The sequence below is a fragment of the Leucoraja erinacea genome, unplaced genomic scaffold (assembly GCF_028641065.1).
Source record: "Leucoraja erinacea ecotype New England unplaced genomic scaffold, Leri_hhj_1 Leri_297S, whole genome shotgun sequence".
NCBI classification, from domain to species: Eukaryota; Metazoa; Chordata; class Chondrichthyes; order Rajiformes; family Rajidae; genus Leucoraja; species Leucoraja erinaceus.
Genome location: NW_026576198.1, coordinates 1 through 144,179, shown reverse-complemented (window position 1 = coordinate 144,179; position 144,179 = coordinate 1). Strand labels below are relative to the sequence as shown.

The 144,179-nt window shown below is 47.5% G+C and overlaps 2 protein-coding genes across 2 annotated transcripts; one reads left to right on the top strand and one right to left on the bottom strand.

The window, feature by feature from the left end:
- Window positions 1-28,023: 28,023 nt before the first annotated feature.
- LOC129693450 (uncharacterized) lies at window positions 28,024-55,017 on the top strand. Its single transcript, XM_055630265.1, has 7 exons — window positions 28,024-28,130; window positions 28,408-28,562; window positions 28,775-28,894; window positions 43,345-43,431; window positions 44,962-45,076; window positions 45,683-45,763; window positions 54,770-55,017. The coding sequence occupies exons 2-7, from the start codon at window positions 28,416-28,418 to the stop codon at window positions 55,015-55,017; spliced, it is 798 nt and encodes a 265-aa protein (XP_055486240.1). The 5' UTR covers window positions 28,024-28,130; window positions 28,408-28,415.
- A 21,478-nt stretch (window positions 55,018-76,495) lies between these two features.
- Window positions 76,496-126,224, bottom strand: LOC129693449 (polyunsaturated fatty acid lipoxygenase ALOX15B-like). Its single transcript, XM_055630264.1, has 11 exons — window positions 126,139-126,224; window positions 124,290-124,360; window positions 122,770-122,942; window positions 121,981-122,121; window positions 121,013-121,216; window positions 119,203-119,289; window positions 86,584-86,753; window positions 84,462-84,583; window positions 82,733-82,833; window positions 78,525-78,695; window positions 76,496-77,875 (listed from the first exon to the last, which is right to left on the bottom strand). The coding sequence occupies exons 1-11, from the start codon at window positions 126,222-126,224 to the stop codon at window positions 77,696-77,698; spliced, it is 1,506 nt and encodes a 501-aa protein (XP_055486239.1). The 3' UTR covers window positions 76,496-77,695.
- Between the last annotated feature and the right edge of the window lie 17,955 nt (window positions 126,225-144,179).

The window sequence follows — 144,179 nt, the reverse complement described above, 5'->3', positions numbered from 1 at the left end:
GCAGAGAGTCTCTCAAAGGACCAAGGTTAAGTGCAAAAGGACAAAGGTCAAGTGCAAAAGGACAAAGGTCAAATGCAAAAGGACAAAGGTCAAGTGCAAAAGGACAAAGGTCAAATGCAAAAGGACATAGGTCAAGTGCAAAAGGACAAAGGTCAAGTGCAAAGGGACACAAGTCAAGTGCAAAGGGACACAAGTCAAGTGCAAAGGGACAAAGGGCAAATGCAAAGTGGCAGAAGTCAAAGGAAAAGAGAAATTGCCATCCAAAGAACTACACGGACAAACTCCATCTCCACACGGACAAATCCCACACGGACAAATTCCACACGGACAAACTCCACCACACGGACAAACTCCACACGGACAAACTCCACCACACGGACAAACTCCACACGGACAAACTCCACCACACGGACAAACTCCACACGGACAAACTCCAAACCACGAACTCACACGGACAAACACGGACAAACTCCACACGGACAAACTCCACCACACGGACAAACTCCACCACACGGACAAACTCCACCACACGAACAAACTCCACACGGACAAACTCCACCACACGGACAAACTCCACACGGACAAACTCCACACACACAAACAACTCCACCACACGGGCAAACTCCACACGGGCAAACTCCACCACACGGGCAAACCCCACACACAGACAAACTCCACACGGACAAACTCCACCACACGGACAAACTCCACCACACGGGCAAACTCCACAACTCCTCCACACACTGCAAACTCCACCACACGGACAAACTCCACCACACGGACAAACTTCACCACACGGACAAACTCCCACACACGGGCAAACTCCACCACACGGACAAACTCCACCACACGGACAAACTCCACCACACGGACAAACTCCACCACACGGACAAACTCCACCACGGGCAAACTCCACCACACGGACAAACTCCACACGGACAAACTCCACAACACACGGACAAACTCCACCACACGGGCAAACTCCACACGGACAAATTCCACACGGACAAACTCCACCACACGGACAAACTCCACACACGGACAAACTCCACCACATGGACAAACTCCACCACACGGGCAAACTCCACCACACGGGCAAACTCCATCACACGGGCAAACTCCACCACATCGGACAATCTCCACCACATGGACAAACTCCATACGGACAAACTCCACACGGACAAACTCCAACACGGACAAACTCCACACGGGCAAACAAACTCCACATGGACAAACTCCAAACTCCACCACACGGACAAACTCCACCACACGGACAAACTCCACCACACGGACAAACTGCACACGGACAAACTCCACCACATGGACAAACTCCACACGGGCAAACTCCACCACATGGACAAACTCCACCACACGGACAAACTCCACCACACGGACAAACTCCACCACACAGACAAACTCCACCACATGGACAAACTCCACCACCACACGGGCCACACGGACAAACTCCACCACACGGACAAACTCCACAACACAGACAAACTCCACCACACGGACAAACTCCAACACACGGACAAACTTCCACACGGAAAAACTCCAACACATGGACAAACGCCACACGGACAAACCCCACACGGACAAACTCCACATGGACAAACTCCACCACATGGACAAACTCCACAACAAGGCCAAACTCCACCACAAGGACAAACTACACCACACGGGCAAACTCCACACACACGGGCAAACTCCACCCGGGCACACATGGCAAACTCCACCACACGGACAATCTCCACCACACAGGCAAACTCCACCACACGGGCAAACTCCACACGGCCAAACTCCACCACACGGGCAAACTCCACCACACGGACAAACTCCACCACATGGACAAACACCACCACACGGACAAACTCCACCACACGGGCAAACTCCACACGTCCAAACTCCACATGGACAAACTCCACACGGACAAACTCCCACCACATGGACAAACTCCACACGGACAAACTCCACCACACGGACAAACTCCACCACACGGACAATCTCCACACCAAACGGGCAAACTCCACACGCAACAAACTCCACCACACGGGCAAACTCCACACGGGCAAACTCCAACCGGACAAACTCCACCACACGGGCAAACTCCACCACACGGACAAACTCCACACGGACAAACTCCACCACACGGGCAAACTCCACACGCGGGCAAGCTCCACCACACAGAGATACTCCACCACACGTACAAACTCCACCATACGGACTAACTCTACCATACGGACAAACTTCTACATACGGACAAAGTCCAACACACGGACAAAGCTCCACCACACGGACAAACTCCACCACACGGCCAAACTCCCACACACACACAAACACACACCACACGGACAAACTCCACCACACGGACAAACTCCACATGGACAAACTCCACACCTCCACACGGACAAACTACACCACACGGACAAACTCCACCACACGGACAAACTCCACCACACGGACAAACTCCACACCGGATAAACTCCACAAGGACAAACTCCACCATCACATGGACAAACTCCACCACACAGGGCAAACTCCACCACACGGACAAACTCCTGCACACGGGCAAACCCCACCAGGGAGAAACGCAACCACACGGACAAACTCCACCACGGACACACTCCACCACACACGGGCAAACTCCACACGGACAAAACTCCACACACACAACTCTCACACGGACAAATTCCACATGGACAAACAACACCACCATACACTCACAAACGCCACATGGCCAAACACCACCACACGGACAACAACACCACACACGGAGAAAAACTCCACCACACTCTCACAAACTCCACCACACGGGCAAACTCCACACGGGCAAACTCCAAGTGGATAATCTCCAGACGGACATACTCCACATGGACAAACTCCACCACACGGGCAAACTCCACATAGCCAAACCCACCACACGGACAAACTCCACCACACGGGCAAACTCCACCACGCGGACAAACTCCACCACACGGGCAAACTCCACCACACGGCAATCTCACCACCACACACACAAACTCCACACACAAACTCCACACGGACAAAATCCACCACACACAAACTCCACCACACACACAACTCCACACACGGACAAACTCCACCACACGGACAAACCCACACATGGACAAACTCCACCACACGGACAAACTCCACACGGACAAACTCCACCACACGGACAAACACCACCACCACTCCACCACATGGACAATCTCCACCACAGGAACAAACTCCACCACACGGACAAACACCACAACACAGACAAACTCCACAACACATACAAGCTCCGCCACATGGACAACCTCCACATGGACAAACTCCACCACAGGGACAAACTACACCACACGGACAAACTCCACAACACAGACAAGCTCCACCACACGGACAAACTCCACATGGCCAAACTCCACACAGAAAAACTCCACAACATGGACAAACTCCACCACACGGGCAAACTCCACATGGACAAACTCCACCACATGGACTCACAAAGTTCACACGACAAAGAACCACCACAAGAACAAACGCCACCACACAGACAAACTATACAAAAAAACAAATACGGAACAAAAAGGGACACACCACCTCACGAGCAAACACCACCACACGGGCAAACTCCACACACACACCACACACACACACAGGCAAACTCCACACACACAGGCAATCTCACACACACACGGCAAACTCCACCACACACACAAACACACCACACACACACCAAACACCACCACACACAAACTCCACCACACGGACAAACACACACCACACGGGCAAACTCCACCACACGGCCAAACTCCACCACAAGGACAAACTCCACCACACGGACAAACTCCACCACACAGACAACCTCCACCACACGGGCAAACTCCACCACACGGCAACCTCAAACCCCACAACACACGGCCAAACACCACATGGACAAACTCCACCACACGGACAAACTCCACCACATGGACAAACTCTACCATATGGACAAACTCTACCACACATACTCTACCACCAGGACAAACTCCACCACACGGCCAAACTCCAACACACACACACAAACTCCACTTGGACAAACTCCACACACACACGGCCACAAACTCCACACACACACAAACTCCACACGGACACACTCACCACATGGACAAACCCCACACGGACAAACTCCACCACACGGACAAACTCCTCCACAACAAACTCCACACACACGACAAACACACTCCACCACAACTCCACACACCACACACACAAACTCACACACACGGGCACACTCTCACACCGGGCACACTCACACACACGCACACAAACACACACACACACACACACACACCCCACACTCACACACACACCACACACACACACAACCACACGGACACCACACACGGACAAACTCACACACACACCAACTCCACACACGGACACTCCACACCACACACACAAACCACACACACACCACAAACTCCACCACACGGACACACTACACCACACGGACAGACTCCACCATATGGACAAACTCTACCACGCGGACAAACTCCACCTCACGGCCAAGCTCCACCATACAGACAAACAACACCACACAGACACACTCCACCACACCCACAAACTCCACCACACGCACAAACTCCACCACACGGACAAACTCCACCACATGGGCAAACTCCACATAGCCAAACTCCACACGCAAAAACTCCAAACGGACGAAATCCACATGGGAAAACTACACACGGACAAACTCCACCACACGAACCATATCCACCACACGGACAAACCACACACTCCACACAAACTCCACACACACACACCACACACACACACACACAAACACCACCACACACACAAACCACCACACACACACACACAAACTCCACACACGGACAAACTCCACCACACGGGCAAACACCACCACACGGGCAAACTCCACCACACACACACAGGGCACTCCACCACACCCACAAAAACACCACACACACACACAAACTCCACACACACCACAAACACCACACACACAAACTCACAAACTCCACACACACACACACACACTCACCACACACATGCAGGCAAACTCCACCACACTCGGACAAACTCCACACACGGACAAACACACACCACACACGCACACCACCACACGGGCAAACTCCCACACACGGACAAACTCCACCACGGACAAACCACACACACATTGACAAACTCCACACACGGGCACACTCCACACACACGACAAACACCACACACACGGACAAACTCCACCACACGGACAAACACCCACAAGGGCAACCACCACCACACGGACAAACTCCACCACACGGGCAAACCCCACGAAATGGATAAACTCCACCACACGGACAAACTCCACACCAGCAAACACAGTAACACCACCACACCACAAAACACCACACACACACTCACTCCACACACGGACAAACTCACACCACACACACAAACTCCACCCACACGGGACAAACTCCACACACACACAGTCCACCACACGGGCAAACCTCCACACACACAAACTCCACCACATAGGACAAACACCACCACACGGGCAAACTACACACACGCGGGACAATCTCCATCACATGGACAAACAGACTCCACACGGAAAACTCCACACGGACAAACGCCACACACGGGCAAACTCCACACGGGCACAAACTCCACAACACTGACAAACTCCCACACACGCACAAAAAACTCCACCACACGGACAAACTCCACCACACGGACCAACTCCACCACACGGACCAACTCCACCACACAGACCAACACCACCACACGGACAAACTCCAAATGCACAATCTCCACCACACAGACCAACTCCACACGGGAGCTCCACCACACGGACAAACATCACCACACACGGACAAACTCCACCACACGGACAAACTCCACCACACGGGCAAAACACACCACACGGGCAAACTCCACACGGGCAAACTCCACCACACGGGCAAACTCCACCACACGGGCAAACTCCACACATGCAAAAACTCCACCAAACCGGCGAATTCAACACGTGCCAAACACCACACGAGCAAACACCACACGGACAAACACCACCACACGGGCAAACACCACCACGCGGGCAATCTCCACCACGCAGACAAACTCCACCACACGGACAAACACCACCACACGGACAAACTCCACCACGCGGGCAAACTCCACACGGGCAAACTCCACCACACGGGCAATCTCCATCACACGGGCAAACTCCACCACATGGACAAACTCCACCACACGGGCCAAACTCCTCCACATGGTCAAACTCCACCACACGGAGTAACTCCACCACACGGACAAACACGCACATGGACAAACTCACACACACACAGTCCACACAACACTCCACTCCACCACACGGGCACACACTCACACACACACACACAACTCCACACACACACCCAAACACCACCCACTCACACGGACAAACTCCACACGGACAAACTCCACCACACGGAGAAACTCCACCACACGGACAAACTCCACACGGAGAAACTCCACCACACGGGCAACCTACACAAGGATAATCTCCACGACGACAAACTGCACCACAGGGACAAACGCCACCACACAGGGCAACACCACCTCACGGGCAAACACCACCCACACGGGCAAACACCACACGAAGAAACACAACCACACGGACAAACCCCACACACGGACAAACTCCACCACAGGGAGAAACTCCACCACACGGACAACCACCACCATGCGGGACAAACTCCACACGGACAAACTCCACCACACGGACAAACTCCACACCAACTCCCCCACACGGGCAAACTCCACCACACGGGCAAACCTCCACCACATGGAAAAACATGGACCACCACAGGGACAAACTCCACATGGACAAACTCCACCACACGGACATACTCCACCATACGGACAAACTCCACCATACGGACAAACTCCACCACACGGAGAAACTCCACACACGGGCAAACTCCACCACACGGACACAAACTCCACATGGAGAAAACTCCACCACACGGCACACACTCACACACACGGACAAACTCCACACGGAGCAACTCCACCACACACGCACAAAACACACCACACTCACACATTCCACACACGGACAAACTCACACAGGACACAAACTCCACACGGACAAACTCACACACACACGGACAAACTCCACCACACGGGCAAACTACACATGGACACACTCCACCACATGGGCAAACTACACACGGACAAACTCCACCACACGGACAAACTCCACCACACGGACAAACTCCACACGAGCAAACTCCACCACATGGATAAACCACACGGACAAACTATATCACATGGACAAACTCCACCACACAGGGAAACACCACCTCACGGGCAAACACACACGGGCAAACCCCACAGGGAGAAACGCAACCACACGGACAAACTCCACCACACGGAGAATCTCCATCACACGGGCAAACTCCACGGGACAACTCCACACGGACACACACTCCACACGGACAAAACTCCACACGGACAAACTCCTACATACGGACAAAGTTCACATGGGCAAGCTCCACCACACGGACAAACTCCACCACACGGGCAAACTCCACCACACGGAGTAACACCAACTCACGGGCAAACTTCACCACGCGGGCAAACTCTACACGGAGAAACTCCACCACAAGGACAAACTCCACGTGGACAAACTCCACACGGACGAACTCCACCACATGGCTAAAGTCCAGACGACAAACTCCACACGGACAAACTCCACACACGACAAACACCACCACACACAGGGGCACTCAACCCCACCACACACACCACACACACACGGGCAAACTCCACCACACGGGCAAACTCCACACCGGCATACTCCACCACACCGGCAAACTCCACCACACCGGCAAACTCCACACGGATAAACTCCTCCTCCACACAGTCAAACTCCACCACACGGAGAAACTCCACCACATGGAGAAACTCCACATGGGCAAACTCCACCACACGGGCAAACTCCACCACACGGACAAACTCCACACCACACGGAGAAACTCCACCACACGGACAAACTCCACACGGCCAAACTACACTCCGGGCAAACTCCAACACACGGACAAACTCCACCACGGACAATCTGCACCACAGGGACAAACTCCACCACATGGGCAAACTCCACGACATGGGCAAATTCCACCACACGGACAAACTCCACCACACGGGCAAACTCCACCACACGGGCAAACTCCACACGAACAAACTCCACCACACGGACAAACTCCACCACACGGGCAAACTCCACCACACGGGCAAACTCCACATGGGCAAACTCCACCACATGGACAAACTCCACCACACGGACAAACTCCACAAATGGCAAACTCCACACGGACAAACTCCACCACACGGACAAACTCCACCACACGGACAAACTCCACCACACGGGCAAACTCCACCACACGGACAAACTCCACAGGGATAAACTCCACATAGACAAACTGCATCACATGGACAAACTCCACCACACAGGGAAACACCACCTCACGGGCAAACTCCACCACACGGGCAAACCCCACAGGGAGAAACGCAACCACACGGACAAACTCCACCACACGGAGAATCTCCATCACACGGGCAAACTCCACGGGCAAACTCCACACGGACAAACTCCACACGGACAAACTCCACACGGACAAACTCCACACGGACAAACTCCACCACACGCAGTAACACCAACTCACGGGCAAAGATCACCACGCGGGCAAACTCCACACAGAGAAACTCCACCACACGTACAAACTCCACATAGACAAACTACACACGGACAAACTCCTACATACGGACAAAGTTCACCACACGGACAAACTCCACCACACGGGCAAACTCCACCACACGGGTAACACCAACTCACGGGCACACCACGCGGGCAAACTCCACACGGAGAAACTCCACCACACGGGCAAACTCCACCACATGGACAAACTCCACATACGGACAAACTCCACATGGAGTAAACTCCACCCACATGGGCAAACTCCACACACACGGACAAACTCACACCCCACACGGACAAACTCCACACACACGGACAAACTCCACCACTCAACGGGGCAACACAACCATGCAGGCGGCAACTCCGCCCACGGGCAAACTCCATACGGACAAACTCCACACGTAGAAACTCCACCACACGGGGAAACTCCACCACACGGGCAAACACCAACACACGGGCAAACTCTACCACATGGGCAAACTCCACCACAAGGAGAATATCCATCACACGGGCAAACTCCAAGGACCAACTCCACACGGACAAACTCCACACGGACAAACTCCACCACACGGACAAACTCCACCACACGGACAAACTCCACCACACAGACAACCTCCTCCACACGGGCAAACTCCACCACACGGGCAAACTCCACCACACCGGCAAACTCCATACGGACAAACTCCACACAGACAAACTCCACCACACGGGCAAACTCCATACGGACAAACTCCACACGGAGAAACTCCACCACACGGGCAAACTCCACCACGGCACAAACTGAAACACCACACGGGCAAACTCCACCATACGGGCAAACTGCATATGGACAAACTCCACACGGACATACTCCACCACATGGACAAACTCCACCACACGGGCAAACTCCACCACACGGACAAACTCCACCACACGGACAAACTCCACAGGGATAAACTCCACATAGACAAACTGCATCACCATATAACCATATAACAATTACAGCACGGAAACAGGCCATCTCGGCCGTTTTTTTTTTTTTTCCCCCCTTAGTCCCACCTGCCTGCACTCATACCATAACCTTCCATTCCCTTCTCATCCATATGCCTATCCAATTTATTTTTAAATGATACCAATGAACCTGCCTCCACCACTTCCACTGGGAGCTCATTCCACACCGCCACCACTCTCTGCGTAAAGAAGTTCCCCCTCATATTACCCCTAAACTTCTGTCCCTTAATTCTGAAGTCATGTCCTCTTGTTTGAATCTTCCCTATTCTCAAAGGGAAAAGCTTGTCCACATCAACTCTGTCGCGTCACATGGACAAACTCCACCACACAGGGAAACACCACCTCACGGGAAAACTCCACCACACGGGCAAACCCCACACGGAGAAACTCCACCACACGGAGAAACTCCACATGGACAAAGTCCACCACACGGGCAAACTCCACATGGGCAAGCTCCACCACACAGGCAAACTCCACACGGACATACTCCACCACACGGGCAAACTCCATACGGACAAACTCTACACGGAGAAACTCCACCATGTGGGCAAACTCCACCACACGGGCAAACTCCACCACACGGGCAAACTCCACCACACGGGCAAGCTCCACCACACGGACAAACTCCACCACATGGGCAAACTCTACTACATGGACAAACTCCACCACACGGAGTAACAACAACTCACGGGCAAACTCCACACGGAGAAACTCCACCACACGGACAAACTCCACACGGACACACTCCACCACAGATAAACTCCACATCATGGACTAACTCCACACGGGCAAGCTCCACCACATGGACAAACTCCACCACACGGGCAAACTCCACCACATGGACAATCTCCACCACACGGACAAACTCCACCACAGGGACAAACTCCACCACACGGGAAAACATAACCTCACGGCCGTTGCGGAACCGGACCTGCCCCACTCCTACTCCCAGAGCGGGGCCAGATGAGGAAATGAGAATTTGTTTGGCGGGGAGAAACAAAAACAGTCAGACTTTGCAGTTCAGAGCTTTGTCGATCTGCAGAGACTTTCTTTGTTTCAAAGATTTCTCTAATTAGGGAGGATTTGTCCGTCTATCTGTAAAGTCATAGGAGCGCCTGTGGTTGGCGGAAGGCCAAGTTACACTTGTACAAGTCGGAGCTGAGTCTGGAGCGGTGTTTGTGGACAGTAACATCGGAAAGCTCCCTCCTACACCGACTTGCCCGGTCCAGGTGTGCTGGGTAAGAACGGCAACAGTGCCTTGGATTTCGTTGAAGCCGGGGAGGCGACAGAGAACTGGGGAAGAAGCCTCTGGAAGCTCCATTTTTAACGACGGGAAGGATTGTCCCGGACATTTCCTATCTTATCAGGAGGAGGCTGCATCTGTTGCTTGCCAAGAAAGCCTTCACAAGACTATTTAACTGCCGGAAAAGAGTGGAGGTGCAGCAACAGCAGAAAGACTGCTTGGGTATAAAGTACTGATATTTTGTGTGTTGTGCCACGCTCTATAGATGGCGGCCCCTCAGAGTTATGCAGCTGTCGCACGGTCGACAGTCTCGGAGACTGAGAGTCACGAGTTGATGGGGCACACATATGGTATAAAAATGTACATGCAGAGCAACCTGCCCTTCAAGGCATTTCTAGATGAGCTGGGTGAGACTGTTGGCAAGAAAGCCATAGTCTCGGGTGCAGTGGTCAGTGGGAAGGTTGTTGTTCTACTAAAGACTGAACAGGCGGTGGCTCTGGCTCTGGAAAGGGGGGTAACAGCAGGCGGGAATTTTGCGGTGGTGGACCCATGGGGGGGTCCCGTTTTGCCGGTCATTCTGTCCAACGTTCCCACTTTTGTTCCGGATGCGCTCCTGATCCCACATGTAAGGAAGCTGGGGGAGGTGCGGTCAGGGCTCACCAAACTGTTGTACAGGTTTGACGATCCTGAGATGCAACATATATATACATTCAAGCATCGCGTGTATATACAGTTGGCACAGGGGACGGACACGGAGGGGAGTTTTGAGGTGGAGGTGGATGATTTCTCCTATCGCGTGTTCTGGAACGCGGGCCAAGTGCATTGTCACGCTTGCACAAAGGTGGGGCATTTTCGCAGGTATTGTCCCAGGACCCGGGCTGCCAGTTCCACCACGATGGCCCCGGGAAAGCACTACTGGCCCATCTGGGGCTGCTGGTTTTACCACAGTGACCCGTGAAGGCTTTACTCCCCTACCCACAACCCCTATCCCCCCGCCACCCCCATGTCCCGGACCTGTGGTGGTGGATGCCGGAGAAGTGCGAGGGGTGGATGGGAAGATTTGGGAGCAATAGCGGGGGAGGAAAGTCAAGAAAAAGAAGAAACATCTCCAGGCGGGTCCCCTAGAAGATGATCACCTCCAAGCGGGACCCCTGGCAGCAGATAATTTTGTGCTCGGCTCTGAGATAGATGGTAGTGCGGAGGTAGAGGCTTCTGCAATAGAGCTCACCGTACCACCGCACGCCAGTGGTTGGAAGAGGAGGAGGCATGGGTCCTCCGATACAGAGAAGGGCCATGAACGTCAGGGGCAACCTGAAGGGGAGCCTTCCCCTCCTGTTGAGGTGGAGAACCCACGGCAAGCTTCCTCTGAGGAGGAAGATGCCTCAGTAGGTCGCCTCAGTAGGTCAGGGTGGCGATATATTACTCTTGGGGGCTGTTCCCCCAGAGAACGCGTCTGCTAGCTTAGTGGATGACCAGGGGCAGCCTGAAGGGGAGGACTTGGGTGAGGGGGTGGGTCCCCAACATGAGCTCCCTGTTGAGGCTACAAGCCCAGTTGAGGGGTGTGATGCCCCACTGGTTGAGGGAGCAGGGGAGACTCCAGTAACATCGGCCCCTGTGGGCCACAGTGAGGTGATTCACCTGGTGGAGGGGGACGGGGACTCTCTGGGTGACGGTGCAGGGGCGGGTACCCTGGGTGAGGAGGAGGGTAAGATCGTTTCGGATCGTGTCCTTCAGTCGGACTCCAGACAGGCCCGCTTACAGCAAGGCCCGGAGACTTGGTCCGACTTCACTGTTCCCAATCCGGTTACAGAGGGCGGTGGGAGCGTGCAGGAGACTGGCCAATTGTCAGATAGCTTGCCGCGGTCAGAGGCACTGGTACCTGCCCCTGTCACTGATCCTGGGGGTGGGATGGTGACAGAGGAGGGACTGTGTGATGTGGCTGGAATGCCCACCTCACAGGGAGGGGTGAGCGAGGCGGCTGAGAGTAGTAACCTTCCAGACTCGGGCTCGGACATTGAGTGCGAGGAGGAGGGGTACGCGGAGTCCATCGACAGTGAGTTGACGGACTGCTCCACCCGCGGCCCCGTGTCTCGACTTGTCGAAGTCTGGGAACTTCGGAAGTTCTTAAAGGACACTAGAGGGAGTAGGAACAAGGTGGATTTGGCTGTCGACCGCTGGTCGGATCTGAGTGCGCCCATGCAGTCCATTTATGCCATCCTTCAGAAGAAGGGGAATGAGGCGGGGCTAATAAGAAATGAGAGGCGCCAGTTCCAAGAGCTTTTTAAGGCCCTAAAGAGAGGGCAGAAGGTTAGGGGCGGCTCCAATCCTTCACCGGGGGCGGGTAAAAGATCTAGTGTACTTTCAAAATGAAGCTCACTATATCCAGCCTGAATATCAATGGGGGCAGGGGGTCTCTCCGTAGGTTTCACCATCTCTCAGTGCTCAGGGACGGGAGGTATGCGGTGAGCTTCCTGCAGGAAACACACACTGTGGCGAGTGATGAACCCACCTGGCTCCTGGAGTGGGAAGGGGGGGGGTCTACATGAGTCATCTCAGCTCCAATTCGAGTGGAGTGGCCTTCCTGTTGGCCCCGTCTTTCCAGCCAGAGATCCTCAAAGTGCAGGACATTGTACCAGGCCGTTTGCTGTATCTGGCCGTGCGCTTGGATGGCGTGCCATTACACTTCATTAATGTGTACGCCCCCAAGATCGGCGTAATGCAGACGCGCTTAACAAGGGAAGTGACCACGTTGTTGAATACTATCGACCATGGGGAGTGTGTTTTCCTTGGGGGAGATTTTAATTGTGCCCTCGAGGCAAGAGATCCCTCTGGCGTTCAGCGTGACCCGGGTGCAGTAAAGACTTTAAGGGAGATGGTGGACTCTTTTGAGCTGGTAGATGCTTGGCGAAATTTCCATGCATGAATGAATGAATGAATGAATGAATGAAAACTTTATTGTCATTCAGATATACACCTAGACACAGTGCACCTTGAACGAAATTTTGTTGCATTTGACTCTCCAAAATCAGGTAATAGTAAAAAGTGCTAGGTGCGTCCATAAAAATGCCTCATGTGCATGGTTCTGTAAAATAAATATACATAAAAAGTTTTTAAAAAGTGTCGATATTTAAAAAGTTCTAGCCTCGGTTTTGTTGATTGTTCAGTAATCTTATGGCCTGGGGGATGAAGCTGTTGCAGAACCTGGTTGTCCCGCTCTTCATGCTGCGGTACCTCCTCCCACAGTTAAGTAGTATAAACAGTTCAAATTGTGGGTGTGTGGGGGCTCTGGTAATGCCCTTAGCTCTAATCAGACAGCGCTTGTACCCCATGTCCATGATGGAAGGAAGAGAAGTCCCAATGATTTTTTCCGCTGTCCTCACCACTCTCTGAAGACACTTCCAGTCCGCAGCTGTACAGCTGCCACACCACGTAGAGATGCAGCTGGTCATGACCGACTCAATTGTGCTTCTGTAGAAAGTGGCGAGGATGGGAGGGTGGAGGTGTAAACTTCTCAACCTGCGGAGGAAGTACAACCGCTGCTGTGCCCGTTTTGCCAGAGATGTAATGTTTGTGGACCAGTTTAAGGTGTCCGTTATATGCACCCCCAGGAACTTGATGCTTTTCACCTGCTCCACTGCTGAGTTGTTGATACAAAGTGGAGTGTGACTGGGCTGAATTTTCCTTCTGAAATCGACGACAATCTCCTTGGTTTTGTTCACATTTAGGAGAAGGTTGTTCCTGCTGCACCAGCTCACCAGCTGTTCCACCTCCTCTCTATATGCCTGGTCGTCATTGTTGCGGATGAGGCCCACTACTGTTGTGTCATCCGCGTATTTGATGATATGGTTAGTAGTGGACCTGGCGACACAGTCATGTGTCATCAATGTAAAGAGCAGCGGACTCAGGACACAGCCCTGAGGGGAGCCGGTGCTCAGTGTGATGACCGAGGAGGTGTTCTTCCCCACCCGCACAGACTGGGGTCTTTCAGAAAGGAAATCCAGGATCCAGTTGCATAGTCTGGTATTGAATCCTAAGGGTGCCAGTTTGCTCACCAGATGCTGGGGGATTATCGTGTTAAATGCTGAGCTGAAATCAACAAACAGCATCCGCACGTGGGTGTTCCTCTCCTCCAGGTGTTGTAGGCTCAGGTGGACTGCAGAGGAGATAGCATCCTCTGTGGAGCGGTTCGGGCGATAAGCAAACTGGAACGGGTCAAAACTGGAGGGGAGTTTAGAGACCATGTGCTGCTTAATAAGCCTCTCAAAGCACTTCATTATTATTGGTGTGAGTGCTACGGGGCGGTAATCATTCAGGCAGGTTATTGTGGACTTTTTGGGAACTGGTATGATGGTGGCTGTCTTGAAACATGATGGAACAATGGCCTGGTTCAGGGAGGTGTTAAAAATGTCTGTCAGAGCCAGAGCCAGCTGGTCGGCACATCCCCTAAGCAGACGCCCCGGTATGTTATCCGGTCCGGCTGCCTTTCGCTGGTCAATGCCCTCCAGGATTCTGCGGACTTCAGCAGTTTCAAAAGACAGTGTCGGTTCTCCTGGTTGTGGCTCTAATTTCCTCACTGTAGTGGTGTTCAGTGCCTCAAACCTGCCGAAATGATTATTTAGTTCATTTAGAAAGTCTGTGTCATCCTTGCAAGACATCTGAGGGGCCTTGTAGTTTGTTAAGGCCCGGATGCCTTCCCACATGTTCCTGCTGTTGTTACCATCCTGGAAGAAAGCCTGGATTTTCTGTCCGTGGGCGCGCTTTGCTTCCCTAATTTCGCGGTTGAGGTTGGCTCTCGCTGTTCTCAGAGCCCCCAAATCACCAGATTTAAAAGCCGCATTTCGTGCTTTCAGCATGGCACGCACCTCTGCAGTAATCCAAGGTTTGTGGTTGGCCCGGGTTGTGATGTTCCTGATGACAGTGACATCCTCCATGAACTTCTGTATATATCCCGACACAGACATGGCATACTCATCCACATTGATGGTTTGGTTGTGAGTGGCTGCTGTCCTGAACATGTCCCAGTCCGTGCACTCAAAGCAGTCCTGGAGTGCTTCTATAGCTCCCTCAGACCAGACTCTAACCTGCTTCACGGTGGGTTTTTCTCTGATCAGCAGGGGCTTATAGGCTGGGATGAGCATTACAGAGAGGTGGTCAGAGGAGCCGAGGTGAGGCCGGGGTGCTGCTCTGAAAGCCTGCTTGATGTTACTGTAGACCCGGTCCAGCGTATTCTCTCCACGTGTAGCAAGGTCCACATATTGGTGACAATGAGGGAGGACAGTCTTCATGTTGGCCTGGTTAAAGTCCCCAGCAACAATGACAATGCCCTCTGGATGATTTCTTTGCAGCTCACTGATTGAACGGTAGAGAATACGCAGAGCCTCCTTAGTGTTGGCCGCGGGGGGATGTATACAGCAGTAATGCTAACCACAGTAAACTCCCGTGGCAGATAGAATGGCCTGCATTTCACAGTCAAAAACTCTATGTCCGGAGAGCAGTGGCTGGAAACAGCGGTAGCATTATTACACCAGCTGTTGTTTGTGTAGATGCACACACCCCCACCCCGGGATTTACCAGTCAAAACAGTGTCCCTGTCGAGCCGGAATGTTGTTAGCCCCCCTAAGCTAACAGCCACATCAGGTACAGATGGGTTTAGCCATGTCTCTGTCAAAACTATAGCGCAGCAGTCTCTCACCTCCCTTTTTATTGTGAGATCTAGATGTAGATAATCCATTTTATTTTCCAGAGAGCGGACATTCGACAGGAGAACGGATGGGAGCGGTGTCGTCCACGGGTTAGCCTTTAGCCTCGCCGTTAGCCCCCCTTCGACAGCCCCGCTTCTGTCTTCTGTAGCGCCACATCCGTGTCCTTCGTGTCCTCCGTGTCCTTCTGTAGCGGCCAGTCTCTACTACTTACCTGTTGTAATCTCACTAATGCCCCATGATCGTACTTTAACTTGCAGCCTGCCCGCTGCAAGTTATGGAGCCGGACCTTAGAAAACTTATCGCTATCCCTAACGAGAGTCAATGCAGTCGCAGCCAACCAGGGCGCCGCCATCTTAGTAAATAAAAAAAAAAACTCCAACGCCTTCTCGTACAGGTTTGAGGGTGGTGGTTCCCGTATTGATCATTTATACATGTCCAAGGCCTATGTCTCCTGTGTTTCGGCGGCCTCCATGCAGCCGGCACCATGCTCGGACCATTGCCTGGTGCGAGTGGATTTTATCCTGATGCGCACACGGGCTGGGTCCGCGTACTGGCATTTTAATAGCCAGCTGTTGGAGGATTGCCGATTCCGGGATTCATTCAGGCAGTTCTGGGCGAGGTGGAGAGAGAGGCAGGGGCGTTTCCTTTCCCTAAGGCAGTGGTGGGACTTGGGGAAGGCCTACGTCCGTCTGTTTTGCCAGGACTACGCGAGGGGGTCGACTAAGAGGCGAGACTCCGAGATGGGACGGCTTGAGATAGTTGCTCGACGCGGAGGCTCGTCTGGATCAGACTGGTGGGGCTTCGTGTGAGTGGTAGGAGTACCAGGAGAAGAAGGGAGCACCGAGGGACTTGCAGCTTAGGAGGTCCCGTGGTGCGTTTGTGAGGTCACGAGTCCAGATGTTGCACGATCTGGACCGCGCCTCCCCCTTTTTCATTTCTCTGGAGAAGGGGCGAGGAGCCCGCAGGCAGCTTGTTGAGTTGCTTGCGGATGATGGCTCCTCTGTCACAGATCCAGAGAGCATTGGTGCCTCGGTTCGGTCTTTCTACAAGACTCTGTTCTCGGCAGGCACATCGAGTGGGGAGGCGCAAGAGGTCCTGTGGGAGGGCTTACCTGCTGTGTGCAATGATGTGGCTGAACACCTGGATGATCCCCTAACTCTGGAGGACTTGACTGGTGCCCTGCACCAGCTCAAGGGGGGCAAGTCTCCAGGGCTGGATGGGCTGACTGTGGAGTACCTTAGAGCCTTCTGGGATGTCCTGGGGGGTGACTATATGAAGGTCCTGGGGGAGAGCCTGGCGACTGGGGAGATGCCCTTCTCGTGGCGCAGGGCAGTTGTTGTCCTGCTGCCCAAGAAGGGCGATCTCCGCCTTTTGAAGAACTGGCGCCCGGTCTCTCTCCTCAGCACGGACTATAAAGTTTTTGCACGGGCATTGGCGAATCGCCTGGGCCCCGTGCTGTCCCAGGTGATCCACCCTGACCAGTCGTACACAGTCCCGGGCCGGTCCATCCAGGACAATGTTCATCTGGTCCGGGACCTGATCCATCTGACCCAGGGGGCTGGTCAGTCAGTCGCCTTTCTCTCCCTCGACCAGGAGAAGGCGTTCGACAGGGTGGAGCACGACTACCTTCTGGGGACTCTGCAGGCGTTCGGATTTGGACCGCACTTTGTGGCCTGGGTCCGACTTTTATACACTGCTGCAGAATGCCTTGTTAAGGTCAACGGCTCTTTGTTGGCCCCCATTCCCTTTGAGAGGGGGGTTCGTCAGGGATGTCCCATGTCTGGCCAGCTGTATCCCATCTGTGTTGAGCCTTTCCTGTGCCTTCTCCGGAGGCGGTTGACAGGCCTGGCTTTACCGGGGCCGGGGATGGAGGTGGTCCTCTCGGCCTACGCCGATGATGTCATTCTGATGTTCACCGACCCTGTTGACCTGCGGAGGATGCGTGAGTGCCAGCAGGTTTTCTCGGCTGCTTCCTCCGCCAAGATCAACTGGGGGAAGTGTTCTGGTCTCTTGGTGGGTGGGTGGCAGGTGGACTCCCTGCCGGAGGAGATGGCAGGTTTTGCGTGGAGTACCACGCACCTCCTCTATCTGGGGGTCTACCCGAGTCCCGATGAGGGGGGGTGGCCGGCGAACTGGCAGGAGCTGGAGGCGAAGGTGATCGCCCGGCTGGGACGTTGGTCCAGCCTACTTGGTGTGCTCTCTTACCGGGGCAGGGCTGTAGTTATAAACCAGCTGGTGGCCTCTCTGCTGTGGTACCGATGGCCACTATGGTCCCGTCCTCTTATTTTATAACCATGTTACAGAGGAGATTGGTCAACTTCTTCTGGGGTGAGAGGAATCACTGGGTCTCTGCTGGGGTTCTGAGTCTCCCGTTGGAGGAGGGCGGTCAGGCGCTGGTCTGTATTTGTACCCAGGTGGCAGCTCTACGACGCAGGACCCTGCGGAGGTACGTCTACTCGGACTACCCTCCTAAATGGCACGTGCTGGCGACGTATTTTGTCTGCCAGGGGCGCTGCCTTCAGGAGGGCTCACGGCTCCCAGTAGCGGGCATGAGTTGACGCGCTAGGTGGGATAGGCGGGAGTTGCCTGGCTTTTACCGTGACCTCCTGAAGGCCAGGAATTTGGTCACCTTCAGCCAGGGCCCTGCTCCTCAGGGGGATGGGGGTGTCGTGGCTGTGATGGTGGGTGTTGAGGAGAGGCGTGTGCATGGAGCTATTCCGGACGAGCTTACCCCCGCTCAGTCGGAATTGTTCATAGGGCTCACGTCCCAGGTCCCTCCCCAAGAGCTGGCCCCATGCAACATGAGCCGCCTTTCCGAGATGCCCAGCGTGCCGTTCTATGACGCGGAGAGGCGCGTACTGTACAGGCTGCTCTTGCACACTCTCCACTTCCTCGCCCTCGTCTTCCGTCCAGACACACCCTGGCGGTCCGTGTTACCACCTGACGGGGGGAGCGGTCCCCAGTGGAGGTCTCTCTACAAGGGAGTCCTCCCCCTTTACATCGGGGACCTAGGGTGGAGAGTGTTGCACAAAGCCGTGGCCTGTAATAGGTACTTGAGCCGGTTCACGAACTCTTCCCCTGCTTTTGCGGTCATTTCTGCGGTGAGGAAGAGACCGTGTTCCATGTGTACATAGAGTGTGAGAGGTTGCAGCCACTGTTCGAGTATCTGAAGGGGCTGCTCCTCAAGTTTTGGCTACATTTTAGTCCAACGCTATTAATTTATGGGCACCCGGTACAGAGGGGGGAGGGTCGGGAGGGAGGAGGGGGTCTCCCTGTCGGTCTGCTCCTGGGCCTGGCCAAGATGGCCGCGTGTTCCCTTTCTAGGTCCAGGCAGCGGGCAGTCGATGGCCGCACAGCGGTCGGCTGCCTGCCCCTTTTCCAGGGTTACGTCCATGCCCGCGTGTCCCTAGAAAGGGAACACGCGGTGTCCATGGGGACTGTGGAGGCCTTCTGTGAACGCCGGAACCACAGGAGGTTGAATATATTATAGATAAAAATGTTAATATTTTAATTTGATAATTTTGGTTAAGTGTTTTTTAAATTGTTTGAGCTTTCTACCTTCCCATGTAAATTGTACATTTGTTTGAAAATCTAATAAAAAACATTTACGGAAAAAAAAGAAGAAAAAAAAGGGAAACACCACCTCAAAAAAAAGGGAAACACCACAAGGACAAACTCCACCACACGGGCAAACTCCACCACACGGACAAACTCTACAAGGACAAACTCCACCACACGGGCAAACTCAACCACATGGGAAAACTCCACCACACGGACAAACTCCACCACACGGGCAAACTCCACCACACGGACAAACTCTACAAGGACAAACTCCACCACACGGGCAAACTCAACCACATGGACAAACTCCACCACACGGACAAACTCCACCACACGGACAAACTCCACCACGGACAGACTCCACACGGGCAAACACACCACGGGCAAACTCCACACGGCAAACTCCACACGGAGAAACTCCACCACACGGACAAACTCCACCACACGGACAAACTCCACCACACGGACAAACTCCACCACACGGACAAACTCCACCACGGACACACTGGATAAACTCCACCACACGGGCAAACTCCGGACAAACTCCAAACCACACGGGCAAACTCCACCACACGGACAAACATCACCACACGGGCAAACACCACACGGACAAACTCCACCACACGGGCAAACTCCACACGGGCAAACTCCACCACACGGAAAAACTCCACCACACGGGCAGACAAACTCCACACGGGCAAACTCCAAACCACACAGGCAAAACTCCACCACACGGACAAACTCCACACGGGCATACTCTACCACACGGGCATACTCCACCACACGACACAAACTCCACCACACGGGCAAACTCCACCACACAGGCAAATTCCACCACACGGCCAAACTCCACCACAAGGACAAACTCCACCACACGGGACAAACTCCACCACACGGGCAAACTCCAACACACGGGCAAACTCCACACACGGGCAAACTCCACCACACTGGCAACCTCCACCACACAGACAAACTCCTCCACACGGACAAACCTCCACCACACGGGCAAACAACCACCACACGGACAAACCCTCCACACTGGGGGAAAAAGTCCACCACACGGACAAAATCCACACCGGACACCACACGGACAAACTCCACCACACGGACAAACTCCTCCACGGGACAAACCCCTAGACGGACAACTCCACGGACGGGACAAACTCGTGACAAGCTCCACCACGGCTCCCACCGGACATCACACGAAACTCCACCACGGCAAACAAACATCCACCCCACGGACAAACTCCACCAAACGGGCAAACTCCACCACACGGACAAATGCCTTATGGACCCCACTCCACAATGGACAAACTCCATCCCACACGGGCAAACTCCACCACACCACACCACCTCACGGGTACACTGTCTTATGTCTCTCACCCACAACATCAACTGCCTCACACCTCTCCCACTGTTTTCCCATCTCGGCAAAACCCCCACTCCTCGAGGGACCCCCCCTCGTGGACTTCCGGCTTCAGAACTTTTTACGACACTTCAAAACTCCACCCTGGTCGCGACATCAACTGCCCAACTTCTCCACTCCCCTGTCTCACTCCAATCTCTCCCCCACTGAACGTACAGCCATCGACTCACTCTGCAACAATCCAGACTGGGTGATTAAACCCACCGACAAGGGAGGTGCCGTGGTAGTCTGGCGCGTCGATCTCTCCAACTCTCGGACACCTCCTCCTACTTACCCCTGGACCATGACCCCAAAGACGAGCACCTTGGCAATTTTCTCTAGCACCATCACTGACTTCATCCACTCCGGCTCCCTGCCCCCCCCCCCGAGCCTCCAACCTCATCGTTCCCCAGCCCCACATGGCCCGATTTTACCTTCTCCCCAAAATCCTCAAACCTGACTGTCCTGGTAGACCCATAGCAACACTTATAGGGGTGTACTATAGGCCGCCAAATGGGGATCGAGAATTGGAAGAGCAAATATGTAAGGAGATTGCAGATATTAGTAGTAAACACAAGGTAGTGATTGTGGGAGATTTCAATTTTCCACACATAGACTGGGAAACACATTCTGTAAATGGGCTGGATGGGTTGGAGTTTGTAAAATATGTGCAGGATAGTTTTTTGCAGCAATACATAGAAGTACCTACTAGAGAAGGGGCGGTGCTGGACCTCCTGTTAGGAAATGAGATGGGTCAGGTGGCAGAGGTATGCGTTGGGGAACAGTTCGGGTCCAGTAATCACAATACCATTAGTTTCAATATAATTATGGAGAGGGACAGAACTGGACCTAGGGTTGAGATTTTTGATTGGAGAAAGGCTAACTTTGAGGAGATGCGAAAGGATTTAAAAGGAGTAAATTGGGACAGTTTGTTTTATGGGAAAGATGTGGAAGAGAAATGGAGTACATTTAAAGGTGAAATTTTAAGAGTACAGAATCTTTATGTCCCTGTTCGGTTGAAAGGAAATCGTAAAAATTGTAAAGAGCCATGGTTTTCAAGGGAAATTGGACACTTGGTTCGGAAAAAGAGGGAGATCTACAATAATTATAGGCAGAATGGAGTAAATGAGGTGCTTGAGGAGTATAAAGAATGTAAAAAGAATCTTAAGAAATAAATTAGAAAAGCTAAAAGAAGATTTGAGGTTGCTTTGGCAAGTAAGGTAAAAGTAAATCCGAAGGGTTTCTACCGCTATATTAATAGCAAAAGGATAACGAGGGATAAATTGGTCCATTAGAGAGTCAGAGTGGACAACTATCTGCAGAGCCAAAAGAGATGGGGGAGATATTGAACAGTTTCTTTTCTTCGGTATTCACCAAGGAGAAGGATATTGAATTATGTGAGGTAAGGGAAATAAGTAGAGTAGCTATGGAAACCATGAGATTATAAGAAGAGGAAGTACTGACACTTTTGAGAAATATAAAAGTGGATAAGTCTCCAGGTCCGGACAGGATATTCCCTAGGACATTGAGGGAAGTTAGTGTAGAAATAGCAGGGGTTATGGCAGAAATATTTCAAGTGTCATTAGAAACGGGAATAGTGCCGGGGGATTGGCGTACTGCGCATGTTGTTCCATTGTTTATAAAGGGGTCCAAGAGTAAACCTAGCAATTATAGACCTGTTAGTTTGACGTCAGTGGTGGGCAAATTAATGGAAAGAATACTTAGAGATAATATATATAAGCATCTGGATAAACAGGGTCTTATTAGGAACAGTCAACATGGATTTGTGCCTGGAAGGTCATGTTTGACTAATCTTCTTGAATTCTTTGAATATGTTACTCGAGAAATTGATGAAGGTAAAGCAGTGGATGTTGTGTATATGGACTTCAGTAAGGCCTTTGACAAGGTTCCTCATGGAAGGTTGGTTAAGAAGGTTCAATGGTTGGGCATTAATGGTGGAGTAGCAAGATGGATTCAACAGTGGCTGAATGGGAGATGCCAGAGAGTAATGGTGGATGGTTGTTTGTCTGGTTGGAGGCCAGTGACGAGTGGGGTGCCACAGGGATCTGTATTGGGTCCACTGTTGTTTGTCATGTACATCAATGATCTGGATGGTGGTGTGGTAAATTGGATTAGTAAGTATGCAGATGATACTAAGATAGGTGGGGTTGTGGGTAATGAAGTAGAGTTTCAAAGTCTACAGAGAGATTTATGCCAGTTGGAAGAGTGGGCTGAAAGATGGCAGATGGAGTTTAATACTGATAAGTGTGAGGTGCTACATCTTGGCAGGACAAATCAAAGTAGGACGTACATGGTAAATGGTAGGGAATTGAAGAATGTAGGTGAACAGAGGGATCTGGGAATAACTGTGCACAGTTCCCTGAAAGTGGAATCTCATGTAGATAGGGTGGTAAAGAAAGCTTTTGGTGTGCTGGCCTTTATAAATCAGAGCATTGAGTATAGAAGTTGGGATGTAATGTTAAAATTGTACAAGGCATTGGTGAGGCCATTTCTGGAGTATGGTGTACAATTTTGGTCGCCTAATTATAGGAAGGATGTCAACAAAATAGAGAGAGTACAGAGGAGATTTACTAGAATGTTGCCTGGGTTTCAGCAACTAAATTACAGAGAAAGGTTGAACAAGTTAGGGCTTTATTCTTTGGAGCGCATAAGGTTAAGGGGGGACTTGATAGAGGTTTTTAAAATGATGAGAGGGATAGACAGAGTTGACGTGGAAAAGCTTTTCCCACTGAGAGTAGGGAAGATTCAAACAAGGGGACATGACTTGCGAATTAAGGGACTGAAGTTTAGGGGTAACATGAGGGGGAACTTCTTTACTCAGAGAATGGTGGCTGTGTGGAATGAGCTTCCAGTGAAGGTGGTGGAGGCAGGTTCGTTTTTATCGTTTAAAAATAAATTGGACAGTTATATGGACGGGAAGGAAATGGAAGGTTATGGTCTGAGCGCAGGTATATGGGACTAGGGGAGAATATGTGTTCGGCACGGACTAGAAGGGTCGAGATGGCCTGTTTCCGTGCTGTAATTGTTATATGGTTGTTATATGGTTATACCAAAAGCAGAATGGATTATCTTTGGAACAATGGAAGGTAGCCCTGAACTAAATGTGTTTCAAAATAATCTATTTAGTTACGGGTTAATAACGGGAAAAAGCTTATACTTAAATGCTGGAAAAATGCACCTATACCAACAATAAATATGTGGATTTCAAATATGTTTGAAACATTACACCTGGAAGATATGAGACTCCTTCTTGTAGGCAAATCAGACCACTTCCAAAAGACGTGGTCTGCATTTATCGACTTACTACAAGTATAAGGTGCAACAGTACTTTAAAAAAGAAATGGTGCCAGGATCTGGTAAGGAGGGGTGAAAGCTACGAAGTTGGTTTATCCCCTTTTGCGCGGTTTTCATAATAGAGCTTGTGTTTCTTTTTCTTTCTTTCTTTTCTATGGCCTATTTCTTAACTTTTTTCCCAATCTCTTTGTTTAATGGGTTTTTCTTTTTGATCACTCTTTCACATTATCACGACTCTCTCTCACTTTCTTTACTTTCTTTATTTATCTCTCTCTTTAAAGCTTAAAAAATGAAGTGGTACAATAAATGAAATAAGATATATGTGGCTTGTACTATTGTAATGTACTGTACTTTTAATAAATAAAATTATTAAAATGTTTTTTTTTTTTAAATCCTTGTTCGAGGCGTACCAGGACCCCATCCCCGACCTCTACCTCCATTACATTGCCGATTGCTTTGGTGCTACCTCCTGCACCCACACACACCTGACTGACTTCATCCGCTTCACCACTAACTTCCATCCGGCACTCAAATACACCTGGACCAATTCCGACACCATTTCTTGACCTCACTATCTCCATCACAGGTGATAGACTTCAGACCGACATCCACGATAAACCCACTGACTCCCATGGCTATCTAGACTATTCTTAAAGGACTCCATCCCCTACTCATGTTTCTTCAGTCGATCTGCTCCCAAGATGAGGCTCTCACAAGGGTCTCTTCCATACCCCGTAACACTGCTCTCTCTCCCCATCACCCCACTCGTAACAAGGGCAGAGTCCCCCTAGTCCTCACCTTTCACCCCAATAGCTGTCAAATACAACAAATAGTCCTCCGTCATTTTCGCCACTTCCAACGTGACCCCACCACTTGCCACATCTTCACATCATCCCCCCCCCCCCCCCCCCCCCCTGTCTGCTTTCCGCAAAGACCGCTCGCTCCGCAACTCCCTGGTCAATTCTTCCTTCCCTCCCGCACCACCCGAAGTCCACAGGCTGAGCAGGGTGGAATTCACGCTGGTGGCCCTGAGCAAAGGGATCCCAGGGCTCCACGATGTTTAAATTGGCACAGCCCGAGGCTGGGAGCTCCGCAAACCACAGCTCCATGATGTTGAAGCAGCAGGCCCAACACTCCAGAGCTTCAAACGGCGATCCAGGTAAGGCATCGCCCGCTCCGCGGTGAATCCAGTATGTATTTTAAAACCAATTGTTTAATGACAACATACAGTAGGATCTAAAAGTGTCACACTGTCACTGTTGGATAGTCATGGTCCTCTAGTCGTGGGGGAGAGGACTGGGAGGGGGGGAGAGAGGGAGGCTCACAAGTGAAATAGCTTTGGTCATCTCTTCATCTAAATCCGGCCCTGGGTGTACCACGCTCCCACACCACGCGCCCGCCCCACGCCCCCCCCCCCCCCCCCCCCCCCCCCCCCGCCCCCACACACCCCCCTCCGACACCCCCCCTCCCCCCCCCCCCACCCCACACTTTTCCCCCCCCCCGCCCCTGGTTGCTACGTTCCCTCGGGCTTGGTCTCTCGCAATGTCGCACCCCCAACTGCCACCCAATGTTGGCAGCCCTGTTAGATAGATAATGGTTGATCTGGTGACGTGCGACACGAGGCTGGGGGCGGGGCTGGCGCCGAGTGACGCTACAACAGGTAGGGGGGTTCCAGCGTGTGTGTGTGAACGGAAAGAGCTCCAATTGGCATCCAGTGTTGAGTGGTACACCACAGGGCACAGCACTTGGCCCACACCTATTTTTGCTTTACATAAATGAAAAAGTCGCAAGTACGACCAGACTTTTCGCTGATGATTGTTTGCTGTACCGTCCAATTAAGTCAGCTGATGATGCAGATGCTCTCCAAAAGGATCTCGATACTATGGTTGAGTGGTCACAACAATGGGGCATGCAGTTCAATCCTTCCAAATGTGAAACTATGCGTGTCACCAGAAAGAGGAACCAGGCAAAACATCTTACAATATACTTGGTACCGCCCTTGAAGAATCCAAACAAACCAAGTATCTTGGCATCAAATTGCAGAATGATCTGCGTTGGAATGGTCAGACTCATCATACAACGGTGAAAGCAACAGGTGTCCTAAACTTTCTGAGGCGCAACTTTCATCATTGTTCAACTTCTGTCATGGAGAAGCTTTACTTCACCCTCGTTAGACCTCATTGGGACTACGCAGTTGCAGCATGGGACCCATACACAAAAACATTTCTTCCATCGAACGTGTCCAAAGACAGGCAACTCGATTTGTTACTAACACCTATGAGAGAGAAGCGAGTGTCACCAAACCTCTGAATTCTCTGGGGTGGAACCCTCTCCAAGACGTGAAGCTCACCGTTTGACCTGTTTTTACAAAATGGTCAGCTCGACATAGACTACAAGACCTACACCAAACCCAAACCAATTAGGAACAGACAAGGGCATTTGATCCAATTTGTGATCCCAGCTACAAAGACAGATGTGTACAGCAATTCGTTCTTCCCCCGCACAATTAAAGCATGGAATAATCTCCACCTAACAATAGTCACCCAACCAGATGCAACTAAATTTAAAGTACCTCTTTCTTCCCAATAACTCTTTCTGGCTTAAGTCATCCCTTCACCACCTCCAGTTTAAATTCCATTTGGAATATTTTGGAGGACCAAGAAACCAAGAACCAAGCGGCACGACCTGTTTAGCGTGACGTAGTCACATGGGGCGGAGCCAGCGTCGAGGGCGGAGCCAGCGTCGGGGGCGGAGCCTGAGGCGTGGGGGGGGGGGCACAGCGGAGCCTCGGGGGGGGGCATAGCTTCGGGGGCGGAGCTTGAGGCGCGTGGGGGGGGCATAGCTTCGGGGGCGGAGCCTGAGCGTGGGGGGGGGCATAGCTTCGGGGGCGGAGCTTGAGGCTGGGGGGGCATAGCTTCGGGGGCGGGCGCTTGAGGCGTGGGGGGGGGGGGGGCGGGGGCTTGGGCGTGAGGGTGAGGGGGGGGGGGGGGGGGGGGGGAGCCGCACCTGCTGACTCGTGATGAGAGACAAAGATCTTTTCGCGGATCTTTAATGAGAGAGGCCTGGGAGACGTGACCGACATGTGATGACGCGTCTGGAGTTGCGTCATGCGCACTCGATGACGTACTTCTCCCCACCCCTAGTTACCGCCACCTCCGGCGGTGCGGTCGAGTTCCACATAGCAACCGGTGACCAGAGGGAGTGAGCGCCTCCCTACCCCTCCCCGTCACCCACAAACCCTACCGTCACCTCCCTCACGCTCACCATCTCTCTCTCCTTTCCCCTCACTTCCCTCCCTGTCTCCGTCCCTCTCTCTCTCTCCCTCCCTCCCTCCCTCCCCCCCTTCCTTTCCCCCCCTTCCCCTCCCTCTCTCTCTCTCCCCCCCCCCCCCCCCCCCCCCCCCCCACCCCACACCTCGCTCCCCCCCCACCCCCTCTTCCCCCAACCCTCTCTCCCCCCCCCTTCCCCTCGCCACCAGGGACCAGCATGGACTCCAACTACCTGCGGGATGTGCTGGGCTCGGGGCTGGCGGAGGGGCTGGCGGAGGTGGCTGAGCGGCGGCCCCTGGACCCCATCGACTACCTGGCCCACTGGCTGTACAAGCACAATGACAACTTGGATATACAGAGACAGGTGCACCACTCCCCCTCCTACTCCTACCGTCCTCCCTCCCTAGCCAACTCCCCCTTCCCCACCCCTTCCTTCCTCTCCCTTTGTTACCCACCTTCTTCCCCCATCTCCTCTCCCCCCCCCCCCCCCTCCAATTACCCCCCCCTCTAGTTGTTCCCCGATCTCACCTCCCCCCCTCCCCTCACTGAACTAACCCTGTGCTTCCCCCGTTCCAGGACAAGGAGGCAGAGGCTGAAATGGGCATGGAGATAGATGCCTACCTGAAGGAGCGGGTCATCCAGGAGCAGCTCAATGAGGAACTGGAGCAGATGGAACAGCTGTACGTGGCCAAGCTGGTAAGTGGCCTTTCCTTCCCCCTCCTTGATTAGTATGGGTGTCATGGGTTATGGGAAGAAGGCAGCAGAATGCAGTTAGGAGAGTGAGATAGATCAGCCATTATTGAATGGCAGAGTAGATGATGGGCCGAATAGCCTAATTCTGCTCCTATCACTTATGATCCTCCCCTACACAGCCCTCCCCCTCCATCTCCACCGCTCCCCACCAACCCGAGGATGGTGCCTGGATATACAAGAATGTTGCCAGGACTCGAGGGCCACACCTCTCTTCCTTTCTCACTCTACTACCTTTTGGATCTAAGTCGGTTGGGCAGGTGGGCTGAGGAATGTTTGATGGAATACAGTGAAATGTGAAGTGTTGCATTTTGAGCAGTATAAGTTGCACGAGACCTACAGAGTGAATAATTGGGCTCTGGGGAGTGTTGTAGAGCAGAGGGGTCTAGGAGTGCAGGTACATAGTTCCGGGTTAGTTCCTTCAAGGTAGATAGTGTGTATTAAAAAAGGCTTTCAGCACATTGGCCTTCATCAGTCAGAGTATTTTGAAGTTGGAAGGTCATATTGCAGTTATATAAAACATTTGTGAGATCACATGTAGATCTTTGTCATCATGTTATAGGAAAGATGGAAAGGGTGCAGAGAAGATTTACGAGGATGTTGCCAGGATGCTGGCAACACAGGATGCTGGAGGGGGGGTGGGGAGCACAGGGTTAGTTCAGTGAGGGGAGGGTAGTGGAAGGTGAGATTGGGGACAACCAGAGAGAGGGGGTAACTAGAGGAGGTGGGGGGGTGGAGAGATGGCGTCAGTGAGGGAGGGGGGGGGGGGGGGGGGAGAGGAGATGGGGGAAGGGGGGGGAGAGGAGATGGAGGGAGGAAGGTGGGGGAGAGAGGTGGGGAACAAGGGGAGAGGAAGGAAGCGGTGGGGGAGTGGGTTTGGGAGGGAGGATGGTGGGAGTAGGAGGGGGAGTGGTGCACCTGTCTCTGCATCTCCAGGTTGTACTTGCACAAAATTCTGGAGTAACTCAGCAGGACAGGCAGCATCTCGAGAGAAAGAATGGGTGACGTTTCGTGTCGAGGACTTTCATCAGACTAATTGAGGTGTACTAAACCATGAGAGGAATAGATTGGGTAGACACAGAGTCTTTAACCTCTGGGGTAGGGAAATCTTGGTATTTATTCCTTGGAACTCAGAAGCATGAATAAGTTTTCAGTTTAGTTTATTGTCACAGTGAAAAGTTTTTTGTTGCGTGCTAACCAGTCAGCTGAAAGAGATACAGGATAAAGGGAATGTGAATGACGTGTAGTGCAAGATAAAGTCCAGTAAATTCTGATCAAAGATTGTCCAACTGCCTCCAATAAGGTAGATAGTAGCTCAGGACTGCTCTCTAGTTGTTGGTTGAATGGTTCAGTTGCCTTATGACGCTTGACCTTATAGAGGTGTACAACATTGTGAAAGGAATAGGGCGGTGTTGATTTGTAGTCCTTATAATAACAGTGGCCTCACACCATGTCAGATGATATAGAGTTTACTTAAGAGTTCACTTGAAGACCAACGGAATGCAGCATGCTGCGACGCTAACAAGCTAGTGGGCATAACTACATATGCGTGACTCGTAGCATGAGCCACTAATCTACATCTCCCCCCCTCTTAAAGAATCAATAACGATGTATACCCATAACGAAGCAAAGCAAATATCACCACCGATGACAGACTGGTGGAAAGTCAAACATAGTCCGGATACTTCACGACCGGCCTGCAAACACGACCGGCACGTGTTCGATAGAGGCCATCTCCATATAGACCATATAGTAGCAGAGCGCCAGAGGCCTAGGTTCCAGTTTATACGTTTTCCCTGTGACCGTGTGGGATTTCTCTGGGGCTCTGATGTAGGATCACTGATTGTCAATGATATACTAAGTCCAATAGTGGCGTTTTAAAACTTTTTTTTCAAGCAAACGTTCGTACAGCATCAGAGCAAAGCCATAAAATATCTGCACACCTTAACTTAAAACTGAACACATCGTACCTAACAAAACAAAGAAACTATGGAACTCTTACTAAAGGACTGAAGACTGAACATGACGAGACACAGACGAGAGACATTGGACTAGCACTTTTACGGAACAGATCACAGAGAGTGGTGAATCTCTGGAACTCTCTGCCACAGAGGGTAGTTGAGGCCAGTTCATTGGCTATCTTTAAGAGGGAGTTAGATGTGGCACTTGTGGCTAAGGGGATCAGGGGGTATGGAGAGAAGGCAGGTACGGGATACTGAGTTGGATGATCAGCTATCATCAAATTGAATGGCGGTGCAGGCTCGAAGGGCCGAATGGCCTACTCCTGCACCTAATTTCTATGTTTCTAAGACACTGTTGAAAAACAAGCTTCCTTATCCTCACTGAATGATTGATGCCCTTTGAATACAGCTATCCAGGGTGAAAGCCGCAGGAGTTAAGCCCCTATCCCATGATGCGAGTTTACCCGAGAGCTTTCCTGAGTTTAAAAAAAAATCAAACTCATGGTACTTCATCACAAGTATTTTTTTAACGCTTGGAAATTTTTCACAGTGTTGAAAGAACTTCACGAGTTACCGTGCTTCCCGAGTACCTGCCTTTAGCATTACGAGCCACTAAGAGACATCCACGAGCTCCGACGTACCCGCTACGTACATTTTACGTACTTACCACGAGTTTGATTTTTTTTTTTAAACTTGGGAGAGCTCTTGGGTAAACTTGCATCGTGGGACAGGGGCTTTACATTGCTCTGCAGTCGGCTGACACCTTACTGAAGTTCCCAGAGACACAGCTTTTGCTTATCAGAAACACCATTCCTGGAAATGTCACTCCTTGTAATGTACAAGATCCCACATCCGGTTTCTTCCCACACTCCAAAGATGCGCAGGTTTGTCGGATAATTGGTTTAGGTAAAAATTGTAAACTGCGTTGACCAGCGATCATCTCGTAGACTAGCACCATCCTATATACTAGGATGTGTGGGTGAATTGTCAAAGGGTCATATAGTCATAGAGTCTTAATGTGTGGAAACAGCCCCTCAGCCCAAAATCACCCACGCCAACGAACATGTCCCATCGACACTCTTCCCACCTGCCTGCGTTTGGCTCTGATCCATCTAAAGTTGCCCTAGATATGTGAAGAGAAAAAGATTAGTAAATGTAGGTCCCTTGCAGTCAGAAACAGGTGAATTGATCATGGGGAACAAGGACATGACTGACCAATTGAATAACTACTTTGGTTCTGTCTTCACTAAGGAAGACATAAATAATCTGCCGAAAATAACAGGGGACCGGGGGTCAAATGAGATGGAGGAACTGAGTGAAATCCAGGTTAGCCGGGAAGTGGTGTTAGGTAAATTGAATGGATTAAAGGTCGATAAATCCCCAGGGCCAGATAGGCTGCATCCCAGAGTACTTACGGAAGTAGCCCCAGAAATAGTGGATGCATTAGTGATAATTTTTCAAAACTCTTTAGATTCTGGAGTAGTTCCTGAGGATTGGAGGGTAGCTAATGTAACCCCACTTTTTAAAAAGTGAGGGAGAGAGAAAACGGGGAATTACAGACCAGTTAGTCTAACGTTGGTAGTGGGAAAACTGCTAGAATCAGTTATTAAAGATGGGATAGCAGCACATTTTGAAAGTGGTGAATTCATTGGACAAAGTCAGCATGGATTTATGAAAGGTAAATCATGTCTGACGAATCTTATAGAATTTTTCGAGGATGTAACTAGTAGAGTGGATAAGGGAGAACCAGTGGATGTGTTATATCTGGACTTTCAGAAGGCTTTCGACAAGGTCCCACATAAGAGATTAGTATACAAACTTAAAGCACACGGTATTGGGGGTTCAGTATTGATGTGGATAGAGAACTGGCTGGCAGACAGGAATCAAAGAGTATGAGTAAACGGGTCCTTTTCGCTATGTCAGGCAGTGACTAGTGGGGTACCGCAAGGCTCAGTGCTGGGACCCCAGCTATTTACGATATATATTAATGATTTGGACGACGGAATTGAAAGCAACATCTCCAAGTTTGCAGATGACACGAAGCTGGGGGGCAGTGTTAGCTGTGAGGAGGATGCTAGGAGGCTGCAAGGTGACTTGGATAGGCTGGGTGAGTGGGCAAATGCATGGCAGATGCAGTATGATGTGGATAAATGTGAGGTTATCCACTTTGGTGGCAAAACCAGGAAAGTAGACTATTATCTGAATGGTGACCAATTAGGAAAGGGGGAGATGCAACGAGACCTGGGTGTCATGGTACACCAGTCATTAAAAGTAGGCATGCAGATGCAGCAGGCAGTGAAGAAGGCGAATGGTATGTTAGCATTCATAGCAAAAGGATTTCAGTATAGGAGCATTCTACTGCAGTTGTACAGGGTCTTGGTGAGACCACACCTGGAGTATTGCGTACAGTTTTGGTCTCCTAATCTGAGGAAATACATTCTTGCCATAGCGGGAGTATAGAGAAGGTTCACCAGACTGATTTCTGGGATGTCAGGACTTTCATATGAAGAAAGACTGGATAGACTCGGTTTGTAAAGATGCCGGATGTACGGGAGTGGGCGCCGTCTGTGTATGGCAGCCTGCCCACAGTCCATCTCTACACCTTTTTTTATTTTATTTTATTTTAAGTCCTGTTAAAAAATGTTAGTGGAGGTCTTCTATGTGGGGGGTGGGGGTGGGGAAGGGGGAAACTTTATTTGTTAGTCACCTACCTGGTCGGAGAGGCAGCATCCCTCCAAGCTGCTTCTTCGCCCCGTCCTCGCGGCCTACCATCGAGAATGGAGCGGCGTTTCCTGTCGGGGCCGGCCGGGACTACAGCTTCGGCGGCGGTGGTGCAGCGCTGGGATACCAACACGGAGCGGGCGATACCTTACCGGGTCGCCGTGCGGTGAGCTCCGGAGCGCTGTGGCCGTCGATCCAAACATCGCGGAGCTGGGGCTGCGGGCGTCCAGCCATGGGCGGCGCTGGATTTGGAGCGCCGCAGAGCCAGGGTTCAAGTTTGCCGGGGTCGGAGCTCCAACCGGCGCGGCCTGAGGGCTACGAGTGCCCCGGTCTCCGGGGAGGAGGCAGCCACTCCAAACGTTTCCAAGCCGCTGAGGAATGTTTCACCCGAAGCTGAAGTTTCATCTTAGAAACATAAAAGCATAGAAACATAGAAATTAGGTGCAGGAGTAGGCCATTCGGCCCTTCGAGCCTGCACTGCCATTCAAAATGATCATGGCTGATCATCCAACTCAGTATCCCGTACCTGCTTTCTCTCCATACCCCCTGATCCCCTTAGCCACAAGGGCCACATCTAACTCCCTCTTAAATATAGCCAATGAACTGGCCTCAACTACCCTCTGTGGCAGAGAGTTCCAGAGATTCACCACTCTCTGCGTGAAAAAAGTTCTTCTCATCTCGGTTTTAAAGGATTTCCCCTTTATCCTTAAGCTGTGACCCCTTGTCCTGGACTTCCCTAACATCGGGAACAATCTTCCTGCATCTAGCCTGTCCAACCCCTTAAGAATTTTGTAAGTTTCTATAAGATCCCCTCTCAATCTTCTAAATTCTAGAGAGTATAAACCAAGTCTATCCAGTCTTTCTTCATAAGACAGTCCTGACATCCCAGGAATCAGTCTGGTGAACCGTCTCTGCACTCCCTCTATGGCAATAATGTCCTTCCTCAGATTTGGAGACCAAAACTGTACGCAATACTCCAGGTGTGGTCTCACCAATACCCTGTACAACTGCAGTAGAACCTCTCTGCTCCTATACTCAAATCCTTTTGCAATGAAAGCTAACATACCATTCGCTTTCTTTACTGCCTGCTGCACCTGCATGCCTACCTTCAATGACTGGTGTACCATGACACCCAGGTCTCGCTGCATCTCCCCCTTTCCCAATCGGCCGCCATTTAGATAATAGTCTGCTTTCCTGTTTTTGTCTTCACGGCAAGAGGGCCCTGAAAATCATCGGACTGGCTGCAAGGCCACAAATGCGCTGTGGCCGTCCTCGGGTGTTTCACGGAGGTTTACTGTGGGGAAAGGCACCACAAACTTTCTGGTGCCTTTCCCCACAGTGGAAAGTTTTGATTCTGCTGTGGGGGGACGTTTGTATTGAACTCTATAATGTGTTGTGTCCATTTTATTCATTTTTTTTTTTAACCTTTTTTTATGGTTTGTAATGGAACTTATTATTTAATTTATGTAAAGCACTTTGGTGTCAATGTGAGTTGACTTAAAACGTGCTATATAAATAAAACTTACTTACTTACTGTACTCGCTAGAATTTAGAAGATTGAGGGGGGAATCTTATAGAAACTTACAAAATTCGTAAGGGGTTGGACAGGCTAGATGCAGGAAGATTGTTTCCGATGTTGGGGAAGTCCAGAACAAGGGGTCACAGTTTAAGGATATGGGGGGAATCTTTTAGGACCGAGATATCTTTCCTTGGAGACATCTAACTCCCTCTTAAATATAGCCAACGAACTGGCCTCAACTACCTTCTGTGGCAGAGAATTCCAGAGATTCACCACTCTCTGTGTGAAAAATGTTTTTCCTTATCTCCATATAACAATATGTTATATGGTTATATGGAGATGAGGAAAACATTTTTCACACAGAGAGTGGTGAATCTCTGGAATTCTCTGCCACAGAAGGTAGTTGAGGCCAGTTCGTTGGCTATATTTAAGAGGGAGTTAGATGTGGCCCTTGTGGCTAAAGGGATCAGGGGGTATGGAGAGAAGGCAGGTACAGGATACTGAGTTGGATGATCAGCCATGATCATATTGACGGGCCGAATGGCCTACTCCTGCACCTATTTTCTATGTTTCTACCCATGCACCTGTTTAAATGTTTCTTAAATGTTGCAATGGTACCTGCCACACCGACCTCGTCTAGTATGTTGTTTGATAAACCCACATCCCTTTGTGTGAATAAGTTCTCAATTCCTATGAAATCTTTCCCCATTCACCTTAAACCTATCTCCCCTGGTTCTTAATTCCCTGACTCAAGAGGCAAGAGACCAGGCAAGAGACTCTGTTCGTCTACGCCGTATTTGTAGCTCTCATGATTTTGTATTCCTCTATGAGGTAACCTATCATCCTCTTGCACTCCAAGGAATTGAATCATAGTCTGCTTAACCTCTCCCAATAGCTCAGGCCCTCGAGTCCTGAACATTTGGACAGGTACATGGATCGGATAGGTTTAGAGGGATATGGGCCAATTGGGCAGTGTAGGTGCAACATGTTGGATGGCATAGGCAAATTGGGCCGAATGGCCTGTTCCTATGCTCTGAAACTGAATCTATCCACGTACAAGTCTAAATGTTGCAAAGTACCTGCCTCTCCTCTGGCAGCACGTTTCATATACCTACCAACCTTTGTGTAAAAAAAAGTTACCCCAGAGATTCAGATTCAGAATCAGAATCAGATTTTATTCGCCAAGTATGTTTTGCAACATACGAGGAATTTCATTGGCCAGGCCAGTCATACAATTAAAAGCAACAGACTCAAAAGATAGGTTGAATAAGTTAGGTCTTTATTCTCTGGAGCGCAGAAGGTTAAGGGGGGACCTGATGAAAGAGGTCTTTAAAATGATGAGAGGGATAGACAGAGTTGATGTGGACAAGCTTTTCCCTTTGAGAATAGGGAAGATTCAAACAAGAGGACATGACTTCAGAATTAAGGGACAGAAGTTTAGGGGTAATACGAGGGGGAACTTCTTTACGCAGAGAGTGGTGGCGGTGTGGAATGAGCTCCCAGTGGAAGTGGTGGAGGCAGGTTCATTGGTATCATTTAAAAATAAATTGGATAGGCATATGGATGAGAAGGAAATGGAGGGTTATGGTACGAGTGCAGGCAGGTGGGACTAAGGGGAAAAAAATTTGTTCGGCATGGACTTGTAGGGCCTGTTTCCGTGCTGTAATTGTTATATGGTTATATGGTTATATGGTTAAAACACATTTTAACATGAACATCCACCACAGTGACTCCTACACATTCCTCACTTTGATGGAAGGTGAAATAAAGTTCAAGTTCTTCCCTTATGTTCTTCCTTAGTCGGGGGCTTCGAGACCCCCTTAATGGGATGATCTTGACTCCCGTAGCCGGTGGCGTTCGGGCCCTCTGCGTTGAGGCGTTCAGCTCCTGCATCGGGGGGTTGTCAGCTTCCGGGCGATCAAACCTCATGTCGGGGCCGGTCGAACCTTCCGCGACGTTGGAGCTCCCTACTAGCCTCTCCCGAGACTGCGAGCCCTTGATGGTAAGTCCACAGTGGTCGCAGTGGGAGCGATCCCAGGCAAGGGATTCGCTCCGATGTTAAATCTGCGCCCAGCTGTGGGGCTCACGACAGTCCGAGGCGGCTTCCAGCTCCAGCGATAGTAGGTCGCGGAACCCAGAGAATGTGATCCGAAAAATGATCACATCTCCGGGAAGGTAAGAACCTGAAAAAAAAGTTTCCCCCGATCCCTCCCCCGACATAAAACAAACCAAAGTACATTCAATCAAACTTTTAACAACACTAAAAATAACAAAAAGATGCCATCTCGCCGGCACCCCTGCTGGTCGCATTTCTGGTGATTTCTGGTGATCTGGTGAATAGGTGATTCCTATTTAATCTTGCACCCCCTCACCTTGAAGGGCCTGTCCCACCTTCACGACCTAATTCACAACCTTTTTTATTCGTAGACATTTTTCATCAGGCTAGAAAAACGACTCGACCTACTTGATGCCACGAGTACCTACGACTAGCATCATGTCCTACCTTTGATCTACCTATGACCTCCTACGACGTCGTGAAAGTGGGACAGGCCCTTAAACATATAATTGTCTGCAAAATTGTCCCAATATTTATAATGTTCCTGTGGGACATTGTAGGTGCGGTGGTGAATTGTGTGTAAATTGTGTGGGCAAGGATGTTAGGAGAGAGGGTGGATTGGGTGATCAAAAATACTTTTGCCACATTTGTCTTCATCAGTCAGAATATTGAGTTTAGAAGTTGGGAGGTCATGTTGCAGTTATATAGGGTGCAGGTATATAAACTGGAAAGAGTGCAGAAGATTTACGAGAATGTTTACAGGACTCAAACATTGTTTAAGAAACATTTAGACAGGTACATGGGTAGGATTCATAGAGTAATAAAGCAGGAAAACAGGCCCTTCGGCTCTACATGCCCCATCTATACTAGTCCCACCAGCCTGCATTTGGCCCACATCCCTCTAAACCTACCCTATCCATCTATCTATTTATCTATACTATTACTAAAATAAATCTTGATCACTTCCGGTCTGCGTTGTTTTTAAATTTGCGCAAAAACGATATCCTATATCGCTAGGATTTTTCGCCACCTTACTCACTGTTCTCCTCTGCTCCAAGCGCACCAAGTTTTGTTCTCATCGGTGGAAGATTATAAAAGTTATGAAGGTTTTAAAAAATCGTGAGATCAGCAGATTGGTCTTCTCGCCTGTCATTCACCATAAAGGTAACGTCCCATTCGGCAACCGCTGGAGAATAAAGCCCCGGTGGCGGGGCTGAGACTGTGAGCATGTCCAGAAGACGCCCATCCAGAAGCTGCCAAGAATAAAGCTGAGCAGCAGAGTGTGGGCATTGTTCTGCGGGGGAAAGGGGGCTGTGTTCTGCGGTGGGGGGGGGCTGTGTTCTGCGGTGGGGGGCGGGCTGTGTTCCGCGGGTGGGGGGTCTGAGTGTGACAGGCGCTGGGGACGTGAGCAGCTGAGTGAGTCCGGAGCCAGGTCAAGGCCGGGGTCGGGAACCGCTGAGCTCATACATCCCCACACCCCGCCTCCCCTACACCCATCCCCCTCCCCTACACCCATCCCCCTCCCCTACACCTACCCCCCTCCCCTACACCCATCCACACCCTCCCCTACACCGCCCCACCCCCTCCTCTGCACCCACTCCCCCTCCCCCCTACAACCCCCGCCCCTATAACCCCCTTCCCCTACACCCCCGTCTCCCCTACACCCCCCCCCTCCGCTACACCCCCCCCCTCCGCTACATCCCCCTTCCACTACATCCCCCCACCACCACATCCCCCCCACCGCTACATCCCCCCCTCCGCCACATCCCCCCTCCGCCACATCCCCCCTCCGCCATCCCCCCTCCGCCACATCCCCCCTCCGCCACACCCCCACCCCCCCTCCGCCACACCCCCCCCCCCTCCACCGCCCACACCCCCCCCCTCCGCCATCCCCCCCCACCGCCCCTCCCCCCACTACCCCCCCACCGCCACATCCCCCCCCCCCCCCCCCACCGCTACATCCCCCCACCGCTACATCCCCCCCACCGCCACATCCCCCCCCACCGCCACATCCCCCCACCGCCACATCCCCCCACCGCTACATCCCCCCACCTACCACTCCGCCACCCCCCCACCGCTACATCCCCCCCCCTCCGCTGCATCCCCCTCCGCCACACCCCCCTCCGCTACATCCCCCTCCGCTACACCCCCCTCCGCTACATCCCCCTCCGCTGCATCCCCCTCCGCTGCATCCCCCTCCGCTGCATCCCCCCTCCGCCACACCCCCCCCCCCTCCCCCCTCCGCCACATCCCCCCTCCGCTGCATCCCCCCCCCTCCGCTGCATCCCCCCCTCCGCTGCATCCCCCCTCCGCCACATCCCCCCTCCGCCACATCCCCCTCCGCTACATCCCCCCCTCCGCTGCATCCCCCCTCCGCTGCATCCCCCCTCCGCCTGCATCCCCCCCTCCGCCGCATCCCCCCTCCGCTGCATCCCCCTCCGCTGCATCCCCCTCCGCTGCATCCCCCTCCGCTGCATCCCCCTCCGCTACATCCCCCTCCGCTACATCCCCCCTCCGCTACATCTTTGAGGAAGTAACAACCCGGGTGGATAAAGGGGAACCGGTGGATGTGGTATACTTGGACTTCCAAAAGGCTTTTGACAAGGTGCCACATAAGAGACTATTGCTAAAAATAAAAAATTATGGGATTGGGGGTAATATATTAGCATGGGTAGAGGATTGGCTAACAAATAGGAAGCAGAGAGTGGGGATAAATGGTTCATACTCGGGATGGCAACCGGTAACTAGCGGGGTTTCCGCAAGGGTCGGTGCTGGGACCCCCAGTTGTTCACAATTTATATAAATGATTTGGAGGAGGGAACCAAGTGTAATATATCAAAATTTGCGGACGATACAAAAATGGGAGGAAAAGTAGGGGATGAGGAGGATAGGAAGAGTCTGCAAAAGGATATAGATAAGCTAGGTGAGTGGGCAACAACTTGGCAGATGAAATTTAATACTAATAAATGTGAAGTCATTCACTTTGGGAGAAAAAATGAAAGGGCAAGTTATTTTCTAAATGAGGAGGAGCTGCGTTGTAATGCAACGCAAAGGGATCTAGGGGTATTAGTACATGAATCACTGAAAGTTAGTATGCAGGTGCAGCAAGCAATTAGGAAGGCCAATGGAGTTTTGGCCTTTATTGCTAGGGGGATTGAGTATAAAAACACGGAGGTCTTGCTGCAGCTGTACACAGTATTAGTGAGACCACATTTGGAATACTGTGTACAGTTCTGGGGTCCATACTTAAGAAAGGATGTACTAGCCCTGGAGGCAGTGCAGCGAAGGTTTACAAGATTAATTCCTGCAATGAGGGGATTGACATATGAGGAAAGGTTAAGTAGGCTGGAACTCTACTCTTTGGAGTTTAGAAGAATGAGAGGCGATCTCATTGAAACATATAAGATCGTGAGGGGCCTTGATCGGGTGGATGCACCGAGGATGTTCCCAATGATCGGGGAAACTAGAACTAGGGGACATAGTTGCAGAATAAGGGGGGGCTCTTTTAAAACTGAGATGAGGAAGAACTTCTTCACCCAGAGGGTGGTTAATTTATGGAATTCACTGCCCCAGGGAGCAGTGGAAGCAGAAACTTTAAATATATTTAAGACTAAAATAGATGTTTTTTTAGCTGCCAAGGGGATAAGGGGCTACGGGGAGAGGGCAGGGATATGGACCTAGGTATGGTTAGTATAGTAAGACCTGAGTGATCTCCTGGACAAGTGTCGATCGCCTGGATTGGGGTCGGAGGTGAATTTCCCGGATTTTTTTTTCCCGAATTGGACCTGGGTTTTTATCCGGTTTTTTGCCTCCCCCAGGAGATCACGAGGTTCTTGGGGTGGAGAGGGGTGATAGCGGTATAAAGGGGAGGGTAGTGTCTTGTGTTCTGTGTCTTGGGTCTACTGTTTGTGGGTAAGTGTGTCTGTTTAGTGTTCAGCCATGAGCGAATGGCGGTGCGGGCTCGACGGACCTGGTGGTCTACTCTCGCACCTACTTTCTATGTTTCTATGTTTCTATCCCCCTCCGCTACATCCCCCCACCCGCTACACCCCCCACCGCTACACCCCCCACCGCTACAACCCCCCCACCGCTACACCCCCCACCGCTACATCCCCCCTCCGCTACATCCCCCCTCCGCTACACTCCCCCCCCTCCGCTCCCCTACACCCCCCTCCCCTACACCCACCCCCCCCGCCCCCCACCCCCCCCCCGCACACCCTCTCCCCTGCCCCCCCACCCCGCCACCCAACCCCCCCCCCACACCCCCCCCCCCTCCCCCCCCCGGCCCCTCCCCCAACCACCACCCCCCCCCCCCCCTCCCCCCCCCCTCCCCCACCCCCCCCCCCCCCCACACCTGCCACCTACCCCCGCCCCACCACCTCCCTCCCCACTCCCCCCCACACACCCAACCCTCCCCCCACACCTCCCCCCCCCACACCCCCCCCCCCCCCTCCCCCCCCCACACACACCATCCCATGCCCCCCACACACACACCCCCTCCCCCACACCACCCCCCCACACACAACCCCTCCCCCACACACACCCCCTCCCCCACACACACCCCCTCCCCACACACACCCCCTCCCCCACACACACACCCCCTCCCCCACACACACCCCCTCCCCCACACACACCCCCCCCCTCCCCCACACATCCCCCTCCCCCCTCCCCCATCTCCCCTCCCCCACTCACCCCCTCCCCCTTCCTGCCTGAAGCCATCCGACGCTTTGCCTGAAGCCATCCCCCCGCCTACAGAACGTTGCGTTGGGGGAAATGTTACATTGGGGAATGGGTTGCGTTGAGGCCACCTCTGTGACTGGGACCCAATGGGTCCCATTTAATCTAGTGTACCTGTCTAAATGTCTCTTAAATGTTGTGATAGTACCTGCCTCAACTACCTCCTCTGACAGCTCATTCCATATATACACACCGTGCTTTGTGTAAAAAAAACCTAAGCCCTCGGGTTCCTGTCAAATCTTTCCCCTCTCACGGTGAGCCTATAATTGTCTGTTCCTCAATTTTCCTTAAATCTATGACCTCAATGTAAGATGTGTGGGTGAATTGTCACAGAGTCATGCAGCGTGGAATCGGGCCTTTCAGCCCAAATTGCCCACAACAACCAACATGTCCTTTCCACACTAGTCCCACCCGCCTCTTTGGCCCATATCCTTCCAAACATATCTTATCCATGTACCTGTCCAATCCTTAAGCGCTGCAATCGTACCTGCCTCAAATATCTCCTCCAGCAGCTTGTTCCATACACCCACTACCCTCTGTGGAAAAGGTAGCTCAGGGCCTCGAGTCCTGCAACATCCTCGTATATCTTTGCTGCACCCTTTTTAACGTAGAATTGCCCAAAATGTCCCATCGTAAGGTTCCACTTGCCTGTATTTGGCCCTTATCCATCTAAATCTGTCTTATCTAATCGTTGCCATACTACCTGCCACAACTACATCCTCCGGCAGCTTGGTCCATACACCCACCACCATTTGTGAAAAAAAAATGTTGCCCCTCAGGCTCCTATTAAATCTTTCTCCCCTCACCTGGAAGCTATGTCCTCTAGTTCCTGATTTAATTACTGTGAATTTACAGGCACCTGATCTATTCCTTTCATGATTTTGTACACCTCTGTGGGATCACCTCCTCGTCCTCCTGCGACCCATGAATAAAGTACCATCCTACTCAACCTCTCCCTGTAGCTCAGGCCCTCCAGCCCTGGCAACAGCCGCGTAAATTTTCTCGGCACCCTTTCCAATCTCTAAAACTGTCCCCCAATTCACAACACCATTATAGGACGTGTGGGTGAATTGTCTGTAAAGTTGTCCCCCAATGTGCAACATCGCTGTACATCATTCAACCAGCGATCAGTAAATGTGCTCTCCACAAACCAGGCAAGACCCACTCACGGGAAATCTTCTGGGGCTCCTTATCCTCACAGGGACTGTCGTTCCCCCCTCCTCCACCACAACGTCCTCCCATCACTACCTGAACTAACAGTGCCATCCCTCTCACTTTCTCCCCTCCCTCTCTCCCTCCCTCATTCACTCCTTCTCCCACCCGCCCTCCCTCATTCCTTCCTTCCCTCTCTCCCTCCGTCCCTCAACCCCTCCCTCCCACCCTCCTTCCCTCCATGCTTTAGCTGATAGAGGAGGCCGCTGCCGAGGCGCGGTCCCATTCCACGCCGTCTACTCCCAAAGAAGTTACGGCCGCTGAATGGATGTCCCAGGTGAGTGAGTGAAAGGGAGAGTGGGTATAACCCTCTCCACCCCCTCCTCTCCAAACCCTCCCCCTCTTTTTACCCCCACTTTCTCGCCATCCCTCTCTCTAGCCTTCCCCCTCTCTTGTCCACCCCCCCTCTCTCTCACGCTCACCCCCTCTCTACCTCTCCACCTCTTTCCCTCCTTCTTCCCCTTTCCCTCACTCTCGCCCCACCTCCCTCTTCCACTTGCCCTTTGTCTTCCTCTCTCCGTCCTGCCCACTCCCACCACCTCTCTCACCCTCCCAACCCCCCTCTCTCATCCTACCTCTTGCCCTGCCCCCCTCTCTCACCCTCCACTTTCATGCTCTCTCTGGCCTTGACTTCCCTCCCAATCTCTTCCCTCGCACTCCCCTCTTCGTGCCCTGCTCTTTCATCCCCTCCCACTCTCCTCCCCCTCCCCCTCTCTCCCCTCCCCCCTCTCTCCCCCTCCCCCCCCCCCCCCCTCCCCCCCCCCCCCCCGCCCCCCCCCCCCCCCCCCCCCCCCCCCCCCCCCCCCCCCCCCCCTCCCCGCCCCCCGCCGCCCCCTCCCTCCCCCCCCTCCCTCCCCTCCCCCCCCCCCCCTCCCCCCCCCTCCCTCCCCTCCCCCCTCCCCCCCCCTCCCCCCCCCCCCTCCCCCCCCCTATCTGCCCCCTCCCCTTCTCCCCCCTCCCACCCCCCTCCCCCCACCCTCCCCCCCCCCCCCCCCCCCCCCTCCCCCCCCCCCCCCTCCTCCCCCCCCCCCCTCCTCCCCCCCCCCCCTCCTTCCCTCCCTCCCCCTCCTTCCCCCCCCCCCCCCCTCCCCCCCCCTCCTCCCCCCCCCTCCTCCCCTACCCCCCCCCCCCTTCCTTCCCCCCCCCTCCTTCCCCCCCCCTCCTTCCCCCCCCCCCTCCCCCCCCCCTCCTTCCCCCCCCCCTTCCCCCCCCTTCCTCCCCCCCCCCCCTCCCCCCCCCCTCCTTCCCCCCCCTCCCCCCTCCCTCCTACCCCCCCCCTCCTTTCCCCCTCCCTCCTTTCCCCCTCCCTCATCCACCCTCCCCCCTCCCCCTCTGCTGCCCTCCCTCACCCCCTCTCCCCTCCCTCCCCCCCTCTCTCTCCCCTCTCTTCCCTCCCTCCCCCCTCCCCCTCCCTCTGCCCCCCCTCCCCCCCCTTTCCCTCCCCTCCCACTTCTCCCCCCCTCTCTCCCCCACCCCCCTCTCCTCCTCTCCCTCTCCCCCCCCCCCCCTCCCTCCCCTCTCTCTCCCCCTCCCCTCTCCCTCTCCTTTCCCCCTCCCTCTCCCTCTCCTCTCCCCCTCCTCCTCTCTCCCCTCTCCTCTCCCCCCCTCCCTCTCCCCCTCCCCCTCCCCCTCCCTCTCCTCCCCCCCTCCCCCCCTCCCCCTCCCCCCCCTCCCTCTCCCCCCCCTCTCTCCCCCCTCCTCTCTCTCCCCCCTCCCTCTCTCACCCCCCTCCCTCTCTCACCCCCCTCCCTCTTATCCCCCTCCCTCTCTTACTCCTCCCCCCCTTCCCGGCGCTCTGTCTACACAGGAGTCGGGGATGTTGGAGAGCTCGTCGAGTCTGGTGCCGCCTGGCTGGGAGGGAGAGCCCGAACTGGAGACCGTCACGGAGGGGGGGAGGGGGAAGGGAGGGAGGAGGGGGGAGGGTAGAGAAGTGTAAGAGGCGGAGCAAGCGAGAGGTGTGGGAGGGTGGAGGGGAGAGGGGCGGATTGAGAGAGGGATGGATAGAAAGAGGGGTAAGAGGAGGAGCAGGCAAGAGATGGGGGAGGTTGGAGGGGAGGGGGATGGATTGAGCAAGGTAAAATGAGGAGCGGATGAAAGATGCAGGCGAGGGAGGGAGAGGGGAGAGAGAGGGATGGATAGAGAGAGAGGTAACAGGAGGGGAGGGAGATGGGGAGGGGAGACAGATGGGCGGAAGGGGTGAGGGGCTGTGGGAGGGAGGTGGGACAGAGGGGAATGTGAAGTTGGGGCAAAGGGGGGGCGTGGGTGGGAGGAGAGGGAGTGAGGTGGAGGGAGAGGGAGGGAGGGAGGTGAGGGGAAGAGGGTAGTGGAGGAGATGCAAGTGGAGGGTGGAGAGGCCCCCCATCCAATGTCAGCTCTCCTTCCCCTCTCCCCAATCCCCCACTACCCTCACTTCCCACCCTCACTCTCCTCTACCTCCTTCCCCCCATCTCTCCATCACCATCTCTCCCCCAACCTCCATCCCTCCCTTTCCCCCTGGTATAATTCTCTCCCCTTTTCTCTCCCCACAGCATTAGGAAGCCCCAGACATCGGAGCAGGGAAATCGCGTGGAAGTCGAAAGGCAAAGGAGGAGGGATAGAAGGATCTGGAAGTAGGGGGCGGACATCGCTGAGGCCAGCAGCCAAGCTCCTCTCCCTACTTCCTCACCCATCACCTCTCCCGCTTCCCACCCCCTCACCTCCCCACCCTCACCTCCTCCCACCCTCACCTCCCCCACCCTCACCCTCCCCATCCCCTCACCTCCCCATCCCCTCACATCCCCCCACCCCCTCACCCTCCCCCCCCCCCCCCCACCCCCCTCACCCCCCCCCCCCCCTCACCTCCCCCACCCCCTCACCTCCTCCCACCCTCACCTCCCCCCCTCACCTCCCCCACCCCCTCACCTCCCTCACCCCCTCACCTCCCCATCCCCTCACATCCCCATCCCCTCACCTCCCCACCCCCCCCTCACCTCCCCACCCCCTCACCTCCCCACCCCCTCACCTCCCCACCCCTCACCTCCCCACCCCTCACCCTCCCCACCCCTCACCTCCCCACCCCTCAACTCCCCACCCCTCACCTCCCCACCCCTCAACTCCCCCCCCCCTCACCTCCCCACCCCCCCTCAACTCCCCACCCCTCACCTCCCCACCCCTCACCTCCCCACCCCTCAACTCCCCACCCCTCACCTCCCCACCACTCAACTCCCCACCCCTCACCTCCCCACCCCTCACCCTCCCCCCTCACCTCCCCACCCCTCACCTCCCCACCCCTCACCTCCCCCCACCCCCCCAACCCTCTCACTCCCCACCCCTCATCTCCCCACCCCTCAACTCCCCACCCCAGGTCATTAAAGGTAGATTTCCCCCTTTCACTCATCTCCCCTCCCTTCTTCTGGCACACGGAGCCCACACCAACCATTGATCACACCAGTTTAGTTTAGTGATACAGTGCAGAAACAGGACATTGAGACTACCGAGAAGGAGCCAACCATCTCGTCACCCATTCACATGAGTTTAGCTGAGAGATACATCACAGCAATCGGCCCAACTAGTCCACGCTGACTAATGATCACACCTTGAGTGTAGACAAACAGCGTGGCAACAGGCCCTTGCATTGATCATTTGCACAAATTTAGTTTAGAGATACAGTGTCGAAACAGGCACTTTGGCCCATCGAGTACATGCCGACCATTGATCTCCCATTCACATTAGTTTAGTGTGGAGATACACACCATGGATATTGGCCCTTCGGCCCACCAAGTCCACGGCCAGCATCGATGACCTGTTCATACTGGTTTACTTTTGAGATACATCGCAGGAACAGGCCCTTCGGCCCACTAATACTGAGCTGACCATTGATTACCTTTCACACTAGTTTAGTTTTTAGATGCAGCATGGAAACAGACCATTCGGCCCACCAACTGCATACCAACCATCAATCAACGGTTCAATGCGGCTTTATTTGTCACATGTGTAAGTGCAGAATGAAATTCTTTTTGCATATTTACACATGCAGGTGTCCCCATGTTTTGGCGCCATTTACACAAGTTCAAAGTCGGGACCGTATGTGGAGCGATTCCCCATCCAGATAAGTCCCAGGCTCCTGCAGGGCCTTCCCCCTTCGCCTTCAACCAAATCTGCCCGTGAACCGACGTCCCACACCTTTCCCAGCCATCTTTGTGTCCCTCCCGGGTCTCCTGGCAGGAGTATTTGCGGCCATCTTTATCTCTCATTACTGAGGTCTAAGGTTCCCACCTTTTAAGCACTGCTGCTTAAGTGCCGGCCACTACTCAACTCTTCTGCCTTCTACTGACCTAGACAATTGCACTTTACTCAACCTCTCCCTCTCTTTTCAAATTCATCCGTTCAAGTTTGATTAGTTCCGATTTACTACATGGAAACAGGCTGTTTGGCCCACCAAGTCCGCACCAACCCGTTCATTGTGGTTCTGATAATTGTTTGTTTCTAAGCTTCCCTCCAGTCTCATTTCAGTAAAAACACTGAATCAACCACTTGAAACAACTACATTTTATTTTACCAAAAGCGCGTCACAGATCAAACACTACATAATCCCACCGCGGGTTCGATCCCTGTGGTTGCCTGTTCAAGCCCTCTAGTCCTCGCTCAGACAGACTCTCCAGAAGTTCACGCAGTCCGCTCTTCCAAAAGATTGACGCTTAGCCTCGTGATCGCGGATCTCGAGGGGCTGAACCATATTGGGGTGGTCTGTCAATAACCCAATTACAGATATTGATTAACCCCATTCATAACAGGCATTCCCCAAACCCAGTGATACAACTGCGCAATACATTGTATATGAAATGGACTTCGAGATTTACCCTGATTTACAGAAAACCCAGACAAGGCTCAACACCTCATCCAATCAACACTTGGCAGTCAAACTCTGCAACATTATTTACAAATATTTATAAGGTGTATGTCTGGTTTGCAGCGATCCAATCCATTCAATGCATTTTGCGCCATATTGACAAGGTTTGCAGATCTTCCCATTCTTTGCTTGCAAATTGTATCTAAGCTCCAGACACTCTGGCACCTCTTCGCAGCCTCTCCCAGCTCTGCAGAGAGTAATTCCAATTTGACCAAATCTCCCAGCAACCCTGAAACTTAACCCCATTTTGAGGTCCTAGCTGGTCCAATTTAGCCAGGGCTAACAGTTCCATTTACAGATACTGCGTGGAAATAGGGCTTTCTGCTAGTCAATGTCGACTATCGATCACTCGTTTCACACTAGTTTAGAGCTACAGCACAGAAACAGGCCCTTCGGCCCACCAGGTGCATGCTGACTATCGACCACCCATACACATTGGTTTAGTTTAAAGATATAATCTGGAAACAGGTAATTCGGCCCACCAAATCCATGCCGACCATCAATCACCCATTCACACTAGTTGAGTTCAGAGATACAGCACGGAGACAGGCCCTTTGGCACACTGAGTCTGCGCCAACCATCGATCGCCCATACAGAGTGGTTTAGTTTAGATATACTGTGGAAACGGACCGTATGTGTACCGAGGTATAGTGAAAAGTTTTTGTTGCGTGCTTACCTAGGTGTCAGTGGAAAGACAATATATGATTGCAATCTGAATGGTGGCCGATTAGGAAAAGGGGAGATGCAACGAGACCTGGGTGTCATGGTACACCAGTCATTGAAAGTAGGCATGCAGGTGCAGCAGGCAGTGAAGAAAGTGAATGGTATGTTAGCATTCATAGCAAAAGGATTTGAGTATAGGAGCAGGGAGGTTCTACTGCAGTTATACAGGGTCTTGGTGAGACCACACCTGGAGTATTGCATACAGTTTTGGTCTCCTAATCTGAGGAAAGACATTCTTGCCATAGAGGGAGTACAGAGAAGGTTCACCAGACTGATTCCTGGGATGTCAGGACTTTCATATGAAGAAAGACTGGATAAACTCAGTTTGTACTCGCTAGAATTTAGAAGATTGAGGGGGGATCTTATAGAAACGTACAAAATTCTTAAGGGGTTGGACAGGCTAGATGCAGGAAGATTATTCCCGATGTTGGTGAAGTCCAGAACAAGGGGTCACAGTTTAAGAATAAAGGGGAAGTCTTTTAGGACCGAGTTGAGAAAAACATTTTTCACACAGAGAGAGGTGAATCTCTGGAATTCTCTGCCACAGAAGGTAGTTGAGGCTAGTTAATTGGCTATATTTAAGAGGGAGTTAGATGTGGATCAGGGGGTTATGGAGAGAAGGCAGGCATGCAATACTGAGTTGGATGATCAGCCGTGATCATATTGAATGGCGTTGCAGGCTTGATGGGCCGAATGGCCTACTCCTGCACCTAATTTCTATGTAACGGACTGAGGAAATATTGCAGCTAGATGTCTGACAGCAGAAATGGCTAGTACAGGTGAAGGCGAAGAATATGAGTGACCTTTTTAAATACTGTTAAATACTGAGTCCAAAGACTGCATCATGCTGAGATGGAAGATAACCAGTTCTTTTCAAGCATGAGTCAGTATTACAGTGAAGACCACAGAATAGATACGAGGGCCTTAAAACTGCGGGCAGCTGGACGCTCAGGTCACGTGTAGAATTAGCATAGGTGCTCCTTTATCATTTATTCTGCACTATGTTATCTCCAATATAGAGGAGAACATATTGGTACATAAGGTGTGTAGTGCAACATTAGTAGTGTACTGACCACAGATGTTTGATGCTGTGCAGGATGGTTCGAACCTGGTGGAAAGAAGCTGTTCTTGAAGCTGAAGTTCAAAATTCTCAGGTTCTTGTTCCATTTTCTGGATAGTATCAGAGAGAAGAGAGCGTGGCCAGGTGCCCATATCAGTCAGCAGAGCAAACCTAGTTTGTGCAACCACATTCTAAGGTAGTAAGTGGGAAACATTTAATGAACCCACTCCCTACAATCTACAATCTACAGTGATCAATTAATCCACACAAAAAAAGCACGTCTTTGATTTGGAAGGAATCAGGGTCATCCGGAGGAATCACGTGCAGAGGAAGAAGGAACAAACTCCACACAGACAGCACCTGAGCTTAGGATCAAAGGCGGGTCTTCGGGACTGTGAAGCAGCAACACTGACAATTGCAACACTGCCATGCAGAAAATGCTTAACAAACAACGAACGTGAGGATTTGGAAAAGATACCCCAGATTCTCATTAAATCTTTTCCCATTCACCTCAAAGCTATGTCCTCTTGCGCTCGATTCGCCTACTCTGGACAAGAGACACTGCACAGTTACCTGATCAATTCCTCTAATGATTTTATGCACCTCTATAAGATCATTCTCCTGTGCTCCAAGGAATAGGGTCCCAGTCTACTAAACCTCTCCCTAGAGCCCTGGCAACATTCTCGTACATCTTTTCTGTACCCTTTCCAGCTTGACAACATCTTTCCTAATACACGGTGACCAGAACGGAAGACAATATCTTATAAGTATGCAACATGACTTCCTAACTTGTCTACTCAACACTGACTGATGAAGGCTAATGTGCCAAAAGCCTTTTTGACCACCCTGTCTACGTGTGACCACCTTCAAGGACCACGCACTTGCACTTATTAATCCCTCTGCTCTACAAAACTCTCCAGAACCCGAACGTCTTGCCCATGTTAGAATTCCCAAGTGTACAAATGGTGCCTGGAGAAATTAAATTAATTAAAACAATTTGGGAAAACAAAATTAAAAAGTAATTCAGGAACTAACCAGTAAATTGTCAGGTCAATGCGAAAAATGCTACCTTCAGGTTCAGTAAAGTATTTTGGAAGGAAATTCACCTGACATCGATATGATAGAGTAAAAGAGTGATACAGTGCGGAAACAGGCCCTTCAGCCCAACTTGTTCCAGCTACACAAGTCTCACCTGCCTGCGTGTGTTCCATATCCCTCCAAACCTGTCCTATCCATGTACCTGTCTAACAGTTTCTTAAATGTTTTCAGACTCACTGATGTGGTTGACTCTGTATTGCTCCTGGAGTGTGTTGAGAGAGAGACTTTCCTGCGATATCTATACCCCATGTATGAATTTCAAAAGGGCGGTACGGTGGCACGGCGGTAGAGTTGCTGCCTTACAGCGCTTACAGCACTTGCAGCGCCAGAGACCCGGGCTCGATCCCGACTACGGGTGCTGTCTGTACGAGGTGTGTACGTTCTCCCCGTGGCCTGCGTGGGTTTTCTCCAAGATCTTCAGTTTCCTCCCACACTCCAAACATGTACATATTTGTGTCAATTGGCTTGGGTTTCTATACTTTATATAAGTGCAATACTGGCCCTCGTGTGTGTGGGCTTGTGTTACTGTGCAGGGATCGCTGGACAGTGGGTTGAAGGACCTGTGTCCGCTGTGTATCTCTAAACCAAGCATGAGTAAAAGTGACGTTCTCCATATTGTTGAAAACCAGGTGGAATTCCCGGCTGCTCTGCAGACAGCTCAATAGTTTAAATAACTCAATGATTCGACAGTACATAACTAAATGGTGTCGAGGGGGAACTACAAGCCCACAAATCGCCAATTAATTCATATTAATGCCATGTAACCAAACGAAATTATATTATATACACATCTTGTCACATATTGGAACAGATGTTTAGATTCCTCTAGAAGATAACCATCGTCAAAGACCCACACCACCCTGACCAGCTTCTGATATTATTGGGAAGGTGGTGCATGAATTTGAGAATTGTGACCCCCAGTATCAAGAAGAGGTTCTTCCCACCTGTCATCGGGCTCTTTAACTGTTCAGCACACAACCCAAATCAACACCAAAAAATTATAGTCATTGTGGTCAACAACTACTAATGTTGCACTGCATACCTTGGCTTGAACAACATGTTCTCCCTTATAATGGAGAAAACAAAGTGGACATTTAGTGATTCGTTTGTGGAGGACCAATGTTCATTCTACAAGTGACCCTACACTACCAGCTGCCCACTATTTTAATCCCCCATCCACTCTGATATCTTCTGTGGCCTCCTGCACTGTGACATTGAGACCCATGCTTGAAAAGAACGGGTCGTGGCGTGATGCAGATTTCTGAAGTACATTTTGAACTCTGCAACATAACGTTCCTCATATTCTCTGCCTGCGCCAGTACTGGCTGTTTGCTGTAAAGGGCATGTCCCACTTTGCCATTTATTCGGTGACTGCGAGCGTCAGTGACTGACGCCCGTAGAACCATCAAGTTGTACGACATACACGCTGACGTATGCTGTCCTGCAGGTGACGCCTGGTTAGGGTCAGGGCCAGGGCCAGGGCCAGGGCTAGGGTTAGGATTATGGGCTGTAAAATATTCTTCCTTCAATGCATGGATTTTAAACATTATTATATTAAAATTAATACAATAAAATCAATTGTGCAAATGAGAAGATGTCTGTCCAGTTTTATTTACAGATGTATTGATCTGCTTCTAGATCCAATCACCATCTCTAACTTGTCACAGGGATGGATTCAGTGAGTGTAGACTGAACTCCTCTCTCCCCTCTCCCCCCCCCCCCCCCCCCCCCACATCCCACCTTCTCCACTCCCCCCACCCATCTCCCCTCCCCTCTCAACCCTTCATTCCGCTCTATTCTTCTCCACTCCTCCCTCCCCTCACATCCCTTTCTCCCCCTCTGCCTCTCTTCTCCCCCCCCCCCCCACTTTCCCCGACGGCCACCATTTGTGGACCCAGCCTGTGACAGCTAGATCCCACGAATAGTTCTGCACAAAGCCTACTCCACATCATCTGTTTTAGTAACATTAACTATGGGATAAAAGCAGACTTTGGGAACAACACCCCCGCCCTCTGCCCCCTCGCCTTGCTTCAAAATGGGTGGTGGGTATTTAGACAGTGGCCGGAGCAGGTGGGTGGTACATTGACAACATTGCCTGTACCCATTTGAAAAGCCCGCTGCCTCTGGGGGGTTTGGAGAAGTGACGTGCGGTGAGGTCAATAGCTGGAGTGGCACTGGCTAGTATCAGAGCCAGATCTACACAGAGCCAGAACCCGATAGAGGTGCCGCCAGCAGTGGAATGCTGTAGTGCGCCGCCGCCGCTGCTGAAGCTAGCTAACGTGGAGGGAGAGCGAGGTTAACCTAACCCTAACCCGAACCCTAACGCTAACCCTAGCCTAACATTAACCTGAACCCTAAAGCTAACCCTAGCTCTAACTCCAACCATAACCCTAGCCTAACATTAACCCTAACCCTAGCCCTAACTTACAAAATTCTTAAGTGGTTGGACGGGCTAGATGTAGGAAGATTGTTCCCGATGTTGGAGAAGTCCAGGACAAGGGGTCACAGCTTAAGGATAAGGGGGAAATCCTTTAAAACCGAGATGAGGAGAACTTTTTTCACACAGAGAGTGGTGAATCTCTGGAACTCTCTGCCACAGAGGGTAGTTGAGGCCAGTTCATTGGCTATATTTAAGAGGGAGTTAGATGTGGCCCTTGTGGCCAAGGGGATCAGAGGGTATGGAGAGAAGGCAGGTACGGGATACTGAGTTGGATGATCAGCCATGATCATATTGAATGGCGGTGCAGGCTCGAAGGGCCGAATGGCCTACTCCTGCACCTAATTTCTATGTTTCTATGTTTCTAACCCCAGCCTTAACCCTAGCCTAACATTAATCCTCACCCTAGACGTAGCCCTAACCATAACCGGGCGTCACCCGCAGGACAGCATACGTCGGTACACAAAAAAGCTGAAGAAACTCAGCGGATGCAGCAGCATCTATGGAGCGAAGGAAATAGGCAACGTTTCGGGCCGAAACCCTTCTTCAAAAGTAAAAGTGGCAGGCAGACAAATCCAGGGCAAAAATCAAAAGGTCCACTTTTCAACATAATTGTATAAGGGGTAAGAGTGTTGTAAAAACAAGCCTGAAGGCTTTGTGCCTCAATGCAAGGAGCATTCATAATAAGGTGGATGTGAATGTGCAGATAGTTATTAATGACTATGATATAGTTGAGATCACGGAGACATGGCTCCAGAGTGAACAAGGCTGGGAGCTGAACATCCAGGGATATTCAATATTCAGGAGGGATAGACAGAAAGGAAAAGGAGGTGGGGTAGCGTAGCCGGTTAGAGAGGAGATTAACGCAATAGAAAGGAAGGACATTAGCTTGGAGGATGTGCAATCGATATGGGTAGAGCTAAGAAACACTAAGGGGCAGAAAACGCTAGTGGGAGCTGTGTACAGGCCACCTAACAGTAGTAGTGGAGTTGGGGATGGCATCAAACAAGACATTAGAAATGCGTGCAACAAAGGTAAACCAGTTATAATGGGTGACTTCAATCTACATAAAGATTGGGTGAATCAAATTGGCAGGGATGCTAAGGAAGAGGATTTCTTGGAATGTGTAAATGAGACATTACACACGTGTAACTTCAAGATAGTGTTTAATATACATTCAGACTTAACAACATATTAGTAGTCACTGGCTCCAGCCTGCTACTGAACTGCGTAATGGAAGAAGTGGGTGTTAGTATAAATGATACAGTGAGGCGGGATTAGTGATGCTAAGATATATATGATTGGTTGCATTCATAAACCAATCTACATCCTTCCCCTTAGAAGATTAAGTATGGTGGGTACTCGCGCCATATCACCATATCTAACAGGCGGTTTACTGTCACGACCAGAACACGTACGGACCAAACCCTCCCCCCCTTCATCGGAAAGATTAAAGGGCGGCGACAGACCCGGAGGCGAGAAGGACGTGGAGGGGGTTGGAGGCGGCAGAGTGGATACACAAACAAGAGGGGTGAATCTGCGGTTAGTGACAGCCACGCCACGCAGAGGAGAACGGAACATGCGAGTGGTGGGCGACGTGCAGGGGCTGGTAACTGGATCTGCAGTAGACGGCAGGAACAGAAGTGGAGGAGCGTAGGGACCAGCTGGCAGCGGACGGGGTTCCTGCACAGCCAACAGATGTTGACGACTTCTGCGGTAAACTGTCCCTTCATAGTCCACAGGTAAGATCGAGGCGCATCAGCTGTGCCAACCACGGTGGCCAGGTGGTAATATCCACTCGCAGTTTGTAGACAAACCTGTCCCGGCAGCAGAGACATGAGGGGTTTGCATGACCTGTCGTGTGATCATTTCTGAATATCGTGCTTCTCCTGAGGCAGGCTCCAGCACATGAGGTATCAGCTTGTGCTGAGCAATCGGAATCGGTGGTCGTGTAGTTCTGGACATAAGCCGCTGGGCTGGTGATCCCAGGGTTGCGTCTTTGGCTATATTCCTGAGGTTCAGCAGATCAAGGTAAAAGTCCAAATTCGCCAGGCACGCTTGCTCCATCAGCTGTTTAGCGCTCCTGACAGCCCACTCAGCAAGTCCGTTACTCTGCGGGTACTCAGGGCTGCTCGTAACGTGGTCGAAGTTCCATCGGTTGGCAAAGGGCTTAAACTTGTGGCTGGTAAACTGTCTGCCATTGTCGGTCTGCAGGTGGACAGCTGAACCGAATGTGGAAAAGTGTTTCTGCAGCTTGCGGATGACCATTTCAGACGTGAGGGAGGTCAGGAGGTCTACTTCAAACCAGTTTGAGAACCAGTCTGAAAGGAAGAGGTAGTGCTTAACGCGCCACTTGAAAATGTCAGCTGCCACAGAAGTCCAGGCCAGGACTGGTGCAGGTTGTTGCAGTAGAGGCTGTCTCTGCTGGTGGGGTGCAAGACTGTTGCAGATGGGGCAAGACAAGACATGGTCTCGTATGTATTTGGATATCCCCAGCCAGTAGAATCAGCTGTGTGCGTGGGTGAGTGTAGCATCGACTACCGGGTGACCGCTGTGTGCCTCACGGTAGTATTTGTCGTACAACGATGAAGGGATCATGACTTTGTGGCCCTTGACTATAACGCCGTCCTGTATGACCAGTTTGTCGCAGACTAGAAAGAACGGCTGTGTCTCTGCTGGAGCGCTAGCGCGCTTGTCTGGCCAATCCCCTTTAATCACTGATGACAATCTTTGGAGAGTGGGGTCGGCGGCAGTATGTTCGGCTAGGCAATGTAGTTGTTTAGTGGGAACGAAGTCAATGCCGAGCACTAGAAGGTCTTCCCGTTCATAGGGGTGGCGGTCACAGGACGTTTGAGGTGCACGGGAGAGGGTGTCGGCAACGTGCATGTCAATACCTTTTTTATAAACGAGGGTGAAGTCAAAACGTTGGAGCTGCATCATCATGCGTTGCAGTCGAGCAGGTGCGGCGTGGATGGGTTTGTTCAGGATCGTCACCAGTGGCTGGTGGTCCGTTTCGACCGTGAAAGTGTTCCCAAAGACAAAGCCCTTGAACTTAGAGCAGATGAAAATGACAGCGAGCAGCTCTTTCTCGATCGGCGCGTTGCGTTGTTCCGTGTCGGTCATGGTACGGGAGACATAGGAAACAGGAAGCAGGGAACATCGGCAGAAGGCTGTAGGCAGGCTGCACCGAGCCCGAATCGTGAGGCATCACAGGTGACAGTTACAGGGCGTTTCAAATTGAAAAATGTCAGAGTTGGAGCACTGGTCAGCTTGGACTTTAAAGCATTGAAAGCCTGTTGGTGCTGCGGGAACCAGGACTGAGCGGTGTCCTTTCTAGTCAGTTGTCGCAGGGGCGAGCTCAATTCACTGAGGTTTGGTATGAATTTACCAAGATAGTTCAACATTCCCAGGAAGCACTGCAGGCCGAGCACGTCGGTGGGGGCCAGCATCTCAGTGATGGCAGCAGCTTTCTGTGGATCAGGCTTGAGTCCAGCGGGAGTGAATATGTGACCAACGTAGGTAACCTCGGAGACCCGGAACTTGCACTTATTGGGTTTGAGCTTGAGGTTGATCTGGCGAGCCCGCTCAAGGATGCACCGTAGGTTTTGGTCGTGCTCTATCGCGTCTTTGCCGTAGACCAGGATATCGGCAACGATGATAGCGCACAGTAGGTCAGCGAACAGCTGCTCCATAGTCCTCTGAAACACTTCACTGGCAGAATTGATGCCGAATGGCATTCGCAGAAACTTGAATCTGCCAAACGGTCTTTAGTAAGGCCTTTGACAAGGTTCCTCATGGAAGGTTGGTCAAGAAGGTTCAACTGTTGGGTATAAATGCAGGAATAGCAAGAGTGGCTGAATGGGAGAAGCTCCACTCTGCATGCCTATGGTAGGGTAATGGTGGATGGCTGTTTATCGGGTTGGAGGCAGGTGACTAGTGGGGTGCCTCAGGGATCTGTGTTGGGTCCTTTGTTGTTTGTCATGTACATCAATGATCTGGATGAAGGTGTGGTAAATTGGATTAGTAAGTATGCAGATGATACCAAGATGTGGATAATGAAGAGGATTTCCAAAGTCTACAGAGTGATTTAGGCCATTTGGAAAAATGGGCTGAAAGATGGCAGATGGAGTTTAATGCTGATAAATGTGAGGTGCTACACCTTGGCAGGACAAATCAAAATAGGACGTACATGGTAAATGGTAGGGAATTGAAGAATACAGTTGAACAGAGGGATCTGGGAATAACCGTGCATAGTTCCTTGAAGGTGGAATCTCATATAGATAGGGTGGTAAAGAAAGCTTTTGGTATGCTAGCCTTTATAAATCAGAGCATTGAGTACAGAAGCTGGGATGTAATGTTAAAATTATACAAGGCATTGGTGAGACCAAATCTGGAGTATGGTGTACAATTTTGGTCACCCAGTTATAGGAAGGATGTCAACAAAATAGAGAGAGTACAGAGGAGATTTACTAGAATGTTGCCTGGGTTTCAACAACTAAGTTACAGAGATAGGTTGAATAAGTTAGGTCTTTATTCTCTGGAGCGCAGAAGGTTAAGGAGGGACTTGATAGAGGTCTTTAAAATGATGAGAGGGATAGACAGAGTTGATGTGGGCAGGCTTTTCCATTTGAGAATAGGGAAGATTCAAACAAGAGGACATGACTTCAGAATTAAGGGACAGAAGTTTAGAAGTTTTAGAGCCGTATTTGTTATCGACCTGCATCAGCATGTTTAGGTTAGGTCTGGAACCTGGGGGAACTTTCCCACGTGAACGACAGGTAGCAGAGAAATGGTTCATTCTCTTACAATAGATACAGGCCTTTCCGTAGGCAGGACAGGGCAACTGCCTGGAGTGCAGATAGTTGCAGTTTGGGCACTTCATGGGGGGCTCACTACTAGATGTAGAGTTGGGCCGGGACATAAACTTTGCATTCTCCGTTCGAGCCCGCGGTGTATTGAACCCAGTCAGATTAATTGATTTGGTGTCTGAATCTCGCTGACTGTTTGGTGGGTCAATGACCTCTGCCATTCTGCAGGCGTGCACGGTTTCGTCTAAGGTCAGATCGGGTTTGCGAAGGAGCTCAGATCTCAGCTTTTGATCGAGCATCCCTGTCACCAAAATGTCTCTGGTCAACTGGTCAGTCATGGCTTTGAATCGGCACCTCTGGGCTAAATAACGCAGGTCAGCGATAAAGCTCTCAACAGGTTCGTCTGGCAACTGTTTGCGAGTAAAGAATCGCGCCCTTTCTAAAATGTGATTAGAGGGCAGGTCGCAAATCTCCCTGAATTTGCATAACAGGACATTTGGGTCGTCGGCTGATTCAATGGGTATCAGTACCTGATTGTCGGCACCCAGGACCGCTGGGGAGTACCGGAAAGTTCTCGCTCTTCTCATGGCATCTGGGCCGGCAAGGTTGAGTAGAAGAGAGGCTTTAACTTCGTCTGGTTCATTACGATGAGCGATGTTCATGTAGTGGCGGTAGTCCAATTCAAAAATAGCCCAGCGCTCCGCGATATCCGCATCCAAGATGAGCTGTCTTGTTGTGCGTGGCCCCTTTGGCAAGAGTGACCATAATATGGTTGAGTTCTTCATTAGGATGGAGAGTGACATAGTTAATTCAGAAACAAGGGTTCTGCGTGGATGAGCTACAACAATTGTTCATCCCGGTATGGCAAAACAATAAATCAGGGAAGGTAGTGCATCCATGGATAACAAGGGAAATCAGGGATAGTATGAAAACAAAATATATGCAAGCATACAAATTAGCCAGAAAAAGCAGCCTCTGGAGCGCAGAAGGTTAAGGGGGGAATTGATATAGGTCTTTAAAATGATGAGAGGGATAGACAGAATTGATGTGGATCAGCTTTTCCCTTTGAGAATAGGGAAGATTCAAACAAGAGGACATGACTTCAGAATTAAGGGACAGAAGTTTAGGGGTAACATGAGGGGGATCTTCTTTACTCAGAGTGGTAGCGGTGTGAAATGAGCTTCCAGTGGAAGTGGTGGAGGCAGGTTCGTTGGTATAATTTAAAAATAAATTGGATAGGCATATGGATGAGAAGGGAATAGAGGGTTATGGGATGAGTGCAGGAAGGTGGGACTAAGGGAAAAAAGTTGTTCGGCACGGACTTGTAGGGCCGAGATGGCCTGTTTCCGTGCTGTAATTGTTATATGGTTACTAGAGGACTGGGAGAAATTCAGAGTCCAGCAGTAGAGGACAAAGGGCTTAATTACGAAGGGAAAATAGATTATGAAAGAAAATTGGCAGGGAACATAAAAACTGACTGCAAAAGCTTTCATAGATATGTGAAGAGAAAAAGTTTAGTTAAAAAAAATGTGGGTCCATTGCAGTCAGAAACAGGTGAATTGATCATGGGGAACAAGGACATGGCAGACTACTTTGGTTCTGTCTTCACTAAGGAAGACATAAATAATTTGCCGGAAATAGCAGGGGACCAGGGATCAAATGAGATGGAGGAACTGAGTGAAATCCAGGTTAGTGAGGAAGTGGTATTAGGTAAATTGAATGGATTATCCCCAGGGCCAGATAGGCTGCATCCCAGAATGCTTTAGGAAGTAGCCCCAGAAATAGTGGATGCATTAGTGATAATTTTTCAAAACTCTAGATTCTGGAGTAGTTCCTGAGGATTGGAGGATAGCGAATGTAACCCCACGTTTTATAAAGGGAGGGTGAGAGAAAATGGGGACTTATAGACCAATTAGTCTAACATCGGTAGTGGGGAAACTGCTAGAGTCAGTTATTAAAGATGGGACAGCAGCACATTTTGAAAGTGGTGAAATCATTGGACAAAGTCAGCATGGATTTATGAAAGGTAAATCATGTCTGACGAATCTTATAGAATTTTTCGAGGATGTAACTAGTAGAGTGAATAAGGGATGTGTTATATCTGGACTTTCAGAAGGCATTCAAGGTCCCACATAAGAGATTAATATACAAACTTAAAGCACACGATATTGGGGGTTCAGTATTGATGTGGATAGAGAACTGGCTGGCAGACAGGAAGCAAAGAGTAGGAGTAAACGGGTCCTTTCACAATGGCAGGCAGTGACTAGTGGGGTACCGCAAGGCTCAGTGCTGGGACCCCAGCTATTTACAATTTACATTAATGATTTGGAGGGAATTCAAAGCAACATCTCCAAGTTTGCGGATGACACAAAGCTGGGGGGCAGTGTTAGCTTTGAGGAGGATGCTCGTAGGCTACACGGTGACTTGGATAGGTTGGGTGAGTGGGCAAATGCATGGCATATGCAGTATAATGTGGATAAATGTGAGGTTATCCACTTTGGTGGCAAGAACAGGAAAGTAGACCGAATGGTGGCCGATTAGGAAAAGGGGAGATGCAACAATACCTGGGTGTCATGGTACACCAGTCATTGAAAGTAGGCATGCATTTGCAGCAGGCAGTGAAGAAAGCGAATGCTATGTTAGCATTCATAGCAAAAATATTTGAGTATAGGAGCAGGAGGTTCTACTGCAGTTGTACAGTACCTTGGTGAGATTACACCTGGAGTATTAACCATATAACCATATAACAATAACAGCACGGAAACAGGCCATCTCGGCCCTACAAGTGACTGGTGTACCACATGCATCGGTGGGCGGCGCGACTCTGGTCAGCAGCAGCCTCTGCAGTCTGTCCGCGTTTTATTATTTTCTGTCTGTATTTTTATGTAGTTTTGTTATTTTTTGTTGGGGTGTGTGTGTGGGGGGGGGGGGGGGGGGGGTGGGAGGGGGGGGGGGGGAACTTTTTAAATCTCTCCCTGCACGGGAGACCCGACCTTTTCTCGTCGGGTTTCCGTTGTCGTTGGGGCCGCAACGAGGAGCGGCCTCCAACAGGAAGAGACCGGGGACTCTGGTGCTACGACTCACCGTCGCCGTCGCGGGGCTGGCCGAGTCCGGAGCAGGTGGAGCGGTGGAGGAGCGCTGCTGCTGCTGCTGCTGCTGCTGCGGCCCGACCGGAGAGTCGGAGGCTCCAACGGCAGGTCTGTGGACGGCGGCACCGGGAGCCCGCGGCTCCCTGGAGGGAGACTGCTTTTCAGGGCTCTCGCAACGGCGACTTCCCCCGCCCGAGTTGCGGGGTTGAAGAGCTCCTGGAGCGGGGCCTACATCACTGCCCCGCGCGGCTTGGAATGGCCGCGGGACTCTGCGAGCGCACACCGGGGGCTCTAACACCAAGACCCGGTGTGCGACCTCGCACCACCCGGCGTGGCTTTAATGGCCGTGGGACAATCGCCATCGCCAGCCGGGGGCTTTGACTTTGACTCTGACATCGGGGGGGGGGGAGTGCAGTGGAGAGATAAGTTTATTTGGCCTTCCATCACAGCGATGTGATGGATGTTTATGTAAATTATGTTGTGTCTTGGGTCTATGTGTTTGTAATGTATGGCTGCAGAAACGGCATTTCATTTGGACCTCAAGGGGTCCAAATGACAATTAAATGTATCTTGTATCTTGTATCTTGTAAGTCCGTGCCGAACAAATTTTTATGTTTAAATGATACCAATGAACCTGCCTCAACCACTTCCACTGGGAGCTCATTCCACACCGCTACCACTCTCTGCGTAAAGAAGTTCCCCCTCATATTACCCCTAAACTTCTGTCCCTTAATTCTGAAGTCATGTCCTCTTGTTTGAATCTTCCCTATTCTCAAAGGGAAAAGCTTGTCCACAGTTGCGTACAGTTTTGGTCTCCTAATCTGAGGAAAGACATTCTTGCCAAGTGGGAGTACAGAGAAGGTTCACCAGATTGATTCCTGGGACAGCAGGACTTTCATATGAAGAAAGAGTGGATAGACTCGGCTTGTACTCACTAGAATTTAGAAGATTAAGGGGGGATCTTATAGAAACTTACAAAATGTTTAAGGGGTTGGACAGGCTAGATGCAGGAAGATTGTTCCCGATGTTGGGGAAGTCCAGAACAAGGGGTCACAGTTTGAGGATAAGGGGGAAGTCTTTTAGCACCGAGATGAGATTTTTTTTTTCACATAGAGAGTGGTGAATCTGTGGAATTCTCTGGCACAGGGGGTGGTTGAGGCCAGTTCACTGACTGTATTTAAGAGGGAGTTAGATGTGGTTCTTGTGGCTAAAGGGATCAGGGGGTATGGAGAGAAGGCAGGTATAGGATACTGAGTTGGATGATCAGCCAAGATCATATTGAATGGCGGTGCAGGCTGAGGGGCCGAATGGCCTACTACTGCACCTATTTTCTATGTTAATGCCTCAACTCACAATATTTGTACAATTTTTGTTCTCTCACGAATTAACACGTTAAACATATTGTCCAGATCTCATCTGCAACTTATCCACATGGTAACCCTGCTCTTGCCCTGTAACAGATATTTAACGTGCTATCCTTTAGTTCTCATCTTCTCAACAGCTTGAAATTCGTTTTTAAAGTCTATTTTCCACATACGAAGAGGGTATTTGACCTAACATTTGTTTCTTTCTCCACAGGTACTGACTGACGTGGTGAATGTTTGCAGCATTTTCCGTTAAATGTTTAATTCCATGAAGCAGTCCTGGCTCCTGCTGTGCACTGTGACAGCAGCCACACATTTTATAGTCATGCAAGAGTGTAAAGAATGTAATGGATCATTAATGAACCCAGAAATGCTAACCATTGTAATGTACTAACGCAAAATGTGTGACATTTGGGGTATTTACATCCAGCAACATCTGTATAGGAACAGACGATTCACGTATCAGGTCAAAGACCTTTCACAAGAACTCAATGAACGAAAATATGCAGCTGCTGCAAATCTGAACTAAAAACAGAACCCTTGAAACAACAGGAATGATTTTCTCATCTTGACTTGCGTACCTGAAGATTCTACATCAACGACACTGTTCTGGTTGGTTCCAGCACCTGGAGACCTGCCTTCATTTCTTCCATATTTAAGCAGCGATGTTACAAAACCTACCATCCAGTTCTGCCACTGGCTGTGTGTGCGACTTCGGAGCCTTTGATGGGGTGGGGGGGGGGGGTGGGGGTTTAAAATGCAGGTCTCTATTGCTTGTCGAAGAGGGATTTCCTCGGGCTGCTAGCTGATGAATAAAAATCGAGCGGACTTCCGTTCCCGGTTTATTCATTTTTAGAAAAAATTGCTGGACAATTAAATAGCTGGATTAAAGTAAAAGGTGACTTCTAACGCCCTCAACACCTTCAACATCACGGATCACCATATCAGGACAAAACCATCCAGAAACACCCACTCTCAAGATAAATAAATTCATTATTTGTTTTTGAACAATCATGTCATAAGAACATCTAAATCATCTATATTTTGTGTTATTGTCTATCAATGATTAATATTTTCAAACTAAATATCCACAACAGTTTTAGTCACATGCATTGTGCAAAAAATAATAATTTTGATTATATTGAGAGTGGATGATTCTGGATTAATTGATGGGAATTGAACATTAAATTCCTTCCATTTGGCATATAAGTTCATGACAGTGAGATTTAAAAATCATGTTATATTGTGAATTCTTGTGTGAGTGGGATCAGTTTGTTATTTGGATTGCCTATTTAAAAAATTTAGCCTTTTCTTAAATAACCATATAACAATTCCAGCACAGAAACAGGCCATCTCGGCCCTACAAGTCCGTGCCGAACACTTATTTTCCCCTAGTCCCATCTACCTGCACTCAGACCATAACCCTCCATTCCTTTCCCATCCATATGCCTATCCAATTTATTTTTAAATGATAAAATCGAACCTACCTCCACCACTTCCACTGGAACCTCATTCCACACAGCTACCACTCTCTGAGTAAAGAAATTCCCCCTCATGTTACCCCTACACTTCTGTCCCTTAATTCTGAATTAATGTCCTCTTCTTTGAATTTTCTCTACTCTCAATGGAAAAAGCTTATCCACGTCAACTCTGTCTATCCCTCTCATCATTTTAAAGACCACTATCAAGTCCCCCCTTAACCTTCTGCACTCCAAAGAATAAAGACCTAACTTATGCAACCTTTCTCTGTAACTTAGTTGCTGAAACCCAGGCAACATTCTAGTAAATCTCCTCTGTACTCCCTCTATTTTGTTGACATCCTTCCTATAATTAGGCGACCAAAATTGTACACCATATTCCAGAATTGGTCTCACCAATACCTTGTACAATTTTAACATTACATCCCAACTTCTATACTCAATGCTCTGATTTATAAAGGCTAGCATACCAAAAGCTTTCTTTACCACCCTATCTACATGAGATTCCACCTTCAGGGAACTATGCACAGTTATTCCTAGATCCCTCTGTTCAACTGCATTCCTCAATTCGCTACCATTTACCATGTACGTCCTATTTTGATTTGTCCTGCCAAGATGTAGCACCTCACACTTATCAGCATTGAACTCCATCTGCCATCTTTCAGCCCAATCTTCCAAATGGCCTAAATCTCTCTGTAGACTTTGGAAATCTACTTCATTATCCACATCACCACCTATCATAGTATCATCTGCATACTTACTAATCCAATTTACCACACCATCATCCAGATCATTGATGTACATGACAAACAGTGGACCTAACACAGATCCCTGAGGTGCCCCACTAGTCACCTGCCTCCATCCTGCCAAACAGCCATCCACCATTACTCTCTGACATCTCCCATTCAGCCACTGTTGAATCCATCTTGCTACTCCTGCATTAATACCCAACAATTGAACCTTCTTAACCAACCTTCCATGAGGAACCTTGTCAAAGGCCTTACTAAAGTCCATATAGACAACATCCACTGCTTTACCCTCATCAATTTCCCTAGTAACCTCTTCAAAAAATTCAAGAAGATTAGTCAAACATGATCTTCCAGGCACAAATCCATGTTGACTGTTCCTAATCAGACCCTGTTTATCCAGATGCTTATATATATTATCTCCAAGTATCTTTTCCATTAATTTTCCCACCACTGAAGACAAACTAACAGGTCTATAATTGCTAGGTTTACTCTTAGAACCCTTTTTAAACAATGGAACAACATGCACAGTACTCCAATCCTCGGGCACTATTCCCGTTTCTAATGACATTTGAAGTATTTCTGTCATAGCCCTTGCTATTTCTAAGCTAACTTCCCTCAATGTCCTAGGGAATATCCTGTCAGGACATGGAGACTTATCCACTTTTATATTTTTCAAAGGTGTCAGTACTTCTTTTTCTTTGAATCTCATAGTATCCATAGCTACTCTACTGGTTTCCCTTACCTCACATAATTCAATATCCTTCTCCTTGGTGAATAGCGAAGAAAAGAAATTGTTCAATATCTCTCCCATCTATTTTGGCTCTGCAGATAGCTGTCCACTCTGTCTCTCTAATGGACCAATTTAACCCTCGTTATCCTTTTGCTATTAATATAGCTGTAGAAACCCTTTGGATTTACTTTCACCTGCCAAAGCAACCTCATATCTTATTTTAGCTTTTCTAATTTCTTTCTTAAGATTCTTTTTACATTCTTTATACTCCTCAAGCACCTCATTTACTCCATACTGCCAATAATTATTGTAGATCTCTCTTTCTTCACCGAATCAAGTGTCCAATTTCCCTTGAAAACCATGGCTCTTTCCATTTTTTACTGTTTCCTTTCACCCGAACAGGGACATAAAGATTCTGTACTCTTAAAATTTCAACGAAATTCTGGAATATTTACATATTTACAATCACAGCCCTCCGGCAACCATGTTTCACTGATCGCCACAACATCATACTTCCAGGTGTCAATCCAGGCTCAAAGCTCATCCACCTTTCTTACAATGCTCCTAGAATTAAAATATACACATTTAAGAAACCCACCGCCTCTTATTGTTTATTTTCTTTTTCTTCTTTCTCCCCTAGAGTGCTTCCCTTCTCTGCCTCCTGCCTCACACTCTGACTACTAGCTTTCTCTGTTTGAGTCCCTTCCCCTAACCATTCTAGTTTAAAGTCTCCCCAGTAGCCTTTGCAAATCTCCCCGCCAGGATATTAGTCCCCCTCAGGTTCAAGTGCAACCCATCCTTTCTGTACAGGTTACACCTTCCCCAAAAGAAGTCCCAATGATCCAGAAACTTGAATTCCTGCCCTCTGCACCAGTCCCTCAGCCACGCATTTATTCTCCACCTCGCTCCATTCCTACTCTCACTGTCGCGTGGCACAGGCAGTAATCCTGAGGTTGTTACTTCTTTGATCCTTTTCCTTAACTCTCCTCCCAACTCCCCAAATTCTCCCTTCAGGACCTCTTCTCTTTTTTTTACCTATGTCATTGGTACCTATATGTACCACGATCTCAGGCTCCTCTCCCTCTGATTTCAGGATATCTTGGACATGGATAGATGTTTCGATCTAGTAATTGAATTTACATTAATTTGGTGAATAGCAATGTATTGTTGGGTATTTACTATTTGTTTTAGCGTTTAACTTTATCATTTCTACCTTTTTTCTAAAACTGCCAATAATAACTTGTTGCTGTTAATGCTGTCCAGTGTTTTGTTTCATTTACATTTTATACAGATGTTTCCGAAGAAGAAATGCGAAATTGTCAATCCAAATGCCCAGCTAAAGAGACTGATTTAGACAGCATTCAGAGATTATCCAAATGTGATGATCTACAGGACATTCTTAATGGGAAAGTAGTGGGCAGGAAGGCATGTCATGCGTGGTTTGAAGAGCAAAAACTTGTAGTTTACAATGCCAACATTGAAAAGTTGAAGTAAAACAAGGTGCACAGAGTTGTTTATTGGTTACAATCTGAGGAGTATGATGATGCTACTGATTATGATATGCCAATGTACCAGCTGGCAACTGATCTTCTCCATAACGACTGTGTCTATTGCTAGAAATTGTAATTTATTTACCTATCTGTTACAGACACATAGCATATAATACAATAATATTAAAGTTCTGATATTGAGAATATCACATTTGTGAATTTTCAAGGCAGTCTGGGTGTTTATTACTATTTCCTTCACAACAGTCAATTTTGTAATTAGCTCCAATTAGGTAATTAACTAATTATATGCTTTACTTTCAGGTTATCCAAGTAAGATGTTTCATATTTGTTTCAGAATGCTTCAATCTATAATAACTGAAAATGTCATTCAATTCTCTTAATTTTTAAGAAAGTTATGGGCTTTTGACTGTCCTCGGTCACAGCTTTTGTGTTGTCAATGGAAAAGCAATAGGGAACAAGATGCTAATTTCTGAGTATGAAAATGGCCATAACTTTTTTAATACGGAAGATATGAAAGTGAATTAGGCTTCAAATTAAAGTTATTTTTATGCTTTATCAGATGGGACAAATGACATGCTTGATTTTTTAAATGTCAAAATTTTGTAACTAAATAAAGGGGGCTTTTTCAGGTTGTTACCAGCGGAGTTTCACAGGGCTCGGTGCTGGGGCCGCTACTCTTCACGTTGTATATTCATGATTTGGGTGAGGGGATTAAAGGCTTTGTGGCAACGTTTGTGGATGATATGAAAATAGGTGGAGGGGCAGGTAGTGTAAAGAAAGCAGGGACTCTGCAGAAGGACTTGGACAGGTTGGGAGAGTGGGCAGAGAAGTGGCAGATGGAATATAGTGTAGCAAAGTGTGGAGTCATGCATTTTGGTTGTAGGAATAAAGGAGTAGACTATTTTCTAAATGCGGAGAGAATCCAGAAATTGGAGGTGCAAAGGGACTTGGGAGTGCTGGTGCAGGTTTCCCAAAATGTTAACCTGTAAGTTGAATCGGTAGTAGAGAAAGCAAACTCAATGCTCATTTATTTCGAGAGGGCTTGTATACAAAAGCAGGGATGTAATTCTGAGGCTCCATAAGGCCCCATTTGGAATATTGTGAGCAATTTTGAGCTCCATATCTGAGGAAGGATGTGCTGGCTCTGGAGAGGGCCCACAGGAGGTTTATAAGAATGATCCCAGGAATCAGTGGATTAACCTACGATGAGCGTTTGTCAGCACTGGGTCTGTACTCACTGGAGTTTACAAGAATGAGAGGGGACCTCATTGAAACATACAGAATAGTGCAAGGCTTGGATAGAGTGGATGTGGAGAGGATGTTTCCACTAGTGGGAGAATCTACGACTAGAGGTTAGAGCCTCGGAATTAATGGACGTCCTTTTAGGAAGGAGATGAGGAGAAATTTCTTTAGTCACAGGATGGTGAATCTGTGGAATTCTTTGCCACAGAAAGCTGTAGAGGCCAAGTCAAGATACAAGATACAAGATACATTTAATTGTCATTTGGACCCCTTGAGGTCCAAACGAAATGCCGTTTCTGCAGCCATACATTACAAACAAATAGACCCAAGACACAACATAATTTACATAAACATCCATCACATTGCTGTGATGGAAGGCCAAATAAACTTATCTCTCCACTGCACTCCCCCCCCCCCCCCCCCCCGATGTCAGAGTCAAAGTCAAAGCCCCCGGCTGGCGATGGCGATTGTCCCGCGGCCATTAAAGCCACGCCGGGTGGTGCGAGGTCGCACACCGGGTCTTGGTGTTAGAGCCCCCGGCGTGCGCTCGCAGAGTCCCGCGGCCATTCCAAGCCGCGCGGGGCGGTGATGTTAGGCCCCGCTCCAGGAGCTCTTCGACCCCGCAACTCGGGCGGGAGAAGTCGCCGTTGCGAGAGCCCTGAAAAGCGGTCTCCCTCCAGGGACCCGCGGGCTCCCGGTGCCGCCGTCCACAGACCTGCAGTTGAAGCCTCCGACTCTCCGGTCGGGCCGCAGCAGCAGCAGCGCTCCTCCACCGCTCCACCCGCTCCGGACTCGGCCAGCCCCGCGACGGCGACGGTGAGTCGTCGGCACCAGAGTCCCCAGTCTCTTCCTGTTGGAGGCCGCTCCTCATTGCAGCCCCAACGATAACGGAGACCTGACGAGAAAAGGTCGGGTCTCCCGTGCAGGGAGAGATTTAAAAGTTCCCCCTCGCACCCCACCCCCCCCCCGCCCCACACACGCATCCCCCAACAAAGAATAACAAAAACTACATAAAAACATAGACAGAAAATAATAAAACGCGGACAGACCACCGGATTATACAAAGTCAGTGGATATTTTTGTGGTAGAGATAGATAGATTCATACGGGTGTCAGAGATTATGAGGAGAAGGCAGGAGAATGGGGTAAGGAGGGATAGATCAGCCATTTCTCAGGCACATTCTCTCTCATGCTCACACTCTCTCACGCACTCTCCCCCACGCACTGACACATGTACTGACACACGCACTGACACATGTACTGGCACACGCGCTGACACATGTACTGCCACACGCACTGACACATGTACTGACACACGCACTGACACATGTACTGACACACGCACTGACACATGTACTGACACATGTACTGACACACGCACTGACACATGTACTGCCACACGCACTGACACATGTACAGCCACACGCACTGACACACGCACTGACACATGTACTGCCACACGCACTGACACATGTACTGACACACGCACTGACACATGTACAGCCACACACACTGACACACGCACTGACACATGTACTGCCACACACACTGACACATGTACTGACACACGCACTGACACACACTCTAACTAACACGCTCTCTAACACTGATCCACACAAAATGGGTCTTTATTACGCCTTTATTCCATCCCACATCTCTATCTTTCTCATACAATGAAACAAACACTCTCTGTCTGTCTGTCTGTCTGTCTGCCTCATTCACTCTCTCCAAGACACGCACTCTAACACTCACACATGCACACGCACACTCTGTAAATAGACACAAAATGCTGGAGTAACCTAGCGGGTCAGGCAGCATCCCTGGTGAAAAGAAATAGGTGATGTTTCGGGTCAAGACCCTTCAAAGTGTCTAACATAATAACTGACACAAACAGGTATATACATACACAATTAACAGTTGCGTTATTTGAAGCTAAATATTATATTTCACCCAATATTTTATAAAGGTCCGGTTATGATCTTGTGTCAAAAGGATTCTTAGAGCAGCTTGTAATGGAGCCGACCAGAGAAAAGGCAATCCTGGATTTAGCGTTGTCCAATGAACCAGATTTGATATGAGAACTCGAGGTAAAGGAACCGCTTGGAGGCAGTGATCATAATATGATTCGTTTTAATCTGCAATTTGAGAAGGAGAAGGTTAAATCGGAAGTGTCAGTGATGCAGTTGAACAAAGGGGACTATGAAGGCATGAAGGAGGAGCTGGCCACAGGGATCCTAGCAGGAATGACGGTGGAACAGCAATGGCAGGAATTTCTGGGCATAATCCGGAAGACGCAGGATCATTTCATTCCGAAAAGGAAGAAAGATTCTAAGGGGAGTAGGAGGCAACTGTGGCTAACAAGAGAAGTTAGGGATTTAATAAAACTAAAAGAAAAGATGTATAACACAGCAAAGAGTAGCCGGAAGCCAGAGGATTGGGAAACTTTCAAAGGACAACAGAAGGTAACAAAACGGGCAATACGGGCTGAAAAGATGAAGTACGAGGGGAAGCTGGCCAGGAATATAAAGAAGGACAGTAAAAGCTTCTTTAGATATGTTAAGGGAAAAAGAATAGCAGTCAAATGTGGGTCCCTTGAAGGCAGACACGGGTGAAATTATTATGGGGAATAAGGGAATGGCAGAAGAGTTGAATAGGTACTTCGGATCTGTCTTCACTAAGGAAGACACAATCTCCAAGATGTACTGGAGGACAGAGGATCTAAGGGGGTAGAGGAACTGAAATAAATTTTCATTAGGCGAGAAATAGTATTGGGTAGGCTAATGGGACTGAAGGATGATGAATCCCCTGGGCCTGATGGTCTGCATCCCAGGGTCCTCAGGGAGGTGGCTCTAGAAATAGTGGACGGATTGGTGATCATTTTCCAATGTTCAATAGATTCAGGATCAGTTCTTGTGGATTGGAGGGTAGCTAATGTTATCCCACTTTTCAAGAAAGGAGTGAGAGAGAGAAAACGGGGAATTACACACCATTTAGCCTGACTTTAGTGGTGGGAAAGATGCTGGAGTCAATTATTCAAGTAGTAATAATGGGGCACACGCACACAGGCACACACACACGCACGCACGCTCACACACACACACCCGTCACACACTCCTCACGAGGGGTAGGACAGGCACTCACTCTCCCTGGAATCCCATCCTCTCCCCCTCACACAATCTGTACGGGCTCTCTATCCTGGGTAGAGATGTGAACGGTAACTCTCTCCACCAGTAGAGGGGCGAGGAGGGAGGCGAGATGAGGGAGGTACCCCCGTTCCGAGTTAGAGTGTTCACAGAGGACGATCGAGGTCCCTCGAGTTGAAGCATCAAGGAGTTGGTGATGACACATTTCACCTGGAGGAGGGAGAGAGAGAGGGGGGAGAGGTGGAGAAAGAGAGTGGAGAACGAGGGGGAGAGAGAGGGGGGGGAAGAGCGCGGGGGGAGAGCGAGGGGGGGGGGGAGAAAGTGAGAGATAGGGGGAGAAGAAGAGAGGGGGAGAGAGAGAGAGAAGCGGGGGTTGAGAGAGAGAGGGGAAGAGAAAGGGTGATGGGGGGAAAAGTGGGGGGACAGAGGGGGGGAGGAAGAGGGGGGATGGGAGGGAAGGGGGAGGGGGAAGTCATGGGTGCGAGTTATGAATTGTCAATTAATCACTTGCCCTCCTCCCTCTCCTCCACTCTCCCCTCCCTCACCCTCCCTTTCCGTACATCGCCCCCTCTCTACCCCCCCCCCCCCCTTGTTCCCTACCTGTCAGGTACATATCCGCCTTCACCCCGTCCAAAACACTCCCCCCCGATCCGGCGCAGACAGCAGCCGTGGTCATCGGCGAATCTGGAAAAAGGGAGAGAAAGTGGGAGAGAGAGTAAGTGTGAGTGTGAGAGAGAGAGAGAGGGAGGGTGTGTGTGTGAGAGAGAGAGTGTGTGTGTGGGAGTGAGAGAGAGAGAGAGAGAGAGAGGGAGGGGAATTTGGAGGGATCCGTGGAGGGGTCACCGCGTGGGGTTGAGAGTATTGTGAATAATGATTGTAATGTTGTACTATAATGACACGATATAATGTAAGTCCTTTATGTGTATGGCTTGATCTGTTGTATGATGTGATGTGTTGAATAAAGTCTTGGAAAAAAAAAAAAAAAAAAAAAAAAAAAAAAGAAAAAAAAAGGGAGAGAGAGAGAGAGAGAGAGAGGAGAGAGAGAGAGACTCAGAGAGAGAGAGAGAGGCGAGGCAGCAACAGTGTGGCAGTGAGAGAGAGAGCGGCAGAGAGAGACTCAGAGAGAGAGCGCGAGGCGGAGAAAGAGAGGCAGAGAGAGAGAGAGCGAGAGAGAGGAAGAGATAGAAACATAGAAAATAGGTGCAGGAGGAGGCCATTGGGCCCTTCGAGCCAACACCACCATTCATTGTGATCATGGCTGATCGTCCCCTATCAATAACCCGTGGCTGCCTTCTCCCCATATCCCTTGACTCCACTAGCCCGTAGAGCTCTATCTAACTCTCTCTTAAACCCATCCAGTGATTTGGCCTCCACTGCCCTCTGTGGCAGGGAATTCCATAAATTCACAACTCTCTGGATGAAAAAGTTTTTTCTCACCTCAGTCTTAGATGACCTCCCCTTTATTCTAAGACTGTGGCCCCTGGTTCTGGACTTGCCCAACATTGGGAACATTTTTCCTGCATCTAGCTTGTCCAGTCCTTTTATAATTTTACATATTTCTATAAGATCCTCCTCATCCTTCTAAACTCCAGTGAATACAAGCCTAGTCTTTTCAATCTTTCCTCATATGACAGTCCCGCCATCCCAGGGATCAATCTCGTGAACCTACGCTGCACTGCCTCAATCACAAGGATGTCCTTCCTCAAATTAGGAGACCAATTTGAGGTCTCCAGATGTGGTCTCACCAGAACCCTATACAACTGCAGAAGAACCTGTTTACTCCTATACTGAATTCCTCTTGTTATGAAGGCCAACATTCCATTAGCTTTCTTCACTGCCTGCTGTACCTGTAAGCCAACTTTCAGTGACCAGTGTACAAGGACACCCAGGTCTCGCTGCACCTCCCCCTTACCTAACCTAACCCCGTTGAGACAATAAGCTGCCCCCTTGTTTTTGCCGCCAAAGTGGATAACCTCACATTTATCTATATTATACTGCATCTGCCACGCATCTGCCCACTCACTCAACCTGTCCAGGTCACCCTGCAATGTCCTAACATCCTCTTCACAGTTCACACTGCCACCCAGCTTTTTGTAATCCACAAACTTGCTAGTGTTGCTCCTAATTTCCTCTTCCAAATCATTAATATATATGGTAAACAGTTGCGGCCCCAACACCGAGCCTTGCGGCACTCCACTCGCCACTGCCGCCCATTCTGAAAAGGACCCGTTCACTCCTACTCTTTGCTTCCGGTCTGCCATCCAATATCCATGTCAACACCCTACCCACAATACCATGTGCTCTAATTTTAGTCACCAGTCTCCCGTACAGGACCTTATCAAAGGCTTTCTGAAAGTCTAGTTACACTACATCCAATGGCACCCCTTCATCCATTTTACTTGTCACATCCTCAAAAAATTCCAGAAGATTAGTCAAGCATGATTTTCCTTTCATAAATCCATGTTGACTTGGACTAATCCTTTTACTGCTATCCACATGCCCCATTATTACCTCTTTAATAATTGACTCCAGCAACTTTCCCACCAGAATCTGGTCCGTAATTGCCCCTTTTCTCTCTCGCTCCTTTCTTGAAAAGTGGGATAACATTAGCTATCCTCCAATCCACAGGAACTGATCCTGAATCTATTGAACATTGGAAAATGATCACCAATGCGTCCATTATTTCTAGCGCCATCTCCCCGAGGACCCTGGGATTCAGACCATCAGGCCCAGGGGATTTATCATCATTCAGTCCCATTAGCCGACCCAATACTATTTCTTGCCTAATGAAAATTTCTTTCAGTTCCTCTACGCCCTTAGATCCTCTGTCCTCCAGTACATCTGAGAGATTGTGTCTTCCTTAATGAAGACAGGTTTGAAGTACCTATTCAACTCTTCTGCCATTTCCTTGTTGCCCATAATAATTTCATCCGTGTCTGCCTTCAAGGGACCCACATTTGACCGCTACTCTTTTTCCCTTAACATATCTAAAGAAGCTTTTACTGTCCTTCTTTATATTCCTGGCCAGCTTCCCTTCGTACTTCATCGTTTCAGCCCGTGTTGCCCGTTTTGTTTCCTTCTGTTGTCCTATGAAAGTTTCCCAATCCTCTGGCTTCCGGCTACTCTTTGCTGTGTTTCTTTTAGTTTTCTTTTCTTTTAGTTTTATTCTATCCCTAACTTCTCTTGTCAGCCACGGTTGCCTCCTACTCCCCTTAGAATCTTTCTTCCTTTTTGGAATGAAATGATCCTGCGTCTTTCGGATTATGCCCAGAAATTCCTGCCATTGCTGTTCCACTATCATTCCTGCTAGGATCCCTTTCCGGTCTACCTTGGCCAGTTCCCCTCTCATGGCCTTCATAGTCCACTTTGTTCAACTGCATCACTGACACATCTGATTTAACCTTCTCCTTCTCAAACTGCAGATTAAAACTAATCATATTATGATCACTACCTCCAAGCAGTTCCTTTACCTTGAGTTCTTTTATATCTGGTTCATTGGACAACACTAAATCCAGAATTCCTTTTTCTATGGTCGGCTCCATTACAAGCTGCTCTTAAGAATCCATCGCGGAGGCATTCTACAACTCTCTTTCTTAGGGTCCTGAACCAACCTAATTTTCCCAGTCTACCTGCATATTGAAATCCCCCATCACCACAGTGGCATTACTTTGTTCCATGCCAGTTTTAGCTCCTGCTGGAACTCACACCCTACATCTGGGCTACTATTTGGGGTCTGTAGATAACACCAATTAGTGTCTTCTTGCCTATACAATTCCTCAACTCAATCCACAGTGACTCTACCTCATCAGTCCCAATGTCTTCCCTCACAAGGGACTGAATTCCATCCCTCACCAGAAGAGCTACCCCCCTCCTCTGCCCACCTGCCTGTTCTTTCTATAGGATGTATAATCCTGAATATTAAATTCCCAGGCCCGATCCTCCTGCAGCCACGTCTCAGTAATCTCCACATTGCCATATCTACCAACCTCTAACTGAGCCTCAAGCTCATCTACTTTACTTCTTATACTTCGCGCATTCATATACAATGCTTTTAATTCCTTACGCATCTCACCTTTCACATCCATCCCTATTACACTTGGCCATATTCTCCTATCCCTTTGTGAGCTTCCATGAACATGATGCCAAGTTAAACTGATCTCATTTCCCTGTACATGATCCATGTCCCTCTATTCCTGCACTTCCATGTGCCGATCCAAATGCCTCTTAAGCACCACTGTAATATCTGCCTCCACTAACACCCATGGCAATGCATTCCATGGCTCACCAACCTTGGCGTAAAAACAAACTTCCTCTTCTCACCTTATAGCTATGCCCTCTAGTTTTGGATGTTTGCGCCCAGAGATAAAGATTCTATGTTGTACTGTTGCAATGTGTGGTACTGTCCTATAGTGTTGCGTGTGGTATTCTGCTGCACGATGTGTGCTATGCTATGCTGAACAGTGTTGTACTACATTACACCGTGCTGTAGTGTGTGTACTGTAATGGCCTGTGATGACTTTTATAAAGTTCAGAGTCTGTGAAACAATCCCACGTCAAGTATCAAAGATAGACACAAAATGCTGGAGTAACTGCAGTACAGGCAGCATCTCTGTGTAGAACGAATCTGTGACATTACAGGTCGAGACCCTTCTTCAGACTTGGACTGAAGAAGGGTCTCGACACGAAAGGTCACCCACTCCATCTATTCAGAGATGCTGCCTGTTCTGCTGAGTTACTCCAGCATTTTGTGACTCACCTTCCGTGTAAACAAGCATCTGCAGTTACTTCCTACCTACTTTAAGAATCTCTATTGAGGAATGCTGGATGAGATCTACCATCTAATGCAATATTCCGGTAAGCCTGGGTCCAGTATTTTCCACATTAACATGTCGCACTGTGTCAATTTAAGGATCTTACTTAACTCGTGCGCCTGTATCAATTCTGTTTACACAAATGCCAGCAGAACAGGTAGTTTTGTTTTATGCAATTTTATTCCCAGTTCCTGACGAGAACATTAAGCATGCACCTCCATGGTGTAGCAGTTACAAGCTTTAGACAAAATTCAGAATGAAAGCCAACTTTGGAATTTATATTTCATTTTAATCAATAAAAAATAACTGTTTTGATTTTCGCTTGATCATAGTGCAGATGATAGAAACTTGAAACAAAACCCAGGAACGTTGCCATGGCTGGCGGTGTCTTTGGAGAAGGAGAGACAATGCATGGGGGAGGGAAAAGCAAGCATGTTCCTCCTTGCAGGCAGAGCGGGAATGTTGCTGATTAGCAATTGAGCAACAAAGAGCAACAAAAAAAACAGCCTTCAGTATTGATCAGTAAGGATATCAAAGGTTACGGGGAGAAGGTAGGAAAGATCGATCAGCCACCATCGAATGGTGGAGCAGACTCGATGGGCTGAATGGCCTAATTCTGTTCCTTTATCTGATGAACATGGTCTTCAGGGTGTGAATTGATCAAAGCCCCAGATTGGATCAAGAGGTCGAGTCAAATGAGACCATAAGTCAGCAGGTCTGCCTGGTTTCTCCAGCGTAGAGGAGACATCATTGTGTGCAGTGGAGTGAGGAAGAGTTTCACTCTTCACTGAGAGAGAGGTTTTATTCAATGGGAGACTGGTGGAGCAAAATGTATAGTCCCCTTGATCTGACCGAGAGCAGAGGATGTGAGAACTGGATCTAGGGCACTCTCGGTGGAGAAGATCAAATATGACAGAGGGGAAACAGGGGTAAAAAAGAGCACCTGAAAGGCACATGTGTGGAAAGTCTTGTCTGCAAAGCAGGTAATGGCAGAATACAGATATACGGCACAGAAACAGGCCCTTCGGCCCAATTCCATGCTGACCAACATGCCTCGTCTACACTGGTCCCACTTGCCTTTGTTTGCCCTGTATCCCTCTAAACCTTTCCTATCCACGTGCCTTTTAAACATTATTATAGTTTCTGCCTGAACTACCTCCTCCAGTAGCGCATTCCATATACCCACCACCCTCTGAGTGAACGAGTTGCTACTCAGGTTCCAGGTGGAGGTGGTGGAAGTGCCCAGTGGCCTTGGAATTCATTGGAGAGGGAATGTCAGGCAGTGTGTGTGCGGTGAGGATCAGAGGGCGGGAGAGATTGGCTGGTTTAATTTGGCAATAAAAGTTTTGCAGTTATAATTTTAATCTTGACGCAAAGCGTGAATCAGTTTAATGACGGTGCAATGTCGTGGTTAGGCTGCCACACTATTGTCGATCAAACTGGGCAGGAGATAGGTGTAGGCCGGAGAAAGGTCCTGGTTCCTCTTTGTAATCTCCTGCTCGATCTGCAGCAGGGCTTTCTGGAAGTCTGTGATGTGTCCTCTTGCCACCAGCTCAGTGAAGCGCTCCTCCATGTACGTGCCCAGCTTGGTCTGCAGGGAGTGAAGAGACGGGTGTCCTGATCAAACCAGGGCGACAGCTCAGTACACACACACATATACACAGAGCGCGGTTCTGGCCTTGGTACACACACAAACGTGCACACACACACACATACACACACCCGCACACACATTGACAAATGTGCACACACATACACATAGCCACAGAAAATCATAGAGACACAGACACAAGGTAGATACGGACACACAAGTACACACACGCACTCTGACGCACACACCACCCAACTGACACCAAACACAGACATACACAAAAACATTTACACAGTCAGGTAGACACTGAAGCACACGAGCATATATACACTGACATTCACACACTGACACACACAAATACTGACACATACTGTCATACGTGCACACACACTGACAAATACACATATAGATACACAGGTGCACACAGACATGCAGACACAGACGCAGACAGGCACACTTAAGACACACAGAAAAATACATAGACAGACAGACATACAGACTGACAGGCAGTCATACACTGGGAGACACATACACACATGTAGACACACACACACACTAACAGAAGAAATGCCAGAGACACAGAGATACAACTCTTATTCTTTTAGTGCAACATTTCTACATTTGGCTGATTAGTTTTTCTGCTACTTACGTTAATGGGGGCTGGTTGACTGAGCAGATAGGCGGTTGCAATCACTTTTATTTTTGTAATTCCCTTTGGCAAAGTGTCGTCAATATCTGCTTCGGTGACTTGGTCCTTTTTGGTCGGTGCAGGCTTCCCCATCATGGATGGGTAGTTTTGTACACATAAGGCCCAGTCATACTAGGAAAACAAACACAGTAGAATGCAAATGTGGGAATCTGGGGAAAAACATAAAGTACTTGAGGTACTCAGTGGTCAGGCAGCAACTGAGGAGGGAATGGACAGACCACGTTCAAAGTTAGGACCCATAGTCATAGACATATAGCATGGAAACAGGACATTCAGCCTGAATTGCACATGCCAACAAAGATACCCCATCTACGCTATTCCCACATGCCTGCATTTGGCCCCTATCCCTCTAAATCTCCCCTATCCATGTATCAGTCTAAGTGTCTTTCCATACACTCACCACCCACTGTGTGAAAAGGTTTCCTCTCACCTCAAACCCAATCCCTCTGGTTCTTGATTCCCCAACTCTGGGTAAAAGACCATGCATTCACCCTATCTATTCCTCACATATTCTTAAACACCTGCACTCCAAGGAATAAAGTTCTAGCCTCTCCCTCTATCTCAGGCCCTCAAGTCCCGGCAACATCCTCGTAAATCTTCTCTGCACTCTATCTAGATTAACAATATGCTTCCTATAGCAGGGTGGCTGAAACTGAACACAATACTCCAGGTGTGGCCTCACCAACATCTTCTTCAGACCGAGAACTTTAACAGATTGGGTATACAAAATCATGAGAGGAATAGTTTGGGTAATCTTTTGCCCAGTGTGGTGGAATCAAAGACCAGAGGACATGGGTTCAAGGTGAAGGGGAAAAGATTTACTAGGAATCTGAGAGGTAACTATTTCACACAGAGGGTGGTGGGAGTATGGAACAATGAATGAATGAATGAATGTCTTTATTGTCATTGCACATGGTACAACGAAATTTAAAAGTCAATCCCACGGTGCGATTCACAAGAGCAATTTTAAATATATAAGATAAGGTAAAAATACATACATATAAAAAAATTAAAAAATTACAGATAAATAACAATATCAGCTGAGGTAGAGCCATTCAGTTGCTGGGTAGCAGTGGTTTATGTAGTTGTTGCCTTAGCCTAGCGAGTTGACTGGACCGGCGACCACGCTTTTGCTTCCTGTGCCTCCTCCGTCTCCGGCGTTTGCTGGGGCCGACAACAATCCACGGAGAGCCCGGTGTCCTGGCTATCTCCTCCGGTATGTTGCGTGAATGTAGAAAAACAAACTTAACTGCCTGTTTACACTGTAATCCGATAATCAGAAGATCCTGTCGGCTGAAGGTGAGATTCGCACGACAAAACGTAACATTGTCAAACAGACATACAAACAAAAACAAACAAAAAAAGCACCGAAAGGGAGAGCTTTGAGCCGCTGCGACTGTGCGTGCCGCCATCTTGGATACATCTGCCAAGCTGCCAGAGGAGGTAGTTGAGGCTGGGACTATCCCATCATTGAAGAAACAATTGGGCAGGTACATGGATAGGACAAGTTTGGAGGGATATGGACCAAGCACAGGCAAGTGGTTCTAGGGTAGCTGGGACATTGTTAGTCGGTATGGGTGAGTTGGGCCGAAGGGCCAGTTTCCACACTGTATTAATCTATGACTCTATGACTCTATACTTTGACCAGGTTCAGCAGTGGAGCTGTATCTTGGCTGCACACCAAATACGTCACAGAGTGATAGTTGTGGGTCAAGTCAAGTGAAGGGGGCGCTGTTCTGGCGGCAGCCATGGCAGCAGCGCGTCAGCCTTTCAATGTTATTTTTTATTTTTAGTATGTTTTAAAGTGTGTATTTAGTGGGGTTTTTTGTGTTTTGTGTGGGGGGTGGTGTGGGTGGTGTAAGGGGGAAACCGCTTCGGTCGCCTCCTCCATGGAGAGGCGACTTTTTCCAGGTCGCCTCCCCTGTGGCCTACCATCAAGGATCGGCGAGGTCTTTCCCGGAGACGGGCCCGGGGCTTCAGCGGCAGGCGCAGCGTGGACTCGGCGTGGAGCGTGTGAGCCCTCGCTGGGGCTCGCCGGAGGGGAGTGCTCCGTTTCACTGGCCCGGGGAAGCCGGCAGCCTGAAGTTGCAGCCTGAAGCAGCGGTCTGCAGAGTTCCAGCTGCTGCGGCGTCTACAGCCCGGGATCCCTCGTGGGGGACCCGGGGGGAAGAAGAAGCCGCCATTGCCGGCCCGCGGATAACTTCTACTGCGGGCCCGGCATGGACTTACCATCACCCCTGGAGGGGAGCTTCGACCGCCGGCCCTGCAGTCTACAGTGCTTCTGGCTGCGGCGGGGACTTTAAATCTCAACCGCCGGCCTGCGGCCTACACAATCTTGAAGCCGCGGTCTCCGGTGAGGAAAGACCGATCCTGGACTGGACTCTGGACTCTGGTCTTGTCCACGGGGGGGGGGGGGGGGGGGGGGGGGGGGGGGAATGGAGGAGGACTGCCAAAATTTTTTGTGCCTTCCACCACAGTGATCAATGCTGTGGTGGATGTTTATGTTACATGTTGTGTCCTGTTGATGCATTTTATTATTTTGTTAACCCATCTTTATGCTTTGTATGGAACTGATTTTTAAATTATGTAAAGTACTTTGGGGTCAATGATAATTGACTATAAATGTGCTATATAAATAAACTTATTATTATTATTATTATTATTAAGTCTAAAGTCATGAAGGAATGGATGTGAGTGGACCAGGTCCAGTTGCAATCCCGTCATTCTCCCCAGCCCAGTCCATCCCCCTCCCCCCTCCCCAGCCCAGTCCGTTCAGGGGATATGTCTGTGTTTGTTTACTTGTTTGTTCATTTGTTCCGGTGAAGGCGCTGTTGCACACGGCAGCCGGCCAAGAGTCGCTTGTCTTTTTCTTTTTGTCTTCACTTCTAATTTCAAGTTTTTGTCTACCTGGTGTGTTGTGACTGTGGGCAGACCAATTTCCCTTCGGGGATGAATGAAGTTTTATGGTATCGTATGTCCTGGGGTTACCAGGAGGTTCAAGGGAACCAGGGTGGGTTGGGGGGGGGGGGAGGGGGGGGGGGGCAGGTGATCGATAGATTTATACTTGGGTCGGAAGAACATAATTGAAGAACACAAAGTGAAGGATACAAAAACGGAAACGTTCAGAAACCTCTGCAGGGTTCAACCAAAGTGGCAGGATGGGTTGGGAAATGGCATCTTGGAGTTGATTCATGAAATGGTGTAAAGGTGATGTTTGGCTTGGTTGGCTGGGCCATGCACTGAGGAATTGGAAGAGATGGGGGCACGCATCATTAGTGTCCAAGTTTAACCATTGTTTGATAAAGGTTATGGATTTGGGAGGGTTATGGTCTGAGTGCAGGTAGATGGGACTAGGGGAAAATACACGGACTTGCAGGGCCAAGATGGCCTGTTTCCGTGCTGTAATTATTATATGGTTTTAGTTTAGAGATACAGCATGGAAGGCCCTTCGCCCCATCGAGTTCGTGCCGACCATCGATCACCCGTGCACACTAGCTCCATGTTATCCTACATTCTCATCCACTCCATTCAGATTCAGATTCAATTTTAATTGTCATTGTCAGTGTACAGTACAGAGACAACGAAATACACACTAGGGAACAATTTACACAGGGCCAATTAACCTACAAATCTGCACATCTTTGGGATGTGGGGGGAAACCGGAGTACCAGAGGAAACCCAGGTGGTCACAAGGAGAACATGCAAACTCCACACAGACAGCACCTGAGGTCAAGAACGGAACTCACTATCAAAACATGGAGGGGACGAGGGACTCAATTTTTTGGTGGCCGCGCGTGCATGCGCACACTTACACGCGCGCGCGAGGCTTTGGAGGCTCAATCCAGCGCTAAATGCGGCTCGACTGCCTGTCTCACCGGGTTAACTAACAGCTCTGTCTGGACTGATGGGATATCAGCGCTGCTTCTCCGCGCTGGCCATATTTCCCGCAAGCCCAGGCAGATTAACCTGGCGGGGATGTCGCCCGCCTCTCAAAACATGGGGGGGACGTGTCCCCTCTGGCCCCCCCCGGGTTTTCCGCCCCGCTTGAGGTCAGGTTCCAGACTGCGCTGGAGGCTGCTGCTGTGTGGCTCACAGTCCAGTGCATTGTGTTGCATTTGGAGCATCAATTGCATGAAATGCGAGCTGACCTGTCCAGCGTTTACTGAAGAGTGCTGTCCGGAACAGGTGAAGATGACCATGGTTAGGAACTTGATGAGTTCGGTCTTGGAGTGGAATGATGAAGGGAAGCCTAGTGAGAAAGATCAGAGGTGTTACAAGAATGAACTGGAGTCCACCAAAGCACTCAGTACGTAGAATGCAAACTGCAGCAACGAATGCATCAACTCTCTGCCGAGCAATGTCAGCATCCCACCCTCTGTGAGAGAAAATAATCCCCTTCAGGTTCCTATTAAATCTCTCCCCTCTCACCTTCAACCTATATTGTCTGTTCTTGATTCCCCTACTCTGGGTACAAGACTGTGCATTTATCTATCTATTACCTTCATGATCTTTTACACCTCTGCAACATTGCTTCGCAACTTCCTGCGCTCCAACGAATAAAGACCTGACCTGCTCAACCTCTTCCCATAGCTCAGGCACTTTAGTCCTGGCAACATTGTCGAATATCTTCTCTGCTCTCTTTCCAGCTTAACAACATATTTCCTATCACATAGAACAGTAGAGCATAGTAGAAGCAAATAATGTCTGTACTCAACATGATGCAAAGACCAATATTTATTTGCCTGCACGTAATCTATATCCATGTACATCCATGTACCTGTCCAGAATTCAAGGGGATATCTGAAGAGCGTTGCTAACACAAAGCTAACGGCATGGCCTAGTTCTGTCAATAGGGGCGGCACGGTGGTGCAGCAGGAAAGTTGCTGCCTTACAGTGCTTGCAGTGCCAGAGACCCGGGTTCGATCCTCACTACAGATGCTGTCTGTGCGGAGTTTGTACGTTATCCCTGTGAAAGCGTGGGGTTTCGCCCAGATCTTCCTCCCACACTCTAAAGACGTGCAGGTATGTAGTTTAATTGGCTTGGTAGAAGTGCAAATTGTTCCTAGTATGTGGTAGGATAGTGCTAGTGTGCGGGGATCGCTGGTCGACTCGGACTCGGTGCGTTAAAGGGACTGTTTCCGTGTTGTCACTCCAAGCTAAACTAAATATTTGTCCCAGGTTCAGTGCATATAATGTTATATCTTGTAAAATGTTTTACCCCCCTTGCAGTTTCGTCCCAGCTGTAATTAGGCAACTGGATGGTCATCTCACCTACTGGAGTGCAGTCATGACCTCCCATCTACCTCATTGGAGATCTTTGAACTGTCTTTAATCGGACTCTCAGAATTCAATGTTACATCTTTGCTCTGGGTGATGTCCCGTTTATCTGTGTACTGCCTGATTGTATTCATGTATAGTCTTTACTATGACTGGATAGCATGTAAACAAAAGCTTTTCACTCAACCTCAGTACACATGACAATAGTAAACTAAACAAAACCAACGTTGAGTTTATAAAACCATGAGAGGCATAGAGAGGTCACAATCTCTCCCCAGGGTAGTGGAATCTAAAACTAGAGGGCACAGGGATAAGGGGAGAGGGGAGGAAGTTAGAGGGCACGGCCTCCTTGATTGTCTGCCCCAGAGCTCCGTGACAGCACAGAGAGATACATTTTTCATTAGTGCGGGTGTCAGCAGTAATGGGGAGAAGGAAGGAGAATGGGGTTAGGAGGGAGAGATAGATCAGTCCTGATTGAATGATGGAGTTGACGATGTGCCGAATGGCCTAATTCTACTCCTATCACTTATGACCTTATGAGGACTGGATGTCAACAGCGGTCGATCGACTCTGATCAACACGTCGAGATTTGAAGAGTACCTGACGATTGCTTGGCCAATAATCCTTCGGTGAAGATCTCCTTCACCCAGTCTTGAAGTTCTGTATCACTCTGGACACTTGCATCGTTCTCATAGTAAAGGTCAATGATGTTTTCTGTAAACCTTTGAAGGAAGGAAGGAGAGCGTTTATGGAGGGATGGTGGAGAAAACTCGAGACCACTGTTGGATTTACTTCTGTACAGGGGAGCAAGAGGATGAAAACACGGAGGAGCTGTGAGTGAGTGACAAGATGCAACGGGCGAGGAGAGGGGAGTAATGAGGGAGGATACAGGCTGTGTAGGGGTGAAAGTCGACGAGGATGCAGGAAGCATCGGGGCATATGGAAAGGCATAGTGATTGAGCAAGGACAGGGAAAATTAAATATTAGGTGGAAAAGTTGTTCACTTTTAGAAAATAGATCAGTAAAGCACTGGAACCGGCTCCCTGGCCCACACTGTTGTCTATGCCGAACATGATGCCAAGTTTAACTAACCCCTTGTGCCTGCACTTGAATCAAAGCCCTCCATTTGCTGCCCCTCACCCATTGCTATCGCATCTATTTCCACCACCACCCCCAGCAGCATGCCCCAAGCACTCATCGTTCAGTATCAAAAAACTTAACTTGCACATTTTCTTAACCTTCCCCCCTCCTCTAACCTAAACCTGTGCCCTCACACATGGGAAAAGGATTCTGACAATGCGCTGACCAGCGATCACCCCATACACTAGCACTATCCTACACAACAGGGACAATTTACAATCTTCACCAAAGCCAATTAACCTATAAACCCGCTCGCGTTTGGTGTGGGAAAACAACGGAACACCCGGTGAAAAGCCACGTGGTCACAGGGAGAAATTACAAACTCTGTACAGACAGCACCCATTATCAGGATCAAACCCAGGTGTCTAACTCTGTCAACTCAACCGCAACACCACAATGCCGCCCCTAATATCTTCTGCACCCTCTTCAAAGCATCCACGTCCTTCCTGTAATGGGGCGACCAGAATTACATGCAATATTCCAATGCGCCAAACCAAAGTCTTATAAAGCTGCATCACGACTTCCTGCTTCTTATACTCAATGCCCTCAACAATTATGGCAATCTTATCATGTGCCTTCTTTACCAAATACGTTTGTTGCCACTTTCAGGGAGGTATGGTCTTGAATCCACAAGATCCTACAGTACATCAATGATATAACCATATAACCATATAACCATATAACAATTACAGCACGGAAACAGGCCATCTCGGCCCTACAAGTCCATGCCGAACAATTTTTTTTTTCCCCTTAGTCCCACCTGCCTGCACTCATACCATAACCCTCCATTCCCTTCTCATCCATATGCCTATCCAATTTATTTTTAAGTGATACCAATGAACCTGCCTCCACCACTTCCACTGGGAGCTCATTCCACACTGCTACCACTCTCTGCGTAAAGAAGTTCCCCCTCATATTACCCCTAAACTTCTGTCCCTTAATTTGATCCAAAGGATCCTGCCATTGACTGTATACTTTCCATTTATATTTGGTCTCACAAAGTGCAACACCTCACACAGATCCATACAGCTCGGGAATAGACCCTTTGAACTGATGGCTGTGCGTCTCCGCTTACACCGTGTGCCTGGGGATTCTCACACACCGCTATGATGGCTATTTAACTTTATGTTTAATCTTCATGTAGTTCTGTACATTGTTGTTTTTTTGTATGACTGTATGGTAAATCACATTTCACTGTACCTTGGTGCATGTGACAATAACGGATCTTGGACCCAACATCCACACTGACCAAGATGACCAAAATGCCCCATGCCCAAAGATAACACCCTCAGGCAACTCTACCGCTGTACCACTATGCTGCCCACTACATGCTGGCAATTCCCTGCGTTAGATCGGTATCCGTCTACACCTTGCAGAAATGCTACTGAAAGGCAGTGATTGTACATGGCCTCAGCACCACCTCAGGTATTAGTCACTGCTCAATGGATGGGGTGTGTGTGTGGAGCAGGACTCACTTCTACCAACCCCTTGTCCCCTCAATGACTGTAAAGGGCTTTAATAGTCGAGGCTGTGTCAGATGTAAGCAGGGGAGACGTATGAGGCAGGGTTAGGGGTCTCTCACTTGTTGATGGCCTGCCAGATCTTCTGAGCATCATCTCTGAAATAATAATTGAGGATCTTTTCCACTCGTCGAGCAGCCAGATTGTCTGGGAGACACATGGATTCGTAGGTAGCGCGCTCCAGACCGCGCTGCAAGATCTCCACAGTGGCAGTCCCTCCGGAAGAGAATGCCTGGAACAACAGATGACAAAACTCAGTAGAAAGTCATGATGCAGTTCTACAAGGGGTCACAGTTTAAGGATAAGGGGGCAATCTTTTATTTGAGATGAGGAAAACATTTTTCACACAGAGAGTGGTGAATCTGTGGAATTCTCTGCCACAGAAGGTAGTTGAGGCCAGTTCATTGGCTATATTTAAGAGGGAGTTAGATGTGGCCCTTGTGGCTAAAGGGACCAGGGGGTATGGAGACAGGATACTGAATTGGATGATCAGCCATGATCATATTGAATGGTGGTGCAGGCAAGAAGGGCCGAATGGCCTACTCCTGCACCTATTTTCTATGTTTCTATGTTTCTAAAAGGATCCTATCTATCTATATTACTAAAAGTCTGATCTTGAACGCTTTTGGCTCGCTGTGGTGTGATTTCCGAGAGAACGCCGCCACCTATGGCCATCATTTTTGGCAACCTCGCTCAGAGCCCCCCTCTGCCTTCCAGAACCGGACAATTTTTCCCATCGATGAAAAATCAGAGAGATATTAATATATTTTTTTAAATTGCCATTCTCTCTGCTGCCCCTGCTGGTGGGAGGGGGGAGGGACTATAAAACACGGAAGTGGTGTGCCTCACTCAGTCTCTGCAAGGGAGGAAGCCAGAGGGTCATGTCTCTCTGAGCTGTGAATAACACTGAACACATGTCTACTCCACTGTGAGTGCCCTTAATGTGGTTCTAAAATGGTTGCAAAAAGTGTCTAATGGTTCTAAAAGGCTTGCAAAAAGTGTCTACTGGTTCTAAAATGGTTGCTAAAAGCGTCTCTATTGGTTCTAAAATGCTTGCAAAAAGTGTCTCTATAGGGGGGTTGCACGTAAGGTCACTGGGTCATAGGGCTCGACGCACGGAGCCGCTAAATCCAACCGGAAGACATCCGTCACTTCCAGTATATGTTATTAATGCTAGAAACGCGTACTTTCCTACCTGTTAAAAACCGCCAAAATGTTGAATTTTTACGCTGAAATAAATTGTGGGAGTCGGGGTAAGTGTGAGAGACATGAATTCAACTTTAGAATTCCAAACGTGAAGCAAAATGAAGGTATAGAGAAGCGAGAACTGAAGGGACTACAGCTGCTAAAGTGCTTGGTAAACATTGAAAATATTGGGAATTATCACGTTTGATCACTGCATTTCATCAAGTAAGGCATTATTTGTGTTTTTTCTTGATTCCTTCGGTATCTAAAAATTCTCAGAAGTGATAAATCTGGCTGTAAATTTTCCTTCAGATGCGTCTTCATTTTGTATGTAAAAACCCACTTGGGAACCATGGGCGATTTAAAAAAAAAATTACAGCCAGATTTATCACTTCTGAAACTTTTTAGATGCCAAAGGAATCTAGAAAAAACACAAATAATGCCTTAGTTGATGAAATGCAGTGAGCAAACGGCCAATGTTCGCCAAGCACTTTGGCTGTTGTAGTCCCTTCAGCTCACGCTTCTATCTACCGTCATTTCTCCTCACTTTTGGAATTGTGAAGTAGGCTAAATGCCTCACATGCTTATCCCGATTTCCATAATTATTTACAGTGCAAAAATTGACAATTTCAGCGTGTTTTAACGGGCCCACTAAGCTGGAAACAATAGTAAGTGCCTACCTGCAGTACATCGCGTGTAATACATTTCTAACATGCTTGAAAAAAGTGTCTCTATTTGTTCTAACATGCTTGCAAAAAGTGTCTCTATTGCATGTTTTTCCTCTACCTGCGAAATTTTTGTAAGCTGTCCTTGAGGCTCTTGAAAGGCGCCCATAAATAAAATGTATTATTATTATTATTATTGGTTCTAAAATGGTTGCTAAAAGTGTCTATTGGTTCTAAAATGCTTGCAAAAGGTGTCTCTTTAGGTTCTAAAATGCTTGCAAAAAGTGTCTCTATTGGTTCTAAAATGATTGCAAAAAGTGTCTCTATTGCTTCAAAATGCTTGCAAAAAGTGTCTCTAATGGTTCTAAAATGCTTGCAGAAAGTGTCTCTATTGGTTCTAAAATGCTTGCAAGTAAAGTGTCTTTTTTTGGTTCTAAAATGCTTGCAAAAAGGGTCTCTATTGCTTCTAAAATGTGTGTGTGCGTTCGCCTGTCTGTGCGTGCGTATGTGTGAGTATCTGTGTCTGTGGGTAAGTGTGTGAGTGTCTGTGTATGTGTGTCTGTGTATGAGTGTTATGTGTAAGTGTCTGTGTCTGTGTGTGAGTGTTTGACTGTGTCTTTGTGTATGAGTGTCTGCATGTGTGTCTGTGAGTGTGTCTGCATGAGTGTCTGAGTTTCTGTGGGAGTGTGTGTGTGTCTGTGTGTCTGTGTGAGTGTGTGTACATGTTTGTGAATGTGTGTGTGTGTCTTTGTGTTTGTGTGTATTTCTGTGTGAGTGTGTCTTTGTGTGTGTGTCTGTGTGTGTCTGTCTGCATGTGTGTGAGTGTCTTTGGGTGTATGTGTGTGTGAGTGTGTGTGTGTATGTGCACACTCTGCTTGAAATGCTGTGAAATTGGCTTGGAGTGCTGTGAGGTCGGACTTTCAGCCTGCACTCTGCTTGGAGTGCTGTGAGGTTGGATTTGCTGCCTGCACTCTGCTTGGAGTGCTGTGAGGTTGGATTTGCTGCCTGCACTCTGCTTGGAGTGCTGTGAGGTTGGACTTGCGGCCTGCACTCCATGATGACTTTTGAGGTAAATTCTCAGATTTTCTTTGTTAAAATGTGACCGCTTAAATTGTTGAATTATTAAAATTGTCCTTTTTTATATCAAAAGCAAAGTGTTATCAAGAGGTAGTGAGCAGCAGAACACAGCAAGAGACACAACAAAAATAACTTAATAAATCTCATCTTTAACATATAAATTGTTGTTATATTTTAAGTAATTCACATTTTAAACTTTAATAAATCCTTTTTCCACTTGCCATGCCTGCGTGCTCTTCATCACAATAGTAACCTAATAGGCAGGAATGGTTGCGCTGTCGGAGAGCCACTAAGAGTGCATGGGGGGGGGGGGGGGGGGGTGGGGGGGTGGGGGGGAGGTTGAGGAGAGATGGACTGAAGGGGAGGGGGCAGAGTGGGGGTGAAGAAAGGAGGGGTGACTGAGTGAAGAGAGGAGGGGTGACTGAGTGAACTGCCACCACCAGCCGTGAGTGACTGGGCTGCCAGCCCACCAGCCATGAGTAAGTGACTGAAGTGCCAGCCCACCACCCATGACTTTGTGAACTGCAAGTCTAAAAATCCATTTAGTCTACAATGTCCACACTAGCTCTCTGGAAACCAGTCCCTTCAGCGCACAACAGCCTGAGTGACTGAGCTGCCTGGCCAGAGTGACTGAGCTGCCCGGCCAGAGTGACTGAGCTGCCCGGCCAGAGTGACTGAGCTGCCCGGCCGGAGTGACTGAGCTGCCCGGCCGGAGTGACTGAGCTGCCCGGCCGGAGTGACTGAGCTGCCCGGCCAGAGTGACTGAGCTGCCCGGCCAGAGTGACTGAGCTGCCAGTCCAAGAATACATTTGGCCCACAATGTCCATTGGAAACCAGTCCCTTTAACCCACAACACACATACTAGCATTCCAGAAAGCAGCCCCCCCCCCCCCCACTGGCCAACAATATTGGAATTGGTGCAGAGGTGGAATATTGCATTAGGGGACCAGCCCTCCCGTGTGAAGCTGGGACCTAACGGGTCCCACTTAGTCTAGTCTATTCCTACTTCTTTACTGAAATGCTGCCTGTCCCACTGAGTTACTCCAGCATTTTGTGTCTTCAGTGTAAACCAGCATCTGTAGTTCCTTCCTACACGACTCTGTAGGACTTTGGTCAGGTCACATTCGGAGTGTTGTGTGCAGTTCTGGTCGCCCCATTACAGGAAAGATGTGGAGGCTTTGGGGAGGGTACCAAGAAGGTTTACCAGAATACTGCCTGGATTAGAGGCTGTCAGTTACAAGGGAGCAGTTGGAAAGACTTGGATTGTTTTCTCTGCAGTGTTGGAGTTTGAGGGGAGACCTGATAGAAGTAGGTAACATTATGAGAGGCATAGATAGGTTAGAGTTAGAGTCAGAACCATTTTCCCAGGTTGGAAATATCCAACACTGGAGGGCGGTAGAGGTTAGGATGAGAATAAGAGGTTAAGGTGAGAGGGGGGAAAAGTTTAATGGTGGGACCAGGCTCGGCGATTGTTTCACTGAACACCTCTGCTCTGTCCGCCTAAACCTACCTAATCTCCCAGTTCCTCAGCACTTTAACTCCCCCTCCCATTCTCACACTGACCTTTCTGACCTGGGCCACCTCCATTGTCAGAGTGAGGCCCAGCGCAAATTGGAGGAACAGCACCTCATATTTTACTTCGGAGTCACGTGAGTGATTCCGTGAAGAACCCCGCCAGTCCGCATGCGTGTCATTACGTCTGACGCATGGCGCAGTGACCGGCTGGGAGGTGCGTCGCTCCTCCAGCGGCAAGTTTTAAAAACCCTCAGGTAAGTGTAAAACCTATTCAGAGGTTGTTTTCTGCGCTTGGTAATTCTTGTTTCAGCAAGTTCGAGTATGGAGAAAGCGTCGAGGGTGAAGTCAAGGTGAGCCGCCAGGAGAAGAGCTATGGAAGACCGCGGGAGTGTGGTTAGTGGGCGGCCGCCTAGCTCACCTACCGAGTCGTTAACGGTACGACCAGCGACTGCAGACTTGGTGTTTGAGAGCACCGTGGCTGCACCATTGGGGCACAAAGCCACTAAAAAGTCTGCACGGCCAGTAGACTTGGATGAGTCAACTGGGAGGGTTCCCCTCCCATAATGGATAATGTCTTTGGACGTTTGTCCAGGATGGAGCTCCTAATGGAGAGGATGCTCCAGCAAGATAGACTACAACAGGAGGAGTTGTGTCAGCGCGGGTCTACTCGTGGGCCCACACCAGCGGCACCTGTTTCAGGGCTGCTTAATGTCTCCCTCTTGGAGGAGGAGAGCATGCCGGGTCAGTTTTATTCTGACGCCGAGTCTGTGGGTATAGCCGTGGAGCATACCCCAAGGGATGAAGGGCAAGAGGCCACCATTCCTGGCAGCAAGATTTGCCATCCCAACAGAGTCGGGAAGAGTTGGGTGAAGAGTTGGCGGCAAGTATAAACTACCTGGCTTCACACCAGCTTCAAGAGCTTACTATGGATGAAACTGCCAAAAAGTATGAGACCCCGGCTAACTGTGTCCCGCTCATAGTGCCGGCTGTGGACCATGCCATCTGGGGTCATATGGGCGTAGGCATCTGAGCTCAGGAAATGAAGCTTTAGAAAGTACTGAAGCTGCTCGCCTCGGGCATTACAGCGGTCGCCAGGTCGGTGGATGGAGGGAGGGAACAGGTCTGATGTACAGCAGGATGCCCTGGCCCTCATGTGCAATGCACACTTTGAGTTAAATTGTCTGAGAAAGATTGGCATCCGCCCTACCGTCAACCCTAAGTTCGCGGCTCTGTGCAAACCCAGCAATATCCAGCCACCGAATCTGGTGTTCGGTGAAGACCTTGCAAAAAGAGTCAAGGAACTGGACGATGAGGCAAGAACGGTTGGACTCATCAAAGCACCGATGACCAGCAGAACGCTTCAGCAGCAGTATCCCTACAAACTGTTTGCTGAAACCGGGTCCCGTCAAGGACCAAGCCAACCATTCACAAATATGTGCAGCTGGCGCACTCCAACAGGGGCACGGGCGAACATGTCCTTTCCCACCAGAAACCGGGGGCAGAAAATTCCACCGGTAACTATGGAGGTAGATGGGTCTGTGTCCTTGTCGGAACATATTAAGTGGGAATCACCAACAAGTTGGGGGGAGATTACATTTGTTTCTGAAGAAATGGTATGGGATAACATCAGATTTGTTTATACTGTGCAGTATACAAGGGTTTTGAATTGAATTCCTACCCAATTTGCGTTCACCCACACAGCATACACCAAGCCGGGCACTCATTTTCTCACAAAAAGAGAATTTGGAGGTACAAGCTGAAATTGAAAAATTATACAAAAAAGGGGTAATTGAGAAGGTGGTTTATCAATCTCACCAATTCATGTCTAATATTTTTCCTAGGTCAAAGAAAGATGGGGTATGTCGAATCATCCTTGACTTGACGAACCTTATCCCCCTTGTGCAGTATAAACATTTCAAAATGGAAACCTTTGTTACTGTCAAACAACTGATTTCCAGAGGATGTTATATAGCATGTATCCGGAAGTGGCGGCGCTGCCCTGGCAGCAGTGGCTCGCCTGCAGTCCGTTGGTTTTTACTTTTTTGTGTTGTTTTTTTTCGTTTTTGTCTAGTTATGTTTTTGGTTTTTAGGCTGTGTTTATGTGGGGAGGGGGGTGGGGGGTGAAACGGGGGCTGCTGTCACTCCCTTCGGGGAGAATACGACCTTTTTGTTGTATCCCCCTTCTCCGTCTACGCTGAGGCCTAGCGGAGCCGGCGACCTCGGGACTCTGGAGGCAGCTGACAGGACTTGTCCTGGGCTCGCTCCCGGCCCAGCCCGGGATGGAACGGTGCTCCCGTGAGAGCGGCATGGTGAGGGGCTGGAGTGGCCCAGCCCGAGGGAGGAACGGCACTCCCGCTGGAGTGGCCCAGCCCGAGGGAGGAACGGCACTCCCGCTGGAGTGGCCCAGCCCGAGGGAGGAACGGTACTCCCGCTGGAGTGGCCCAGCCCAAGGGAGGAACGGCACTCCCGCTGGAGTGGCCCAGCCCGAGGGAGGAATGGCACTCCCGTCGGAGTGGCCCAGCCTGAGGGTGGAACGGTACTCACGTGAGGGCGATCTGGTCCGGGGGCTGGGACGGTGCTCCGGTGGCTGGGACGACGTTCTGGCGGCGGTGCCCAGAGTCCTGGGTGCAGCCGCGGGCCGGCGGCTGCGTGTGCTGGACTGGAGGTGCGGCGGCTTCGACCACCCCGGGCCGCAGTGTTTGACCCGGCCCATTCGCGGGGTTCGGTGAGCTGCGGGACTGTTCATACCATCGCCCGGTGGGGAATTGCCTCAGCGCAGAGGGAGCAGAGGGAGAGACTACAACCCTAAGATTTTTGCCTCCACCACAGTGAGGAGGTGTTTGGAGGACTCACTGTGGTGGAAGTTAATTTGTGTTTATTGTTGTTATTATTGTATCATTGTATGTATGACTGCAGGCACGAAATTTCGTTCAGACCATAAGGTCTGAATGACAATAAAGGAAATTCAATTCAATGTATAGATCTTAAAGATGCATATTACTCTGTGCCTGTTCATAGGGATCATCGGAGATATTTGAAATTTAGCTGGATGAGGCAATAATGGCAATTTAAAGCACTGCCTAATGGATTAACCTTGACCCCTAGATTATTTACAAAACTGTTAAAACCAGTACTGCGGCTTCTCCGGGATCAGGGTCATATTGTAATGGCTTATTTGGATGATATCTTAATCATAAGAAAGACTCGGAAAGCGGCTGAATTATCTGTTTCAGTTGTTAAACTCATGTTTCAGAAATTGGGGTTTCTCATTCATCCAGTTAAATTTCAGTTAGAGTGATACCAGTTAGAGTTATTGATTATTTGGGATTCACTGTTAACTCAACTAACATGTCAGTGACTCTGCCCAGGGGCAAGAGATTAGATTTAATTGAAGGTTGTAACAAGCTCATGGTGGAGCAACAACCTTCAATTAGACAAGTGGGCAGCTTGATTGGCAAATTAGTGGCTGCCTTTCCAGCTGCACAGTTTGGACCTTTGCATTACCAAAATTTACAACGTGCAAAGGAGCAGGCACTTAGGTTACATGCAGGTCATTTCGACAGGCCCATGCAATTACCAGCTGAAGCAATTGCTGAAGTACAGTGGTGGATAATAAACATCTCGAGTTGCTCCAGCAAAGCTGATTGAGGAACCTTCAGTAGTCTTACAGATTGATGTTAGTGCCCTAGGATGGGGTGCTACTGATACCATCTCTAGCTGTGGAGGCAGATGGAATATGCATGAGGCATTTTATGGGCTTAAGGCTTATTGTACTACTATGCATCACTTGTATGTTCAGCTTCAGATTGACAACACTAAGGCAGTGGCGTATGTTAATCACATGGGTGGAATCAAGTCGGAATCTTGTGATAGATTGGCTAATCTTATTTGGCACTGGTGTATTACAAGAAACATTTGGGTTTCAGCTATCTACCTACCATGTAGGTTCAACATGGTGGCAGACACCAGGTCACGCAAATTCAATGCCACAGAAGGTAGTTGAAGCCAGTTCATTGGCTATATTTAAGAGGGAGTTAGAGGTGGCCTTTGTGGCTAAAGGGATCAGGGGGTATGGAGAGAAGGCAGGTACAGGATAACCATATAACCATATAACCATATAACCATATAACAATTACAGCACGGAAACAGGCCATCTCGACCCTTCTAGTCCATGCCGAACACATAATCTCCCCTAGTCCCATATACCTGCGCTCAGACCATAACCCTCCATTCCCTTCCCATCCATATAACTATCCAATTTATTTTTAAATGATAAAAACGAACCTGCCTCCACCACCTTCACTGGAAGCTCATTCCACACAGCTACCACTCTCTGAGTAAAGAAGTTTCCCCTCATGTTACCCCTTAACTTCAGTCCCTTAATTCTCATGTCATGTCCCCTTGTTTGAATCTTCCCTACTCTCAGTGGGAAAAGCTTTTCCACGTCAACTCTGTCTATCCCTCTCATCATTTAAAAAACCTCTATCAAGTCCCCCCTTAACCTTCTGCGCTCCAAAGAATAAAGCCCTAACTTGTTCAACCTTTGTCTGTAACTTAGTTGCTGAAACCCAGGCAACATTCTAGTAAATCTCCTCTGTACTCTCTCTATTTTGTTGACATCCTTCCTATAATTAGGCGACCAAAACTGTATACCATACTCCAGAATTGGCCTCACCAATGCCTTGTACAATTTTAACATTACATCCCAACTTCTATACTCAATGCTCTGATTTATAAAGGCCAGCACACCAAAAGCTTTCTTTACCACCCTATCTACATGAGATTCCACTTTCAGGGAACTGTGCACAGTTATTCCCAGATCCCTCTGTTCACCTACATTCTTCAATTCCCTACCATTTACCATGTACGTCCTATTTTGATTTGTCCTGCCAAGATGTAGCACCTCACACTTATCAGCATTAAACTCCATCTGCCATCTTTCAGCCCACTCTTCCAACTGGCATAAATCTCTCTGTAGACTTTGAAACTCTACTTCATTACCCGCAACCCCACCTATCTTAGTATCATCTGCATACTTACTAATCCAATTTACCACACCATCATCCAGATCATTGATGTACATGACAAACAACAGTCGAACCAACACAGATCCCTGTGGCACCCCACTCGTCACTGGCCTCCAACCTGACAAACAACCATCCACCATTACTCTCTGGCATCTCCCATTCAGCCACTGTTGAATCCATCTTGCTACTCCACCACTAATACCCAACCATTGAACCTTCTTAACCAACCTTCCATGAGGAACCTTGTCAAAGGCCTTACTGAAGTCCATATACACAACATCCACTGCGTTACCCTCATCAATTTCCCGTGTAACATCTTCAAAAAATTCAAGAAGATTAGTTAAACAAGACCTTCCAGGCACAAATCCATGTTGACTGTTCCTAATCAGACCCTGTTTATCCAGATGCTTATATATATTATCTCTAAGTATTCTTTCCATTAATTTGCCCACCACTGACGTCAAACTAACAGGTCTATAATTGCTAGGTTTACTCTTAGACCCCTTTTTAAACAATGGAACAACATGCGCAGTACGCCAATCCTCCGGCACTATTCCCGTTTCTAATGACATTTGAAATATTTCTGCCATAGCCCCTGCTATTTCTACACTAACTTCCCTCAATGTCCTAGGGAATATCCTGTCCGGACCTGGAGACTTATCCACTTTTATATTTCTCAAAAGTGTCAGTACTTCCTCTTCTTTGATCCTCATAGTTTCCATAGCTACTCTACTTGTTTCCCTTACCTCACATAATTCAATATCCTTCTCCTTGGTGAATACCGAAGAAAAGAAACTGTTCAATATCTCCCCCATCTCTTTTGGCTCTGCAGATAGTTGTCCACTCTGACTCTCTAATGGACCAATTTTATCCCTCGTTATCCTTTTACTATTAATATAGCGGTAGAAACCCTTCGGATTTACTTTTACCTTACTTGCCAAAGCAACCTCATATCTTCTTTTAGCTTTTCTAATTTCTTTCTTAAGATTCTTTTTACATTCTTTATACTCCTCAAGCACCTCATTTACTCCATGCTGCCTATAATTATTGTAGATCTCCCTCTTTTTCCGAACCGTGTCCAATTTCCCTTGAAAACCATGGCTCTTTACAATTTTTACGATTTCCTTTCAACCGAACAGGGACATAAAGATTCTGTACTCTTAAAATGTCACCTTTAAATGTACTCCATTTCTCTTCCACATCTTTCCCATAAAACAAACTGTCCCAATTTACTCCTTTTAAATCCTTTCGCATCTCCTCAAAGTTAGCTTTTCTCCAATCAAAAATCTCAACCCTAGGTCCAGTTTTGTCCCTCTCCATAATTATATTGAAACTAATGGTATTGTGATCACTGGACCCGAACTGTTCCCTGACCCATCTCATTTCCTAACAGGAGGCCCAGATACTGAGTTGGATGATCAGCCATGATCATATTGAATGGCAGTACAGGCTCGAAGGGCCGAATGGCCTACTCCTGCACCTATTTTCTATGTTTCTGTTTCTATGTTTCTACGACAACACAGAATGGATGTTGAATCATGATGTATTTTATGATATTGTTGTTCGGTATGGGATGCCAGATATTGATTTGTTTGCATCCAGACTCAATCACCAGTTACCTAAGTATGTTTCATGGGAACCAGACCCTGGGGCAGTCGCGGTACATGCATTCTCGCTACACTGGGTTGGAATGTTTTTATATGCATTTCCCCCATTTTGCCTCATCAGTCGGTCCTTGCTCAAGACCACCTCAGGAGTTTTGGTGGTACCCGACTGGCCTACACAGCCAAGGTTCACATTCGTTTTGGAGATAATAACACAGCCTCTTATGGCTGTTCCGAAACCTATTGACCTACTGGTGCACCCTGTAACTGGGGATCAACATCCTTTTTTTTTTTTTTTTTTTTTTTTTTTTTTTTTGTATTTAATTTTTTATTATTGGAGATAGGTACATGATCTATTACATCTATTACATCATTATTACATCATTTTTAAATTGATAATATTGTCAGTTATTATTACATTGTCTCCAATACTTTTTGCATTTTTCTTCATTTTTTTTTTTATAACTAGATAGGGCTAAAGGGATAGATAAAATAGAGAGAGGGAAGAAGGAAAAAGAAAACTAAAATAAAAAATAAAAAAAGGAAAAGGAGTGAAAGAGGTAGTTGAAGAAGAATGGAAAAATTTGTTAAAGTTTAAAAACATCATTCGAGATATGTTCGTACATTTCGAAGTATAGCATTTCATCCAATCTTTAGTCCGGGTGCTAGTCAGGTTCCTGTGCTGAACTGTTCTGACCCTTTAAATAATCAATAAAAGGAGACCATGTTCCAACGAATAATTCCTGTTTATCCAACAGGGAAAATCTGATTCTTTCCATGTTTAAGGTCTCCGTCATTTCTATAATCCACATTTTGATTGTGGGGGCCGTAGGGCCTTTCCAAAATTTTAGGATTAATTTTTTTCCTGTTATTAAACTGTAATCGATAAAGTTTCTTTGTGTTATTCTAAGTGTTTGATTTGATTCTAATATTCCGAATATTATTTAATTTTGAGTTGGGTTCCAGTTGTGTGTTGATTACTTTGGATATTATACTAAAAATATTTACCCAAAATTTTTTAATTTTTGTACAGTTTGTAAACATGTGCGATAACGTAGCTTCTAAATGTTGACATTTATCACATATAGGTGAGATATGTTGAAAAATTTTATGTAATTTTGTTTTGGCGTAGTGTAACCTATGTATTACTTTAAATTGTATTAGAGAATGTCTCGCGTTTAGTGAACATTGATGTATGTGTTGTAGACTTTCTTCCCAAGTGTCTTTCGTTATTACCTGGTTTAATTCTTTTTCCCATGCTTGTCTGTGTAAGTCCGTCAAAGGAATGTCACTATCTAATAAGATATTATATATATAAGATATTAATTTTTCTGTATTAGGATGCTTATTCCAACATTCATCTAGAATCTCTGGGTTTCTATTTCGAAAATTTTTAGAATTCGATTTAACATAATCTCTGAGTTGAAGATATCTGAAATAATCATTTCCTCGAAGTCCATAAATCTGTTGCAACTCCTGAAATGTCAAAAAAGAGCCTTCTTTGTAAAGGTGTCCTATATTTTTAATTCCATTATTCTTCCATTGTGTAAAACCCCCGTCTAAACATGAAGGCTTAAACAATGAGTTATTCACAATTGGAAGAAAAAGAGATAAGTTATCTAATTTTAATGTCTTTTTTAATTGTTTCCAAATTTTTATAGCACTAAATATTATAGGGTTTTCCTTATAAATTTTCTTGTTTAATTTAGACGTAGCAAATAATATCGCACCAATATCATAAGGCATACAATCTTCCCTTTCCAGTTTTAACCAGTCTGGTTGCTGGTCTATTTCTCCCAACCAGAAGTTCATATTTTTAATATTAACTGCCCAGTAATAAAACAAAAAGTTAGGTAAAACCAAGCCTCCATTATTTTTTGATTTACACAGGTGTCTTTTGCTTATCCTATGATTCTTATAATCCCAGATAAAATCATTAACAATAGAGTCCAATTTTTTAAAGAAGTTTTTTGCCAGGTATATCGGAATCGTCTGAAAAAGGTATAATATTTGCGGTAAAAAAATCATTTTTATGGCATTAATTTTACCAACCATTGAAATAGGTAATGTTTTCCAGTATTGGATATTCTTATGTAATTTATTCAATAATGGGGGGAAATTTGCTTTAAATAATGATGTATATATCTTAGTTACATAGATACCTAGATATTTAAATTTTTCATTTACTACTTTAAATGGGAATTGTTGTATTATCTGTTTGTTATGTTCCCTTATTGGCATAATTTCACTTTTATTCCAATTTATTCTGTATCCTGAAAGTGCACCGAATTGGTTTATTAGTTTTAATAGGTTTGGGATACTAATTTCTGGTTTTGTGATGTAAATTAATACGTCATCTGCATATAGAGAAATTTTATTCACTGTGTCTTTACTGTTATACCCATATATTTCCGGATGCCCCCTAATTCTTTCTGCAAGTGGCTCAATTGCAAGTGCAAATAGTAATGGAGATAACGGGCATCCTTGTCTACACCCTCTAGATAGACTGAATTTAGATGACAGTCTTTGGTTGGTAAGTATTCTGGCCGTAGGATTTGTGTATAGCAGTTTTATCCATGTGCAAAATTTCTCCCCTAGCTGCATCTTTTCCATCACCGAAAATAAATAAGGCCATTCGACCTGATCAAATGCTTTTTCAGCGTCAAGTGAGATTATTGCTAAATCTTCATTAATAATTCTCTTGGTATATATAATATTAAATAATCTTCTTAGGTTATAATATGAATACCGTTTCTGAATAAAGCCTGTTTGGTCAGGGTGTATTAATTTATTCATCACTGTACTTAATCTACGTGCTAGTATTTTAGTTAGTATTTTCTGGTCTGTATTCAGAAGTGCAATTGCTCTGTATGATCCCGGATCTTCCGGATCTTTATCAGCTTTAGGAATAAGCGTTATTATAGATTCATTTAAGGTATCTGGGAGTTTCTGTTGGGTGTAGATATAATCATATAGTCTTTGCAAGCGTGGGCACAGCAAATCATGAAATTTCTTGTAAAATTCTGAACCTAGACCATCTGGCCCTACTGCCTTACCATTTTTAAGAGAGCCAATAGACTCCTCAATATCCTTTATCGTAATTTCCCTTTCTAATAATTCTCTATCCTTTGAATCTAAACCTTTTAAATTACATTTTATTAAAAAATCTGCTATTCCTTCTGATTGTGCTACAGTTTTAGTTGAATAAAGGTTATGATAGTATTGTAGAAATCTATCATTTATATCCTTGGGCATTTTTAATAATTCTCCTGTCTCTGTTCTAATTTTATGAATTATTTTTTCCCCTTCCATTTTTCGCAGCTGGCGTGCTAATAATTTTTGTGGTTTGTCTCCAAATTCAAACTGTAATTGTTTGGTTTTTTGATAAAGTTTTATTACTTGTTCTGAGTACATTTTATTTAATTTATATTTCAGTACAGCAATTTTATTATGTTTTAACGTAGATGGCGTTCTCGCGTTTTCTGTATCTAGTTGCTTAATTTCACTTTCCAGTGCTTTTTGTTTAATCCTGTTTTCTTTATTATAAAATGCTTGGGCAGAGATTAATGTACCTCGAACATACGCTTTGAACGTCTCCCACATAAGAGAAGCAGGTGTGTCAGGGTTGTCATTTACCTCAAAAAATATTTGAATTTGTTTAATAATATATTCCTGGCATGATCTTTCGTTCAAGATTTGCGGGTTAAGTCTCCAATATGTTTGTTTCTCGGACATTCCATTTAATTTAATCATGAATGTTACCGGTGCGTGATCTGAGATTATAATGTTATGATATTTTGAATTATAAGTAAATGGAATAAACGTAGAATCAACTAAAAAGTAATCTATTCTTGAGTATGTTTTGTGTACTGGTGAATAAAATGAATATTCCCGTCCGGTTGGGTTTTCTATTCTCCAGATATCCTTAATATTAGTGGTATTAATAAATGAATTTAAAAAAACACTTGAGTTGGATGTTGATTTTTTTTGCCTTGATGATCTATCTAAGTATGGGTCTAATGTACAATTGAAGTCTCCTCCAATTATTAATTTGTATTGTGCAAATTCAGGAATTTTATTAAATGTTTTGTTAAAAAAAGTGGGGTTATCGAAGTTAGGCCCATAAACATTTAGAAGGATCACTTTTTCACCATTTAACTCTCCAACCACTATAATATATCTGCCATCCATATCCACTATTATTGAGGAGGTCGCAAAAGGAATTCCTTTACGAATTACTATTGCTACTCCTCTTGACTTGTGGGAAAAAGAAGAATGATATGATTCAGCGATCCACTTAGCTTTAAGTCTGTGTTGTGATTCCTTTTTAAGATGTGTCTCTTGAAGAAATATTATATCTGTTTTGATTTGATTTAGGTGTGCCAAAACTTTACTTCTCTTAATTGGTTCATTGATTCCCTTGACATTCCAACTACAAAATGTTATTCCCTGACCCCTTCTTGTCATGTTAGCATCTTGCATATTGCTTTTGTGGTGGTCTATAATCGGGTAGAAGGAACAACACATAGAACCTGACCCTGCTCCCAAACCTCAGATAGATGAATTTAAATTCAAATACATCATTCTTCCGATCATATCTCCTTGCCTTGGTCTTGTTTTTCCATTCAAACCTTGAGTTAAAGAAGTATTTAAAGAAAGAAAAGTGATAGGGTTGGTTAGTGTAGGGTGAAGAAAAAAGAACTACATCTACAATTAGTGTAGTTAGTGATAGCCACACTAACGTGGCTAGAATTCTAAAGACTTCCGTAGCCTTTGTAAAATGAGAAAATTCCCAGCTCCGTGCCCGAGGAAGAGGAAAGAAAAAAAAAAAAAAAAAAAAAAAGGGAAATTATATTTAACATTCAATCAACTTCTTTGGGAGTATCAAACTTATTTACCTAGTCATACTTATACCCACACAATATATATACACCTACCTACGTACACGTATATATATATATATATGTATGCATACCCACATGTATACTAGTGTCAACACGTAACCCTGCAGAAAGGTTCAAGATAGCAAAATGATTTTAAATTGAAAGATAGAGCGAAAAAAAGAAAAGGAAACCCGTCAATCATAATTATCATATAGGTTGATTTACCTCTTACATATCTTTCTATATACTATATTATGTAATTCCTTTCTTCATTTATCAAAGACTATTAGTTATTGATCATTGTTATCCATCTTATACCGTATTAACTTTTATAAGAATTAATAATGTTAATAATTTTAGTGGAAATAAGGATATTTAATAAGTATTAGTTGTTACCTATATAGTTAAATATGAATTTACATATAATAGTAATGATTAGTAACCTAAAAAAAGCTAAAACCAAAAAGAGAGAAAAGAGGGAAAAACCCTCGAAAAATCGCAGTTTTTGTCCAGTGTCCTCCATCATTTTCGATTTCCAAGTGTCTATAAAGTTCTTGAACGAATTTTAAAGGTCCTTTTAGATCTGATGGTCATCTTAGTCCTTGGCTCCTAAGGAGTGGTGTGGGTTCTTCAGTCTGTAGGCACGTTACCAACTACCTTGGCGTATTCGAGTGCTTTTTCGTGCTCTGTAAAAAAGAACACATTGGAATTGTAGGTGACTCTTAGCTTTGCGGGATAGAGTAGGCTGTATTTCAAATCCGGTACACTCTTCAATATTCTTTTGGTCTCGTTGAACAGCATTCTTTTCTTGAAGACCTCTGTCGAGTAATCTCGGTAGATGCTAAATCTCTCGCCTTCAAAAAACAGTTGACCACTCCGAACACTTTTCTTCATTATCTCATCAAATTCATGATCCTGTAGGACTTTTACAATAATTTGTCTTGGATGGACATCATCTTGAGTACGACGTCGCTGCGCTCTATGGGCTCGGCCGAGTAGAGGTTTGTGATCCAATTTTAGGACTGTATGTAGTAGGTCTGCCACAAAATCCCGAGTACCCATTTCCTTCTCCCTTCCTTCCTTCACCCCTACAATTCTTAGGTTCTTTCGTCTTTGACGCCCCTCCAGATCGATACATTTATCATTTAATTTGCTCACCATGTTTGTGAGGCGTTGGTTTTCAGTAAGGAGCTGATTTACTGTTTCTGCACTCGTCATCGCACATTTCTCAAGCTCGGTTATCGCTATTCTGTGTTGATCGAGTTCTTGGCGAATGGGGTCCACCTCTATTTGAGCCTTTGTTTCCACCGAAACGAGTCTGGCTTCCATCACTTCCATCTGGTCTTTGACCTCTTCCTCCCTCGTCCTCTTCCAGTTTTCAAACATTTGTTGAACTGTAACGAGCATTTCTGCTCTAAAATCTACCTTGAAGGTGTCTAGTGATTTTTGAAATTTCTCACTAAAAGTCTTCATTTCAGCAGCCAGACAAGTCTTCATTTCAGCAGCCAGAAAGATTTTAAGATCTTCCATTTCCATTTTTTCCCCCCTTTAATCTTCCTTGGAGGATCTTCCTGGGCCATCGTTGTAACTGAGGCCGAGGCTTCTGTAGGGCCTTCCTCTTCCATCTGGGGTCTTCCTTTAGCCGATTTTTTTGTTGTTCCACGGGGGGGGGTGTGTTGTAGCGACATACCTTAAGTCGCAGGCCTGATGACGTCACGCAGGCTGCCGTTTCAGATTGCGATCGCTGCAGGTAGGTCCCGATTTTTCTCCCGTTTTTTGTTTTCCTCGGTACGGAGCTGGTTGGCGCTGGACTTAGTTCTCCATAGCGCCACCGGAAGTCCGGGATCAACATCCTTTACATGACCGTATTGATCTGTTAATTTGCAGATTCTGAGGAGGCCATACCTGGGGCTTGGACTATCCGATTGTACCGTGGATGTGATCACTGCGGCATGGAAGGATAGTACCAAAAACAGTACATCTCTCATGTCAGGAAATGGGAGGTGTTCTGCTTACGGGGGAACATTACATATCACACGGCATGCATCTCAGATGTGCTAGAATTTCTGTCAACACTATATTTTGATGAAGGGTTGAGCAATAGTGCCAGGAGTGCCCTGTCAACATACTTATGGCTGGGGTCAGAAAAACATTCTGTTGGATCTCACCCTTTAATATCCTGGTTTATGAAGGGGATTTTTAATTCCAATCCACCCAGGCTCAGCTACTCTGAAATCTGGGATGTGAGCTTGGTACTCACACTGCTACGCTCGTGGGCTCCAGCCACATCCCTGTCTTTGTCCAAAATCATCCTTAAGGTGGTCATGCTCATGGCACTGGTTTCAATGCAATGGGTCCAGACATTGTAGAAGCTGTGACTGGACAGGATGGTATAATCTGGAAATAACATTACGTTTTACATTTATGATTTAGTTAAGCAGAGCAGACAAGGGGTGTCAGGGTTCAAGCTTAATTTTTCGGCATACCCCACGGATTTACGACTGTGTGTAGTGTTGCACTTGCAATATTATATCAAGGTCACCAAGAGCCTCAGAGGTTCGGAAGTAGCATTATTTATTAGCCACAAAAAGCCACATATGAAAGTGTCGGTTCAGACCATTTCAAGGTGGCTGAAACAGGTTCTGGTTTGTGCAGGAGTAGACACTGACAATTTTAAATTTCACTCAACCAGGGCGGCATCAACGTCAGCAGTGAGGGTAATGGACGTCCCTCTCGACCATATTCTCATGGCTGCAGGATGGTCAAATTAACTGACTTTTCAAAGGTTCTATAACAAACCGCATACCGCACCGGGGGTATTCGCCAAATCCATTTTAAGTTCTGTTTCATAGCTTCCCCCTGGGAGAGAGGGGTCGCTATTGTTTTTCTTTGTTAAATAAACCATTAACATATTCAAATCAATGCCATGGTTCAATGAATTGTTTATTATTCACTCATCCTGAGTCAATAGATGCAGTGAGATGCCTGGATCCGTATCTACGGCATGAAATCACAGAGCTTTGAAATCTTCACAGAATCACTCACGTGTGAAATAGTAAGATTAAACAAGAACTGACCAGTTTGAAGTTTGATCTTTACAATGTTACGAGTTACAATGAGCGATTACGTGCCCACCACTCCCAACCCTCATATCACAAAGGTCATTGAATTATGTGAGGTAAGGGAAACAAGTAGAGTAGCTATGGAAACTATGAGGATCAAAGAAGAGGAAGTACTGACACTTTTGAGAAATATAAAAGTGGATAAGTCTCCAGGTCCGGACAGGATATTCCCTAGGACATTGAGGGAAGTTAGTGTAGAAATAGCAGGGGCTATGGCAGAAATATTTCAAATGTCATTAGAAACGGGAATAGTGCCGGAGGATTGGCGCACTGCGCATGTTGTTCCATTGTTTAAAAAGGGGTTTAAGAGTAAACCTAGCAATTATAGACCTGTTAGTTTGACATCAGTGGTGGGCAAATTAATGGAAAGAATACTTAGAGATAATATATATAAGCATCTGGATAAACAGGGTCTGATTAGGAACAGTCAACATGGATTTGTGCCTGGAAGGTCATGTTTAACTAATCTTCTTGAATTTTTTGAAGATGTTACTCGGGAAATTGATGAGGGTAAAGCAGTGGATGTTGTGTATATGGACTTCAGTAAGGCCTTTGACAAGGTTCCTCATGGAAGGTTGTTTAAGAAGGTTCAATGGTTGGGTATTAATGGTGGAGTAGCAAGATGGATTCAACAGTGGCTGAATGGGAGATGCCAGAGAGTAATGGTGGGTGGTTGTTTGTCAGGTTGGAGGCCAGTGACGAGTGGGGTGCCACAGGGATCTGTGTTGGGTCCACTGTTGTTTGTCATGTACATCAATGATCTGGATGATGGTGTGGTAAATTGGATTAGTAAGTATGCAGATGATACTAAGATAGGTGGGGTTGCGGGTAATGAAGTAGAGTTTCAAAGTCTACAGAGAGATTTATGCCAGTTGGAAGAGTGGGCTGAAAGATGGCAGATGGAGTTTAATGCTGATAAGTGTGAGGTGCTACATCTTGGCAGGACAAATCAAAATAGGACGTACATGGTAAATGGTAGGGAATTGAAGAATGTAGGTGAATAGAGGGATCTGGGAATAACTGTGCACAGTTCCCTGAAAGTGGAATCTCATGTAGATAGGGTGGTAAAGAAAGCTTTTGGTGTGCTGGCCTTTATAAATCAGAGCATTGAGTATAGAAGTTGGGATGTAATGATAAAATTGTACAAGGCATTGGTGAGGCCAATTCTGGAGTATGGTGTACAATTTTGGTCGCCTAATTATAGGAAGGATGTCAACAAAATAGAGAGAGTACAGAGGAGATTTACTAGAATGTTGCCTGGGTTTCAGCAACTAAGTTACAGAGAAAGGTTGAACAAGTTAGGGCTTTATTCTTTGGAGCGCAGAAGGTTAAGGGGGGACTTGATAGAGGTTTTTTAAATGATGAGAGGGATAGACAGAGTTTACGTGGAAAAGCTTTTCCCACTGAGAGTAGGGAAGATTCAAACAAGGGGACATGACATGAGAATTAAGGGACTGAAGTTAAGGGGTAACATGAGGGGGAACTTCTTTACTCAGAGAGTGGTAGCTGTGTGGAATGAGCTTCCAGTGAAGGTGGTGGAGGCAGGTTTGTTTTTATCATTTAAAAATAAATTGGATAGTTATATGGATGGGAAGGGAATGGAGGGTTATGGTCTGAGCGCAGGTATATGGGACTAGGGGAGATTATGTGTTCGGCACGGACTAGAAGGGTCGAGATGGCCTGTTTCCGTGCTGTAATTGTTATATGGTTATATGGTTATATGGTTATCTGGTAGTTCTAGGTTTCTAATCTTACTATGTGACTTCAATTACTGTTATCTGTGATTTCACACCGCTGCTTTGAGGATTGACACGCATGCGGACTGGTGGGGTTCTTCACGTAATCGCTCATCGTAACTCCTCATAAAATAAAGATCTAACTTCAAACTGGCAAGTTCTCGTTTAATCTTACTAATTTGCTTGTGTGATTATTGACTTCCCCAGTGAGTTATTCCAACATTTTGTGTCTATCTAAAAGTTTAATGGATATGTGCAAGCCAGGTTTTTGTTACACAGGGAGAGGTGGGGGCCAGGAATGGTGGTGGAGGCAGATACGATAGTGGTTTAAGATAATCATACACTGTAGAAATGCAGGGAATGGAGAAACATGGATCACGTGCACGCAACTGGGATCAATTTAATTGGCATCATGTTTGGTCTAGACATTGTGGGCTGCAGGGCCCGTTCCCTTGCTGTACTGTTCTATGATAGTTCAGTTCTGTTCAGCAGTTCCTTCTGAAGTAGGGTCCCAACCTGATGAGTTGTCTGTCCATTCCCTCTCTCCACAGATGCTGCCTGACCCAAAGTTTCTCCAGCACTTTGTGTCTTCCATGTTAGATATTCCTTTGTTCCCTGGAAATGTTTTTTTTAATGGAATGCACGCTGTATTTAAGAATTAAGAATGAGTGTGGCACAGTTGCGAAACAGGTAGAGCTGCTGCCTCACAGCACCAGAGCACAGGTCCTGTCCATTCTGACTACGGGTGCTGTCTTTGTGGAGTTTGCACTTTCTGCCTAGGTTTCCTCCAGGTGCTCAGGTTTTCTCCCATATCCCAAAGACGGGCAGGTTTGCAGGTTCATTGGCCTCTGTAAATTGCCCCCTAGTGTGTAGGGAGTGGATGAGAAAGTGGAATGATGTAGAACTAGTGTGAAGGGGTGATCAACGTGAACTCAGTGGGCTGCATCTAAATTAAATTATGAATTCTGTCTTTAAATGTTTGCAGTCATTAATCCTGTGCAAAGCTGCAAATCTAATTACCAGGAACTGAGTAATTAACTGAAAGAGCCAGGATGTTGGTTCTCAGAAAGGACAGGGTGAGGGGTGAGGGGGATACCCACTGAACACTCCTCCGCTTCTCCTTTAGAGCCCAGGCCAGCACTGAAAGTGTCACCACAGGATGGGTGCAGGTGGGCAGGCTGGCTTTGATCCAAGTCATTGGGTATTTTTGAAGCTGTGATTGACGGATTCTTCATTGGTAAGGGTGTCAAAGGTTACACTGATAGGCAGGAGAATGGGATTGAGAGAGAAAGACAAAGACAGATCAGCCATTATAATAGGGTGTGGGTAATTAATTCAACGGGCCAAACAGCCCAATTCTACTCCTACATCTGATGGTCTTATGTAGATCACATCCAAGTGTCGTATGAGCATTGAACTCTATAATTTTACTTCGGAGTCACGTGCGTGACTTCGTGAAGAACCCCGCTACGGCGCATGCGTGTCATATCGCATACACGCATTGAACGTGTCGGACCTGGGGAGGACGTCCCCTTGAACGGGAGAATTGCAAAGCCGGTGGACGGCAGGTAAGTGACTCTGCATTTTCACCCTGTATAGGAAATGGACAGAGCAACACGCAGAAAGGCTGTGAAGAAGCTGCAGGACGTCAGCGGTGAAGGTGCCGGGGACCCGCAGCAGCAGCCGGCGGCACAGGCAGCTTGTACTGAGACAGCTGTGCCAGATTTAAACCCCGCGCCGGGAAAAACAAATTATAGACCGGGCGGGAAGGCTAATGTATAGCAAGATATAACCTCCATCCAAGTCTGAGGATTACTCACTTGTTGCAAGTTCAAACCAATATAGCAACTAAAACCACTGGTTGATTTCCATTTTTTTTGCTGCGAAAGTGAGCTCGAAAAGTCGCCGGTAAATACTTACCTATACCGCAATAACGATGACCAGCTGCAGGGCATAGAGCAGCCAGCAGCGACCACATCTGCAGAGCTCGGAAATCAGTACGAGTAGCTGCAGCATGTGGGGCCGTCATCAACATGTTCCGGACGGCGAACAACGGCACTTGGAGCGGCCGGGAGCAACCAGAGCCGGTAGGCATGGGGACCGGCTGCGACAAAAAACCGCGTGCGACTAGTGCCCGAGGGCACGAAAGTCGGCAGGAGCGGTGGGCTAAAAATAAACACCCGCGATCGACCAGTGCGGGAGAGCACGTAAGTCGGCTGGAGCGGTTGTGGGAGGAATTTCTCCACAGTGCCAGGCTCCAGAATCTGGATAAAAGCCACACAGGCAAAGGTGTAAGTCCCTCAGCACATTGCCAGAAAAGGCTGCTGGACATTTCATCCTCCTCTGAAGAGGGTGTTCAAGGGCTGCCTGAGTCAGACTCTGAACCAGAGTCAGAGCCACGTTCCCATATGGGGGATGAGGGAACACAGTTGCTGGACATGGTGGGCAAATATTTCCAGCAAGAACAGACTGGCAAAGACCTAGAGGCCAGGATGGAAAAAAAAAAAAAAAAAAAAAAAGAATTTCTCCACAGTGGCAGGCTCCGGGATTGGAGGATAGCCACAGTGGGCAAAAAATATAAGTCCCACAGCAGTTTCCCATAAGGGCTGCATGAAATATCAGACGCCTCTGAGGAGGGTATGGAAGGTCTGACGGGGTAAAATCTGAGCAGGTGATGGAGCCACCTTTCCCCTATTGAAGGGTGGGATAAAACAACCTGCTGAACATGATGAGCCAGTACTGCCAGCAGGAACACACTGAGAATGATCTCGAGAAGGATGGCTGTGAGTATTGAATATATGTCCACCCATCAACTTCAAGCTAATACTTTTGCTGAAGTGTTGGCAAGGCATTTATACCCTGGGATATTGTGGTGCTCTTAATGTAGCCAGTGTTACAGGTGCACTTGCAGACATGTTGGGAAGGCCGTTAGGAGTCGGGATATTAAAATCCAAAATACTCTGAAAGGTCTCATGGCGGGCATAACAGCTTTGGCCCGCATGTTAGAAAAGGTGGACATAATTAGTGACCACAAGGATGCTATTGCACTATTTTTGCAATGTGCAGTTTTGAACTAAATATATTAGAAAGAGGGCCATTCAGCCAGCTCTAGACCCTAAGTTCGCTATACTATGTAAGCAAAGGGCTATTGACCCTGTTATTTGGGGGAGACCTGTCCAAACAGGTTAAAGAATTGGATGAGGAGGCTCGACTTTGGGGCTGATTAGAGCATCCAAAGGATATCTGGGGAAGACATTAACCTTATGTGCATCCTAAGAGAGGTAGTGTTTGTAATTATACTACAAAGAATTGGGCAGAGGTACCCAGCAGCAGCGTCCTGTTTAGGGTTTTTGGCCCGGGAGGACCACTGTGGAAGATGCAAAAGCCTCTACGTCAGCATCTACCCTAACCTAAACCTTTAGGCCCTCCACAACCACGAATGAAACCAAGAAAATAACTTGGTTACCACCGATAACCATGGAGGTAGGTGAATTTGGGGCTCCAGCATTAATAGGGAGCACGGAAGTTGGAGGAACATTGCAACTTCATGTTGAAGATTGGTGTAATATATCTATGGACAGATATATCCTTAGCAGTTTTAAGGGATATCTGATAGAGTTTCTACACAAACAAAACCCTCCAGTACAACATAAACCGGACAGATATACATGCTTACTAAAAGGGTAATGGAATAAACAAAACCTGAACAACAGGATTTGTCTCAAACATCTTTATTAGAAATAAGAAAATGGGGGTTGCCGTATTATTATGGATTATAAACGCTTCACAATGTTGTGCAATATATTCATTTTAAAAATGAATACTTTTAGCAGTACTAAAGAGTTAGTTTTCAGCAGGCTACTTTATGGCAACAGGAGAAAAAATTTTAAACCAGCTTTGGGACTGCTGCAACACGAAAATCATAGAGTAATGGCATAGTTGGATGATATCCTTATTGTGGGAATAACTTATGAATTGGCAGGTTAGGTAGTGGTTGCCACTAAACAATTATTTGAACAGCTGGAATTCATTGTCCATCCACTGAAGTCAAAATTGACACCATTAACACATTTAATATGTTAAGGACTTTACTAATAGGTAAAGCCACAGAGTTCAATGGGCTCAATATTATACAGGCCATTTATTTTGGCCAATGGAGCTAACGATAGAAGCTATAAAAGAATTACAATGTTGGGAACACAATGTTAAGTATTGCTCCAACCCAATAGTTATTCACAACCCGTCTGTGCTATTACAAACAGATGCCAGTGCAATTGGTTACGGTACAACTGATACCATCTCGAGCTATGGGGGAGATGGAATATACAAGAAGCTAACCTACTTAACACTAAGGGTATAAGTACTTAGAAATGTTAAGCGCATTTCATGGGCTAAAAATCTTATTGCTCAGGAATGAAACTGCAGCATGTTAGATGGTAGATAGATATACCTCGGTGGTGGCATATATAAGTCATATGGGTGGAAATATATCAACATCTTGTGATGAATTGGCAAATTAAATTTGGCAATGGTGTATCCAAAGGAATATTTGGTTATGGGCTACGTATCTACCAGGGATACTTCATTCAGTGGCAGACGCCAGGTCACGAAAATTTAAGGAAAATACGGAATGGATGTTAGACAGAACGATATTTGCTGAAATCACAGCAAAGTACGCAATGCCGGATATTGATCTTTTTGCATCCAGGTTAAATCATCAGTTACCAATGTATATATCATGGGAACCAGATCCTGGGGCAGAAGCTACAGATGCATTCTCACTGCACTGGGGGAAATGGTTCATTTATGCATTTCCTCCTTTCTGCCTCATCTATCGGGTACTACGGAAAATTCAACTAGACTCGGCATCTGGGATTCTCATAGTACCTGATTGGCCTACCAAACCATGGTTCTCGGTGCTTCAGGATTTGGTGCTAACACCATATATTATTTTAAGACATAGTCCTCAGTTGCTGGTGCATCCGGTGACTGGGGACAGCCATCCTTGCCATAATTATCTGAATTTATTGGTTTGTAGACTCTGAAAGAACCACTTCGGCATATGGGTCTATCTGATAGAACTGTGGACATGATCACAGCAGCACAGAGAACTTCGACTCAAAAACAGTATTTATGTCATATTAAGAAATGGACTAAATACTGCCTGGATAACAATCTAGACCACAGAAAGATGGATGTTCCAGCTGTGCTAGAATTTCTCACAAGCCTGCACTATGAAGGACTCAGTTACAGCACGGTCAATAGTGCTAGGAGTGCCTTGTCGAGTTATTTATGGGAAGGCACAGAAAGACAGGCTGTGGGCTCACATCCTCTAGTAGTAAAACTGTTACGAGGCATCTTTAACAAAAACCCACCAAGGGCTAGATATAGCCAAATCTGGGATGTGAGTGTAGTCCTAACCATGTTACGGAATTGGTCACCGGCTACAGCATTAACGCTGAACAAACTCACTATGAAAATGGTAATGCTAATGGCGCTGGTCACAGCGTAAAGGGTCCAGTCATTGCAGAAATTAAGATTGGATAACTTCACTGAGGCGACAGGAAGTTTGATTTTCGTGATCCAGGACCTTATTAAGCAAAATAGACCAGGATCAGCGGGTTAGGTCATAGAGTTCATAGCCTACCCGCAGGACGAACGCCTCTGTGTAGTGAAACACATTGTGTTATATATTGACAGAACAAGGGCTATCAGAGGCAATGAAAAGGCTTTTTTTGATTAGCCATAAGAAGCCGTACCATAAAGTCTCGACTCAGACCATTTCACGGTGGCTGATATATTGCTTAATTCAGGCAGGAGTGGACACTAATGTATTCAAATCTCACTCCACCAAGGCTACAACTACATCAGCAGCTAATCGCCTTGAGGTACCGATGGACAAAATCCTCAGAACTGCAGGATGGTCATCAGAGAAAACGTTTCACAGATTTTACAACAAACCAGTTAGAAAAGAAGAAACGTTTTCGGGCAAAATTTTAAGTTCTATATAATTTATACCTGAAGCTTACAAGGTTTATGAATTGATTTAATAAATATTATTTACCATTTTTTGTTTAAAATGTTGGTATGAATGTATTTCTTGAATACCAGTAACAATTTCTCCCAAACTACCAAGGCAGTTATGAAGCTTGGACTCGTTCCACGGCATGAGGTCACAGAGCTTTGAAATCTTCACGAAGTCACTCACGTGACTCCGAAGTAAAATAGTAAGTGTAAAGGAAACTAGACGTTGTCCATAGTCCTTTAGCTAGGTCTTTATTTAAACACTAATAACACACGTTCCAGTACTAACCACAACTGGTCTACACACGTACTGGAACCTAACAGGGAGGGAACATGCAGAGACTACAGTTATACTATAAAATGTGGGAGGGACGATATGCTAATGAGGTAGTTACATATATGGTTGCATGCATAACCATCTACATCCCTTCCTGTAAGATAATAGCAGCAGCAGGCAATTATACAGACCTGCACATAATAACAATAATGGTCAGAGAACATCCCAAACTAAGCATAATCACCATACCGATCAGGAGGCCGCACAACTCTGCCAGAGCGGGTCCGTACACCACCCTCACTCCCCTCTCCCAAAGGCAAAGGCAGCGAAGAGCGGGGGGACGGAATAGGCAGCAATGCAGGTCGGGAACTAGAAACCGGCGAGGCAAAAAACGAACTAGAAGGGGAGGACGAAGAAGAAGAACCGACAGGAGAGGACCTTGGGGAACGAACAGGAGAGCCGAGATCAGGTTTCACAGGAGCAGGTTGGGTAGGCGCTGGAATGACAGCAGGGGCACATGGGATAGCCCGAGGAGGAGGAACAGGTAAAGGAGTGGATGTGGACGGAAAAGAGACCGGTGGAGGAGGCTCATGGACAGCACGCAAATGCTGGCGACTGCGACGATATACAGTGCCCTCGTAATCCACCAAATAGGAGCGAGGGGAGTCAGCCAGCCCTACAACAGTAGCAAGTTTGGAAAAACCAGTAGAAGTCTGCATGCGAACCACCTGGCCCGCGGAGAGGGGAGGTAGAGGACGACAAGACTTGTCATGAGACCGACGCTGGATCTCATGGCGATGAGAGATGCGGCGGTGGACCGCCTCAGGGGAATGAACCACAGGAGTCAGGGATTGTTGAGAAATGGGCATAGGAGGACGGAGGACGCGAGACATGAGCCATTGGGCAGGAGAACCCAAAACCCCATCGCGGGAAACATTACGCAAATTCAAAAGTCCTTGGTAGAAATCACAATTTGACAAACGAGACTGTTCCAACAAAGTCTTAGCACTGCGCACAGCACGTTCTGCCAACCCGTTGCTCTGAGGGAATTCCGGGCTGCTAGTGTAATGGGCAAAGTTCCACTTAGTCACAAAGGCAGCGAACTCAGCACTAGTGAACTGCCGGCCGTTGTCAGTTTGTAGCTTCACTGGAGATCCAAACGTGGCAAAGTGACGGCGCAGCTTACTGATGACCATCTCCGAGGTGATGGTGGGAAGAAGATCCACATCAAACCAAGATGAATATGAGTCAACGAGTACCAGATAGTTCTTCCCACGCCACTCAAAGATATCGGCGGCCAGCGAAGACCAGGGCATTTCAGGTGCCGGCTGTTGTAGCAGGGGCTGTCGTTGATGGTGAGGGGCCATGGAGTTGCAAGCAGCACACGCAGCAACACGAGCCTTGATGTACTTGGCCATAGCAGGCCAATAGTATTGCCCCTGGGCATGTGCAACGGTGGCGTCAGCACCCGGGTGCCCGGAGTGTGCAGCAGAATAGTAGGCATCATACAACGAGGCAGGAATAACCACTTTGTGACCCTTAATGACAATACCATCCCGAAGTACAAGCTCGTCCCGAACAAGGAAGAACGGCCTCACGGCAGCAGGCAGGGAGTGTGGCTTGCAGGGCCAACCACGCAGAATAACAGCAGACAGCTGCTGCAAATCAGAGTCAGCAGCGGTGTGCTCAATCAGTGTCTGCAACTGCTTTGACGGGACGAAATTAACGTTGAGGACATGCAGATCAGATTGTTCATATGGATGCTGTACACAGGAGGACAAAGGCGCCCGCGACAGGGCATCAGCAATATGCATTTCCGTGCCCTTCTTGTACACTATGTCAAACTCAAAGCGTTGCAGCTGTAACATCATCTGCTGCAATCGGGCCGGGGCAGCATGAATGGGCTTATTAAGTATGGTAACCAGCGGCTGGTGGTCCGTTTCAACTGTGAACCGCACACCGTAAAGAAAATCCCTAAACTTCGAACAGGCAAACACCACAGCCAGGAGCTCCTTCTCGATTTGAGCATACCTCTACTCCGTGTCAGTCATTGTGCGAGAAGCAAACGAGACAGGCAGCAGAGAATCACCTTCGCAGAGCTGCATGCAGGCAGCACCGAGGCCAAAACGGGAAGCATCACAGGTCACGACAATCGGCAACTTGAGGTCAAAGAATCGCAGTACAGGAGTGTCAGTCAGCTGCTTTTTTAAAGTGTCAAAAGACAGTTGGTGCTGTGGGCTCCAAGACCAGGCAACTTCCTTCTTGGTCAGAAGGCGCAGCGGCGCACTTAGCTCACTGAGGCGCGGGATAAACTTGCCCAAATAATTAACCATCCCGAGGAACCTTTGCAGACCTGCAACATCAACAGGGGCAGGAAACTCTGAAATAGCAGTGGTCTTGGCAGGGTCGGGCTTCAGACCCCGAGAGGTGAAAATGTGTCCGACGTAAGAGACCTCAGACAGTCGGAACCGGCACTTGGAGGGATTCAGCTTGAGGTTTATCTGACGAGCACGGTCGAGCACCCGGCGGAGATTGCGGTCATGCTCCTCGACATCCCGGCCGTACACAAGGATGTCATCTACAATGATGGCACATGGGAGCCCGGCAAACAACTGCTCCATGGAGCGCTGGAAAACCTCGCTGGCGGAGCTAATCCCGAAAGGCATTCTGAGGAACTTGTACCTCCCAAAAGGCGTGGCGAAAGTGGTGAGGTCGGACGACTTGCCGTGCAGAGGAATCTGCCAGAAGGAGCTTCTGGCGTCAAGAACAGAAAACACGGTGGCTTGGCCCACCTGGGCAGCTACATCCTCGACAGTCCGCATAGGGTAGTGTGGTCGCTTGATGGCAGTATTCAGATCCTTCGGGTTGATGCAGACCCGAATCTCGTTCTTGCCCTTCTTCATGGTTGCGACCATGGTGGACACCCAGCTGGTGGGCTCGCTGACAACTTCCAGGACTCCCAGGTTCACCATTTTGTCCAGCATAGCTTTAACCTTGTCCTTCATTGCAAACGAAACCCTATGAGACGGACGGCACACTGGGGTGACAGATGAGTCAATGGCAATCTTGTATACGAGGGGGAGCTTCCCCAACTTGTCATCAAAAAGATCGTGGTATTCGGACACGGGGTCTAACTTTACCCGCACCTCATGGACAGTACTGTCAAACGCAACCAGGCCCAGATCCTGGCAAGCCTGATTACTTAGCAGAGGCACACAATCACAGTCCAAAACAAAAAACGATAAATCACGAGATGTCTTCTGTAGCTTGCAGTGGAAAGTTACCCTCCCCACAGGAGTCAGCTCCTCCCCACCGTAGGCTCTCAGCACCGATCGATCAGCAGACAGTTGCTCATTATTTCTTATCTTGTGGAAGAGCTTTGTTGAAATAACAGAGACTTTGGCTCCAGTATCCAATTTCGCTGTGAAGGTCTTGTTATTGACAGTGACTAGCACCGATGGGTCGGGGAGGCGAGTCTGGTTGTGCAGCAGAGCGTAAACACTAGCATCCCCCATCGAAATGCTGGAGTCAGACTCGAGGGTGGAATCCTCCTCAAGCTGAGAATCAAGGACATTGTCGATCCTTTGGAGATTGTTTAGCACCTGGCGAGGTGGCTGAGCCACGTTCCCACGGGAACGGCAAACGGACGAGAAATGGTTAAACTTTCTGCAGTAGTTACAGGCTTTTCCGATAGCAGGACAAGCAGCCTGTGGCAAGTGACCATATCCACAATTAGAGCACTTTCTGGCACCCTGGGGGCGGGGGACAAACTGGGGGCGAAACTGTGGTCTGGAATTGCTGGGTGCCCTTCGTGGCACGGACACAGTGGCCACAGCGACGGTGCAGTTCCCAGAACCTCTCTCCCCACTGGCCGGAGCAACGACCTCAGCTAGCCTGCAGGCATGCACAGCTTCATTTAACGTGAGGTCAGGTTTCCGCATTAAATCAGTTCGCAGCTTTTGATCAAGCATTCCATTAACTAGTATGTCCCGCGTGAGCTCGTCACGTAACTCACCAAAACGACATCGCTGCGACAGGTGGCGGAGGTCAGCAATAAAACATTCCACCGGCTCCCCAGGCTGCTGCTTGCGGGAGAACAAACGTGTTCGTTCCAAGATACGATTTGAAGGCAGGTCACAGATCTCCGTAAACTTTCTTAGCAGACAGGCTGGGTCGTTAGGAGATTCTGCATGCTCGACAACCTGGTTAGCCGCGTCCAGGACTGCTGGACGGTATTCAAAGTGCTTAGCTCTCCTCATGGCATCCGGACCAGCGAGATTCAGCAGCAAGGATGCTCTGAGAGCAGGAGAGTCATTGTGGTGTGCGATGTTCACATAATGATTGTAGTCCATTACAAACGTCTCCCATCGCTCCGCGATGTCAGCATCAAAAACTAACGGGGAAGGCTTGCGACACGACGAAGCCATCCTTGCACACACTTACAAGATAAATGAATTAAAAAAAACCCGATAAACAGAGGCGCAGATTTACACTGGCTGACACCATGTAAAGGAAACTAGACGTTGTCCATAGTCCTTTAGCTAGGTCTTTATTTAAACACTAATAACACACGTTCCAGTACTAACCACAACTGGTCTACACACGTACTGGAACCCAACAGGGAGGGAACATGCAGAGACTACAGTTATACTATAGAATGTGGGAGGGACGATATGCTAATGAGGTAGTTACATATATGGTTGCATGCATAACCATCTACAGTAAGATTAAACGAAAACTTACCAGTTTGAAGTTTGATCTTTATTTTATGAGGAGGAACGTTGAGGGAATACGTGCCCTCCGCTCCCACCCTCATATGGTCATATCTTAAACTGGTATCTCTTTAATAATCTTACTATCTTAGGTCATTATAGTGTATCTGTGACCTCACACCGCTGCTTTGAAGAATGACACGCATGCGTTGGAAGCGGGTTCTTCACGTATTCCCTCAACGTTCCTCCTCATAAAATACAGATCAAACTTCAAACTGGTAAGTTCTCGTTTAATCTTACTATTTTAGGTAACTACTAAAAAAAAAAAACCTCACCCCTCATCCTTTCGTTTTCTCCCTCTCTTCCCCTCCCCCCTCCCCCCCTACCCCCCCCCCCCCCCCCCCCCCGGGCCCCACCTGCTCTCATGAGTCTTACCCCCTCCGTTTCCACCTACATTCATTCTTCTAACTTTAAAATGTGCAACTCCTCTTTAAAATTTCACACCTTCTGCCTTTCATCTCTGTCCAATTATCTGCCAATAAATAAAAAACCCGCACCCAAGCTTTGTCCTGCCCTCTCCTCTCTTCCAACTCTCTCCCCTCAAACCACAATCAGTCTGAAGAAGGGTCACGACCCAAAACGTCACCTCTCTATGTTCTCCGCAGATGCTGCTTGATCTCTGAGTTACTCCAGCACTTTGTGTCTTTTTATGTGGACCACATTCTGTGCTTCCTTGTGTCAAAGGATTGTTTTGTGTCGTATGATTTGACAAGTCTCTGACTGAGAAATAAGGATTTCTGAACAGCCAATACATCCTAAATACTTCCAATAAAAAAATGGAATATCAGGCTCACCTGATCAAAGATGCCACCTTCGGAGATAAGGAGATCCCTCGCTGCAATATTGATGTGCAACGTATATTTCACATGAGGCATCAAAAGCTGAAATGAGAAAAGTTTGAAGTAACTTTGAGCAACTTTATGCAAGATAAAGATAAACTTCACCGTCAGTTAATGTGTTGAAGGGTGTGTGATGTAGGTGGGAGGGGACTGGACAAGGGGTTGGGGGGGATAGGATGGAATCAAGGAGATGAGCTCTGTGGGGGAAAGAACAGGCAGAGACAATGCGTCTGCCAGGGGCAATCTTGCTTGTAGATTTTGGGGAAGAAATAGAAGTGGGCCTTGCGAGGCTGTGGAGCGGTGAGGTTGGAGGCTGTGGAGGGGAGATCGCCAGAGGCAATGAGATTGGAGATGTCTGGGAGATAACGGCTTGGTGTTGGGGTCCATCTATGGGTCATGGTCAAAGGGTGGGTATGTGGAGGTGTCTTAGAGTTGGCGCCTGGCCTCAGCACTGGAGCTGTCCTGACATCAAATATTCCTTATCAATGTTACTGGGCCTGAGGACGGAGGGAGCAAATACTCTTCCACTGATGGAGACGTCACACAGACATGTGCAAGAGTTGTTCTGATGAAGGATGAGTGGGTAGGGGTGGATTGTGAGGACATGTAGAGGGAGGGGGAATGGGGAGTGGGGGAATGAGGGAGGGGAACATGGTGGAGGGTGGTTGCTTGATCATTTACTTTCTCCAGTTTACAAGCCCCCCCCCCCCACCCCCCACCAAGAGTTCTCATTGGAGAGATCAGAATATTTTCTTCCCCTTTGCTCCAGCCATTGTTCTTAGATACATAGAAAATAGGTGCAGGAGTAGGCCATTCGGCCCTTCGAGCCAGCACCGCCATTCAATATGATCATGGCTGAGTTTGACTTGACTGTTTTTATGTTTTGTTTAAATCTGAACTGATTGGATCGCATACAAACCAAAGACTGTACCTCGATATATAACATTTGTAATTCTAGATTTTAATTTATTTATTAATAAATGTAAAAGTGCTGATGGATGTTTTTTGTAAAATTGTGAAAGGCTTTATTTACTCAGCATCCTTTTCCCAAGGTGGAAATATCAAATGCTAGAGGGCAAAGCTAGAAGGCGAGGGGGCAATGTGGAAGGGAGGTGTGTGGGGCAAGTTTTTACTTTCCACAGAGGGCAGTGGGTGCCTGGGATGCGTTGCCAGGATGGTGATGCCGGCAGATACAAAAGTGTTTTTAAGAGAGTTTTAGATAAGCACATGGGATATGGATCATGTGCAGGCAGATAAGGTTTTGTCTAGGCATCATGTTCGGCACAGACATTGTGGGCTTCAGGGTCTGTTCCTGCACTGTTCATTTAGAAAGCCACATGGTCAGGCAGGAAATGGGGGGAGGGGGTGTATGGTGTATATTGACCTGGTACAGGCAAAGGCTGACATCATGGACAGCACAGATGTGTTGGGCTGAAGGGCCTGTTCATGTGCTCTGCTGTTCACTTAGCCAGGCACACGGTCATGCAGGGAATGGTGAGATAGGGACCTTGTAAGGGCAGAGGACATTGGCCACATGGTCGGCACAGATGTGAAGGGCTGAAGGGCCTGTATCAGTGCTGCACAATCTACATTCAAATCTTCACTCTCGACTACAAGTGCTGTGGACATTGGAAGAACATTGACCGTGGCTTGAGTGGAGAAGGTTAACTCCACCGTCATAGTGGGGCAAAGCTGGTGGCTCACTCCACCAACTGCTCCACAGCTCTGCTTTGTTCAGAAGACACTGTGGTTGACCTGTGAGTACCTTGAATATCGGGTGTGCACTTGCCAGCCTGCGTAAAGTTGCGATGCCAAAGATTTCACCAAACAGGTGTGTCCTGAGCAAGTGTGAGACCAGCTGGTGAACCTGTACGTCAGCGTTGCGGACCCACATCTTGGCCAGACACCAATCGCACTGGCTGTCGCTCGGGAGAAATATCGGGCTCTCCGGCCCAGGGTGCTGGGTGATCTGTTAATAACACAATTCACAGGTGACTCTTGCAGTAAACCCAAGGCAAGAAGAATGACATGAGTGAGACATGACAGCAGAGAGCAGAGGTGACAAAGTGGTAGAGATGCTGCCTGACAGCACCAGAGACCCGTGTCTGTTTCCACGCTGTATCTCTCAACTAAACTACACTGAGGACAGCAGCATGAGGAGGAATTTCTTTAGCCAGAGAGCACAGCCTCAGAATTAAAGGACGTACCTTTAGAATGGAGATGAGGAACAAATGAATTAGTCAGTGGGTGGTGAATCTGTGAAATTCATTGCCACAGACAGCGTAGGTTTAAGGTGAGGGGGGAAAGATTTTATAGGAACCCGAGGGGTAACATTTTTATACAAAGGATGTAGAGAACGAGTTGCCGAAGGAAGTAGTTGAGGCAAGAACTATTGCAAAGTTTAAGAAACATTTAGACAGGTAGATGAATAGGATATGGGCCAAACGCAGGCAGGTAGGACTAGTGTCAGTGGGGCATATTGGTTGGCGTGGGCAAGTTGGGCCGAAGGGCATGTTTTGAAATTGAATTACTCAATGGAGGCATATAATTGATCAATTCAGAGAAAGGAAGAGACAGACAGAAGAGGAAAGTCTCAGACATGCAAAGCCCAAAGAACTTCATCAGCAGGAGATGAGTAGCGTTACTTTAAGAGTAGCCCTGGAGGAAGAGTGAGAAAACAGCTGTTTGGGAAGGATGCAGGAGCAGGGCTGGTGGGGGTGGGCGAGACCGTACCTGGATGGCAATGGGGAGTAGTTGGTTCATTGGATTTGCATACAGAAGACACATTGGTGCTCCAAGATATTCATGGCCAGCTTCCGGATTGGCTTTAATTCCATCCAGCATCTCGTAGTCAACAAGGTATATATTCCCTTTCTGTAATGAGAACAGGACCAGATATGTGAAAATAACTGATGGGCTGCATCAGCAAGCAAGTTTCACATCCAACAGAAAGCCAGGATGGATGCAGTCTTGTTCCTAAAATTCTGCTGCAAAATGGTCTTGTTAATGACTGCTGAGTTAATTAGTACTAGCACATTTCTTGATTAAACCAGGGGCATTGGCAACCTCAGGCTGCAGACACAAAGCTGGCTCAGTCCTTGTGTCCTTCAAGGGCTGGTTGCAATATTGGTGGCTTGCCTGGATTGGAGCGCTACAGCTGCAGGGAGAGGTTGGATTGACTTGGATTGTTTTCTCTGGAACATCAGAGGTTGAGGGGAGACTTGATAGAAGTATCTACAATTATGAGAGGCATGACTTGGTCATATGGATTCAGAACTGGTTTCTTCAGAGAGGATATCTATTCAGAGAAAACATTTGGAGTAGTGCGTGCAATTCTGGTCACCCCATTACTGGAAAGATGTGGAGGCTTTGGAGAGGGTGCAGAGGGGGTTTACTGGAATGTTGCCGGGATTAGAGGGTTTTAGGTGCAAGGGAGAGGTTGGATAGATGAGGATTGTTTTCTCTGGAACAATTGTTGTACCCCAAGTACGCGCTGATGTTCGGAGCCGTATTGCGACTGACCTGGACTTCCTGCTGTAGACTGGTATTTGACCCAAGAAAGGGGCCGACCATTTGCTCTGTAACGGGGAACTTTTCTGGAATCTCTTTACACTGTTTGATGAGTACGGGGTTCGATCCGTTCAGGAACTGATAACCAATGAAACTGTCGTCTTGCCAATGCTCCATCACATAGTCTGAGGAAACAAAGCAGACACATGTTCATCTCATCCCACATTGGAAAAATGGACATTTGTTCTAGTTTAGTTCACAGATACAGCAGGGGAACAGATCCTGCAGCCCACCGAGTCCACACCGACCGTCAATCACCTTCACACCAGTTCTATATTATCCCACTTTCTCTTCCATTCCCTACACACTCGGGACAATTGGTACAAAAGACATTTCACCTACCAACTCGCACATCACCATGAGTGTGGGTGGAAACCAGAAAACCCAGAGGAAACCCTCAAGGTCCCAAGGTGGACGTGCAAACTCCACACATACAGACAGCACCCGAGGTCTGTATCGAACCCAGGTCTCCGGCACTGTGAAGTAGCAACTCTACCAGCTGCGCCACTGTGCCACTCAACTTCATCAACGTGGGGTAGTAAGATTTCTTGTAAATTATAATTAAAAAAAATAAAAAATATATATGTTTCTATAAGATACCCCTCATCCTTCTAAACTCCAGTGAATTCAAGCCTAGTCTTTTCAATCTTTCCTCATATGACAGTCCCGCCATCCCAGGGATCAATCTCGTGAACCTTCGCTGCACTGCTTCAATCACAAGGATGTCCTTCCTCAAAATAGGAGACCAAAACTGTACACAATACTCCATGGCACTGTGTCCGTCTCTCCCACTCAGCATATACTCAGAGGCTACATGTCACTTGAGCAGACTGTCACTGGACATAAGTTCAAGAGGTGTCAGATGAGTCCCCTGGGAGGCTTTCTGCTCCACTGGCCCTTCCCCTCACCCAAGGATTCCTGCCCCTCCAACACTTCTCAATCAGTAGCAGAGTTTCCAGCAGTGTTGAAGCCATGCCCAGCCTGGGTTGGTCCTTGTCCTCTTGGCAGCAGTGTTGGGCATTATAGAGAAGGGCATCACAGCCCTGCCCACTACCCACAGCCCCCTGCAGGAAGCTCCCTACACACAGTGGTTAGTGACAATGTGGGTGGTGGCAGTTCTGTACCAGAGACAGTGAAACCTCGGGATGTTAACTCCATAAGACCATAGGCATAGGAGAAGAATTAGGCCATTCGGCCCATTGAGTCTACTCCAACATTCAATCATGCTGATCTAATGCTCCTGTCTTTTCCCCATAACCTTACTATTCACAAACCTATTATTCTCTGCTATAAAAATACCCAATGACTTGGCCTCCACAGCCGTCTGCGGCAATGAATTCCACAGATTCACCATCATCTGGCTAAAGAAATTCCTCCTCATCTACATTCTGGAAATACATCTGAGGCTGTGCTTGGAGAAGAGAATATGGGCAGCCGAGACACTGGGACTCCGGCTCTGGAGAAAAACGTACCTTGGACTGAACTTATGTAGGTTTTCATAAACGAATTATGTTTCTGTTTGCCCAGATTCAGTTGTGAAATGCTGCAGAAACAAAGACAGAAGGAAAAGGTTCAGCCGGACATGAAGGGCTGCCGATGTCAGGTGTTTGTTTCACAGCCATCCAGATGTTTTGGTCGACCCAACTGCAGACCACAGCTGGGAACAGCTGGAGTTTGCAGCGTGGGGTCACACCCTCAGCGGCACACTGCAAGATCCACTGTTGAATGTAGTGTGAGAATAGGCCTGGGAATGGCCACAGCAAGGACTCTGCATGCAGAGATGGTGGGGAGAGTTGGGGAGCGGAGTGGTGGCGTGGGGTGGGGTGGTGAAGGGAGGGGGGGGGAGGGGAGGGGTGGGGTGGGGAGGGGAGGGGTGGGGAGGGTAGGGGTGGTGAGGGGTGGTGAGGGGGTGGTGAAGGGAGGGGTGGGTCGGGGTGGTGAGGTGTGGGTGGGGTGGGAGGGTAGGGGTGGTGAGGGTGTGGTGAGGGAGGGGAGGGGTGGTGAAGGGAGGGGTGGGGAGGGGTGGTGAGGGGAGTGGAGGGGTGGTGAGGGGAGGCGTAGACACCAGGAAACGCACGCATGGAAATGTGGGCAGCATGGAGTGGTGGTGTGGCATGGGCACACTCCTGTGGGGTGGGCATGTGTGGGCAGCAGGAAGTAGAGGCAGGGTGCAAGTTTCAGGCGCCGCATCTGGTCACAGATTGTAGGGCAAGAAACGGTGGCATTACGGAAGAGTTGCTTCGTTGCAGCACTTAGTGCCAGAGATCTGGTTTCGCTCCTAACTACATAGAAACATAGAAACATAGAAATTAGGTGCAGGAGTAGGCCATTCGGCCCTTCGAGCCTGCACCGCCATTCAATATGATCATGGTTGATCATCCAACTCAGTATCCCGTACCTGCCTTCTCTCCATACCCCCTGATCCCCTTAGCCACAAGGGCCACATCTAACTCCCTCTTAAATATAGCCAATGAACTGGCCTCAACTACCCTCTGTGGCAGAGAGTTCCAGAGATTCACCACTCTCTGTGTGAAAAAACGTTCTTCTCATCTCGGTTTTAAAGGATTTCCTCCTTATCCTTAAGCTGTGACCCCTTGTCCTGGACTTCCCCAACATCGGGAACAATCTTCCTGCAGGTGCTGTCTGTACGGACTTTGTACGTTCTCCCCGTGACTAGCGTGGGTTTTCTCCCACAATCCAAAGGAGTACCGGTTTGTAGTTTAAATGGCTTGGTATCAGTGTAAATTGTCCATAGTGTGTGTAGGATAGTGTTAATGTGTGGGATTCAGCGATCCCCACACATTAACACATTGTCCCCACTAGGGATAATGTTTACATTAACCAAGCCATTTTACCTACGGACCTGTTTGTCATTGGAGTGTGGAGGTGCTCGGAGAAAACCCACGCAGGTCACGGGGGAGAACGTACAAACTCTGTACAGACAGCACCCGTAATCAGGGATGGAACCCGGGTCTACAGCAACTCTACCACTGCGCCACCATGGGCTCGATGGATCGAAGGGCCTGTTTCCGTGCAGTATGTCTGAACTAAACTAAATCTGGGTTAAAGCCTGGGTGCAGATCAGAAGCCGGGCTCTCAGTGGACAGAGAGGTCACATGTGGGCTGAAGGCAGTGGCCCGGTGATACCACTGACATGAACATGACGTGGCGGGCAATGGGCTGCAGACTGAAGGATGATTTAGTGCCAGCACCGAGCACAACAGGAATGGGTGACGTTCTGGGTCGGGACTCTCCGTACAAACTCCAGGAACCCCAACCGGACCCATTTTGAGCATCGCCCCATGCTGTTTCCATACTTACGCCTCCTCAATGGCGAGGAAAATGCCCATTGGTCTTTCAAGTGGGATCTTGGCATCTCTCGGCAAGTCCTTGGCTTGTGTTACCATGGTTACCATAGATTTGTTTTGTATCGTGATTGTAATTAAATAAATTATTTTTGGTAAAAAGACAGACAGGCACCATAAGGCCATAAGACATAGGAGCAAAATTAGGCAATTCGGCCGGTTGAGTCTGACATCATGGACAGCACAGATGTGTTGGGCTGAAGGGCCTGTTCATGTGCTCTGCTGTTCACTTAGCCAGGCACACGGTCATGCAGGGAATGGTGAGATAGGGACCTTGTAAGGGCAGAGGACATTGGCCTCCTCCACAGTGTCTAGTGCACTCCCCTCTGCTCCCTCTATATTCGAGGCTAGCAAGGGTGACCAGAGCTGGGCTGGTCTACAACAAGGGCAGGCGGACGAGTGCAGGAGTATGCCAGGGGAGCAGGAACATGAAGAGCTGCTGGGTGTCGTGGGCCGCTATGCGGCACCCCCACGCGCAGGAAGATCACTGGAACCTAAGATGGCAGCCAGTATAAACCACCTTTCCAACAAAGCCCTGCAGGAGAAAGTCCTTCTGGAAGCTTTAGAAGAGTATACAGCACCAGAAAATTGTGAGGCACTAAAAGTAAAAAGTGTCAACAATCAAATCTGGAGACAGCTGCGTCAGCAGATTCTCAATCAAGCACTTAAACTGCAGCGGATCCTGAGGCTTCTAACATCGGCAATCACCGCCTTTGCTCATTCCACGGAACATACAGACATGAACACCTGCCAACAGGATGTGTTAGCACTAATGTGCAACACACAATATGAGATCAATAATCTCCGGCGGGACAATATAAGACCTGCCCTCAACCCCAAATATGCGGGGCTATGCAAAACCCCTACAGCAGAAACAGAGGCACTGCTGTTCGGGAAAGACCTGAATAAAAGGTTGAAGGACATAGAAGAGGCAGCTAAACCTGTTGGCCTCATGAGGGCAGGCCCGGGAACGAGCAGGACATCACATCCGACACCCAGCTGGCAGCACCCCTCGGCATCCACCAGTCGACGCCCACATCCAAGGACTGGTGAAAGCTCGGGGACCGCTGCTTATTACCCCCAAAGGTCTTTTTTAGATCAGGGCCCAGAGCGGACCCCATGGAAAATTAGCCGCCCCCCGACAGCACCAGCATACCAGCAAAACAGAGCCTACAAGAAAAAACAACAGAAGAAACGACAATAAACATGGAGGTAGGTGGGTCTGGTTCCTGCCAGCATACACAGAACAAGGGTGCTCTACTAACTGGGGGGGCGATTACACTTGTTTAAAAAAGCATGGGGTACTGTCACAAATAACAGATATATACTCAATAGTATTAGTGGATACAAAATTGAATTTAAATCGGGCATATTACCGCCAGTTCAGCATGCGCCCCAAAGGGTATTTTCTCCCTCCGAGAAAGAGAAGCGAGAAGGACAAGCTGAACTGGAAAGGCTCACTGCAAAAGGAATCATTGAAAAGACCAAACATGAACCATTGGAATTTGTATCGAATATATTCACTAAAACTAAAAAAGATGGTGGATGTCGCATCATCATTGACTTAACATCACTAAATAAATCTGTTGAGTATATACATTTCAAAATGGAGACGTTTGTTACTGCCAGACAACTGATCTCCAAGGGATACTTTATGGCATGCATTGATATTAAAGATGCTTACTATCTAATACCCATACACTAGGATCATTGCAGATACATTGCGAAAATCCGTAACGTTCCACGCTCCATAGGGAGGGTTCTGGTGGAAGTCGCTGATTGGTGGAAGCAGACTAGAGGAAGCAGCTGATTGGGTGCAACCTCGGGTTAGCATTTGTGCTTTCTGGTTAAAGGTACAATGCTTTAGTAAAGGTACAGTGAGCCAAGGGTATAGTGGGCTAAAGGTACAGTGCTTTTTGTTTATATAATAAAGGGCAGTTTAAAGGTCACGAGGGAGCAGTTTCTATTGTATTATACTGGTATCAGATCCAGGGTAAGGCGGGAGAATGACAGTCAGAGCAGTATACTGTTCTGGATGTCAGGTGTGGGAGGTCATGGTGTTGGATGGCCCTCCAGACGTCCACATCTGCACCAGGTGCAGCGAGATGGGGCTCCTAAGGGACCATATTAGGATCCTGGAGCAGCAGCTCGATGACCTCTGTCTGATCAGGGAGAGTGAGGAGGTCATAGAGGGGAGTTATAGAGAGGTGGTCACTCCAAAACCACGGGAGAGAGACATGTGGGTCACGTTAAGGAAGGGCAAGGGGCAGAGGCAGGAACGAGTGAGTACTCCAATGTCGGTACAACTCGCAAATAAGTACTCCTGTTTGAGTACGGATGGGGGTGACAGCCTACCCGGGGGTAGTGACAGCGGACGGGCCTCCAGCACAGAGACCGGCCCGGTTGCTCCAAAAGATAGAGGAAAAAAGAGGGCAATAGTAATTGGGGACTCTATTGTTAGGGGGTCGGATAGGCGATTCTGTGGACGCAGTCGGGAGACCAGGATGGTGGTCTGCCTCCCTGGTGCTAAGGTCTCGGACGTGTCTCAACGCATCCACGATATCCTGAAATCAGAGGGAGAGGAGCCTGAAGTCGTGGCACATATAGGTACAAATGACATGGGTAAAAAAAGGGAAGAGGTCCTGAAGGGAGGATTTAGGGAGTTGGGAGGAGAGTTAAGGAAAAAGACCAAAAAGGTAACCATATCAGGATTACTGCCTGTGCCACGCGACAGTGAGAGTAGGAATGGAGCGAGGTGGAGGATAAATGCGTGACTGAAAGACTGGTGCAGAGGGCAGGGATTCAAGTTCCTGGATCATTGGGACTTCTTTTGGGGAAGGTGGGACCTGTACAGAAAGGATGGGTTGCACTTGAACCCGAGGGGGACCAATATCTTAGCGGGGAAATTTGCAAAGGCAGCTGGGGAGACTTTAAACTAGAATGGTTGGGGCGAGGGGCTCAAATAGCGAAAGGTAGTAGACAGAATGGGAGGCAGGAAGCAGAAATGGGAAGCACTCAGACACAAGAGGAGAAAGAAAAAAAAGGAAATAAACAGAGAATAAGAGATGGGGGTTTTCTTAAATGTGCATATTTTAATGCTAGGAGCATTGTAAGAAAGGTGGATGAGCTTAGAGTCTGGATAGACACCTGGAAGTATGATGTTGTGGCGATCAGTGAAACGTGGTTGCAGGAGGGCTGTGATTGGAAACTAAATATTCCAGGATTTCGCTGCTTCAGGTGTGATAGAATTGGAGGGGCAAGAGGTGGAGGTGTTGCATTGCTAGTCAGGGAAGATATTACAGCAGTGCTTTGGCAGGATAGATTGGAGGGCTCATCTAGGGAGGCTATTTGGGTGGAATTGAGAAGTGGGAAAGGTGTAGCAACTCTTATAGGGGTGTATTATAGACCGCCAAACGGGGAACGAGAATTGGAAGAGCAAATATGTAAGGAGATAGCAGATATTAGTAGTAAGCACAAGGTAGTGATTGTGGGAGATTTCAACTTTCCACACATAGACTGGGAAACACATTCTGTAAATGGGCTGGATGGGTTGGAGTTTGTAAAATGTGTGCAGGATAGATTTTTGCAGCAATACATAGAGGTACCTACTAGAGGAGGGGCAGTGCTGGACCTCCTGCTAGGAAATGAGATGGGACAGGTGGCGGAGGTATGCGTTGGGGAGCACTTCGGGTCCAGTGATCACAATACCATTAGTTTCAATATAATTATGGAGAGGGTCAGAACTGGACCTAGGGTTGAGATTTTTGATTGGAGAAAGGCTAACTTTGATGCGATGCGAGATGATTTAAAAGGAGTGAACTGGGACATTTTGTTTTATGGGAAAGATGTAGAAGAGAAATGGAGGACATTTAAAGGGGAAATTTTAAGAGTACAGAATCTTTATGTTCCTGTTCGGTTGAAAGGAAACAGTAAAAATTGGAAAGAGCCCTGGTTTTCAAGGGAAATTGGACATCTTGTTCGGAAAAAGAGGGAGATCTACAATAATTATAGGCAGCATGACGTAAATGAGGTGCTTGAGGAGTATAAGGAATGTAAAAAGAATCTTAAGAAAGAAATTAGAAAAGCTAAAAGAAGATATGAGGTTGCTTTGGCAAGTAAGGTGAAAGTCAATCCAAAGGGTTTCTACAGCTATATTAATAGCAAAAGGATAACGAGGGATAAAATTGGTCCATTGGAGAGACAGAGTGGACAGCTATCTGCAGAGCCAAAAGAGATGGGGGAGATATTGAACAATTCTTTTTCTTCGGTATTCACCAAGGAGAAGGATATTGAATTATGTGAGGTAAGGGAAACTAGTAGAGTAGCTATGGATACTATGCGGTTCAAAGTAAAAGAAGTACTGACACTTTTGAAAAATATAAAAGTGGATAAGTCTCCAGGTCCTGACAGGATATTCCCTAGGACATTGAGGGAAGTTAGTGTAGAAATAGCCGGGGCTATGACAGAAATATTTCAAATGTCATTAGAAACGGGAATAGTCCCCGAGGATTGGCGTACTGCGCATGTTGTTCCATTGTTTAAAAAGGGTTCTAAGAGTAAACCTAGCAATTATAGACCTGTTAGTTTGACTTCAGTGGTGGGCAAATTAATGGAAAAGATACTTAGAGATAATATATATAAGCATCTAGATAAACAGGGTCTGATTAGGAACAGTCAACATGGATGTGTGCCTGGAAGGTCATGTTTGACTAATCTTCTTGAATTTTTTGAAGAGGTTACTAGGGAAATTGACGAGGGTAAAGCAGTGGATGTTGTCTATATGGACTTTAGTAAGGCCTTTGACAAGGTTCCTCATGGAAGGTTGGTTAAGAAGGTTCAACTGTTGGGTATAAATGCAGGAATAGCAAGATGGATTCAACAGTGGCTGAATGGGGGAAGCCAGAGGGTAATGGTGGATGGCTGTTTATCGGGTTGGAGGCAGGTGACTAGTGGGGTGCCTCAGGGATCTGTGTTGGGTCCTTTGTTGTTTGTCATGTACATCAATGATCTGGTGAAGGTGTGGTAAATTGGATTAGTAAGTATGCAGATGATACCAAGATAGGGGGTGTTGTGGATAATGAAGAGGATTTCCAAAGTCTACAGAGTGATTTAGGCCATTTGGAAAAATGGGCTGAAAGATGGCAGATGGAGTTTAATGCTGATAAATGTGAGGTGCGACACCTTGGCAGAACAAATCAAAATAGGACGTACATGGTAAATAGTAGGGAATTGAAGAATACAGTTGAACAGAGGGATCTGGGTATAACCGTGCATAGTTCCTTGAAGGTGGAATCTCATATAGATAGGGTGGTAAAGAAAGCTTTTGGTATGCTAGCCTTTATAAATCAGAGCATGGCGTATAGAAGCTGGGGTGTAATGTTAAAATTGTACAAGGCATTGGTGAGACCAAATCTGGAGTATGGTGTACAATTTTGGTCGCCCAATTATAGGAAGGATGTCAACAAAATAGAGAGAGTACAGAGGAGATTTACTAGAATGTTGCCTGGGTTTCAACAACTAAGTTACAGAGATAGGTTGAATAAGTTAGGTCTTTATTCTCTGGAGCGCAGAAGGTTAAGGGGGGACCTGATAGAGGTCTTTAAAATGATGAGAGGGATAGACAGAGTTGATGTGGACAAGCTTTTCCCTTTGAGAATAGGGAAGATTCAAACAAGAGGACATGACTTCAGAATTAAGGGACAGAAGTTTAGGGGTAATATGAGGGGGAACTTCTTTACTCAGAGAGTGGTAGCGGTGTGGAATGAGCTTCCAGTGGAAGTGGTGGAGGCAGGTTCGTTGGTATAATTTAAAAATAAATTGGATAGGCATATGGATGAGAAGGGAATGGAGGGTTATGGTATGAGTGCAGGCAGGTGGGACTAAGGGGAAAAAACATTTGTTCGGCACGGACTTGTAGGGCCGAGATGGCCTGTTTCCGTACTGTAATTGTTATATGGTTATATGGTTATATGGTTATACCTAAAATTTATCTGGATGGGGCAACAATGGCAGTATAGAGCATTGCCCAATGGTCTAACCTCAGCCCCTAGACTATTTACAAAAATACTAAAAGTAGCCATGAAAATATTAAGAAAACAAAAGCATATAGTCATGGCATATTTGGATGATATCCTCATATTAGGAAAAACGAAGGAATTGGCTGTGGCAGCAGTTCTAGCTACAAAACAGCTCCTTGAAACACTGGGGTTCGTCCTACACCCACATAAATCTGAATTGAAGCCATTAACTACCATGGATTACCTGGGCTTCAATATCAATTCAATTCATATGACTGTTACTTTGCCAAGGGAAAAAATGGTTGCATTAGCACAATCATGCAACAACTTAATGGTCAACAAACGACCAACAATTCGACAAGTGACCAGAGTAATTGGGATGATTGTAGCAGCTATTCCAGCTACACAATTCGGACCTTTGCACTATCAAAATCTACAAAGAGCAAAGGTACATGCACTACAACGATGTTCGGGTCACTATGACCGAATCATGAAATTACCCATTGAAGCTATATCAGAACTACAGTGGTGGGCAGAGAATGTTTGGCACAGTTTCAGCCCTATCATCATCACCAACCCTAATTTACTTATTAAAACAGATGCCAGTGCTCTAGGCTGGGGAGCAACTAACTCCATATCCAGCACAGGTGGCAGATGGACTAAACCAGAATCATCGTTACTACACACACTGGACATCAACTATTTAGAAATGTTGGCCGCCTATTATGGGTTAAAACATATGCATCTAAAATGCAGCACGTGCATGTGAGGTTACAGATTGACAATACTACGGTGGTGGCTTACGTTTACCACATGGGCGGCATAAAATCATTATCATGCGACAAATTGGTCAATATAATCTGGCAATGGTGTGTCACAAGACATATTTGGTTATCAGCTGCTTATCTACCAGGTAAGCTAAATACAGTGGCAGACACCAGGTCACAAAAATTCAATGATAACATTGAATGGATGTTAAACCCAAAAATCTTGGCTAAAATTAATAAGCAATATGGAACGCCAGATATCGATTTGTTTGCATCAAGACTGAATCACCAGTTACCTATGTATGTGGCTTGGGAACCAGACCCAGAGGCAGCAGCGGTAGATGCCTTCACGCTGGATGGGGGAAATTTCTTCTTCTATGCTTTCCCACCCTTCTGCCTCATCAGTCGGGTACTTCGAAAAATTCAGAGTGACTCTGCTTCTGGGATTTTGATCGTGCCCGACTGGCCTACCCAACCATGGTTCCCAGTCCTTCACGACATGGTGGTCGAGTCACCTATGGTTTTCCTTAGCGACCCACGGTTGTTGACTCACCCAGTATCCGGCATGAGCCACCCATGCCATGAACATATCAAACTCCTCGGTTGTAGGTTTTAAATAGACCTTACCAGGGACTGGGATTATCTGAAAGAACCATCACCACCATGTCGGCAGCCCTGCGAACATCCACCAAGAAGCAGTACCTAACCTACGTCAAAAAATGGGAAAAATACTGCCAGGACGCAGGGACAACATACGAAACTACTATAACCACCTGGAGTTCCTGGCCCATCTACACCACGATGAAAAGATGAGTTACAGTGCCGTAAATATAGCACGAAGCGCACTGTCTGCTTATCTAAAACCAGCAGGACAGCAGAGCATGGGATCCCATCCACTGGTGATAAAACTTATGAAGGGCATTTACAATAACAAGCCCCCAAAACCCAGGTATACCCATGTATGGGATATCAGTGTGGTATTAACATATCTCAGAGGATGGCCACCAGCTAGATCCGATCAGTCTTGAGCAATCTACGTTAAAAACGCTCATGCTTATGGCTCTCGTATCCACTCAAAGGGTCCAGTCACTCCACAAACTAAGACTGGATAACATGGTGATCACCCCAGACCGCATCACGTTCATTATTTTAGGTCTGGTAAAACAAAGCAGGCCAGGAACGCCCAATCCACCGGTGGTATTCCGGGCCTACCCACCAGAGCCAAAGTTGTGTGTCGTGACCCATCTTCAGCAATACTTAGACACAACCCACAATCTCAGAGGGAGTGAAAAAGCCTTATGGGTCAGCCACAAAAAACCTCATGGACGGGTAACGAGCCAAACCATTTCACGGTGGCTCAAACAGGTGCTGAAAGCTGCCGGAATCGACACTAATACTTTTAAATCCCATTCCACCAGGGCAGCATCGACATCAGCGGCAGAGCGAATGGACGTCCCGATTGACCACATCCTCAATACGGCAGGATGGTCGAGGGAATCGACATTCAGAAAGTTTTATAACAAACCGTTGATGAAGCCAGACCTGTTTGCAGATAGAATTATACAAACTGCTAATTTTTAATTTAACCCCGAGGGAGCATTTAATTTTTGTTATTGTTAATAAACACCTTTCTGTTTTTGAACAAACAGATTCTTTGGTTAATTATGATAACACTTCCTCCCTCAAGAACTTCAGCAGTGAGTGAAATAAAAACTGTTACACGGTTTGAAATCACATACCTTTGAAGTCTTCACGTAGTCACTCACGTGATTCCGAAGTAAAATAGTAAGATTAAACGAGAACTTACCAGTTCGAAGTTTGATCTGTATTTTATGAGGAGTTACGATGAGGGATTACGTGCCCTCCGCTCCCACCCTCATTATATAGATCAAACTAGTAAACTGTCTCCTTAATCTTTACTATGTTCACTTCAAATATTGTGTCTATCTGTGATTCCACACCGCTGCTTGGAAGTATGCCGCGCCTGCGCACTGAGCGGGTTCTTCACGTAATCAGCGTCTTTATGGTACCGCTGCATCACATGATTCCAAAAAGTCAATGAAAGGAGACCAACTCCTTAAGAATTGGTCATATTTATCTATTGGAAATACATTTTCATTAGGCGAGAAATAGTATTGGGTAGGCTAATGGGACTGAAGGATGATAAATCCCCTGGGCATGATGGTCTGCATCCGAGGGTCCTCAGGGAGGTGGCTCTAGAAATAGTCGACGCATTGGTGATCATTTTCCAATGTTCAATAGATTCAGGATTAGTTCCTGTGGATTGGATGATAGCTAATGTTATTCCAATTTTCAAGAAAGGAGTGAAAGAGAAAACGGGGAATTACAGACCAGTTAGCTGGTGGGAAAGATGCTGGAGTCAATTATTAAAGAGGTAATAATGGGGCTTTTGGATAGCAGTAAAAGGATTTGTCCAAGTCAACATGGATTTATTTTTTAATTTATTTTTTTTTTTTTTTATTTTTTTGTTTATTTTATTAGAAGTTAATACAGTACAAAACAGTACATTGGAACCTAATTTTAGGTGCCAACTATGTAATACCGTAATCCATTCTATGTACAACCTCTAGTTTTATGTTATGAGAAGGAAGTAAGCAAGACAAGAAAAAGAAAACAATAGAAAGAGGAAAAAGTGAAAAAATAGATGGTAGAGAGTAGAAAAACGTGAAGTGTGTATATAAAAAATAAAAAAGGAAGAGAGAAAGTGGAAAGTAGAAATAGAAGAGAAGGCCCCTTAAAAGATAATTTTTCAAATCTGTATTCGGAGATGTAGATCTATCCGCGTCATGAACTGAAATCAGCAATCTTTACGGTACCGCTGCATCACATGATTCCAAAAAGTCGATGAAAGGAGACCAACTCCTTAAGAATTGGTCATATTTATCTATTAGTCGGAGTCTCATTTCTTCAAGGCGTGCAATGTCCATCATATTCCTAATCCACATTTTAACAGTTGGTGTGGTTGTATTTTTCCAAAATTTAAGTATCAATTTCTTTCCAATTATTAACCCATAATTAAAAAAAACATTTTGATCTTTATTTAAATTGGTATCTTCTCCTATTATTCCAAATATAATCCATTCCGTTTTGGGTTATATTCTTGACTTGAAAAGCTTTGTAAATATATCAAATATATCACTCCAAAATTTATTCAACTTTGTACATCCTACAAATGAATGTGTTATATTAGCGTTTTGAAACAAACATTCATCGCATCTGGGAGAGACGTTTGGATAACATTTATTCAACCTCGTTTTTGAATAATATAGTCTATGTAATAATTTGAATTGAATTAAATTATGTCTTGCATTAATAGAACAGTTATGTGTATTCATTAAATACTTTTCCCATCTATCCTTCGAGATCTTTATCATTAGCTCATGTTCCCAATCTTCCCTTAATGCTTCTGTTGAGGGTGATTCTCTATTTAATATATTATTATAAAAGTATGATATTAATTTTTGTGAATCAGCCTTAATATTCATTGCTTCTTCTAAAGGATCTAAAAATATAGTTTGAAATCTATGTGTATATTTCTTCATAAAGTCACATACCTGTATATATTTAAAATATTGATTATCCTTCAATTTAAATTTTAATTTTAATTGTTGAAATGATAACAGTTTGCCCACTTCATACATATCCCCTACTTTCCTAATCCCCAGTCTATCCTATTGTTGATATGTGTTGTCGATGAGAGAAGGTTTGAATGCGGGGTTGTTCAATAGTGGGGTTAGTACTGATAAATTATTTAATTTCAAGGATACTTTTATTTGTTTCCAAATTCTTATTATATTGTGAATAATTGGGTTCTTCTTATATATTATACTATTCAATTTTATCGGTGAGAGCAGGATCGTTCCTATATCGTGCGGATAGCACTCCTCTTTCTCCATTCTTATCCACTCCAACTGCTGAGTGGAACTATCCAGCCAGTACATTATGTTCTTAATATGCACTGCCCAGTAGTAATATATAAAGTAAGGTAATAATAAACCCCCAACTTCTTTAGATTTGCACAAATGCTTTCGTTGAATTCTATGTGTTCTGTAGTCCCATATAAAATTAGTGATAGTGGAATCTAGTTTTTTGAAAAAATATTTTGGAATATATATTGGGATCGCTTGAAACAAATATATTAATTGTGGTAAGAAAGTCATTTTTATAGCGTTAATTCTACCTATCAATGAGAGCGGAAGCGTTTTCCAAAATTTAATCGTGTCATTCAGTTTATTTAATAGTGGTATAAAATTGGCACTAAATAATGATTTGTGTCTTCTCGTAATTTGAATACCCAGATACTTGAATTTTTCTGTTGCAAATTTGAAGGGGAATTTTAGTAAGTGTCTCGAATCCTGTGGTTTTAAAGACATAATTTCGCTTTTATTCCAATTTATTCTACATCCTGAAAAAGAGCCGAATTCCTCAATTAGTGTTAATAAGGTGGGTATACCCGTTTGTGTATTAGTAATATATAAAAGGATATCATCGGCATATCATGAAATTTTATTCTTTGAGTCCTTGCTGTTATATCCGTGAATATTCGGGTGATTTCTAATCCTTTCGGCCAGCGGTTCTATCATAAGGGCAAATAGCAATGGTGATAAGGCACACCCTTGCCTATTACCCCTTGATAAGTAAAATTTTGGAGATAGCGTATTGTTAGTTAATATTCTTGCCGTAGGTCTATCGTAAAGTAGTTTAATCCATCTAATAAAATTCTCTCCCGTATTAAATTTTTGGAGTACCTTGTATAAATACTGCCATTCTACTTGATCAAATGCCTTCTCTGCATCCAACGTGACAACTGAAATATCTTCATTGTCCTCATTATGAGAGTACATTATATTAAAAAGCCTTCTCAAATTATTAAATGATTGTCTTTTGGGTATAAATTCCGTTTGATCCGTATTTATTAAATTGTTAATATAATTATTTAGCCTTCTAGCTAGAATCTTTGCTAGAATTTTCTGATCCGTATTTAGAAGTGAAATAGCTCTATAAGAACCCGGTTCATCTAAATCTTTATCTTTTTTTTGGTATAAGCGTTATTGTTGCTTCTGCTAGGGTTTCTGGTAGTTTATTTTCAGTATAAGCCTGCATGTATAAATTCAATAATCTTGGTACAATTGACTCCTGAAATCTATTATAAAATTCATTACTAAAGCATGGATTTATGAAAGGAAAATCATGCTTAACTCATCTGGAATTTTTTGAGAATGTGACAAGTAAAATGGGTGAAGGGGTGCCAGTGGATGTAGTGTATCTAGACTTTCAGAAAGCCTTTAGTAAGGTCCCGCACGGGAGACTGGTGACAAAAATTAGAGCACATGGTATGGGGGTAGGGTGTTGACGGATAGAAAATTGGTTGGCAGACCAGAAGCAAAGAGTAGGAGTGAACGGATCCTTTTCAGAATGGCAGGCAGTGGCGAATGGAGTGCCGCAAGGCTCGGTGTTGGGGCTGCAGCTGTTTACCATATATATTAATGATTTGGAAGAGGAAATTATGAGCAACACTAGCAAGTTTGCAGATGACACAAAGCTGGGTGGCAGTGTGAACTGTGAAGAGGATGTTAGGAGGTTTGCAGGGTGACATGGACAGGTTTTATCATATATATTAATGATTTGGAAGAGGAAATTATGAGCAACACTAGCAAGTTTGCAGATGACACAAAGCTGGGTGGCAGTGTGAACTGTGAAGAGGATGTTAGGAGGTTGCAGGGTGACATGGACAGGTTGAGTGAGTGGGCAGATGTGTGGCAGATGCAGTATAATATAGATAAATGTGAGGTTATCCACTTTGGCAGCAAAAAACAAGGGGGCAGATTATTATCTCAATGGGGTTAGGTTAGGTAAGAGAAACGTACAGCGAGACCTGGGTGTCCTTGTACACCGGTCACTGAAAGTTGGCGTGCAGGTACAGCAGGCAGTGAAGAAAGCTAATGGAATGTTGGCCTTCATAACAAGAGGATTTCAGTATAGGAGTAAAGAGGTTCTTCTGCAGTTGTATAGGGCTCTGGTGAGACCACATCTGGAGTATTGTGTACAGTTTTGGTCTCCTAATTTGAGGAAGGACATCCTTGTGATTGAGGCAGTGCAGCTTAGGTTCACGAGATTGATCCCTGGGATGGCTAGACTGTCATATGAGGAAAGATTGAAAAGACTAGGCTTGTGCTCACTGGAGTTTAGAAGGATGAGGGGGGATCTGATAGAAACAAATAAAATTATAAAAGGACTGGACAAGCTAGACGCAGGAAATATGCTCCAAATGTTGGACGAGTCCAGAACCAGGGGCCACAGTCTTAGAATAAAGGGGAGGTCATTTAAGACTGAGGTGAGATAAAGCTTTTTCACCCAGAGAGTTGTGAATTTATGGAATTCCCTGCCACAGAGGGCAGTGGAGGCCAAATTACTGGATGGATTCAAGAGAGTTAGATAGAGTTATAGGGGCATGTGGAGTGAAGGGATATGGGGATAGGCAGGCACGGGTTATTGATAGGGGATGATCAGCCATGTTCAGAATGAATGGCGGTGCTGGCTTGAAGGGCCGAATGGCCTCCTCCTGCACCTACTTTCTATGTTTCTATGTTTCTGAGGCTGTGCCTCTTGTCCTAGATTATCCCACTAGTGGAAACATCCTCTCCACATCCACTATATCAACACTTTGTTATTCGGCACAGCATCTACTCACTGATATTCCTCTTGCCTCTTCCGCATTTCATCCACCCAGTATTGTTCCAAGATTGGAGATTTGTACTCGTGTCTTTTCCGGGCTGGAGAACAGTTACAGATTATCAGGACAAACACCAAATGTTACTTTCTTTCCAAGAGCACGAGCTTTGCAAAACCTTGCCCTATCTCTGATAGATATCTCTAAGAGATTTACAGACATTGCAGTTGCTGCATCAAAAAGGCAGCCAACATCATCAAGGACCCACATTATGCAGGCCACGCACTCATCTCTCCGCTACCATCAGGCAGAAGGTACAGGAGCCACAGATTTGTTACATCCAGGTTCAGGAACAGCTACTTCCCCACAGCCATCAGGCTATTAAACTCACCAACAAACAGACTCTGAACTGTAACAGCTTATAGCACTTTATCTGCTTATTTATGTGCATATTGAACGGAACTGCTCTGTATTTTTGCTTAAAATATTCTGTTGTGCAGCAGCAAGCACGAATTTCATTGGCCTATCTTAACTCAGAGCTCCCGTGGATTTTGAAGCAACAGCAACAAAGAGACGCAGGAGAAAATACTGATTGGCTCTAGCCCGAGTGTGAGGAGAGTTAGAAGTGAGTCAGAGGGGGAAAAGTTGAAAACTGAGGAATTTGGTTTGTAAATTGGTAAATTAGGCAATTTATCAGTCAATATAAGCAGGACGACTCTTAAGGAGCGGCAGTGAGTGAGCGGCCTTGTGAGTGAAGTGCCCTGTGAGAAAAATGCAAGTCTTTGGCCTGAGAGTCTTCGGTGAGGAGACTGAGGAGAGGAGACTACGCAAAACGTAGAGGGAGAGACGAAAGAAGGAGCTGTCAAGCATTCTGATTCAGTGTGATGCTTGCAGTATGTGGGAGGTCAAGGACACTGCTGGTGCCTCTGGCTGCTACAAATGTGAGAAGTACATCCAGGTACAGCTCCTGAAGGACCGTGTTGGGGAACTGGAGAAGCAAGTGGATGACCTCCGGTTCGTCCGAGAAACAGATTCGTTCCTCGACAAGTCCTACAGTAAGATTGTTACACCTATGGTACTGGAAGAGAGAAGGTGGGTGATGGTGAGAAAGGGAGGGAACCATGGAATGCAAACGTCCCCGGGTGTTGTACCTCTTGTGAACAGGTTCACCCACTTAGCAGCTGTCGGGACAGAAGAAGTTATCACACTGAGCGGCGGACTGGCTTGCGATGCAAAAAGGGCTGTTGAGCCAAAACCAAAGAGGCTAACGTCAGGCAACGCCATTGTAGTGGGAGACTCCATTGTGAGAGGTACAGACAGGGGTTTCTGCGGCAACAGACGGGATTCGAGGATGGTGTGCTGCCTTCCTGGTGCCAGGATCCAGGATGTCATGGACAGAGTGCAGAAAATCCTCAAGGGCGAAGGTGAACAGTCGGAAGTGGTAGTGCATGTCAGCACAAATGATGTCGGAAAGAAGGGGATGAATATTCTGCAGCGTGACTTTAGAGAGCTCGGAAAAATGCTGGCGAGAGCAGGAACAGGGAGATACGGGACCTGAATGTGTTTCTGAGGAACTGGAGCAGGGGGCAGGGATTTAGATTCTTAGATCACTGGGATCTGTTTTGGAGTAAGGGTGAACTGTACAAAAGGGACGGGTTGCATCTTAGCAGGTGTGGGACCAGCATTCCGGCAGGCAGGTTTGCCACTGTTACACGGGTGGTTTTAAACTGAATAAGGGGGTGGGGTGTCAAATGGGATAGTCGAGGGTGGAGTTAAAGGGAAAGAGAGTAAAGGGATGGTTAATGACCCCAGAATTAATGGAAAATTAAGCTCACAAAGGGATAGGAGAGTATGGCCAAGTGTAATAGGGATTGATGTGAAAGGTAAGATGCGTAAGGAATTAAAAGTATTGCATATTAATGCGCAAAGTATAAGAAGTAAAGTAGATGAGCTTGAGGCTCAGATAGAGGTTGGTACATATGACATTGTGGGGATTACTGAGACTTGGCTGCAGGAGGATTGGGCCTGGGAACAATATTCAGGGTTATACATCCTATATAAAGGACAGGCAGGTAGGCAGAGGAGGGGGGGGGGGGGGGGGGAAAGCACAGCTGGTGAGGGAGGGAATTCAGTCCCTTGCGATACATAGGGACTGACGAGGCAGTCACTGTGGATTGAGTCGAGGAATTGTAAAGGCAAGAAGACACTAATTGGAGTTATCTACAGACCGAATAGTAGCCCGGCTGTAGTGTGTATGTTAGAAAATTTTGAGAATAAAAAAATCAAGTCTGTAATTTATTCCAGCAGATAAAGCATAAAACAAAGTTTAATTTGACACCTAGTTCACTTTCATATCTTCAGTGTTAAAAATGTTATGGCCATTTTCATACTCGGAAATTAGCATCTTGTTCCCTATTGCTTTTCCATTGACTTAACACAAATGCTGTGATCGAGGACAGTCAAATGGCCATAACTTTCTTAAAAATTAAGAGAACTACAATAAATTTTCAGTTATTATAGATTGAAGCATTCTGAAACAAATATTAAATAATCTTTCTTCGATGACTTGAAATTAAAGCATATAATTAGTTGGTTACCTAGTTGTAGCTAATTACAAAATTCAATTACTAGATCTAAACATCTATCAATTTCTTAAGAATAGATTAACATTTTTAAATAGCCTAAGTGTCCAAGTACCATTCACACAAGAATTCACAATATAACATAATTTTCAAATCTCATTGTCATGGATTTATAGGCCAAATGGAAGGAATTAAATGTTTAATTCCTGTAAATTAATGGCTTTTTAAATCATCTTGCGAGTGGGTTTTTCTGGAACGCGATCATTTGGAACGTTGCGGTTTGCGGTGAATTTAGACCCCTTTATCGGCATGCAAAATACTGCTGGTTCGTATGGGACTAAATCACTGTTTCGCAACTTAAAATGTGAACTAAAGGCATCTTAAGGACCACTTTTATACATAAAATAAACAGCTTTCTTTTACCTGTCCCCTACCAGAAGTCCGTCCCCGTTGTCGGCGTTAACGGCTTTAGAAGCTGATTTTAAAATGACTCCAGCGCTGAACTAGTCAGGCGATTTAAAAAAAAAACACAGAACGCCCGTCGGAACGATTCTTCAGCAAAAGCTTGCACTCCAACCAAATATAATCCAGGACAAGGTGGGAAAAAAACGCATTTTAACCCCCCCCCCAACTCCTCAAAGGCACCAAAATCACACGCATAGAAACATAGAAATTAGGTGCAGGATTAGGCCATTCGGCCCTTCGAGCCTGCACCACCATTCAATATGATCATGGCTGATCATCCAACTCAGTATCCCGTACCTGCCTTTTCTCCATACCCCCTGATCCCCTTGGCCACAAGGACCACATCTAACTCCCTCTTAAATATAGCCAATTAACTGGCCTCAACTACCCTCTGTGGCAGCCAGTTCCAGAGATTCACCACTCTCTGTGTGAAAAAAGGTTCTCCTCATCTCGGTTTTAAAGGATTTCCCCCTTATCCTTAAGCTGTGACCCCTTGTCCTGGACTTCCCCAACATCGGGAACAATCTTCCTGCATCTAGCCTGTCCAACCCCTTAAGAATTTTGTAAGTTTCTATAAGATCCCCTCTCAATCTCCTAAATTCTAGAGAGTATAAACCAAGTCTATCCAGTCTTTCTTCATAAGACTGTCCTGACATCCCAGGAATCAGTCTGGTGAACCTTCTCTGCACTCCCTCTATGGCAATAATGTCCTTCCTCAGATTTGGAGACCAAAGCTGTACGCAATACTCCAGGTGTGGTCTCACCAAGACCCTGTACGACTGCAGTAGAACCTCCCTGCTCCTATACTCAAATCCTTTTGCTATGAAAGCCAACATACCATTCGCTTTCTTTACTGCCTGCTGCACCTGCATGCCTACTTTCAATGACTGGTGTACCATGACACCCAGGTCTCGCTGCATCTCCCCCTTTCCCAATCAGCCACCATTTAGATAATAGTCTGCTTTCCATTTTTGCCACCGAAATGGATAACCTCACATATATACACGTTATACTGCATCTGCCAAACATTTGCCCACTCACCCAGCCTATCCAAGTCACCTTGCAGTCTCCTAGCATCCTCCTCACAGCTAACACTGCCCCCCAGCTTAATGTCATCCGCAAACTTGGAGATATTGCCTTCAATTCCCTCCTCCAGATCATTAATGTATATTGTAAATAACTGCAGTCCCAGCACCGAGCCTTGCGTTACCCCACTAGTCACTGCCTGCCATTGTGAAAATCATAAACATCCAAGGATCCAACCGAATGCCGTGTGCTTAAGTTTGTTCTAACTCTTCTGTGGGACCTTGTCGAAAGCCTTATGGAAGTCCAGAAACCCACCACGGTTCACCTATCACCTACCTAGTTATTCATCGTGTCGAAAATTCTTATAGACTTTCTAGACATAGTGCTTAAACCATTCTGCGCTTGTCGCACATGCACTTTACATCACAAGTTTTTCTCTATTTTTCTGC

What these genes read in the sequence shown, in the direction of transcription:
- LOC129693450 (XM_055630265.1), top strand. Translation starts at nt 28,416, where the DNA reads ATGGACTCCAACTACCTGCGGGATGTGCTGGGCTCGGGGCTGGCGGAG. An exon ending in ACTTGGATATACAGAGACAG is followed by an intron (nt 28,563 to 28,774) that starts GTGCACCACTCC and finishes CCCCCGTTCCAG; the next exon opens with GACAAGGAGGCAGAGGCTGA. An exon ending in CCGCTGAATGGATGTCCCAG is followed by an intron (nt 43,432 to 44,961) that starts GTGAGTGAGTGA and finishes CTGTCTACACAG; the next exon opens with GAGTCGGGGATGTTGGAGAG.
- LOC129693449 (XM_055630264.1), bottom strand. Translation starts at nt 126,224, where the DNA reads ATGGTAACACAAGCCAAGGACTTGCCGAGAGATGCCAAGATCCCACTT. An exon ending in CTTCAGTAAACGCTGGACAG is followed by an intron (nt 78,696 to 82,732) that starts GTCAGCTCGCAT and finishes TTGTTTTCCTAG; the next exon opens with TATGACTGGGCCTTATGTGT. An exon ending in GTCAACCAGCCCCCATTAAC is followed by an intron (nt 77,876 to 78,524) that starts GTAAGTAGCAGA and finishes CACTCCCTGCAG; the next exon opens with ACCAAGCTGGGCACGTACAT.